Here is a 144,179-nt window from a genome sequence, read left to right as displayed (position 1 = left end):
AACTGTGACTTTTTAACACGAAAGCGTTTTATGCTGGGGGTACACCATCTACTTCCTGTAACAGATGTGACGTCGGTGCGAACGCGTGAAAGATGTTCACTTTTGATAGGAATGGCGCCACCATCAAGGAGCGGTGAAGCATCATGACTCTAGCGAGCACCTACAGTCAGCGCTTCGGTAGTATCCGCGCAATTGAGGTTCCAACCTGGTGTAGCCTGACATATGTAGGGCGTCTCATGAGGTTTCCGCACATGGTTTGTCTTTCGTCTCTGATTAGCCTGTCACGCTTCGTCGCCTACGGAGTGCAGCATCAACATGTATCATCAGTGCCTACTGCTTCGCTTGCGATGGCAGCAACTGGGAAAATATGCGGATTAGAGCACTGCACGGGCTCTGGCCTACCCGAAAACACGGGCCGGGCCGGTTGAAGTAGCCTTCACTGCGGGTTCAGGCCGGGCCCGGCCTGAACCTGAACGCCTGAGGCGGCGGGCTCGGGTCGGGCCGGGCATGTTCTACGCGCGTTCTCGGGGCATTTCCATGCTTACACTTTCCGTCGCGGACGAAAAAAGTACAATTTGTTTATCGTCCACGAAGGCCTGCCACTCAATTTTACTTGAGTTTCACTATGGTTCAATTGAACATGCATGCATCACTGTATGCCTTGTCCAAGCTTCACGGAACTCGTTATATTGAATGCTATGTTTAGCCGGTTTCTCTATGATATAACCAAGGAATGAGTTCATTAACAATGTGATGAAATACCAGCTCATTTTAAACATGCAAACACAGTGCGAGGGAGCTAAAACGTCTGAGACTCAGCCATATTACTCAGGTCACAAATGCAGAAGCCCCATCAAACCGCTCGCATTGGCACACCTCTTGGTACACTGAGCACTCTGCCGCGCCTTCCGCACATTTTCCGCCATTCATTCGCCTTACCTCCTGACGGCGCTGTTTCACCTCCCTCTCCCTCTGTTTCGTCTCCCTCTGCCTATCTCCGGAAAGGCGGTTGCCAAAGGCGGTTTACATGTATGCAGGGGACAATGAATACATGCTTGAAGCTCGGCATTGCTTTTGGAAAACTGAAGCGTGTGTCGAAGCACTCCCAAAAGAGTGATGTTTGGAAGAAGTTCCTTATGGTTGTTGACTCTAATACTTTATCTCCAGCAGGACATGTGTAATGCAAGGAGTGCAATGCCCTTCTAAGATTTGACACCAGTAAGACCGGAACGTCTCACCTGAACAGGCACAAGTTTAAATCAAGGGGAGCATCTGCTGTGCTAACTTCCTTCTTTTCTGAAAAGGCCACGGTTACTACAAGCCTGAAAGATAGCTTGGCGACAGCGTGCGTCCGATGGTGCGCTAAAGATATGAGACCCTTCCATCTCGTGCGAGATGATAGATTTTTGAAGTTTGCGATGAGCTTGTCGCTGCCGGTGCGCGGTACAGAACCATATCCGCCAAAGAACTACTTCTGTACCCCACAACATTGTCTCGCAAGACAGCTCAAGTGGCCGGTGATTTACGACAAACGCTGAGGCCAATAATCAAGGCAGCGATGGAGGAAGGCCTTTGTTCCATTACGGTCGACATGTGGACTGACGATTATGAGAAAACGGCGTACATCACAGCCACTGCTCACTAGGTGAATTACGACTGGGAACTGAAAAGCTTGGTATTATTTACGAGTGATTTTCCTCCCGAGAAGAAGACAGGTTACAACATCCGGAAAGAGCTTGTGGGCAGATGCTCGAAGCTTAGACTGGATGAGGGCCTGCTAGAAAACGTTGTGTTTGTGACTGACCAAGGGGCAAACGGCATCAGTGCACTTCGACCCTACAAGAGGATCAGCTGCGCTGCACACGTCCTGAACACCATCCTCCGCCACACCTTTGACGGTAGCTTCTTTAATGAACATCTAGTACACGTGCATGGGCAGTTGCAAAATGTGAGGGCCGTCGTCACCTTCCTGAAGCAGAATAGGCTGGAGAGCCAGCTACCCCACGGTGTAAATCAAGCAGTGAGTACCAGGTGGAATTCAAAATTCACCATGCTGAATTCTGTGTACACGCAGTACGAGGAGGTTGAAGTGCTACTGGATTCCAGAGGAAGCTCACTAATGGAAGAAGTTGGCAAAACTACTATAAAGGAGATGATTGACTTTTGGCTCCGTTTAAGGAAGCAACCGACATGCTCGAGCAAGAGAAGAAACCTAATCTGCCCCTCGTTCTGCTTTGTCAAACAAAGCTGACGAAGCATTTGACGGTCATGCCAGCTGACGCATCGACAATACCTTTATTGAAATTGAGGGCCGTTTAATTTACGCAGGAGAAAGTGGAGATGAGTGAACTCCACAACACAGCGACGATATTGTGGCCGCCCTTCCGTAAGCTGCGCGTGCGTGAGGAAGATGAAAGACAGGGGCGTAGCCAGGGGGGGGGGGGGGCTCAACCCCCCCCCCCCCCCGAAAATTTTTCCGCACCCCCCCCCCCGCCCCACTTACCCACCCTTTGTACTCGTCGCTTCGCACTGACATACTTCAAGGAACCGGTGCTACTATCACAATTTCATTCTTGGGCGCTTCTGTTTGGGTTGGTAATTTACAGCGAATCATTTCTGCATATGGAAAAAAAACGGTCACGGTGTTTGTCAAGGCTTTGACACTCTCTGAGGTTTTGGGCGAGAATGTGGCGGCCGCATTCTGAAGCGACAAATGCGGCAGCCGCATTTTAGATGAAGGCGAAAATGCTCGAGGCCCGTTTACTTAGATTTAGGTGCACGTTAAAGACCCCAGGTGGTCGAAATTTCCGGTATACATTTCCGCCGCTTCCCTTCAGGTGCCGGTTAGGCCGCGCTCGCGCAGGATCTTAGGCTACGTTCACACTTGGTCTCGGAGCTGTCGGAAGCGGCAAAATCTTGCAAAAATCCACCCGCCTAGTCGGCAAAACAGGCAGAAAAAAAGCGGCGAGCTAAATCGGTCTCGGACCGATTTTTTCGCTATGGCGAAGCGGAAACGCGGCGGAAAGTCGTTCTGCTCGACCGGAAGCTACACTAGCATGTAAACAACCGGTCGAAATTTAATTGAACATGGCACCAAAGTGTAGGCTGTAATGCTGATCGACGCGATCAAGAACCAGCCCTTGCTCTACGACAAGAGTGGCACTAAAACGTACTTCCAGCAATACTCGCGATAGTATTCAGTGTCGCGCGACCGGAGGTGCGGCAACGAAGCCTTGGCGTGACCCAACTTTTCGCGCTTTTGCAAAGCCATGGAGGCGAACCCATCACCACCGTTTCCGAGGTGTCCGCGTCTTCCGTTTATCCATTGTCCATTTCTAGAAAACAAGTAGGTAGAAGTATAAAAGCCATTTCTTCTTCCACTTCCATGGCAGACAATAGTTAGGCAGATTCCTCGTTGGCGCTCTATAATTCTCCTCGCACGTGCACGGTATGTTGTAGAAGTCACCGGGTGCTTTTCTCGACGCGACGATAGATTGGGAGTGTATGTCTCACGTAGGACGCGCAGGCTTTGGCGAGCCCCAACACAAGGGCCAGCCAGGGTTTTAGCTTTGGTGTTCCCGTTGCCACTTTGGTGCCCTGGAGGCGCCGACAATAATACGAAATGATGAAATGTTATTGTTGCCGAGCCGCTGGGAAAGTCCGTACATCCGGAAGGAAATCAGACAGCGTTTCCAGGCATAATGCGACGTTTTATTGTCGTCTCGTAAATATATAGAAAAGGGGGGAGAGGAGGAGGTGGGAAAGAAGAAAAGGTGGCACACGGCGCAAGGGCAGCTGCCGCATGCCGATTCGGCTGACGTAAGTGATAACATTCCTTTCCCCTTAATAACCGTAGCGCTCTACCGGCTTCTTCGTACGAGTGGAACGCCGCAGTTGGGGCGGGGCTTCTGAGCTGTCCGACGTGGTACTGGAATCCAGCGCCCTCTCCTCTGTGGGCATCGGGTCTTCCTGGGGTTCGGCGGATGGGTTCCCGGATGTTTCGGCAGAACGCTTGCGCACTTGATCCGTGTGTCTGCGAACCACACCTTCATCCGTCTGAACAGTCACCAACCGGGCACCTGTGGTAGACTTGACTTTACCAGGTGTCCACTTGTCCCCGACTCCGTAGTTGCGGACGTAGATGGTGTCGCCTGGGGCGAAACTCCAGGTAGTGTCGTCGGTGGGTTTCCGCCGATGTTCTGCCTGTTTCCTGGGCGGAAAACACATGTCTAGTCTCGTCCGCAGCTTGTACCCCAAAAGCAATTCTGATGGAGACAACCCCGAAGGCTGTGGCGCGTTCCGGTACTTGCACAAAATTCTAGCCAATGCAATCCCGAGATCCACTCCAGTCATTTTCTTTAAACCGTCCTTTATAGTTCTGACGGCGCGCTCTGCCAATCCATTGCTCTGTGGATGATAAGGCGGCGTGCGAATGTGCGTGATACCGTTTCGCACCATAAAACGGTCAAACTCTGACGCGGTAAATGGCTTGCCGTTATCCGAGACCACGGTATGAGGCAGTCCGAATCTGCTAAACAACGCCCTAAGAGCGTCCACGGTGTTCTTAGCAGTGGCCTGGCGCATCGGTATAGCTTCTATCCACTTGCTGTGCGAGTCCACAATAATCAGAAGCATGGTGTTATTAACGGGCCCCGCGAAGTCTATGTGCAGTCGCGACCATTTCTCGTTCGTACTGGGCCAGCTTACAGGCTCCTGTGTCGGTGGCATGGGTAAAGCTTGTACACAGCTGCGACATTCATCCCCATGGCTTTGTCAAGACCGGGCCACCAGAAACTAGACTTTGCCACGGTCTTCATGGTTGAAACTGCCTGGTGGGCCTCGTGTAACAGTTTTAACAACCTCCAACGAGCATCTTTGGGGATTACTACCCGATGGCCCCAGAACAGTAACCCTCCTTCCACGGACAATTCATGTCGCCGTTTGTAGTATTCGGACAGTGCCACGTTTCCTACAGGCCGTGGTGATGGCCAACCCCCGATAACAAACCGGCAAACACTTGATAACATCTCGTCTGCTGCTGTCAGTGCTTTCAACTCCTGGCGTGACACCGCGGGATGGTCCCATCCGTCGATGGCGAGCACCATGTCATCGCATTCTTCAACTGCTGGTTCCGGCGCCTGCAACATTTGTGGCAAACGGCTCAGTGCATCGGAGTTGAGCATCAGTTTGCCGGGTTTAAACATCAATTTATACTTGTAAGCTCCCAGCAACAGAGCCCACCTTTGAATTCTTGCAGCGGCCATAGCCGGGGTCTGGCGATCTGCCTCCATAAGGCCTAGCAAGGGGCGGTGATCAGTGACCAGCGTGAATTCACGTCCAAGGAGGTAATCCCGGAACCGAGTAACTCCGTATACTAGCGCTAAGGCCTCGCGTTCGATCTGGGAGTATTTCCTTTCGGCTACGGTCAATGTCCGAGATCTAAATCCAATCGGTCTGTTCTCGCCATCTATGCGATGAAAAAGCACCGCACCGACGCCATGCGGCGAAGCATCACATTCCAAGAGTAGCTCCCGTTTTGGGTCAAAATGTGTTAAGACCGGTACAGCGCACAGCTTATTCCTGGCCTCTTCGAAAGCTCGCTCTTCTTTCTTGCCCCAAACCCAGTTTGCTCCTTTCTCTAAAAGCCGATATAACGGCGCGAGCAACGTAGACAGATTCGGCAAGAACTTGTTGTAAAATGTTATCTTGCCAAGAATTGACCGCAATTCGGTGACGTTTCGTGGGGCCGGAGCTAGCCTTATAGCGTCAACATTTTTTTCTAGCGGATGCAATCCCTCTGCGTCGATGCGGTGACCAAGATAAGTTACTGATGACTCAGAAAATCTACATTTGTCGGCACGAAGCTTGATGCCATGCTCCTTGAAACGATGAAGTACCGCTTCAACATTAGCATTCTGATCCCCGGCGGTGTCTGCTATTAGCACATCGTCTAGATACGCTTGGGTACCTGGCAGACCCTTTAGCACCTCCTCGATCTTGCGTTGAAATATAGCGGGTGCCGACGCTATGCCAAAGGGTAAGCGATTGTAGCAGAATAGTCCCTTGTGGGTGTTAATGACCGCCAGCTTTTTGGAGTCGTCATGAAGCGGGATTTGATTGTAAGCGTCTCGGAGGTCTAGAATGCTGAACTGCTCGCCCCCACAGAGATTACCAAATATGTCATCTATAATCGGCAATGGGTATTGTTCCACTTCGCACACGGGGTTCAAGGTGACATTAAAGTCACCACAAATCCGCACCGTCCCGTCTTTTTTCAGCACGGGTACTATGGGCGTAGCCCATTCAGAATGAGGCACGGGGGAGATTATGCCCGCCGCAACTAGCCTGTCCAGCTCTTGAGACACTTTTTCGCGAAGTGCAAATGGAACCTTCCTTGCCTTGTAAAACTTGGGGTTTGCTCCTTCTTTGACGTGTAGTCGGGCCGGAGGGCCTCTCAGCAGTCCAGTTCCGTCGGTGAACAGCTCCGCGTAGCGCTCCAGTAGTGCTGCGGACGGCGATGCAGACGTGCTTTCCGTGCTTGTTTCTTTGACGTGCAATACAGGGACGCCTTCTGCACGCAATTTCTGCAAAAGATCCCGCCCACAAAGGCTGGGGCCGTCACAATTCAGAACCGTTAGGCTACAGTTTACTGCCAAAGATTGGTAAGAAACATTCATCTTGAGCACTCCAAGTACCGGAAGCTTGCCGAGATAACATGACAACTTTATCTGTGCTTCTTGCAGCTGCGGCCATCGTTGACGGTACGTTTCATAAACTGCCCTGGGAATTACACAGACTGGCGATCCTGTGTCGATGTCCATCGTCAGATTGATGCCACCCCAATTGAAACATTTCCTGATAGGTGGAACGAAAGCTGGAGCAGTGGTCAATGACCAAATCTGCGATGCGTTGCTGTCGCTATCTTCAGTATCGTCCTTCATATGCGCTGTTAATGCTAACGCTCTGTCGCTGGTGGTTTCGGGCGAGCACATTCTGGCTAAGTGACCCTGCCGCCTACACTTGAAACATCGCCGCTTCTTTAGCCTGCACGTCGAAGCTTTGTGCCCATAGCTTCCACAACATCTGCACAGTGCTTGCGACGTTACGGGTTTCTTTTTACTCGAGCCTGGTTCACGTCGCTGGGATAATTGTAGCACATGCGTCTGCTCGTTGTCGGCCGAAATGCCTTGTGAATCAAGTTCTGCGGTTTCCGCGGAAAGAGCGAGGGCCTCAGCGTCAGCCAAAGACAAATCCTTTTTCGCTAGTAGCTGTTTCTGCAAGCTCTTGGACCTTACACCACACACTATCCGGTCCCTTATCATGTTGTCCAACATTGACGCAAATTGGCAATTATTCGCTATTTGGCGTACGGCCACAATGAATGCGTGCATAGGCTCTCCCTCTTGCTGACAGCGATGATAGAACTTGAACCGCTGGGTAATTTCATTCGGCTGTGGGTTATAGTAGCTGTTTAAGGTCGTCACAACCTCATTGTAGCTCAAAGAACTTGGCGGTAGGGGTGCAACTTTTCCACATAATACTTCAACTGTCGAAGTTCCGAGCGTGGCAACAAGCAAGGCTCTTTTCTTCGCATCTTCGGTGATACTGTTAGCTTCAAAGTACGCTTCGATTTTTACAATGTAGGGTTGCCACTTATCTCTCGTATCGTCGAAGTCTGGTAGCTTGTGGGCCATGGCTGGCGTTGGTTCCGGGCGGTGGTCAGGTCCTGAAGGAACCTTCACTTGTTTCAATCCCACATTCGTCGCCACTGTTGCCGAGCCGCTGGGAAAGTCCGTACATCCGGAAGGAAATCAGACAGCGTTTCCAGGCATAATGCAACGTTTTATTGTCGTCTCGTAAATATATAGAAAAGGGGGGAGAGGAGGAGGTGGGAAAGAAGAAAAGGTGGCACACGGCGCAAGGGCAGCTGCCGCATGCCGATTCGGCTGACGTAAGTGATAACAGTTATTACAACTTGTAAATAAAAGGTATTAAAGAAATTAATCACGCCTAAGCACCAACCTGTGACTCAGTGCTACCGCGCCCGTGTGAGGAGAATTACGGAACGCCAACGAGGAATTTACCGAAGGTCGCAGATGACACGCGAAGTTGCGCAATATGATCACTTTTGATGACGGGTGGGTCAATGAATGAACATACTGCTCTAAATAATGCGATAATGAGCGCCACCACGCCAACAAACGTACGTAGACTAGATGAATGTGGACGAAAGCGGCAGCGGCGGTAGCAAAACAAATGTGAACAACTTGGACATGCGCGGAAAAGATTTTCCGGCCGATTTGGCCTTTCCGCCCGCTTGCCGCTTCCCAAGTGTGAACATAGCCGTCTGCGCGCGAAACGTCTCTTGTTTGCGATTGCGCCCCTACGGAAGGCTGGTAGTTACTGTTGTGTTGAATCTCAAAACCAGCAATTACGCAAGGCTGGTAGTTGCTGTTGTGTTGTTGAATCCCAAACCAGCAATGTACACACGAATGGGTTGATGCCAGCAGTGAAATTCCACCGACTCGCAACAGAATGCACGAAACAGACAGCCGACAAGCATGGATTACTGTTGTGCGCAGTACAGCGTAAGTAAACTCTTGTTGCAGGCGCTGACAGTTCTCGTCGGAGTTCACGCGTCCTGAGAAATTAATTATGTTCACTATGCACTGAACAAGACCGGAGTTCATTCCTGCATCACTAGTACACCAAACAGTCGAGATTCTGTGAGGTACGAGGCCGCTTCCTGTTTGCACCGGCGTAAGTGAAGCAGAAATGAGTGGCACGCACTACTTAAAATGCGTACACATGCCATATCTATGCTGTGCGGCGAAATATTCTGTACACATTCTGAATCTGTTGACGTAAAGGCAAATGACGGCTGCACGCTCGCACACAGCGGAAGACAGAGCGGCCCATGCACTTGCCGCAGGAAAATGCAACCCTCTCGTATGAGGGAGCAGGGCGACGAATGCTTCGGAAAAAAAAAGCCTTACGCGTTCTTGCGCGTACTTAAGTTTTCTAGCGCAAAGACGCAGCGAACAAGCTATTGCTATGGGAGTAGGTATAGCCTGGTCACGCATGCATTTTCACGTGTATAGCCGGCCTTGACTTGTGAAACGCACTTCGCCACGACGAGGACGACGCCATCTACGCTTAACGAAGATTAACAATGAATGATGTCTTCTCCGATCGGGAGGGTCGTCTCAATGATGCGTTTTCGAAGACTGGTCCATTCAGTGGCGCGATGAGAGACCGTTGCTCGAAACGCCCACTGTACCTGTCGTACTTACTGTATTTACTGAGCTTACTTTACTTTTTACTTAATTTCTTCACAAGCACACGCGAGGGGGGGGGTCCCACGTCGTTGACATACATGTATAGAGTCTGCTTAAACTACCGATATTAATTATCGATCACGTCACGTAGAGAAAAGCAGACGCTTGCCCCCCCCCCCCCCCCCCCTGGTCGGGCCGGTAAACCCCCCCCCCCGAAAAAAATTTCTGGCTACGCCCCTGATGAAAGAAGCACAGTGTACGCCTCAGTGAAAGCAAGAATTGCCACCATTCCAACCAATGTCTTGCAGACTGGCGGAAACTCTGTTGAAACATGCAGCAAGAATGCTACAAAGAGGAGGTTTATCGACGATTTGGAAGAGTGGCACGACATTAGGGAACCTGAGAAACGAAGTGATTAGCTAGACAGCTATGTCCATGCCGCGGAGGTTTGTGAACACATTGAAAATTTGCTCCAGTGGGGCCAGTCCAAGAAAGACTAGTTCCTTCGCTATTCTCACCTCGCAAGGCAGATTCTGTGCATCCCTGCAGCTAGTGCAAGCAGCGAGAGAAACCTTAGCGTAGCAGGCTATGTGATGCATGAGCGCAGGACGTGCTTAAAGCCACAGTCTTATGATAATGTCCTTTTTTGCACATAGACATGTACACCCAGACAAAGTAAATTATGCTGCAAAAAACTTATAGAATACTTATTTGCAGTGACGTGATATAACAATAAACGTATATTTTTTGGCTGTCCATTACGGCTTCTGATAAATAGACGTTTTGCACGAAGTCCTCACTTAGTAGAAAAGATGGCAAAAGTATTTAATTTGCGGGGGTAAAATGCATGAGATTCGATAAATAAAGTTCGGGAAACAAAAAATCTTCGTTAAACTTTGTTTCTCTATATCAACTTTCGATTGTGTCTGCAACAATGCCAATAACTTTGATTTTCATCTTCGGTTTCTCTTGCTATGGCAACCTGCTACTAAAGTGGAGACATGGGGTTACAAATAATTTAGCATCATACAATATCTGCTCCAAAGCGCCCTTGACAATTTCCACCAATGTTCTTGCAGAAAAAGTAAATACAGTATGCCGTAGCTGAGCGAACGTTCCTCGTACCTCTATGTCTGGTGATATATTTTCACCGTGACGACGTTTTGTCAATTAAATTACTGAAGGTTAACGTCCTTGTTAGAGAAGCATGCGCCAACAAACATAGATTGGTGCGACTTCAAACACTTTGCTTTCTGCAGCACGTTCGGGCCTCCGTCGGGCCAGATTTGCAGTCGGGCAGGGCCGGGTAGGTGACATTTTTTTCGGACTCGGGCCTGGCCCGGGTATCGCTATCAGTCACGGGGCCGGGCTCGGGAGGATAAACTTTCCCAATCGCCGGGCCGGGCCCGTGCAGCGCTCTAATGCGGATCCCATGCACTCTGGGAATCGAAGTAAGCGAAGCTTTGCATGCTCTTTGCTTTGATTGACGATAATTATTGTTCTGCTTGTTGCTTCTGGTCAAGGTTCTCACCACGCTCCTCGACTTCCATGGCCGCCACGACTAGTTCCACCTCTCGCTTCTCGCACTAGAGCTCACCACGCTCTTTATCTCTCATGGCCGCCCCGCGTTGTACCACCTTTCGCGTCTGGCAGTAGTCCTCACCACGCTGCTTGTCTCCCATGGCCGCCACGCTTGTTGCTCCGCTTGTCGTTTCCTCGCCTCACGTCTTTGAGCCAACATACATTCGCGGTCTGGACTTCGTTTCGCTGCATAGCGAAGACGCTCCTGTTCCGTTCGCTTCTTTCGAGTCTGGGTGTCTTCGACGCTGAGTGCACGCTTTGGAGCCATTTTTCTGGGGGCGTGTTTACGTGGCCCTTCTGGATAATTGACCAGCACGCTGTTGAGACGCCATCTCCAAGCACTCTCTCGAGGCTATGGACGGTTGTAATGTTTACACTATCACAGCCCGGCAAGCGACCTCCATACCGCAGCACCTGTGTTTTTGTCGCAAGCACGGCACATTTCACAAACTGTGAAACACTGCCGCGGTGGCCCCGGCAGGAATGAGCAGAGGCGAGCACCATCTGGAGTTATTGCAAGGAACCCAGCGGCGCGTACGAGAAAGTACACAGCAGCAGCAACAGCGCCCGGAAAGTCGCGAGAAGAAGCAAAGAATACATTGAAGCACGCGTTCGTGATATTTCTCGCCTGTAAGTGTGTGTGTGTGCAACACGAGTCGGTGAAACACAAATAGGTTGTTTGCTGGTTTCAGCGTGTATTGTTTTTTTAGCGAGCACTCGCAGTCTATAAAGTGAATATCTTGTTTCGGGAATCCCAAGCAGCTCCAAAACACATAAGCATGCGGTGGTTTTGCATGCTCACCATGTGTTTCGGCATAATTACAGGAAAACGACGAGACTCAGTTGATCCAAATGAGCTTTGGTTTAACATCCTAGTGTATTTAGACATCCACATTTTAAGATTTAGATTTGCGCTTTCGTTTTTATTGCTGGTTAGAGGCCGGGCTATGGGCGAAAGAAATGAGATGCCAAAAATGTGTCCTACGGTTACGAGGCTTCCTAACAGGAAATTTGTGCGCAACTGTATACGTGTTTTCATTTAGCGATATATTGAGGCAAAAAAATTCGACACCGAAATCACCGAACCGACTGGGAGCGGGCCAGTGCCGTCAGCGTGTTCACAGAGAGAGGGGCAGTATGGAAACACTGGCATGATGGACGGCATCGGAGCCAGCTGTGCAATAAGATTATAGTAAGGGTGAGAGAAGTGGTACGAACTCGTCCGCGTGGTTACATGAAGGCACGCCGACACTCAAGCCAGGAACGGGCGCCTGAGAGCTGCACTCTAAATGTTTTGGTGAATACAGCCAATGGATAGAACTATCGATAACATTCCAGAAATTTATGATACATGCAAGCGAGTCGTGCTTCGAGGGATAACCTTTGACAACTGTTAGCCGGTGAAAAGCAGTGACCAAAGAAAGATAAAGAAGTATGCGTGTCATTATTTTGTATTGTGATTAATAGGTACAAGGTTTTGTAGGTACAGGCACACGTGCCGTGTATAGGTACACGGTACACGTGCGGCACACTGGAAATGGAGCGAAGTGTGGCGCAACTGCCTTTCTAAGCGGGAGATCGGGAGGCAGCGAGTGGGTGACGAGTGGGTGTGTACCACAGCAACCACCGCACACAGACATGCGCTCATGCAGCGCTTTGTTTCCATATATGGTATCAGTGGACGTGCTCGCCGTATGCCTTTGTGATGGCGTCATCGGTGAACACACGACGGCACACTGCTCCGGCAGTATGCCGACCGCTACGTGTACCGTAGCGGTCGCCGCCACAGAGCATGTCTTTCGCGGCACCACCCTTTCTTTCTGACGCTTCTGACATGCGCTCCTCCTCCCCTTACCGCCTCATGGAACAGTTTCATCCTCCTCCGCTTTCCTCCTTGCGCTCTCTTCGCTATCCCCGTCTTTCACACACAGCTGTGTTCCGCGTTAGGTCTTTCATCCTTCGCTGTGCTTGTTCGCTCGGCTACGCAGGGGGACGCCGACGCTCAACACAGGAATGGGTGCGCTCGCAACACAGGAAGTGCGCTCGCAGAGCGCTGACACGTTCTTTGTTTGTCAGTCTTTATTACCTCATTCCATTGACTTGCCCCAAATCACGCAGCCATAGCGTAAAACGGCAAATGAGTCATGCGTGTAGTCAATAAGTGTGGCGAGATGGACTTGTTGGTTCATATTAATGGCTCTAGTTGAGCGTTTAGTCAAGACAAGGACAAAAAAAATGTCACAGTTTCGGCCTAAGGGGGAAGCAATGAATGCGATAGCAACACAGCAATGTCGTACGAAGTAAGGTGGGCGGCTTTGGTAGCAAAATGCAGCAGCACCAGCAACGCGCAGAACTGTTGTCGACGCCGTCGGCGTTTTGCCCGCGTTCGCACTGAACTCGCGCGGCGTTTATATATAAATACGCATTTGGTGCCGCAGCTAAATGTCACCTCCCCTCGCTCTCTTTCTCCTGTCCCCCCACAGCCGTTTTCGCGACGCAAAAAGTCGCGTTTGCTCTCTATATATGGAAAGGAGAAAAGAGACGCTTAATTCTGCAGCCCTTCAGGGAGCACGGCGCAGAACGCGCGTTTGCTCTTCGACGTGCGTTCGTTCCCTGTGAAAGCGCGCGTCCGGAGCGCCCTTTCACTCGCGCATACAGCGTCCGGAGCGCGGCGCCGATTTCATCGCCGTTGACGTCATACGGAACCTCACGGTGACGGCGACGGTGACGCCGACGGCAGAAATCCGCTTTGGAGTGTCCATATAATTGCTATCGCAATAAAAGGACACACAGCGCCCGTGTTCGTGTGTCTCCGGAGTAAGGATAGTAGTCTTATCCGCTGTATAAACTTGGACATGCAGCAGCACCAGCAACGCGCAGAACTGCTGTCGACGCCGTCGGCGTTTTGCCCGCGATCGCACAGAACGCGCGCGGCGTTGGTGATTGTTGCCGGTGCCTTTGGGGGCGGCTCGGATGTTTTCGACGAGATCAGAATGGGACACTCGTCGAGCAGCGTCGGAAATCTTACCCACATTCTCGCCTCGCAACGTATTATTGCGATAGCAATTATATGGACATTCAAAAGCAGATTTCTGCCGTCGACGTCGCCGTCGTCGTCGCCGTCGCCGTGAAGTTCCGTATGACGTCAATGGAGATGAAATCTGAGGGAAAGGGAAAGGTTGGCGCTATCTTCTGCAGCCCTTGAGGGAGCACGGCTCAGCGCCAAATCGTCGCCGCACGCCGAACGCTGTATGTGCGAGTGAAAGGGCGCGAGGGGCACGCGCTTTCACGGGGAGTGAACGCACGGCGGAGAATAAACGCGCGTTATGCGCCGTGCTCGCTTAAGGGCTGCAGAAGTAGGCGTCTCTTTCCTCCTTTACAATCACCATATATGTAGAGCAAACGCGCCTTCTTCTGACGCTCGAGAGGCCGTGGGGGAGAGGGGGGAGGGGGAGGGAAGGGAGGCGACGTTTAGCTGCGTCACCAAGTGCCTATTTATATCAGAGGCTCCGGCAACAGTCACCAACGCCGCACGCATCTTGAGCGAACGCGGGCAAAACGCCGACGGCGTCGACAACAGTTCTGCGTGTTGCCGGTGCTGCTGCATGTCCAAGTTTATGCAGCTGATAAAGCTAATATCATTACTCCGTATAGCTCTCTACAAATTTGATATCGCAATTGATGCTTCGCCTTTCAGGTGAAACTGCGACAACTTTATATAAATACGCATTTGGTGCCTCAGCTAAACGTCTCCTCCCCTCCCTCCCGTCCCCCCAACGGCCTTTCGGGTGACGGAAAAAGTCGCGTTTGCTCTCCATATATGGTGATTGTAAAGAAGGAAAGAGACGCTTAATTCTGCAGCCCTTCAGGGAGCACGGCGTAGAACGCGCGTTTGCTCTCCGACGTGCGTTCGCCCCCCCCCCCCCCCCCCCGTGAAAGCGCGCGTCCCTCGCCCCCTTTCACTCGCTCATACAGCGTCCGGAGCTTGGCGACGATTTCATCGCCGTTGACGTCAAACGGAACCTCACGGCGACGTCGACGGCAGAAATCCGCTTCGGAGTGTCCATATAATTGCAATCGCAATAAAATAAGGCGCGACGCTAGAATTCGGCGGGGAAACAATCAGTTTTTTGTATTTCCAGGAAGAATTTAACCCTGCCGAAGTGGGCTCTGGGAGAAGAGGATAGAACTACATTCTGCGAAAATTCTAGAGCGGGAAGCGCCGTCGAACTAAATTCTGCGCGCGGGAAATTCGGCTATATTGGCGCTTTCACGAGCCACCTCGAGTGCTTTTTGCGCATTGTTACGCGCGAAGGAGACTTTTTATTACCCTTACGGATGAAGGGGGCCGTTTATTGTAGGTCGCGAAGGTGAGCGCAAGAGCGGCAAGCTGGTTGATCAACTCCGCGTCGTCCTCCTCTTCTTTTCCAACCCGGGACCGTAAGCACGTTCACCGGTCATCGTTCTTCCCACTCACGCGTGCGTGCAACAATACTTTTCTAACTTCTAGTTGATTTTAGTTTTGATTTTTAATAGATAGAAGAGAAAGCTTGGAAGAATACAAAACGCAAGAAAACACAAAATTGACTTTGTCGGAAAAAAATCGAATTTTTTTTACCCTCATCTTAACATGAACGTGGTTTTAAGCAACTAGATCAGCCTCATGCTGGAATCAGAAACGGCCTCCTTCTTGCAAAAGGCTGTGATCGTCACGCGGAACGTGCAGCTCGCGACCAGCAAAAGCCAGCATCGAGAGCTTACCTCTTCCTTGCCGTTTACGAGTCAGGAAATGGGCAGAGTTGTTTCGATGAAATCACACTTTTACAACCGCCGATGTTAGGGCGCACTTGCAGGTATGCCAGCGGGGACTTTTCCTATTTCGCGCGATAAAAGTAATGAACGAGAAAAAATATTTGGCAGGAGTGGGCACAATGAAAGAGACACAATGGGTTGTTTTAGGATGCATGTACATTTTTTTTAAAGCCACTTTACGCTTAGCACACAAGATTATTCTTTTGCTGGGAGAGGACTGATTTTTGAGCACCGTAGATATCATAATTCTTAAAATGATCAGTTTTTTTTAAGCTTCGCTAAGGTTAACTGAATCACCATGTATAGGTTAAACTTAATTGGCAAAATAAACATTTAGCGACTGCAAATCCTACCAGGATGGTTGTTTTAAACGCAGGCTCAGGCCGCGCTTACAGTATGTGTATTGAATATTCTCATCTGAGAGAAGGAATGGTAAATATAGCATTTTCTTTTCAGTCGAGCATGAATACATTATATTTTTAATTTCATGTGATTTCTACGTTTTCTCCCTGCTCAGCATGCGAAGACAATGAAATTGGAATGTTCTGCGATGGATCTGATCTTGTAGCGCAAGTATATTGTAAAGGCGCAGAGTTGGACGACAAGTGGAAATGTAAAAAGAAGAACAAAGTAAGATGCGGGTGTGGAGTTGGCTACGCTCGTGACATCAATAGGAAATGCGTGCTCGTTGATCGGTGCGGTAAGTAAATCTTTTACATGCAAAGAAATAGTGTCTGGTAATATAAATGGTTAAATTACCAGACGTATCTAAATTCACTTTTACCACAATATAAGCTGTGACATTTATTGTCAAAATGTTATTGCCCTTGGACGTTGTAATTACCTTAGGATGGAGCATTGACCTTGGCTATATGTCCTCCTGAATTGAAGCACATAGGTTCTAGCCAATACGACGTGAATCTGCTACTAAAACCACCAAGGTTGATAGAGGATGGTATAGATTAAAACATTAAATAAAACAGCACCAGATTACACTAAATCTTGGCCACTTAGGACCAGAGCTATACTGAGAGTGCTAAATTGATTTTTTTCCGTTCGGAAGATTGCTTTTACGGCCACAGCAGCAGAATGATGACGCCAACATTGGGCACTTCTTGAAATTGTCAAATTTCGATGTAATAACCAACATTTAGTGAGCTAGTTGGTTGAGTATTTGTTAAGACTGTAGAGCACCAAGGACACCGATACAATAAAGAGTGCAGCATGCCTTATTAACGTTCCTGTGTCCCTGTTTCGTGTATGCAAAGCAGAAATTGTGCTAAAGTGTTGAATATGGCTTTATATGTGTTTCAAACGAATGACAAAGGGCGCAACCGCCAGTCAGCCGTTCAAGTATGACAATATGACAACAAAGAATACCGGTGTGTGGAACAATGCGCCAGGTATCACCCGAGATAATGACGATGACAATGTCGCGTGATACTCTTTTCTATTCTGCGCAGTCATTACTATCAGTGTTCTGCTATATGGTAAGCTCGATTTTCAGTATGACGTGACTCGTATATTTTGAAAATATATTTTTTTCAGGAAATTCTGATGGGTTACACATGGCTCTTCGCTTGAAAATTTATATTTGTTACATGTACGAACATTTAGGTGGTCACAGCTTGGCACGTCTGAATAAATGGAGGATACAATAATTGAAGGCTAGAAGAATATACCTCCGGCCGAGCTCTGCATTTCGTATCATTAAACATCTCTCTCCTAATTGAAGGCGGCACCTGAAAGCACTTGATGACATTTGGCTACAGTCTGCTTTTTTTAATAAAAGAAGAAAGAAAAGCGGGCAAGTTTGCACTCGGTCGTGCAAAGCTTAGGCACAGCGACAGTGCCACTCCTCAAGTCTTACTGGCTGCTCTTGCTAGGTACTAACCCGGTTGCTGCTAGGTGTTCAGGCGAAGTAGAGGCAGCGGGTTTAGGACTTCCGCTGGATGACAGGCGGCATCTGCTTCGAGTTTGGTAGGTACAGACAGGTGGTTTCCACAGTACCCGGACCGGACAGGCGCACGAGTGGATAAGGCACTGCACGTCTGAGGCTATATCTAGGGAGCCGGTCATTTTCTTAGCTCTAGAACAGCCTGCGTGGAGGCTGCCTATATAAGCAATATATTCGGCGACAAGCAAATGTAGTTTGGGTAACATGGCGTTTAAGCCGTCCCGCATAGCTGCGAGCTCAGCCAATACGGATGGAAACGGCGCCTCTGTATTATAGGAGCTTCTTGCTCGTCAGGTAGCATGGGGCATACGAGGCTGGTGTGCAAAACGCAGCCATTGATAGCTGCGTCTACCTATGCCTCTAGGGAGTCACCGGTGGCCGTGAGAGCGACCTCTTGTGGCACCTGACGGTTGGACTGTTGCAGGGGTATGAGCGGTCGGTTGTCGCTGGCCTGCGCCTGAAGCCATGGCGGAATTTCTGGCAGTGTTGGACTGTAGTAGTGGGCTAAGGAAGACGCAGCCGGTACAGCTTGACTCGTTAAGCGGTGAGCCATTCGATGCTAGTGCACGATATCGGCGATCGTGTTTAGCTGCGCTTCCGCCTGGAGCAGTCGGGCAGGGGTGAGCCGAAGAAGGCATTTGATCGTCCGCATGGCCTCTCGGTTCGCGGTTTCAAGTAGTTCCCAATCTCTCAATGGGAGGCGTTGAAACTGAGCTTGATAGACGAGCCGAAGTTGCAGGATTGGTCGCACCAAAACGCTGGCCATTCCACAACAAGCAACCCCGGTCTTTCAAGAAATGCTGCAGATAAGATTCAGGGTATTAGCCCTCTTCCGACGCGTTGAGCGAACCCATGCACTCGCACAGCCGGATGTGTTCTGGTCGACTCCAAGCATAGGGATCGTTGATACCGTGGTGAGTGGTTGGCCATTTAGGCTCAAACAGGCTCAAACATTTAGGCTCAAACAGTGAGGCAACGGCGACCTCGTCTATTCGTCACGGATATGAATGCAGTCTTTGTGGCAGAAAGTGTCACTCCTATGGGGGCACACCAGTCTCAGGTCTTCTTCAGGGCAGTCTGGAAACCATCCTGCTGGTGTTGGAGGTCTGCATGTAGTGTACACACTGTCACGTCGTCCACGCGCAGAAGGAAGAAGGTATTTGGAATATGGGCGAGTTGCCAAGGGAGGGGCAACAGGACAATGTTAAACAGTATCGGAGCAGCTTCGCAATAAAATATCGGGTTCTTTCCTTGCCAACTTGGATACAGAAGGTGCGGTGTGACAATAGGGACATCACAAAGTCGCAGACGCGCGGCGGCAGTTGGAGCCATTGCATTGTGCGATTGATCGCCCAGTGGCTAACGTGGAATGCGGCTTGTTCTTCCTCCCACAAGCACCATGGACGTCACATAGTCAAGGCCATATTCCGTGCGCAAGTGCGGTCGAAAGCTAATCTGGGCCAGATGGACCAGGCATGCTTTTCCAACCACCAGGAGATGCGGGATACCATCTCGCACCAACAAGAAGCTTGTACAATATACACGTTAGGGTTATAGGCCGAAGATTAGACAGCTTGTCCGATGACTTTCCTCGCTTCGGTATTCGCACAACTTCAGTATACTTCCATGATTTACTCCAGTGGTCCAAATTACACTTTTCTCATTGCCAATTCAACAGCCTTATAAAACTGTTCTATTTCTTCATCATCGTGTTTGGAGGTTGGGGCGTAGGTTTGTACTACCTTCATTCCTGTACCTCTTATTGAGCTTTATTACGACGACGGCTACTATTAATGCTGTAGAATTCATCAATGTTGCCCGCTATGTCCTCATGGATTAGAAATCCTACACCGAATTCCCTCTTTTCTGGAAGACCTTTGTAACAGAGGACGTGGTTGTTGGTTCAATCCTCACCAGTTCTGTTAACGTCACTGAGGCCAATAATATCCCAGGCGCGTGTTGAACGTTGCCAGGTACAGATTCGAGTGGTGGCCTGTCGGGGCCCAGAGATTCTTCACTCCCTCTGCCGGGTCCCATGGTCTCACCGCCACCTTGGTCCGGTCTAGGACCTGTGCAGTGTGCAGTGCGCGAAATGTGTTTATGCGATGACGTTCTGTGCGGACAACACTACTCCTGCGTGTAGTGTGTGAAAAGTGCACAACCGCGTATTGGACAACGTGTGTAAATAGTAGCTCATTGTACGATATCATATTCACCTGTCACCTACCTCTCTCTGTATCTCCCACTTCCCCTTACCCCAGTGAGGAGTAGCAGTCTAGAGACACGCTCTCCAGGCCGACCTCTCCTCCCTTCTCTTCATTAAAATATACTCTCTCTCTCTCTTGGTCAGATGCTCTGCAGCCGCGGGGGACTGAGGGCCATGGGTTAATTGTAGAAGTCATGAGGGAGGTAGCGGCCGACACTGCACCAGGGAGGCGTATTCGTGTTATGGTGAGGGAGTGACTTTGTTGTGCTTCTTAATTTGGTTGCACCTGGACTAGCATAGCCCGACTAGCTCTCGGTAATATTTTATTTTGCGGTGTCAGGCACGACTCCATGCCTGAAAATGTAGTGGACTGGAGGAAGATTCGAACTTACGACTTTCAGATTAGAAGCCGGGTGTTCTACTTCTGCTCCGAGCCACTATCCATGCAAATATAAGGGAGCAAATAGAAACTACTGCCATTCTGAATTTCAAATGATTGAAGTAGGGCACATTTTCGTGTCTTTCCATTATCTATTTTTAAGCCAAATTTCAGAAGTATCGTTCTCTCCTAGGGTTCAAGAAAGGGGGAGCATTAGGTTAGAGCACTTTAAGTTTAAGGCATCATTGTTTACGTACGTGCTCACGGGACCAGTTGATTAGAACCGCTCGCACATCCGGAAGCGGGAGTAAGGCCTTTGACAGATTGCATACAACGTGTTTCGCACCCTACAGATTAATTAGAAGCCACATAGTCACTTTCAAATGAAAAATTATTTCATACATGTAAAGTTCGGGTATCTCCTTCTATGACACACTAAGTCGTATGCATTTGGCGGGTATTTGAGATTTTGATGAGGGTGAGTAAATTTATTTGCCAGCCAAGTTTGCAAGTGGAAATGCGGATGTATTCAATGCAAAGAACTGTGGAACATGAGCTGGGAACACTTGTTGGGCAACTGGTAGATGTGAACGTAAAATGGAGGAAAAAGAAAAAAAAGACCCCTTAGATTGATTGTTTCTGCAGGCAAACGTTTTATAAGGCAAAATAAAATTAAAGCATTTTTGTACATAGGAAATTCTTGACTTAATGATAAGGTGCACAGTGAGGTGAGAAAGAATGCTAAGATTTTCTCAGTAGGTTAGAGAGCAGTGGTGCCTATGTTTTCATGAAATTTTTTGCCAAGTATTGTGCATTCCAACTAGCATGGCTGTCAACATCAGTCATAGACTCGTGACCTGTTAAGCTTACATTTCCGCTATCCGATCAAAAACGGACTTGTTCAGCACTTTATATATCTTAAATGACCGCTGGAAGAACTCATTCTGCCATTGCAGAGTGTAGCCCTACGCCCACTGAACACTTCCTGTGTTTTCTTGAAGCTGTTCAAGGCTTACAACTTGTGCGCTAACTATCCCACGAAGGAGGAGCAAACAAGCTGAAGGAGCAAACTGGAATGCCTGCTTTATGCTCTTGATGAAAAAAAGAGCTGTCTGATACACAAGTTGAAAGTCAGTGCTGTGTGTGACACTTTCCCCATTGGACCTTAGTTATAGTTCATATAGCCGATAGATAAACGTAATTAACATATGTAAACCCCCGTGCCTATGGAATAAAGCTTCAACTTTTCTGCACCTGAATAATTGAGTTTCCTAGTCTGACAGAGTAAGATTAAAACCGCACAAAGGGCTCCATGGTTTCGAATAAGATGCATGCTGCCATTTGAATCACCAAAATTTACTGTGATTGCCACACATGATTGTCATGCAACGGTAATGTCATAAACCAACCGTGCACGAGAAATATCCAAATCGGTCAGCGCAGTGCTGTGGTCACGAAGTGACCATGATACCAAAACAAACTGCAATAAGCATTTAAGACAATACTAAGAGAATGTGAGAAAGGCATTATTTGTTCCATGATAAATGTCAGTAGATGATCAGGTTTTTTGCAAGTCAAAGAAAATAAATTGCACAATGTACAACCTAAAAACTGATTTTTTTCGCCAGTGTCCATCCATCTTTGCGCGACAGTTATGATGTGGCTTCAGGCACTGTACAAGTCTGCCCAGTCACAAACATACCTCTGTTAAGGGGCGACAAGATTACGTTGCCATATTTTTTTTGCTTTTGGCACTTTCACCACTTCAGTAGGGAAAATGCATAGGTCGGCAGTGTGGCAGAATACTCACTCACACTCACTCACCATAATTTTTTCCAAGCCCCGCATTCACTCGCTTTCACACTCACCCCACTCACACTCGCAGTACTCACTCGCACTCCTGCTCACACTCACTGGTGCTTACTCGCACTCGCACTCACCTTCTCTCACATTCACAGGCACTCGCTCGCACTCGCACTCACCTAAACTCACACTCACTGGCACTCACTCGCACTGCACTCACCTGCACTCACACTCACTGGCACTCACTCGCACTCGCACTCACCTGCACTCACACTCACTGGCACCCACTCGCACTCACTCGCAGTCACCTCCACTCCCACTCACTCACCTGCACTCACACTCACTGGCACTCGCACTCACCTAAACTCACACTCACTGGCACTCACTCGCACTCGAACTCACTTCCATTCACACTCACTCACCTGCACTCACATTCACTGGCACTCACTCGCACTCGCACTCACACTTTCTGGCACTCGCACTAGCACTCACCTCCACTCACACTCGCTGGCACTCACATTCACTGGCATTCACTCGCACTCACTTCCACTCAAACTTTCTGGCACTGACTCGCACTCGCACTCACCTCCACTCACACTCACCTGCACTCACTGGCACTTACTCGCACTCACCTGCACTCACCCTGACTGGCACTCAATCGCACTCACTTCCACTCACACTCACTGGCACTCACTTGCACTCACCTCCACTCACACTCACTGGCACTCAATCGCACTCACCTCCACTTACGCTCACAGGCACTCACCTCCACTCACACTCTTTGGTACTCACTCGCACTCGCACTCACCCCTTTGAAATGAGTGCGAGTGTAAGTGAGTGCACTCATGAGTCACTCTGCCGATCTATACTGCTCACAATTCGTGTATATTCATAACAAAGCTTCCAATTTATCATCTGTTGCATGGGGAGTGCGCCAAGCCAGTGTTTTGGACCCAGTTTTATTTTTAATATACATAGAAGATTTGTCTTCCTGATTACATGGTAACATCAGTCTATTCGCTGACTATTGTATTTCGTACCGCGAAATGAATCATAGTGATAATCATCATATACAAAATTTTGTCTTTTCTTGTTGTCAGGAGTGGCAGATGACTCTAAATGCCCAAAAATCTGTAATGCTAACAGTAAGTAGAAAGAAACAGATATCTGAGCTTACTTACATTATTAATGACGCACCTCTCACTTGTGCATTTCAGCGTAAATACTTAGGTGTCACTTTAACATACGGTCTCCGATGGGAAAGCCATGTTAACAAAATAACCTCAAATGGAAATCAATGTACATGCTGTGCACTAAACTTCCTCTTCCTCCAACTTCCTCTTAAGCGTCAGTTGATGCAGACTCCAAACAACGGCTGAATATTCTAGTATCGTCCTAATTAAGGTGATGTATGCAATAAGTTTTATATTACGCGATGCATATTCCAGTTTTTTTTTCTCAGGAAGTATAACTTTTGATAGGCTGTCATGCAGACGAAATAAATAAATAAATAAATAAAAAGCCACCAAACTTGGAATAAATATAGCTTTCAAGTTTTGAAAATTACACTTCTGGTACGTTTCCAGCTAAAATTGATCCATTCAGGCTGTCTACCTAAAATGTGAAATATTGTGTATTTTATAGAACGAAACATGAGAATTTGTTTCAGAAACTTTACTCAGAGTAACTATTGTTATATTGAAGAAAAATTATTTTGGAAACTTTGCCGCTGCTTCATCCTGCGCCATTGACTTGAAGTACTTTTTTTGCAATGCATGTCTTGATGTGGAGGGAAGCTTAAAATAGTGAACGAATTTTTTTATTTGTAATAGCATTGCGGAATCGCTTCAGGAAGCCGCGCCTCCTTTCATTTAGCCACCTCCGATTTCTTTGTTGATGAACACAATCTCAGACAGACACAATCAGGCCTGGAGCAGAGGTAGAACACCTGGCTTCTAATCTGAAGGTCGTAAGTTCGAATCCTTCACCAATCCACTACATTTTCAGGAATTGAGTGCCGCCTGACACCGGCAAAAAGTATATATATATATATATATATATATATATATATATATATATATATATCGCTGAGAGCTAGGGGGGCTATACTAGTCCCGGTGAAATAAAATTAGTAAGGCTCACACTAAGCTTCAACAAAGTCCTTCCCTCACCAGAACAGGAATAGGCCTCACTGGTGCAGTATCGGCCACTACCTCCCTCATGACTCCTACAATTAACCCATGGCCCTCAGTCCCCCGCGGCTGCGGAACACCTGACCAAGGCGGCGGTGAGACCTGCGACCCGGCAGAGGGTCGCAAAAAATGAAAATATTTAAAGAGAACAGTGCAAATACAATTTTAACACCTTTGTTGTTCGGTAATCAGACCTCTGGCCGCTGGGAAGCCTAGGCCCTATAATTGTATATTCCACCCAGATTTTATCATGGCTTTCATTAAAGAACTTTACTAACATTACCTGTGGCACGGATAATACCTTGAAGTGCATGGTTGCAAAGAATGGTATTAGCAGTGCTTGCGCAACGAAAGAAGGCGGTAGCATTATACTTAAAGTAAGCGAAGCCTTTCTGTCTTGTTGTTTTTGATATCTCCAAAAAGGTGCGTTTACATTCCATTGCCAAACGCACAGCGTAGTTGTAATATATGGCTTCCCGCTTGCGAGATATTAGACAAGAAACGTGAGTATGGGTGAAGACAGTATAGTCCTCGCTGAAATATAACACTAACCATAAGTGCAGAGTATGGGGACAAGACGACACGGCTCCTACTTAGTTTTCATTACAAAGAGCAAGGCTCCTATTTTTGCAGTCTCTTGGGAGAAAATATTAAAACAGGTTTTTAACGGATGTGTTGGCACAGAGGATTTGGCGTTGCGCTGCCGATGCTGAGGTCACGGGATCAAATCCCGGCCAAGGCGGCCACATGACGATGGGGGTGTAATGGTGCAATGCAAATGTGGCAGTGTAGCGTGCAATTGGTTGCCCAATACAAAGCCTTCGTGATCAAAATATTCCGGTGTCCCTCATCACAGCGTGCCTCATTATCACATATCGTGGTCTTGGCACGTAAAATCCAAAAATATAAAATATTCCTAATGTTGCGTTGGAATTTTGTGTCACAAGAAAGGTAAGTTTTGAATGAGAAATTTAAATGCAAGGAAAGAACTACATTTTTAATTTAGTTATTGGTTTACTTATATTATACTGCAGGCCCGATTAACACAAATAAAACGTAAATTGCTGGTTTTATATAGAATACGACTTTATTGACGGTGCACAAGTCACATGGAATATACGTGTAGAATGAGTTCAAATCTTCTTATATACCTAATGAAACTTAACGCCCAATCAGCAAGCTTCAGGAACGCAACATTGCATCTAGCAAAGGCGATTGTAAAAATTTATTCAGAGTTCTATCAGGAATTGTCTAGCTAAAGACAAGAACATTTTTGGAGCAGGACTGCGTGTATGTGGAGTACTAGGTTCTGTCCTGCTCCAATATTACGCTTCTTCTGTGGCCATGTCTACGTTCGAAATCTAACATATTTATTTCGTAACATTGTTTTTGCTGCAGTTATCAATTACAATCTTCGAGAGTTGTATGGTGGCAGTACGAATGCACAATCAAGCGGAGTGAAAACAGACACTGTTCTCCGAGAAACTGACAGCACTATCAGAAACCTTGGCATCGAAGCTTTAAAGGTGAGGAAATTGTTCACACAACAAATGGCAACTGCACCCTTATAAATAGTGCTTGTTTTGAACGAAAACAAAGGGTTGAGTCTGTCATATGTATGCAAAACAATGTGTCTGCCATAACATGGCTACCGAGGGGAGCCGAATCCACTGTCTCTGCATGACAAATGTGGCGCTGTGATTAGACACTTACTGCGACAGCTGTAGCGCAGAGCGCGTCCAGTCATTTTTCCTGTGTATTGGACTGCAGCGCGCAATGATTGCCTGGTGCGCAAAAATGATTTTACTTTGCGTTTTAGTCTACTAATGTTTTTGTTGCAACCGCCACTCTATAACAAAATGGTTAAGTGCCAATTTTGCGTAGTCTATTCCTAGTCCACAGAATTTCCTTAAAAGGTTCACCAAACCGACACCACTCAGTCTATGAAAAAAGCACGCAGGGGCGGTAGTGCTGTGCCATTTGCCCTACGCTTCGCTAATCTTTTTTTTTTCCTGCGCCATCCTGCTCCAAAACGCATTATTGCGCCGAAACTGCTCCCAAGCGGTGCCTACATGTCGGACATACTCGATAATTCGAACGGCTTTGCAGCACCACAATGTACCCCATAGAGTCAATGTAAAAGAACGTCTTAAATTTCAGATGCAAGAACCCTTTGCCGTCCGATTTTCCGGGCTTTCGTGCCGGGACCGTAGGTCTGAAACCACATTATTCAAAGCCACAACCACCGCCATTTTGATTATCAAGCCGCCGCGAACCGCCGCTTTCGCACGCCGATCAGCTGGCAGCCGTAGCCGCCACCACGGCAACGCTAGGCCTAGCTGCTTTGACGTTCGCTATTAAATGGACACTAAAGAGAAAAGTAATTTCTGATGTAATCTACCGACCACGACATATTCCCCTTCCAAAATACCGAAAACACCACTCTTACCGCGAGGAGTCGCTTGGTAAGCCTGAAAGAAACGAAAAACACCGAAGGCGAGTGCCGTCACCACCTTCAAGTTCCCGCACGAGCTCACCGTGACGTCATGGAGTTTGACAGCGTCTTCTAGGTCTCAGTTAATTCTTTAGCGGTAAACATTGACTACATTTTGTTCTAAAGGAGCCCAAGACTGAATGTGGCAAGTTTCGCAAACTTTTACTCAGCCAACGTGGCCCACATAAGATTGCTTTAGAAGTCGTGACGTCACACTGAAGTTCTGACATTAGGGTTTCCGCGCGATATGAAAAAGTAGCAGTTTCGCCTGAAAGGCGAAGCATCGATTGTGATAGCAAATTAGTAGACAGCTATACGAAGTCAGGATAGTAGTTTTATGTTGTGTCTGACGGAAGGACAGCACAACGGTGGAGCGTAAACAATACGGCTTTATTTAGCAATCAACAGCAACGGGCGAACTGCCCGGTTCAATGTTACAGGAATGTAAGCGCGCGCCAGCTTGAATGCCGGCGCTTTTAAGCACAACCAAAGAGTGATAACGCTGCGACGCCACCACAGCGCATGCCTAGCTGTGACGCCTTATCGCCTAGGCGCACGACATATCATTTTATCGGCCGTACAAAGTTGTAAATATTCGCTTACTAACTAAATAAACAAGCACGGCGTCACGCGCGCACAGGTAAACATGAACACACCTCGCTCGATGACCGCTGGAGCTCGTCAAAACGCTGGAGTGATAAAAGCACGCCAGCGGTAGCGAGCAAATTGACCTTCGCGACGGCTCTCGCTTCAACGCGAAGTAAACATCGAAACCGCACGCAGATGGCTTTGAAGATGAGGTACCCGCGGGCGCATACTTCGGCCGCGTCGCAGATCGCTTTCAAGATAGCAGCCGCGGAATCAGAACGCACCCTTTCGCCTCCCGTCTCCATCGCCTCGTCCCCGTGCCTCGCGCGTGAACGAAGACCGTGCGCTTCGGGCCGCCTTCCTCTCTCGCTTGCGCCAGATTAAGTTGCAGTTGCCGGCTCACCCTTACATGCTTTCACTCCCACACACATTGCACGGCGCGCGGCAACGATTTTATCGCCCTTGGACATTATACGGAACATCACGGCGACGACGACGGCAAAAATGCGCTTGGAGTGTCCATATAATTGGTATCGCAATAAAAATTTTACTTTGAGCATTATTTTCTCTCCTAATAATTGACCACCTGTGTACTGTAATTAATGACAGCATAGTTTTTGAAGAATACTTTATCAGTCTAAGTGGATATATTTTTCTGATTTAGTGTTCCTTTAAGCTTCTTGCCGTACGGTGCCTTTCATTGAAATAATTCGCCGCTGTCAGCAGTGGCACCGACTCTGCCTTTGTAATCCTCGCGATTGGCTTCGAAGCTCGGAAAGCACGGCACGTTGCATTATGCAGGTTCCCGCAAGTCAGCTTCACCTCTGTACCGCCGTGTTGCGCGGTGAAGCATTCGCGAAGTATTTTGCTGAAGCATAACAAAAGTAGGAAGGGTCAATGGCCATGGAACACAGTATGTATTCCTTAATTACACACGCTTGCACCGGCCGTCTCCTGTCACAGTACGAGCACCAATATTCCTCTCAAGTGTACTGGCAAGCCTTGGAATCTTTTAATGGCGACGCTGTTTAGGCCAGCCGTAAAACGTGCGCATGTCATGAAAAGCCAGCCGCACCGTAGCCATGGCAACCATTGACACCGCAGCTGCCTGCCACTGCGTTGCCTAGCAACCACCTTGCGGAGCGTCGTGTGCTATGCTCGGGAGAGAGAAAGAGAAAATGAGATCGAGAGACAGAGACAGAAACAAATTGTTGCAGCACCAATGAGGCAACGCGCAGAGGTGCTGCCGACGCCAACCGCGCTTCTCCGCTTCCCCGCATTAGCGCCGAACGCTCGCGGTGTCCGTGACTGCAGCAAGCGCCTCTGGCGGCGGCTCGGCTGAGCTCCCCCCCAGCTGCTCGCAACTGCGCGTGCGCCGTGACGTCATCCGGCCGGTTTGTCTGCGGCGCACAGCCTGTACGCCAGTGTTGCCAGGTTTGGCTATATGTAGGGCTACAGAGAAAAATTTTTGGCGTTGACTTGGACGAGTTGGCTATGTGGCTATATTTGGGCTACTGAAAATCTGTGACTTGGCTTTGCTTGGGCTATAAGTGGCGCCTAATCAACGCTCCAGAGGGAATCTGATCGAGTAGAAACAAATCTTGTAAGCTATGTTTTAGCTGGCTGAGCCGGCAGGTGCGCCTTTACGTGTGTGCGCGCGCGCAATGCCCTCCACGCCCCTCCCTCTCCATTCTGCGTGCCGTTGTCTGAGCCGGTGGCTTTGATCTTTGATGTACTTTAACTTACATTGCGCTTCACTGTGAGACACCCGATCCCAGGGCACCGGGATGATCCTGGGAGTAGAGGGTTTTTCACAGTACACCGTACTAACATCGCTATGCTCAGAGAGCTATAAAAATGTCTCAATTTCACCCGAAAGGCGAAGCAACAATTACTATAGCAAACTAGTGGAGAGCTATACGGATTAAGGATAGTAGTTTTATCAGCTGTATAAACTTGGACATGCAGCAGGACGAGCAAAACACAGAACTGTTGTCGACGCAGTCGGCGTTTTGCCCGCGTTCGCTCCGAACACGCGCGGCGTTGGTGACTGTTGCCGGTGCCTTTGGGGGTGGCTCGGAGGTTTTCGACGAGATCAGAACGGGACACTCGTCGAGCAGCGTCGGAAGTCTTTACCACCTTCTCGCCTCGCAACGTTTTTATATAAATACGCATTTGGTGCCGCCGCTAAACGTCGCCTCCCTTCTCTCCCTCCCGTCCCCCCCACGGCCTTTCGCGCGTCGGAAGAAGTCGCGTTTGCTATCTCTCTCTCTTTCTCTCTCTCTCTCTCTATATATATATATATATATATATATATATATATATATATGGTGATTGTAAAGGAGGAAAGAGACGCTTAATTCTGCAGCCCTTCAGGGAGCAAGGTGCAGAACGCGCGTTTGCTCTCCGCCCTGCGCTTGCTCCCCGTGAAAGCGCGCGTACCTCGCGCGCTTTCACTCGCACATACAGCATACGGCGCGCGGCGACGATTTCATCGCTGTTTGATGCCATACGGAACCTCACGGTGGCGGTGAAGACGACGCCGACGGCAGAAATCTGTTTTGAGTGTCCTTATAATTGCCATCGCAATAAAATAGGGTCGGACGACCGTGGTGCTGAAATGAAAGAAGCACGTGTAGATGACACGCACCAGTGTGTTCATTTCCATGGCTTCTTGGTGAACTATCGTGCCGGGCACTGCTTTCTACCTGCTTCACGTTTCTCGCGCTAAGCTTTTCTGCAATTTTTCTTTTCCTGCGAGGTGAGTTTTTGTTAGTGGTTACATTAGAGGTTCATTTCCAGAGGTTAGTCTTAAGATCGAATCCTCCTCGGAGAGGAGAATCGAACCATGGGAAAGTGGGCCAAGTATTCGAGAAAGTATAAAAATGAATGGGAGCAACACCCCGAGCCCAAAGTGGGTCCTGGTGCGTTTACTTACATATAGTTTGCCTGTAACGTGACAAATGGACGTACTTATTGTGCTAATCTTGAAACATGTTTGCCAGATGTCATCAGCGCGCCACGTCACATGAACATCACCCAGTGTGTTAGCTTAGCAGGTGACGTATGTATATCAACATGGTTAGCTTTTTGGCAGTAAGCGGTTTTCACAGTTTTACCACTGTTATCAATTTGTCGGTTACCTCTGCCCTTCGTGAGCCATCGCGGCTTTTGCGATTTCGAGCGAGTTACGTTCGGGACGTGCTCGTCGCGCCAAACGACTGCACACTTCTTACACTGGAGTGCTGTTTGCGCAGCAACCATTTAAAGCTTCACTTACACTGAATGAGAAAGCGAGTGACGTCTGTTGTCTTTCACTTCTTTTTTAACGCATGTTCTTGGCGTGCTAGAGACCTAAGATGGCAGCCAGGTTGATGTAAATGGAAACTATATAGAGTGTGTCCCAGGTAAGTCGGGCCAAGCTAATTAATAAGTAAACAAAATAGGACGATGAGACAAATAACGCGAGATGTCATAGCGCGAAACACTGGCTTTGGCTCATAAAAAAAGAAGCCGTGGGCGCGTCACCGTCGCAAACCGCTGGACAGACAGACAGACAGACAGACAGACAGACAGACAGACAGACAGACAGACAGACAGACAGACAGACAGACAGACAGACAGACAGACAGACAGACAGACAGACAGACAGACAGACAGACAGACAGACAGACAACGAACTTTATTTGATCCTGAGGAGCTAGTGTCAGGACCCCCTAACGGGAGGCCGTTGTAACCACTGGCCGCGCCCACGTAGAGGACAGAACTCCGTGACGCTCCGCCCTTTCCTGGGCCCTCTGGATAGCCTGGACTTGCTTTCGGAGTACCGTGCTTCGGGTAGCCTCCTCCCATTCGGCTTCGCTGGAGAGTAGGTCGTTAGGTAACGCGGGACATCGCCAGAGCATGTGAGCCATAGAGCAAAAGGGTTCATTACAGTCGGGACAACCAGGGTCCACGTCTGAGTATATCCTACCAAGGAAGCCCCGCGACGGGAAAGATCCCATCTGCAACATTCTAAGAGTAGCTGACTGACCTCTGTCGAGCGTCGGGTGAGGAAGAGGAAAAGCTCTCCTGCCAAGTTGGTAATGTTTAGTAATTTCATTAAATGTGAGAAGTGGATCGTTGTGCTGAGTCCCTTCCTGCCCCTCCGGAGCCTCCAGACCATCGCGGTGCGTGAGTTCTCGCGCACGGTCGTGGGCCACCTCGTTGAGGTTTGGGAAGCCCTCGAGAACGTTCGTCCCCATGTGTGCGGGGAACCACGTAATATAATGAGAAGCGGGGCAAACCCTCTTCTCTAGAATAGAGGCCGCCTCTCGTGCGAGGTTACCCGATTCGAATGCTCTGATTGCGTCTCTCGAGTCGGTGTAAATGTAGAAATGCTCTGGGTCACACAAGGCCAGCGCAACTGCGATTTGCTCTGCTATACCCGGGGTGGCCGCCCTTACTGAGGCGGCTGAGCGAAGCACTCCCCGCCCGTGTATAACCGACAACGCGAACATTCTCCTGTTGCCGTATTGCGCCGCATCGACAAAGAGCGACGAGTCTATGTCATCCCTAACTCTCTTCAGGATGGCTCGTGCACGGGTTTTACGTCTACCCTCGTTATGATGTGGATGTACATTTCGCGGGAAGGGCCCCACCATGTAGGTCTCTCTCGTTTCCCGTGTCAGTGTTATCCGCCGTTCCTCCATTATCCTAGGAGCCATGCCAACCTCATCAAGGATTCGCCTGCCAGCCTTAAGGCTGGTCGACGACAGCCTGACCACCTGGGCAATGACCTGCGCCTCTATGATCTCGTCTATGTTATTGTGCATTCCGAGTTGACCTAGCCTGTCGGAGCTCGTGGTAATCGGCAAGCCTAGCACTTTCTTGATGCTCTTGCGCATGAGGGCATTTAACTTGGTCTTTTCCGATTTGGTCCATACTAGAGCTGACGCCACATAGTTAATATGGCTCATCAGAAACGCATGGTACTATCGAAGGAGGTTGTCCTCACCAAACCCCTTCTTTCGGTTGGACACCCTAGCGATTAACCTCAACATGTTCTCCGTCTTGGCTGTAACGTGGGTAATTGTTGTGGCATTACAGCCCCTCGCATCTATGAGCAGGCCTAGGATCTTGACTGAGTCGACTCTAGGAATTTTCTGCCCGTTATTCGCGTATAATGCCACGGGTAGTGGCATTAGCGGTGTCGGCGGTGTCAGACCGGTGTTAGCAGCATCGAGCGGTGTCAGACCCTAACCCCTTGCCTCGCCGGTCTGTAGAGTAACAGCTCCGACTTACTCGGAGACAGCTTGAGACCTGTGTCCGCGAGGTAAGCCTCTGTCTCGTCCAAGGCCGCTTGTAGAGCTTGCTCCATTTCCGCTAGGGAGCCCCCTGGGCACCAGATAGTGATGTCATCTGCGTACAGAGCGTGACCTATGCCCGGGAGGCCACCCAGCCTTTCTGAAAGACCCTTCATGGCTATATTGAAGAGCAGTGGTGAAATGACTGATCCCTGGGGGGTACCTCGAGCACCCAGTTCATACACGCTCGACCGAATCTGCCCCACCTCAATAGTAGCGGTTCTATTCATGAGAAAGGACCTGACAAAGGCCGGGAATGTGACTGCCAGGCCTATCCCGGCCGTGGCCTGCAGTATGTATCGATGTAATTCTGTGTCAAACGCCTTAGTGAGATCCAGGGCGAGAATGCCTCTCACATCCCGAGTGCCGCTATCAAAGATTTGCTTCTTCAGCAGTAGCATAACCTCCTGCGTCGATAGGCCGGGCCGAAAACCCACCATATTATGTGGGAAGAGGTCCATGCGATCTATGTACCCTGATTTGTTAGAAACTGTCGTAGTGGAGCCTTGCGCCTTTGAAAACTGGCGCAGTTCCACTGCCAGATTACCAGATCTTTGTGATCGCCCGCCATAATTCTACATTACCATGGCTGGACAGTTGAAGTTTTTTTATGCCGTAGGCAGGGATGTCACAGGAGAGCTCAATAATGCTGAAAATTATTTTGCGTTCACGTGAGCTAAAAAGCGCAGCCCGTAGTTATTATTACAGTATATAACTGAAATTAGTAACTGATACTCTCTGTCACAAAATAAAACAAACACTACGATTTCGCCCTCTGCAGCGATTCGCTGGAACTTGAGAGACTCCGAGGCCAACCAAAAAAAAGAGTGTTCTGTGTGCAAGCGTGGTGTCGACTGTGACGGCGGCAAGGACATTTGGTTGCAACGGGTTGTACAAAAAAGTATTGCCGCACTTTAATGTGAAAATTTATATACAAATTAAACTGCAAATAAAAATGGCTATATTTGGCTACGAAATCTTTTGCTGCCTTTTTGTGTTTGGCTACATTTGGGCTACACTTTCTCTAACTTTGGGCTACGCCGCCTCGTCCGACCTGGTAACACTGATGTACACTGTGCATAGCTTTCGCCCCACTTTCCCTACGTGTGCTCGGACTGCAAGTGCTTCGCGAGGTGTTCCCCGATGCCAGAGACCACGACGAAATGCTTATACACTTCGTATAACATAGCGTCACTTGGCATTACTTCGTATATCCTAGCAACACTTCGTATAGCCAGGACCAGCTAGGAACCTATCAGCTCTCCCGTGTCTTCAGCCTTGCGCCGCTAGTGCAAGCTACCCCGATTTTTTTTCTCGGAATTGCCTGTGGCGATGTGCCCCGCCGGGGCGTCTGCGCAAGCAGGCGTTTGGTGAGTTGCGCCACCACGGACCCGAGCACTCGAGGGTTGGACCCTCTCACGTTTAACCGTGCGTGGCTTAGCCGTGTCCGGGGAAAAGAGGATCCTGGGGGTTGAGCCGATCCCGGGTGTTCGGACCTTTATGGCCCCCCGGCGGAGGCAACACACCCCTTTGGCCTCGGCTTCACGTAGACGGCACCCCCAGGACTGACCCACCCGGGGGAAATCGGTAGTTGCCTTTTCCTGTCTCTCTCTCCAATCTTCGTCTTTCTATCTCGCCTCTTCATCTCTCCTGTCTTCTACTCACTTCCATATTACTTCCGATCTTCTTGGCAGCGAGGGTTAACCCTGTGTGAGTAACCAACCTAGGTTATTTCATATTCGGTTATAGCGGTGAGGTACAGCTGGCGTCTGCGGGACCTGTGTTTACAGGCCCTGCAGCGTCCCCTTGTTGGGCTCCATGGTGGGTGGCTGGCGTTGCTGCCGAAAATTCCATATATCCTTATGGCTAGTTCCTTCCCATCACTCCCTGATCGCCGTCTGAAACGAGGGCGCACCGAAGACGTGTTCCAGTTCTTTGGACATCAAAAACAAAACTTTCCACGATTCCATGTAATTCACTCGGAAAAAGCAGGAAAACAAGTACGAACAATCTCCCCTTTTCTAGTCTCTAAATCCCTTACTGATGCTCTTGGGCCAGGTTATAAGGCATCGAGGATGGCCAGTGGTGATCTCCTCTTGGAGCTCCATGATCAGAAGCAATATGAAAAGCTGCCTAATCTAGTCTCCTTTGGGGACATCCAAGTAACTGTAACCCCGCACCGCACCATGAACACCACCCGTGGCGTTGTCTCAGACGACGATTTGTTGCAGCTCACTGAAGCTGAACTCTTGGAGGGCTTCAGGGAACAGAATGTTATAAACGTTAAGCGAATTAAGATGAGGCGTGACGGAAAAGAAATCCAGACCAAGCACCTGATACTCACTTTCAATTCAAGTGTTCTGCCCGAGTCCATCGAGGCCGGGTACATCAAACTTCGTGTGAGGCCATACGTGCCAAATCCTCTGAGATGTTTTGGCCGGGTACATCAAACTTCGTGTGAGGCCATACGTGCCAAATCCTCTGAGATGTTTTAAGTGCCAGCGATTTGGGCACAGTTCACAGAACTGCCGAGGGCGGCAAACTTGTGCGAAATGCAGTAATCATGAACATACCTCTGAATCCTGTGAAAACTCTCATCACTGTGCGAACTGTAATGGGGAGCATGCCGCGTACTCGCGGTCCTGCCCATGCTGGAAGAAAGAAAAGGAAATTGTTACAATTAAAGTAAAACAAAACATTTCGTTTAAAGAGGCACGTCGGCAGGTGTCCTACCTGCCAAAAACCAGCTTCGCCGAAGTGGTGCGTCAGGGGGCTGCACCACAACGGCCTTCGGCGGCTGCCTGGCACACGCGTAGTGAGCCAGCGATGACGCCATCCGCCCCCTTGGCGGGTGCAGCCAGTACTGCTCCGCCATCCAAAGAGGGCCCATCAACCTCCGGGCTGGTGGGCTCCAAGGCCCCGTCTTTCGAGGCGAGGCTTTCAAGGCAACCACATCGCTCGAAAGAGCGCGTGTCCAGCGCCTCGCAAGAGGCCATGGACACAACACCGAGCGTGAGGGCGCAGTCAGAGCCTAAGGAGCGGCGCGATTCCATCGACCGCTCCAAAAAAGAAAAATCTCGTGTCACGGCGCCTGGAAAGGGCCCGTGAGCTAACTCTATATTCTTGAACACACAGCATAAAAATCTATCAAAATGAACACACAAATCCTACAATGGAATGTGAGAGGACTTCTCCGTAATCTCGATGATATCACAAAACTCCTCCATAAATATACGCCAAAAGTGCTGTGTGTTCAGGAAACACATTTAAAACCTACACAAGCTTCCTCAGACAATATGCTATATTCCGTAAAGACCGTGATGATGCTGTTGCCTCGTCCGGAGGTGTAGCAATAATTGCAGATCAATGTGTTGCATGCCAGAATCTCTCTCTTCAGACACCACTAGAGGCGGTGTCTGTGCGAGCAATACTTTTCAACAGGTTGGTAACAATCTGTTGTATTTACGTACCGCCACACTATAAACTCGGCAAAACGGAATTTTACGCGCTAATTGACCAGCTCCCGGAACCATACATAATTGCCGGTGATTTTAATGCCCACAGCACTCTGTGGGGAGAATCCCGGTGTGACGCCCGTGGTCGGCTTATAGAGAACTTTTTATTAACCTCTGGTGCGTGTCTCTTTAACAAAAAAGAGCCCACCTATTATAACCTCCACCATAATTCATTTTCTTCTATAGATCTAGCGATTGGCTCTGCTACCCTCCTGCCTTATATAGAATGGAATGTCATTAAGAATCCATTTAGCAGCGACCACTTCCCTGTGATGTTGACCTTGATAGAGGAACATGACAGTCCTCCCCACGCGCTCCGTTGGAAAATAAAATCAGCTGACTGGAAAGGTTTTAAAGAGTCAACCTACTTATCACCAGATTTTATCAACGATTTTAGTATTGACGACGCAGTAGCATATTTTACTAGTTTTATACTCCACGCAGCTGAAAAATTCATTCCACAAACAAAAGGCCTCTCATGTAAAAGACGGGTTCCCTGGTGGAATGATGAGTGCAGGCTGGCACGAAAGAAACAGAACAAAGCCTGGGGCGCACTGCGTCGCTCCCCGACTGCGGAAAATCTTATGGAAATCAAACTGGCAAAATCCCAGGGACGGCGTACGCGGCGACAGGCAAGGAGGGCTAGCTGGGAGAGGTTCCTCTGTGGCATAACATCCTACACCCAAGAGTCCAAAGTATGGAATGGCCTAAGAAAGCTAAAGGGGCAGGAAATCCACCCATTGCCTTTAGTTGACGACCAAGGGAATACCTTGGAAGACCAGGCCAACGCTCTGGGCGAGCACTTCGAGCGTGTGTCAAGCTCCATGCATTACTCAGAAGCATTCATAAAATATAAACAAGTAGCTGAACTTAAGTCACTGGATCGTAAATACCGACCGCATGAACCATACAACCGTCCATTTAATATTGCCGAGCTGAGAGCTGCCTTGAGCGTATGCAGGAGCTCTACACCGGGATCTGATAGAATCATGTATGACATGATTAAAAACTTACACACTGACACGCAGATGACACTTCTGGGCCTTTTCAACTCTATCTGGGCTGCCGGATACATCCCATCCTCATGGAAGCAAGCTATTGTTATTCCAGTTTTGAAGCTGGGTAAAGACCCTTCCTTGGCGGCAAGTTACCGCCCGATAGCTCTCACAAGCTGCCTGTGTAAGCTTTCTGAAAAAATGATTAATCGCCGACTTGTACATTTCCTTGAACTGAACAATATGCTTGATCCCTATCAGTGTGGCTTCAGAGAAGGGCGGTCCACAACTGATCATCTTGTGCGAATTGAAGGACATATCCGTGATGCATTTCTACACAAACAGTTTTTCTTTTCGACATTCCTTGATATGGAAAAGGCGTACGACACAACTTGGCGTTACGGAATTTTACGAGACTTGTCGGGAATGGGCATCCGTGGAAATATGCTAAACGTAATAGAAAGCTATTTGTCTAAACGTACCTTCCGTGTGAAAATCGGCAATGTTCTATCACGTCAATTCATACAGGAAACTGATGTACCCCAAGGAGGTGTGCTCAGCTGCACACTGTTTATCGTGAAGATGAACACGCTTCGTGCCTCACTACCGCGAGCAATTTTTTATTCTGTCTACGTAGACGACATACAAATAGGTTTCAAATCCTGCAACCTCACAGTCTGTGAGAGACAAGTACAACAGGGCTTGAACAAAGTGTCCAAGTGGGCAGACGAAAACGGATTCAAGGTGAACCCCCACAAAAGCTCTTGTGTTCTTTTCACCAGGAAGAAAGGGCTTGTTGCAGATCCCACTATCGAAATGTATGGACAACGAATACCTGTCAACAAAGAGCACAAGTTCCTAGGCATCATACTTGATTCTAAACTTACTTTCATTCCACATATAAAATATCTCAAGGTGAAATGTCTAAAAACAATGAACTTACTAAAAATTTTATCTCACACATCCTGGGGTAGTGACAGGAAGTGTTTAATGAATCTTTACAAGAGTCTCATTTCATCACGACTGGACTACGGTAGCGCGGTATATCACTCTGCCGCCCCTAGTGCGCTGAAGATGCTGGATCCCGTCCACCATCAAGGTATCCGCCTGGCCACTGGCGCTTTCAGAACAAGTCCCATTGAAAGTTTATACGTTCGAATCAAATGAGTGGTCACTCCATCTGCAGAGAACATACACCAGCCTCACATATTTCCTTAAAGTCCGCTCTAATCATCAGCATCCATGTTTTAATACCGTTAACGATATGACGTGTGCTACACTTTTTGGTAATCGTCCCTCTATAAGACAGCCTTTCTCACTGCGTGTCAGGGAGCTTAGCGAAGAAATGGATATCCCAATCCACGAGCATCGCTTAGTGCCTTCAGCCAAGCTGTTACCACCTTGGGAGTGGCAGGTGGTAGCATGTGATATGTCCTTTGTAGAGGTTACAAAGCACGCTTCAGAGGTTGAAATCCGAATGCATTTCCTAGAATTACAGTCCAAGTACCCGTGCACAGAATTTTACACAGACGCTTCTAAATCACATGCCGGAGTATCCTATGCAGCCGTCGGCCCGTCCTTCTTGCAATCCGGCGTGCTTCACCAAGAAACAAGTATCTTTACGGCTGAGGCCTACGCAATATTGTCAGCTGTAAAGCATATAAAGAAATCAAAACTTCAAAAAACTATTATATTTATAGACTCTCAAAGCGTCCTAAAAGCCTTGAAGTCACCCTGTAAACAGAAAAACCCTATTCTCATTGAGCTCTATTCTGTTCTTTGTAGAGCATACGCAGCTAACCAACATGTCATTATATGCTGGGTGCCTGGGCATCGAGGCATCGAGGGCAATGTTCTTGCCGACCAAATGGCCACATCAGTCACAACACCCGCTATTAACCCTACAGCTGCTGTTCCTGCAACAGATTTGAAACCTTTCTTGCGAAAGAAACTGCGAAGCCACTGGCAACGCTTGTGGGACGCAGAAACAAGTAATAAGCTTCATTTGATTAAGCCACAGTTAGGTTACTGGCCCTCCGTAACAAAAACACGACGAACTGATGTCCTATTCTGTCGTCTCAGAATAGGACACACCTACGGCACCCACAATTTTCTATTGAATGGTCATGATCCTCCAACCTGTGGTAGATGTGGCGACAGGCTCACCGTCTTCCACGTCCTCCTGGAGTGTCGGGAAGCCGAAAGAGAAAGAAAGAAACACTTTCCTCTAGCATATCGCTATTGTGTCCCTCTGCATCCCGCCATGTTTCTTGGTAAAGAACCACTCTTTAACACCAAAGCAGTCCTCGCATACTTGAAAGATGTTGTGCTACATGTTATTAGCCCAGTAAGTTCGTAGCGCATCCTCTCTCAAGAGGATGTTGCTGTGATAGTTTTTTTATAGCACATGCCTACAAGCTCTTGTGTCTCAAGGGCTCTGTTTAGGCACTTGTGCTTCTGGCCAATTCTTGCATCTGTCATATTTTTTGTAAGTCATATCATTCTTTTGCAATGTATATTCATGTCTATAGTACACATCATTAGTCATTGCCATAATCTTATTACGTATAGATTTTACGCTCTTTACAGCGACTGTTTTTAGGCCCCTTTCCAGCCATGCCACATCTAATGCTCATGTAATTGACTATTCATATACCACTAACAAGTCATTACCCTTTTACTCCCTCTATGTGGACGATGTACAGATAGGGTTCAGGTCGTGCAATCTTAGCATTTGCGAGAGGCAGCTACAGCTTGGCTTGAATAGATTCTCAAAGTGGGCGGACGAGAATGGTTTTGGATTGAACCCTCAAAAAAGCACATGTGTCCTGTTCTCAAACAAGAGAGGTGTACTACCAGAACCAGATATTAACCTTAATGGAGAAAGACTTACTGTCAGCCCTGAATACAAATTTTTAGGTGTTATCCTGGACACAAAACTTAACTTTATCCCCCACTTAAAGTATTGACACGTACACATGTTTATCTTTCACTGGTGGCCGCTTTCAACATTGGCTGACAAATGTTAAACGTTATCGCTCGGCGCAGGACGCGCCTGCATTGGAAGCTTCTCGGACGTTATCGATGCTTCTATCCGTCGTCTGTGGTCACCGACGCCCATGTAATCTGATTGTATGAGCGACGCGAATTGTCTAGAACTTTCTGGAAGACACGCGGGAATCAGGGATTAATCTGGAACCTTCGATGACTCAGGTATAAAAGCCGACGCGTTTCGCCGCTGATCAGATTTTCGACGATCGCCGACTGTGTTCGCCGCTATCGTTGTGCTTTGAGTGTACCTTGCTTTTGTGGGCACAGGTTCGCCCAATAAACAACCAGTTTCGTCGTACACAGTTTTACGACTGCTTTCTTCAGCGTCACTACTACGTGACATCTGGTGGAGGTGCTGGGTAACGATCCCAGTACCTCTCGCAGATGTCACGTAGTAGTGACGCTGAAGAAAGCAGTCGTAAAACTGTGTACGACGAAACTGGTTGTTTATTGGGCGAACCTGTGCCCACAAAAGCAAGGTACACTCAAAGCACAACGATAGCGGCGAACACAGTCGGCGATCGTCGAAAATCTGATCAGCGGCGAAACGCGTCGGCTTTTATACCTGAGTCATCGAAGGTTCCAGATTAATCCCTGATTCCCGCGTGTCTTCCAGAAAGTTCTAGACAATTCGCGTCGCTCATACAATCAGATTACATGGGCGTCGGTGACCACAGACGACGGATAGAAGCATCGATAACGTCCGAGAAGCTTCCAATGCAGGCGCGTCCTGCGCCGAGCGATAACGTTTAACATTTGTCAGCCAATGTTGAAAGCGGCCACCAGTGAAAGATAAACATGTGTACGTGTCAATAGGTATTGACACGTACACATGTTTATCTTTCACTGTCTACACAGGACGACCAGGATGACGACACTTTCTTGGGACCAATCAGTGCCGACGAATTCGCCGAACAACAGCGAGCCGACCCGGAACTAAGGAGCCTTGTAGACTACCTGGAAGGCAAGACCGTCATTGTGCCGAAGGTGTTCAGGCGAGGATTGGCGTCGTTTTTCTTGCAAAACGACATTCTCCTAAAGAAGAACTTCTCGCCTCTCCGAGCCAACTACCTCCTCGTGGTACCCTCAGCATTGCGTCCAGAGGTTCTGCAAGCTCTCCATGACGACCCAACGGCTGGACATCTCGGTTTTTCACGCACTCTCGCGAGGATACAAGAAAAATACTACTGGCCTCGCCTCTCTGCCGACGTCGCCCATTACGTAAGGACATGCCGAGACTGTCAGCGACGCAAAACACCGCCGACAAGGCCAGCCGGACTTCTACAGCCAATCGAGCCACCTCGCCGACCGTTCCAGCAGATCGGGATGGACTTACTGGGGCCTTTTCCGACGTCGACGTCCGGAAATAAATGGATCGTCGTCGCTACGGACTACCTCACCCGCTACGCCGAAACAAAAGCCTTGCCCAAAGGCAGTGCCGCCGAGGTAGCCCGATTCTTCGTTGAGAACATCCTCCTGCGTCACGGTGCCCCAGAAGTCCTCATCACCGACAGAGGCACGGCCTTTACGGCAGAACTAACTCAAGCCATCCTGCGGTACAGCCAGACAAGCCATCGCCGCACCACCGCCTACCACCCGCAGACGAATGGCCTCACCGAGCGCCTAAATAAGACCATCGCCGACATGCTGGCAATGTACGTCGACGTCGAACACAAGACGTGGGATGCCATCCTTCCGTACGTGACCTTCGCATACAACACGGCCGTGCAAGAAACGACGCACATGGCGCCGTTCAACCTGGTCTACGGAAGGAACCCGGCAACGACGCTTGACGCCATGCTACCAGACGTCGCTGACGAAGAAAATCTCGACGTTGCCACTTATTTGCAGCGTGCCGAAGAAGGTCGACAGCTCGCCAGACTGCGCATCAAGAACCAGCAGAGGACCGACAGCCGACACTACAACCTTCGACGACGCTACGTCGAGTACCAGCCCGGTGACCGTGTTTGGGTCTGGACTCCGATACGCCGACGAGGACTTAGCGAGAAGCTGTTACGTCGCTATTTCGGACCATATAAGATCACCCGACGTATTGGCGCACTGGACTATGAGGTCGTGCCAGACGGCATTTCGCAATCACAGCGGCGCCGGGCACGACCTGAAGTCATCCACGTGGTGCGTCTTAAGCCTTTCTACGCCCGCTGACAAACTTAGGTACTTTGTTATTTTGTTATTGTTTTTTGTTATTTTGTTTATTACGCATGGTTTTGTTTTCGCTTTCGTGTTTGTTTGTAGCATCGGGACGATGCTTTTTAAGGGGAGGGTATTGACACGTACACATGTTTATCTTTCACTGGTGGCCGCTTTCAACATTGGCTGACAAATGTTAAACGTTATCGCTCGGCGCAGGACGCGCCTGCATTGGAAGCTTCTCGGACGTTATCGATGCTTCTATCCGTCGTCTGTGGTCACCGACGCCCATGTAATCTGATTGTATGAGCGACGCGAATTGTCTAGAACTTTCTGGAAGACACGCGGGAATCAGGGATTAATCTGGAACCTTCGATGACTCAGGTATAAAAGCCGACGCGTTTCGCCGCTGATCAGATTTTCGACGATCGCCGACTGTGTTCGCCGCTATCGTTGTGCTTTGAGTGTACCTTGCTTTTGTGGGCACAGGTTCGCCCAATAAACAACCAGTTTCGTCGTACACAGTTTTACGACTGCTTTCTTCAGCGTCACTACTACGTGACAGTATCTTAAAGAAAAGTGCCTGAAGACCATGAACCTCCTCAAGCTGCTCTCTCGAACAACCTGGGGCAGTGACAGGAAGTGTTTGCTTAGACTGTATAAGAGTCTCGTACAATCACGCCTCGACTACGGAGCCGTGGTGTACCATTCCGCAACTCAGAGTGCGCTAAAGATGCTCGACCCAGTCCACAACCTCGGTATAAGACTCGCAACAGGTGCCTTTAGAACGAGCCCTGTTGAAAGCCTGTACGTCGAGTCCAACGAATGGTCCTTACACCTACGCAGAACATTCTTAAGTTTTTCATACTACACTAAGGTAAAATCAGACACCGAGCACCCATGTCATTCCATCGTTAGCGACCTGTCCTCTGCCAGACTTTACCACAACCGCTCACTTATTAGAACTCCTTTGAGCCTGCGCTTGGAAGCAATGGCACAAGAAACAGATATTCACCTCCAAGAAAATATTCTAATGCCTCCCACTCGCCTACCACCGCCTTGGGAATGGCAGACCATGGAGTGCGATATCTCTTTTGTCAAAATAACGAAATATGCACCTGAGACACACATACAATCGCATTTCCTCGAACTCCAAGCAAAGTATTGCTGTGCCGAGTTTTATACAGATGCTTCCAAATCATCTGCTGGTGTCGCGTATGCAGCTCTTGGGCCATTTTTTTCCACCTCCGGTTCTCTAAATCCCAACACAAGTATTTTCATGGCTGAAGCGTACGCGATACTCTCAGCTGTAAAGCACATCAAACAAAGCAATCTAAATAAAGCCATCATCTTCACAGATTCATTAAGCGTAGTAAGGGCCTTAATGAGTTTTCGAAAACATAAGAACCCTGTTTTTAATGAACTATACACAGAACTATGCTTAGCCTTAATGTACAACCAAAATATCGTCATATGTTGGGTACCTGGTCATAGGGGCATAAAAGGTAATGTAGCTGCTGACGAAAATGCAACGTCAGTCGCTTTTAATGAAACGGATATGAATAAACCCATACCAGCAACAGAACTTAAGCCCTTCTTACGCCATAAACTGAGGAAGTACTGGCAGGACCAATGGGATAATGCAGTAGTGAATAAGCTACACGTTATCAAACCAAAATTAGGGAACTGGATATCTGAAAGAACAGCAAGACATAAGGAAGTGCTTCTTTGTAGATTAAGAATAGGACATACTTACGCCACTCATTCCTACCTCCTGACAGGAAGCGAACCTCCGACATGCACCAAATGTGGCAACAGGCTTACAGTTATTCATGTCCTTATCCAATGCACTGAAATAGAGACAGAAAGGAAAAAGTACTTCCCCTCTGCTTATCTCCAACACATACCGTTACACCCAGCATTCTTTCTGAGCAACGAACCCTTTTTTACTTTTCAAACCGTACTAGACTTTTTAACTGAAACTGACACCTTAACTGTAATTTGGCCAGGCTACTTGTAGCATGGCCTCCACCTGGAGGTCGTAGCTGCAATGAAACCATTTTCTAGAGCACGTGCCTCCCAGCCCTTGCCTTCAAGGCCTTGCTGAGGCACTAGTGCTAGTCACTACATATTTTACTGATCATTCCTATGTCGTGAAACATCTATTGGCATCGCAGACACGATCAATCACTGTCATTTTAATGTGTATATACTTGTATTTTACGCACTTTAGAGCGAGTAAGTTTGTGGCCCTTTTACAGCCACATTGCATCATATCTATATTTTAAACTTTTCAGCGAATGTTTTTTAGGCCTCTATACAGCCATGTATTATATACTCGCATTTAACTCGTATATCATTGAGAAGCACAGATCATCGACTTGGCGCTCTTTGGCCACATCTGGCCCTTGCGCCAATAAACCCTACAAATCATCATAACAAGTCATTACCATCGTCTTGGCGCTCTTTGGCCACATCTGGCCCTTGCGCCAATAAACCACAATAATCATCATCATCATCACCTGTGGCGATGTGAGCCCTTTGCGACAGAAAATGCATGCATTCATTGTTTCGGACTGGCTGATTTTTAGGACACTTTCACGGCCTCTAAGGAGTTAGAAAAATCGGACGTTGACTGTATTGCCTTCCGCCTTATGGTTGTGATATTGTAGCAAGAGCTACATTGGCCGTATTCTCGGCGTTTTGCTGTCGGTGGCCTCACCGCGAGCTGAGCCGTTGCCTAGCAACCGCCGCAGCTGGCAGCGCCGCTCGCCGCGCCGTGTGGCATGACGTGAGAGGAGGAGCTGGTGAAACCGCGAGCTGAGCCGTTGCCTAGCAATCGCCAGCGTTGCATCGGCATTGCCGGCGTTGCATAGCCGGAGGAGCCGGCCTTTTTGCAGAGCAGTTTGTTTTAGAGAAACGAGATGGCGCTCACGGCGGCGCGCCAATAAAGCCCCTTGATCTTGAAAGTAGCGACACTCTCCTCCGCGCGCGCGCTTTCCTCCTCAATTCTCCTCGCCCGACGGCACGCTATTGCGCCTGGGCTCCCGCGTACGGGCCGCAGAATTCGATGGAGGCGCATTATTTTGGGCCAGTTGCGCGCCTCAGTGGCATAGAATATTTTGAAAAATGGTGATAACAGCATGTAGAATGCTGAAGGCAACGTTTACGAGGAGGTTGGTTTCATCTTAAAGCCGTATGAATGACACACACTGATGTAAAAGGAGCTTTGAGGCGGGTTCTATACTACAGTTATTTTTTCCGCCGCATGATACGCTGCTTTACTTTTTGCATCTGATCTAGTATTGTTTGTGGCAAATCGCTCTGTGTTTGGCAGTTTTTTCTTGCATGTGCGCGCATGTGCACCGCATGTAATATATTCAGCGTGCCTTCTTATAATGAATTACTGGCGAGAGCATAGTCCGCCCATGTGTTTGTCTCAATGTCAAAGTAGCTTTTGCGCTGTGGTTTCTGCATTAAATAGGAGGGTTGCGCAATTTCAGTGTGATGAAGCGGTGCCGGCAGCCACTCATCACCCACAATAACAGAATCAGAGGAAAGGTACTTACAGATTATTCTTTAGGTGTCGGTGTCAATGAAGGTTAAAAAATACTCGGTATACCTATGGGAGAAGGCATTCTATATTTTTACGCAAAAGAAACGCCTCTGAAAACGGTGTTTTGATAGTTCACACGAACATACCGTTAAATTATGCAGTAGGACAGTTAAAATTGTGATTTTGATTATACATCAGAAAAACAATTATCATACAAAAAACAAAAAGAATATTCAGTAAGATGATTTATTTTCATGCACGCGCTATAAACGTTAATTGACAAGATACAGATAACGTAGAAGAGTATCATATAATATTCAGAATGAGAAACAATGCTAGTGTACAAATATGCAATTTCCGATTGAATAAGAGTTGACGACGTGCGAGGTGATGGAGTCCCAGCAGAATATTCAGCATTCTGAGGAGAACCCCATTTTTATGCAACGTACAAATTGCCGCAGCAAAAAACGCTAATGAGCAGGCCGGAAGAATCGAAAAAATGCAGCATTAGGGGATGCTTTGATACGAGCAATAAGAAAGGCGCCTTACCTCGCAAACAACACTGTTCCTTGTCGGAACAAAGTTCTTCCGGCCAATGTTGTGCAGCCACTGCTTCTTGCGCAAGCCATCACGCTTTCCTTGCGGTATCGTAAAAACTGCATAGCCATCATCACACTGCAGTTATATGGGCAGCAGCACGGCATAGCGCCAGCAGACAGTGCACGAAACAGCGTGCAATGTTAGCGTGCGACGTTCTCTATACGCCGAGGCAGCCGAGCTGAAGCGCAAAATGGCGCGAACGAAAAAGCAAAACACAAGCAAAACGCAAGCTCCGCTCGTTTCCAAGGGCAACGGCAGGGAGACTAATCATCGTGCAGGAAAACGGGCGCAAGACTGTCTGCCGCGGAGGGGACTCGCGAGGGGCGAGGAGGAGGCGAGGAGGTTGCGCGCCGGCGGCAGAGTACAAAGAGTGGCGGTACTTTCCTACATCAAGGGACTTTACGCGCCATACCTCTCCACAGCGACCGCGCACGAATACGAAACCATTGCCGCTTCTACCTTGCTTCTGTGCAATCAGCTGTCGGAAATGCAACTGAATTTTCGCTAACACACTGTGCTCTAATCATGCTAGATTGAATCATGTGGATTGAAGACGTGTGCAGTAGTTGGCTGCAAAAATAGTGACTGGCATGTTAAGGAATAGAACGAATCTGTGTGGCCAAGTTCGCGGACCGCTGCTGCAACTGTCCGAACGTGTTACCGGCACTTCGTGATGTACGGCATTCCTCGAGGATACAGAAATTCGCTCATCCGCCAGCCTTGTATCGCAAACCTTCAAAGAAAGGGCTTCATCCCCAGAACGTCGGCAAGAATGAGTACCACTCGTTAAACAATGACAAAGGAATAGCGCCGCTTCCTGTCATAGTAAGTTTTGCGCACGTTATCTATACACATCTGTCCCAAGTGGCAGGAAAACTTACGCCCACTCTACCGCCGACGTATCAAGAATAAGTGAATGGGCCCACACTTGAATATATGCGCAATGTATACGCACAATAAATGACGGACTACACCTATGGCGCACGAATGGTCGAGGCTGAATGTTTCGTGAGGGTCCACAAGAGTAAGCGAGTTACTAGCTGTAATATATATTTGCTACAAGGTATTACAATGTACAAAACAGCTACGTTTCAAGCCTTGTGCGCAGCATGAACAAATCTATCGGAACTGAGCACACCCGCGAGCGACTAAGCAGAAAATAATTAGATAATGGCAGCACCGAGGAACTTCACTGAGTCAGAAACTGACAAGCGATTGCTTCAAAATATTTGCCGAATAAAGAACAAATAGCAAAACACACTAATCCTGACTGAATTCATAATCGGAAAGCTTGGATAGCTTGGAATACATATTTCGCCCAGCTTTTAGAACAAGCACCATACCATATACGCTGCTTGCGCTGTTTGGACATAGCTTAATCAGCTCCGAAAGCGCTTTTGCATGTTCTCTGAAGCTGTGATCAAAGCTTCGTGTCGTCCACCTAGTCAATGTCTATGATATCTCCGAAAGCAGAGGTTTTCTAAGCCGCGCCGGCGTCATACACTTCCATTGTAAACAAGGAGGCAACGGAGGCTGTTGAAGCAAGCAATGAACGCGTCACCACGTGATCAAACATGGCAGCGCCCATGGGATCGCCGCGAAAAGGATCAATAGAAGGGGCGGCTCGGTGGGATTCGTCGGCAGGTATGGAAAGTGAGTCGGAGAGACTGAAAGAAGCCAGGCTTCGTCGTCGGAACGAATCCAAGAGGAGGCAGCGAGCCGAGGAGACGAAGGAAGAACGAGCCGCACGCCTCGAGAAGCGTCGTAAGTACGAAGCGGCCCGGCGAGTGCATGCAGACGAGACAGAGAGAGAAAAAAAAAGGTAAAGGAAAGACAGGGAGGTTAACCAGAGGTTATCTCCGGTTGGCTACCCTGTACCGCGGGAGGCGTAAAGGGATGCGAAAGGAGAGAGAGAAAAAATAAATAAAAATTCAGATGAGGTTGGTTCGTCGCCTAGTTCGGCATCTCGTGCCAGGGCCGCGGATCAACGACGGAATGAAACACCAAGCTAAACAATAACCTTAACCGTACCTCTCGCTACGCTCACCCAGGCATAACTGAGTTATGCCACAACCAATTTTGTATTCTGAGCTGCGTCGTTTTAAATATGGACGCAGTTTTGTGCCACGATGATCATGGGACTCAGTAGCCAGCTGTGCTTGCGCATATCTTATGTTTGCATTTACGCTCGTAATTTATTGGCTACTTATAGTGCCTTGTACCTGAAAGTACCATTTTCAACTTGTAATAATTATGTAGTTAATCAGATGTGTTATATTTCACTCAGAGACATGTCTTGTTTAGAGAATACATTTTAAGTGACATTTGTTCTTTAGACTGACACATAGCTGACACATAAAGTATGACAGACAAAGCACTGTGGACACAGTGCTAGTGTTGTGTGGCAGTGTTCCTTTTTCGCAGTATTTGTTGATAAACTACAATCTAGCTTTACATGTCATGTGATTTACATGTGCTACTTTTAGAGCTGCTTTGTACCTTTTTCTTTATTCTAAAGTGCAAGTAGTGGTTTTTGTATGTATTTTATGCCTGTTACGCTCATACATAGATTTTTATTGCTATTGTGTTGTGCTTTCGTCCGGATTGTTGCTATAACCTTAATTACCGTTATTTTCCTACAGTTGCAGGTTAATTACATTTGTTTTTTAAGTTGCTCGGCAAGAAGACGATAGAATGTTCCAAAGAAATTTCCCCTTGGCACATAAAGTTTTCTCACTTAGAATTTGTATTTGATGAAAGCAAAAGTTTGGTAATTTAGATGTCATTAGGATGGCAACCCGCTCAAAAACTAGTATTCTCTACTACAAAACTACAAATTTTTTTGCTGTGATGCTGCTCCGAAATAGTTATTGGCTGCTCCAAAACGGCAAATTTGCTGCTCCCAGCCCTGAACCAAAACGTTGGAGCCTGCTTCCACCCCTGAGTACGCAATGTATCATTCAATATATTTATACATATAACGGATGCTGTATCACAAGTGTGTGTATACGTCGCAGGTTTGAAAAACCATGGTCTACTCAAAAAACTGGTATGCGGTCAGTCACACGCTTCGCAGAAGAACACGTCTTACCAGGTGCCACGGTACCGCCTTTTCAATACTGTTGCATGATTTCGATAAGCGCCTTGTCTCCAATTGAATCGCAGGCTGTTAAAAATCCACGACAACTCTGTTTACTCTTCCAGCTGCCGCTTCATGGCCAGTAGTAGAATCTGTGTTGGTACGTTGAAGTACCTTCTCATTCTCTACGACTGTCTTGTATTGCTTTTTGGTGATGGTAATTTACGCTTGCGGAAAGAAGCTCCCTTGTCTAACCGAATTGGATCTTGTGACCATTCTTCCTATGTCGTTCTCTCAGAACTTCAAATCAATGTCATAGGGTCTTATAATTTCTCTGTTTTTATCTCAAAGGCTTAAAGGAGCTTCTACCAACAGTACTTCTCAATTAAGACAGCACCTGTAGTGTAGGAATCCCGGGGCGTTATAGCCTAAAACTACTCCAATCAGTTTTAATTTTATTTTCCTGACGTCACATTTACGTAACCACCGGAACAAACATTACGCGGTAGCCCACCGCGCTGTTAGAAGAGCGCAATCAAACGCTCTACTCGTTTATAGGAGGTCGCTTTTGTTTGCTGTCAAAGCGAATGGCACTGCCTACGTCGGGTGGGTTTTCTTATCTAATTGAATGACAAGAGGCGAGGAGCACGGTGAAGAAGACAGTGTTTTGGTGAGGCTGAGCCAGCGTAGTGAAAATGGATAACCGTCTGAGGAGAGTAGTGCCAGCGCCTGCGATTGGTCCGCTTCCTTTTGCTTAGCTTGCGGTGGCTGATAGAAAATCACCGCAGTGTGCAACGAAAGCTTAAACATGCTGCTAAAACGGATCATCAGGGAAGAAGAGTGGGCAGAGCAATGCCTTATACATGCAAAAAAATCTCGATAACGTTACACTGCCATGCAAGAAAAAAAAATGCTGTACGCAAATAAATACATGCTCCCTGGCAGCTCCAAGTCGCCAATACCAGAGCGAACCTATTTTTTTTTACTTATAGTGGACGCCGGATTGCAGCATAGGAATAGAAACACTTTGGAATTGCTTTTTCTTATAGCGCCCTAGGAAATGCACAAAGATTTTGCCATGGCATCAATCGGCCATGCGCCAAATCTTCTATTCCTCGTTTCATGGGTTGGCTTGTCGATTGTGTGACTCCCATGTGATTCGTCTGGTCGCATGTCCAATTTCGTAAGTACTTTTCCCTGGGTACATATCTTCCTTTTCACTCCTGTGCTGGAGGCTGAGTTTCCTGGTGCCAAATTATCGGCGGTAAGTCACCAGTTCCCGCCACTTTTATGTTGCCCAGCACCACGTTATATACCGGATGTGGCACACACGCGAAGAAAACATTTCATCACAGTAGAATGAAGACGTGAATTCAGTAATGAAACAATAACGTGGACACAGCCATCAGTACAGGTCTCAAGAACATCAAAACTGCAGAGCTCTTTTTTTCCCTAGAATTCAAAAATTGTTCATTGGTTGCAAAAATGGAAATAACACGGTGTATAGTGCTAACGACAAAGACAACGACCCCCAGCATACGAGCGAAGTGCTAGAGAAGAAGCTTGAACGTAGCCCTTGTTCTAATTATTCCCATTATATCTCCGCTCTTGTCTACGGTGAGCCGCGACAATATTGTTGCAATACAACAGACGCTATGAGACCTTGGCAAGAGACGGGCGCAAGGGAAGATGAAGACGGGCATCGGGGCTAGGCCCGAGCTGGATTCGCTCTTTGTTTCTGGCTGCACTGCTCTTTTAAATACACCGTAATTAGTCTCGTTTGTGTCCGTATCTCCACATGTAACTTTTTGGCGGAGTTTTGCAATCGCCGTCCTCACGACGGAGCCAGTGTTGCCAGGTCCGACGAGGCGGCGTAGCTAAAAGCTATAGAAGTTGTAGCCCAAATGTAACCAAACAGAAAAAAAGTGCAAAATATTTCGTAGCCAAATATAGCCATTTTTATTTGCAATTTTATTTGTGTGTAGATTTTCACATTCGACTACGGCAATCTTTTTTTGCACAACCCGTCGTAACAAAATGTCCGTGCCGCCGTGACGGTCGGCCCTTTACATCACCAACAGCGACATCATGCTTGCACAGGACACTTTTAGGTTGGCCCCGGAAGCTCTTAAGTTCCAGCGAATCGCTGCAGAGGGCGAAATCAGTGCTTTTATTTTATTACAGATAGTACTAAGTTAATATTTTTAGTTATTTACAGTAATATGAACTACGAACTCTGCTTTTTAGCTGTCGTGAACACAAAATAATGTTCAGCGTCATCGATCTCTCACGTTATCTCTGGCTACGGCGTAGAAGTTCAGCTGTCCAGCGATCAGCGACGGCGACGTGCTGTCTGCTTCTTTTTTGATGAGCTAAAACAAGTCTTTCGTGCTATGATACCTCGAGTTATTTGTCGCATCGTTCTATCTTGTTTTATTGTTATTTTTGTTTCTGTTTTTCAATTAGCTTGGGCCGGATTAGCTGGGACACACACTACCTATATAGTGTCAATTTACATCAACCTGGCCGTCATCTTAAGTCTCTAGCACGCCAAGAACGTGCGTTACGAAAAGGGACAGGTAACAGATGCCACTCACTGTCTGAATCGGTGTAACCGGAGCTTTAAGAGATTACTTGCGCAAACCGGCACACTAGTGTAAGAAGCGCGCAGTCGCTTTCGGCGACGAGCACGCCCCGAACGAACTCGCTCGAAATGGCAAAAGCCGCGATGGTGCACAAAGGGCAATGTTAAACAACAAATTCATAGCAGTGGTGTGCTGTGAAAATCGGTTACTGTCAAAAAGTAAACCATGTTGATGGCTAATAAAGTTTTCGAATAGGGGCTCCTAAAGTTTGGGGCCCCAAAGAGCTTTGCGGGTGTTAGCGTTGGGGCATGCAGGTGTGAACAGTTTTTATATAGACGTTTTGTGTTTCCGATAGCGTGTTGCGTTTGCAGCGTCACTACGGTGTCAAAGAAAAGCTGTTATAAGTATTAAAATAAAATATGCCATTTTATGATAAGAAAAGTAATTTAGAAATTCGTGTTTTAGCCTTTAATTACAGTTTAGAACTTATTCGATTAGCAGCATGCAACTTGCTGCGCTTAGTTTTAAGGAACCAACTTTACGCACCTTCCCCCAGCCAAGTCAATCCGTGATACGCGTACGAGCCATGCTACGAGCCATGAAATCGACAATTGAATTCGGAATCAGTGGCGTATAATGAATCCGTCTTCATAACACATGTTAGTTGGGAGAAAGCGATAACAACAATCACTTCTAGCGTACGAACTTCACGCATTACCACGAATCGAGCCCAGTTAGTTGTGTGCTAGGTTACAGCCCTCGCTTCGATGGGCGCCGCCACGTTTGTTGACGAAAGCTTTTGGGGCAGCTTTTGAGGCTCCTACTAAATCGATGAAATAGCGTGCCCGACGCTAAACCCAAACACAGTTTCCGTCTTGCGCATGCGAAGTGGCTTCGATGCTATTTCTTTGGGGCCCCAATACGTCTGAGGCCCCTATTCTAAAACATCTAATCATTGCTGGGGTTTGACGTGCCAAAACCACGATATGATTGGGAGGCATGACGCAGTGGGGGACTCCGGAATAATTTTGGCCACCTCCGGTTATTTGACGTACACCTAAGTACACGGGGGTTCCTGCATTTCGCCTTGATCGAAATGCGGCCGCCGTGGCCGGGTGTCAAACCCGCGTCCTCGAGCCAGCAGCACGACACCTCACAAGCAAATACGGTGGGTGAAGTCCATGTGACGTGGTGTACTGATAGGTCTTCGTGGCAAACATGTTTCGATATTAGCAGAATGAGTATCTGCATCCGTGACGTTACGGGCAAACCATCTAGAAGTAAAAGCACCAGAACCCACCTTTGGCTCGGGGTCTTGCTCTCATTCTTTTTTACACGTTCTGGCATACTTGGTCCACTTCCCCATGTTTGGTTTCTACTCTCTGAGGAGGATCGGATCTTACGTCCAACCTATCGAAATGAATCTCTAATCTAAGCAAGAAAAATTCATCTAGCAGGAGAAGGAAAATGGCAGTAAAGCTTCGCGCGAAATACATGGAGGATCCTGGTCGAAAGCTGTGCCCGGTGCGATACTTCACCCAGAATTAAGACATGGTCATGAACACAGTGGGGCGTGTCATTAACCCGTGCTTCCCTTCTTTCATGTTGGCACCATGATCGCCCGAGGGCCCCTACCCTATGTTATTGCTCTCCCTTCCTGAGCATAACCATGTTAGTACAGTGTACTGTGAAAAACCCACTACTCCCAGGTTCATCCCGATGCCCGGGGATCGGGAGCCTAACGTTCAAGCAGGGTGTAAGTTTAAGTGCATCAAAGCTCAAAGCCACCGGCTCAGATAACGGCGCAGAGTGGAAAGGAAAGGCGGGGGATCATTTCGCCCACGCACACACGCACTGCCACGCGGCCGGCTCAGCCAGATAAAACACAGCCTTCGAGATTTTCCTACCTGATCAGAGCCACCTGTGGAGCGTGGATTAGGGCGCCACTTATAGCCCAAACACAGCCAAGTCGCATATTTTCAGTAGCCCAAATATAGCCACATAGCCAACTCGTCCAAGTCGTCGATGCCAAAAAAATTTCCCGTAGCCCAATTTGGCTATATATAGCCAAACCTGGCAACACTGGACGGAGCCCCGCAGCGGTCACTACATCACACTGGTCACCATATCTCCCGTGCATAAGACCCCACGTGAGTCGGCCACGACTCGTGAGTCTGCTCCGGTCGCCATGCTCTCTGAGGCTGGCAACCCTGGTGTGTTTTCCTGTCTGGAGGGCACTGACGACAAAGACTGGATCAAGCTTTATGAATATGTCAACACTAACAACAGGTGCGATCCAACTATCATGCTTGCTAACGTCGTTTTATAGATCAGCGGCGCCGAACAAGTGTTACCAAACCTACGCAGACAAAATAACAAGCTTGAACATTTCAAAAGAAAAGCTTTGCGAACTGCTGGGCGACCTATTCGAGTTCAGGGTCGCCGCAAGAAGGGCCCTTGCGTCATCGTGTATGGGGACTCACGGAGTCCTACACCTCATACTTACAAGATGTCCTGGCTATTTGCCGCAAAGCTGACGACAACATGTCTGAAACGGACAAAGTAGCGCACGTAATAAAAGGCATCACAGACGACGCCTTCAACTTGATGGTTTTCTGCAGCATCTCTACTGTTTATGCCATCATTAAAAAATGTCGCCACTACGAACAAGCTAAGAGCCGACGTATCATGCACAGCATCCGGCGCCTGTCCAATACCTTTGCGACGTCGACTTGTGAGGACCATCCCACTCAGCCAACTTCAGGTGACAACATGACTCAAATCGTTCGCCGCGAGCTTGAGGCCACCTATTGACCACCTTTTCCTTGGATGCCTTAACATTTCATATAGCCACGATTGCGATGATTGAGGCCGTTGACTGACCGAAATTTGAAAGCGTAGGTCTGAACTACGTGTGCTCATTGACGCACGTAACCAGCGTGCCGCCCTCTTCTCGTGGCCCACCTCATTCCCGGCAAATCTTTCCCCTCCACATTCCGCAGCTGGCCTCAATGGCGCACCTCTGTCGACAGCCTGATCTGCTTGCACTGCTGTCGGGTCGGCCACATCCTTTGTTGCGGTTGGTGGCCAGTTAGTCACAGACCAACGCTTATTTCCGTCACTGTGAACCTATAGCTTTCAATGTCCCTCGCCAGGATTGTTCTGCCGCTGACGCCCTTCCTCTGAACCTACAGTTCGGTCTATCGGTCTATCGCCGTCACTCCGACATCGCTATTTTCCTTCACCCCAGCTTCATGATATCGTGTCGCCGTCCATTCCCACGCAGACACGCCCGAAAAACTTGGAACTGCAGTTTGGGAGGTTAAACTGCGATGTCAGCCTGACGTTCTCTGCTCACGTTACCTACGAACCAGGGGCCATATTCACAAAGCTTTTCTGCTTTGCTATTGACGAGCCACCTTCACTAATGAAATGTATGGCATCTGGATTGGCTAAAATTCTTTCTTACGAAAAATTCTGACGAAGCAGTTTTTTTGTGAATTCGGGCCCAGAACTTTCTTGAAGATGACGCCGAAGACACTGCTGTCGCTTCACTGATCGACATAAGTGGCCACGTCTCCTGTATAAGCGCATCTTTGGAATGATCAATAAAAAATCCAGCTGTCGATTCATTAGTTGGTCAAACAGAAATGCGTTATCGTTCACCCTTGGCAAGCCTTAATTGACCAAGAAGATGCCTGAAGAACAGAACGAGGCTAGTTAACGATGTCTAACGCATGTCACTAAGCCCACTTCGCTTTATCATTCCCTGCTAACCGTTGTTGGCAGTTCTTCTCTGATTATGCAGCACCTTTTGGACGCTTCGCTTCAGCTGCTCCAGCCAAACTAGCCTTACGGGCTTCCTCTGATTCGGCCTCTCGCACCCGTCGCATTGCCCCAGCCTTCTTTTGGCGGTGTTCCCCAGTAGGACGTTACATACCACTAGTTTACGGCACTTCATCCATTTTAAAGGGTACTGAAAGACACGCCGTTGCGGAAGGCATGACTAAACCTGTCAAACGCCACAGGCAATCTGTCAAGGCCGCCGCGGCACACCACAGTGTGGTTCCCTCCTCTCTGTTGTTCTGCGAGCTGTGAGCCCCGAAGTACAACACGCGGTACCTGTATGTTGTCCTCGCTCCTTTGGTGTGATTACACACCAACCTCTCTTCTTAGCACGCCTTCCCTCACCGTATCTCCCTTCAATCCAAAAGTAGCAACGGCCGCCTCTGGCAGTGCCGTTAGCAACGCCTGGCTACATTCGGGTGGATGGCAATTTTCCTCTTTCATGACGCTTCCTCTACCTTGCCGGATTCCACAGAACTGATTTGCCATGTTCTGTGTCCTTGTACTTCAAATTGTCAATTAATTCGCCCTCGCGCTGGTAGAGCGACCAACAGGAAAGGCATTCATCCCTGGTTCAAATCCCGGACCAGGAGGAATGTTCCCTCAACTGCGTAGCGTTCTTTCTGAGAAACCTGGATGGGTTTCCTTTGTAGCTTCGTGTAGCATTCGATTGGATGACATTTTTTTTTCTTTCGAGATACTTCGTCCACGTTGCGTGATTCTGCGCAATTAATTTGGCCGTATAATCACTATGCCAGAAAGTTAATGAAATAGTTTTGTAATTATGCGTTTGATGACACCAGTTTGTGAAAAAAATGTGTCGGTGAAAACGCATAAGTCACTTTTGCAAGTAGACTTTGCATAGATAGCATAGCGTTTTTCTTGAAGTTACCGTTAGTGTAATTCTCAAAACCATTTACAGACAAAACACTCTTCGCTGAATACCAGGCTCGCTCTTTTACCGCTTTTGCCACTTTGGGTGTATCGGAGCAGTTTTTGTGTGGCCGTTAGTGATGGCCATATTATTTCGACTTGGTTGTAGCTTCCTCTTTTATTAAATTTGTTCGTCTCCCTCATACAGTTGCTTCAAAATACACCAAGTATGTATTTGGTAAAAATTTCAAGTGAAGTAGGAATGAATGATCGATGCGTCTGCCTCAAATCTGCATTTGATGCGAACCTAACGAATGGAGCGGTGCGCACACTGCAGTGTTACTATTACGCGCCTTCACAGTGAGTATAATATTTCATTCTTTCTAAAAGTGCGCTCCCGTATAAACTGCTGCATACATCGAAGTAGCAGTTTGTCAAGCGACGTCGCAATGTGGCCGTGTTAGTTGATTTGTAAAAGTTATACAATATTTCAGTGTACGTGGCTCTTGGCCTCTTGATTCGCAAGATCCATTGCGCATATTTTAAGCAACGCTTTATAGGCTCGCAAGTTTCGGTGGTGGTGGTGTCACGCTGAAAAGTGGGCCGATCCTGGTGATAGTGCAGAAAGGGTCCAAGATCAACGGCTCATACTTCTGTGGGCTCGGGGACCAGTACCGCGCCCTTGAATGACCTTTGTCACAATTTGGACCTAAATAGACAAAATCACCAGCCCTTCTCTTGTCCAGAAAATGGGGGTAAGCGAAGCTTGTCTTCCGATTCTAGCGGGACGGTTTCCGAAATCCAGGCCAAACGTCAGCAAATCGCCGCGGACACCGAGTTGCGAAAGCGTGATGTTGAGGCCAAACGTCAACGAAGAGCCGCCAACCCTCAGTTTAGGGCAAATGAAGAAGAATGCTTGCGACAGTGTCGTCTTGCCACAACCTTCGCTTACCCCCTTTTCTCAACAGGGGATGGGCTCTACATTTTTTCCCTCTTGACCGCTTTTGACCTGCTAGCAATTCTTAAAGCGTGGATATAGCCTCTCGCTACGCCGGTGCAGAGCAAATGCTGTAGAGTCCACTGTCACGTGGCGCCGCGTGCATGTTTCCGTTTTATTATTGCGATAGCAATTATATGGACACTTCAACCGGATTTCTGCCGTCGGCGTCGCCGTCGCCGTCGCCGTGAGGTTCCGTATAGATAAAATCTTCGCCGCGCGCCGTATGCCCCAGCGGAAGCGTGCGGGGACGCGCGCTATCACGGAGAGCGAACGCACTCAATCTCCCACGCGCAAGCAAGGAAGCGGAAAGCCAGCGCCGGAGGGAGCAGGGGGGGGGGGGGCACTTCTCTGCCAACAACCGCGCTCGTCGCTCGTCCGCACAGTCTCTTATCTCTCCCACGCGCAAGCAAGGAAGCGGGAAGCCAGCGCCGGAGGGAGCGGGGGGGGGGGGGGGGGGGGGCGCACTTCTACGCTGCCAACAACCGCGCTCGTCGTTCGTTCGACCGCACCGTCTCTTATCTCCACACGCGGCTCTGACCTTTATGCGCCGTGCATTCGCCGCTCAGTTTCCGTTGAAGCAATAGACCGCACGTACCTTCGCCCGCTGCGCGGCGTATGCGCTCGCTGCCAGCGTTTTGACAGTCGTTGGCTGCAGTCATTCAGTGTGATCTATTCATGTTTGTTTGTGCGCGCTCACACCACGCTTGTGCATTCAGTTTGTAATAGTCGGGCCACATTTTCCAACGCACGCTACACATGCAATGCTGCCCAGATCGGCAGTGCAGCACTACAGGTGTGTCCCTTCGCACGCGCTGCCCACGGTAAGCGCTTCTCATCAACACCACCGTTTCACACGCGCCTTCTCGTGGTCATCGAGTCTCTCTTCATGTCGGTCTACTTACGCCACAGCACACCGGCTTACTTAATCAGCTCATGTTTACTACAATTCATATTGCTACGAAGGCCGCTCACCTTACTTCGTATGACATTGCTGTGTTGCTATCGCATTCATTGCTTCGCCCTTAGGGCGAAACTGTGACATTTTTTACGCAGGCACGTGTAAGATACGCCATGTTTTCCTGAACGGCGTGCGCGTGCATAAGTTGCGAGATACCAAAATCGCAACTTCTCCCTTTACTCAAGGCTTCCCTTTTACAAGATCACCTGAATGCTCCCTCACTCACCCTGCCGCCTTGCACAGCCTTGCTCCCCACCTTCCCGTTCCTTTGCTTCTTAATTGAATTTTTTCGCCTTTCACCCCGTGGCGGCTCCTCTATTGGTTCCCGATGCTTTCCAGTGCCGTTTGAGAAGTTATTCGCCTGAGCAGACCGCTGTTGGCGGCTTTCAGACCCTATGAAAAAATGCCGGCAGATGCCACGCCCTGTCGCAATCGATGTTATGCGAAGCAGTATGCGGAGAGCCTACCAAGTTAACGAAACGACCACGAGAGCACCAAGACGTAGGCGGCTCTTTCATGACCTACATGACACGCATGTCATGACATTCATGTCATGAGTCCTCAGGAGTCCCTTTAACTACACCTAAGAGGCCTTAGGGCGAAAGCCTTAGTCATACTCCTGAATATGACTTCTGCCACCAGCCTTTAGTGTTTCCTTCACTTAGTACCCACGTCCGAACTCATTTCAGTGTTTTTGAGCGTTAATGAGTTTTCGCTTAGTCATTGTAATTTTTGCTCAGTCATGCTCATGAATATGACTTCTACCACCATCCTTTAGTGTTTCATTCACTTAGTACCTACGTCAGAACCCATTTCAGTGGCTTTTCAGTGTTAATAATTTTTCGCTGACTCATTGTCATTTATGCTGAGTCATACTCATGACTATGATTTCTACCAGCATCCTTTAGTGTTTCCTTCAGTTAGTACCGACGTTCGAACCCATTTCAGTGGTTTTTGAGTGTTAATATTTTTTCCTGGGTCATTGTCATGACCTACATGACACGCATGTTATGTCTTTTATATTATGATCTATTATTTACGTTCGCCACACACTCCTGTCATACTATGCCAATTTTGGTACCTAACAAGTTCACGAAACGACCATGAGAGCACCAAGACGAGGGCGGCTGTTTCATGACCTACATGACACGCATCTCATGGCATTCATGTCATGACATATCATTTATGTTCATCATATACTCTTGTCATAGTATGTCAGTTTTGGTACATATCAAGTTAACGAAACGACCATGAAAGCACGAAGACGTAGGCGGCTAGATAGATAGATACTGTCGAAGTAGCAAATGTTCGCCAAGAAATTCTCTGCATTAAAAAAAATACGCACTTCAAACTCAATATGTAATATTATTCGCTGATTCCCTACAGACATTATTACATGTTCCTTTACGACACCAGCAATTGAATTATGTCTCATATTTCATTTTCAGAGCTGTTCATGGATCACAAGCACGTGTGTAAGTAAACTTATATAGTTTAATTTTGTGCAAGTTTTCTGCATCTCCTTGTATTACTAAAATATCACCGTATTTATGGAAGTACAAACTCAATAAATAAATAAAAATATTGTGGTGTTTACGTGTCAAAACCACGATCATGAGGCACGCCGTATGGTCGTCGAGGACTCCGGCATAATTTGGACCATCAGGGGTTCTTTATCGCGCACCTAAATTGACGGACGCGGGTGTTTTCGCATTTCTCCCCGATTGAAATGCGGGCGCCGTACAAATTGATCAGTAACAATATTTTTGCACAATATCGTTTCATTTTGCACGTGTACCTACTGGTTTTCATGACAGCGCTCACATAGACGCCACTGCAATATTTTTTTCATTATTTCGGCATGCTCCGACCCAAAATTTGGGGACTTTACTGAGATTCTAACTGATAAAAGAGATACCAGTTCAAGTTATATTGTTTTTGTTCTTTGATCTTGCTAGCAATAAGAGAACGCCATTTAAGGAGTAGAAATACAGGACATAACAACTGACAATGATTTCATGTGCTTCATTTTATAGCTAACAGATGGTTGCAACGATGAAGTTTCACATATCACGCAGTTTACATAAATGAACGCATCGCAAAAGAATCAGTGCAAGAACTACTCAACCTAAAACAATACGTAACCTTATGTTATAAGTGAACGTGAAGTAGTCTAGAAATTGCGAAGCATGTGTAACTCCCTAATTACTCTTGAAAAAAGTATATTATTTTATTGCTAATATTTTTTTCTTATATGATTGAGTATTTGGTGTGTAAGAAAGTACATTTTTTTAACTTTATAAAATATTTCTTAACGTCGTATGAAAAAAATGCCAGGCCTGCACGGCACACGCAGCAAAGTCAGAGCGTAAGCTAGACGAGCGTTTCTACAGTACTACCTAGTAATTTGAGTGAATGCGTCAGAAACGCGCTTGGAACGCCGTCGCGCGTGCAAGCCGAAGCGTTCCATCGCCGATGGCTAGCGCCGTTCGGCCCAGCCAAGCAGCCGACAATGCAACTACGGCTGTCACTTTCGCTCTCCTTGCAACGCGCCCAATTTAGCGCAATCAACGTGATCCGGAGCGTCCGTCGGTATGTTAGCGTCATGTAGTTAAGGCGGCAGCAAAATTTACTGTGTCTTAAAGGCTGCGTTTGCCGGCGCCTTAACTAGGTGGAGCCACCATACCGGCGGAGGCTTGGGACCGCGTTGTTCGCGTTAAGCGTTTGAATTAGAGCACTGCACGGACCGATTTTTTCAGCCCGAGTCCGGCCCGGGCCCGTTTTTAAGTTGGGTGGCCCGCCCGAGCCCGACCAAAGCTTTTATGGCGAGACCCGGGCCCGGCCCGGGCCCGGAAATAATCTACGTTATCCGCCCGGCCCGGCCCACCACCCCTTTACCTTAGGACCGAGCCCGGCCCGAGCCTAACTCGAAACCGGCCCGAAACCGAAAAATAATGTTTTTCAGAGTTTAGACGCCCGAGAATAACTCGCTGCACGTCACATGCACACCACCATAAAGCCCGAGCGCGGCCCGGGCCCAGGCCCGGGTCAAAAAGCACACGCCGTGCCCGAGCCCGGCCCGAGCCCGTGAAAAAACTGGTCTACCCGGCCCGGCCCGGCCCGTGGGCTGGGCCGAGCCTGGGATTTCGGGTAAGCCCGACACCGTGCAGGGGTGCTATGCAGGATGCGCCGAGTTTCTCGTTCACCCGAGTTTTACCCGAGTTTGCTCGATGGCAGTCAGTGAACGAAGATAGCAAGGAACGTGCAATAACAGCAGACAAAAAGAAATGTCGAGATAAAGCCGCGTATGACAACATGAGCGCACCCTGCGCGGCACAGTGCTGCCGGGCTTCAAGCACAGAGGACTGCGCAACAAAACGCGCCAGCGCCGCGTATTGTTAGCAACGTATTATCGCAATTTAGCAATACTGTCACTATCCCGCTGTCTATCTGCACACTTGCCGTGAGCCGCTTCCCACGCCTTTCTCGGGCGCGTCAAGGGCGTGCCTCCTTTTTCGGGCATTATCTTTCTATCCTCCGTCGAATGCGAACAGGGCACATGCGGTGCATTCTTGCACCTATACTTTCCCTCAATCGAATACTTTGAAATACAACAAATAAAATAACCAACATTTTACTTCTTAAAGTATCGGTTTTTTTGCTTGGAATGCTGTAAATTTGTGATGACAAACGGACATATAATGAATTATTAAATTTTGTACTTTTTTGCCGCGAGTGGCGACAGTGAGGCGAAAGCTTACAAGCGGATACATTCTAGAGGGTCACACGCACGAGGGAGTTCATGCGGTGAGCAGTCGCCAGGGGCGCTGCAGTGCTATGTTCGATAAAGTCAGTCATGGGTGTGTTCCAATTCTGGCCAGCATCGGAGACTGTCTACGTAGACAGCTAAGGAGACAGCCGAGACAGCTTCGAGGCCATGTAATGAAACGCGTTTCGAGCCGTCTGGATGACGTATGGAAGACGCGTCTGCGACGAGACGCCACCTCGCGGCGACAAGAAAAAGTTGAGAAAAGCACGCATTATTTCTGTATTTTAAATCCTTGCGCCTGCGAACCTATAAAAACACGATGTGACTTACATTAAGAGCGTAGGAAAGCACGTCTACGTTTTCTTGTGCGCAGACAACCTTCCTATCGGCTTTCCAAGCATCCTGTTTAGCCGCCATCTTGTTTGGACAGGAAAGTAGCCTGCATCGTTTCTGACTTCGATGCTGTCTTCGCAAAGCTGTCTACGTTGACGCTTTCGTGAGAATTGGAACCAGACTTAAGATGGCCGCTGTCCACTTAGCCATCTACTTTGCCGTCTTAGGCGAGTATTGGAACACAGCCCATGACAACGATCTGCCCATTCCCTGTCTAATAGGGGAATGGCAACGCAGCGCTGCGGCATGGCTGTTCATCGCAGGTGCTTCACTGCGGCGGCTATTAAGGTCGCCGCTTTACCAACTGAAACGACACTTTAGCCATAGAGACGGGAGCAACGGCTGTCGCTGCAAAATGGCTGTGCGGTATTCTGGGTCCGTAGTGACGCAGCACAATGAAAATGCACCAGTTTATCTGCGTGCGCGAAGTCTCCGCGATGCATTGCGAACACGAGCGTGCTGCCCAGCGACACAGTTCGTCGTTTGTCACCGCTTGCCCATTGAAGGTGCCTCAGTGCGCATGTGCGCAGAATTTGAGTGTGTTGTTCACTCCAATGTGCTTGCCGATTGCCTCTGCTGCTGAGCTAACAGCGATCGCAGATGGATATCGTAACGACAGCGCAGCAATCGCATTTTGGTGGGTGAGGACTCTTGTGTGCAGTTAGGAAATTAGACTTCGAGCGCAGGAAGGTGTTGCAATTGTTTAGTGTGCCGTGCTTGTGATGACAAAATGCCATTGCACTGGGTGTGTTTGCGCTGACCGCTGACCGTGTTTGCTGCACTATATCATTGACAGAGCAGCCATCTCAAATGACAGCTGCGATACGTGGTCGTTGGAAAACACTACGCACTGCTCAAGATTGTCGTACACCTCGGCGCATCGACGCCTTGCAAGCAGCTACAGTGACGTGCGGATAATTATTTGCTGTGCGCTACGTAGCCACAACGCAGGCAATGAACCGTGTTGTGGGGTCATCACAGCCCAAGAAAACATATGCATAAGGCAGCGAAAGTCGACGCTTTTTTTTATAGTGGTGCTGAGTACATCACCGATGACAGTGCGTTGTGCGTGTTTTATTTCGCCGGTAAAGATTGTTAATGCCTCTCAGTTCCGCACCACGTCGCTGTTGTCGAAAAATAAGTTGGGCGTGGCCCAACCGTGGTGGGCGCGCACAAGAGTTACATGCCTCGCTCGGGGCGTGACCTATGGTTTTGATTGACACGCGAACTCGGGCCAAACTCGTACATCGCGAAACCCCCCTCGAGTTAAACTCGGGAGCATGGTGGCGGCAGCAGCAGCCTGTGTCATCGCATCCAGCGGCGGCAAGCGTCAATATGACCATCTGGACCCGTTCAGCTACATGACCGACGTAGAGTTTCAGCGTCGTTTTTGCCTTTCCAAAACGTCAGTGCGCTGGCTGTGTGACGAGTTAGGTGAACGCCCTTGTCTGCGGAGACTGCGTGGCGGGCATATCATGCTTTCCGAACACAGACTGATGTGACTAGGCTGCAGAGGAAAAGTTCGTGCGATCGCTTCGGCTCTCTCCTGTTTCAAGCGCTACTCGTCCACCGCACCCTAGCCCCAGGCCAGGTCCGGCGTCGTCATCGGAGTACTGGGGCACCTACGAGCACCTGGGGTTCAACCCGGGCCAACCAACGCAGGTTGGTTGGCCCGGAAGACTCAGAATGGACGCCGGGCTGCCTTACGATGCAACAGGTGCCGAAATCAGTTTTCGCAGTTACACGGTAAAGCTGCAATGCACGGTCAGAGAGGCCAAGGACGTTACTTCGCCAACACGGACCGCCTCGGCGATCCGAACGACCACCTATCCAGGCGGCAAATGATTTGGCTCACGTACTGCGTGAGCAAAAGCGTAGACATATGGCTGTTGAAGGAGATGACCGGCGACTTGTTTCCTCTATAGGAGCACACCATCGCCGACAGGACGAACTACCCCCGTTAGGTCGCGAGGGACGAGCTGCTGGCGCGACCTCCACTTGGTACCCCGGGTAGATAGCGCAAATTGATGAGTGCCTTCTTCGCGGTGAGCAAAAGTATACAATCGAGGCCGCCTAATGACGGGCGACAACTTTCCGCCAGCCGCCAAAATTACGGCGGTGTTAAAGTTGGGGGCCCATGGGTCTTCGGCATGTTCTGCGTGACCAGAGGGGTGCTGCGACTTTCAAAGTCGACCAACGAAAGGCGGCGACGCTAGGCGCCATTATTGCAGCCAATGTTCAACCGGGGACCATTATTCGTAGTGACGAATTGGCCGCATACAAATGTATCCCAAATTTAGTGGATGCTAACGGGGCTATGCCTCAATCCGCATTGGTAGACAGTCAACCAAAGCGTGAACTTTGTGGACCCCATCACGGGCGTTCACACGCAAAAAAAAGAAAGTTATTGTCAAAAAGTGAAGCGCTCCTTCGTCAACGATGGTTACAGGGTAACTGCACCGATGCTGGAGTCCCACCTGGGATGCATGTGGTGGCAGTCAACATCCACGTGCGCTGCAAAGACCCTTTCGTGCGTTTGTTGGAAGCCACGGATCGCTCGGGCTAGCCACTACAAAGACTCTTTCCTGCGGTTGTTAGAAGCCATCGCTCGACGCTTGCCAGTATGGAGGTGTATCGCAAAGTAAAAGAAAATAAAGCGTAGTTTTCTGACCCTTGTATGTGTGCTTTCCGGCATTCGTGTGTGCTTACACGGTATGCGCGCGGCAAACCACTTATGCGCTAGCCGACGCTCACTTCGTCTTGTAGCTGGATGCGCGCGCTACTCGCAGCTTTTCTTTAGAGGGAGCAACGAGCGATCTATTAAAAGCCCAGTGTGAAAACCAGGCGCACACCAATCTCTGCTCGGAAATGGGAGCGCAAGCACGTAGCGAGCCGCACCAATCCAATCTAGAGCAAAGGAGCAACGAGCGATCTGTTGGAAACCCAGTGAGAAAAGCAAGCGCACACCAATCGGTGCTCGGAAATGCTAGAGCAAGCACGTATCGAGCCGTGTCAATCGAATCCAGAAAAAAAAGAGGGCGGCGAGCGTCCCCTCGTGGCATAACGCGAAACGTATTTCAATACAAATTAGTCTAATACACATTCCGTGTACATCGTGGAAACATTAAAATGCTTACAACCCACGTTAATGTGACTAATATTATTGTACTAAATGAATTTATTTTATAACTTGCTTGTGCCTGTATTGCACTCGGTGGAACGACAAACAAGTGAAAGATGGCACGACCATGTACCGACCGTATGATCACGTGAGCCCCAGTTTGTCGACCGCCCATATGGCAACGCCCAAGGGATAATAGCCACCCAGAGTGAATCTAGATAAACCAATGAAATTGTAGGTGTGCTGATGGACAAACTTCGTCTTGTTACCATTTGTTCTTTGATCTTGGGGCGTCGCCAGAGCTCGTGAAGATCCCGAGTTTCGCCAAACTCGGGGCATCCTGCATAGCACCCCAGTGCTCTAGTCTGAATCGCATATCGTCGTCTGCGCCTGCGCGCCTGAATAGGGCGCGTTTATAGTATATTTTCGCGCTCTAGGATAGCAAGCGCTTGCGTAGGTCAGTGGTAGAGTGTCCGCCTCCCACGCAGCGGGCCTGGGTTCGATCCCGGCGGAGAGCGGGTACTTTTTTTCGCATGTGATAGCGGCTACGAGGCGGCGGCGGCATCATCGCGCCCCGAATCGGCTATCGGAATGAGCCCATAACAGCTTACGCTACGCTGTAAAATAAATATGAACCTTAGTGCAGGTGTAGATGTCAATAAGAGATAAAACATAGTAATCGACGGCTAACGTTTTAGTCTGTGCCAACTTACACACTTTTACAGTGGGCGATCGCTTATGCGGTAGCAGGTACGATCAATAGAAGAAAAGAAAACGTGAATGACACTCAATTTACCGCCTACCTAGCGGCCGTCAGAGGGAAAATGGTGTAATTTCGATGGAAGATCACTATTTTCTTACAGTACCTAAGCACGCAAATTGCAAACATAAAACGGCGAACATAAATATATCCAGCTAACCTAGTTCCTAATCGTGGGCGAGTTGTGCTTTCTATGGCGCAGCAATATGTTTTTTTTTTTACAAAGGGCATGCAAAGTTTCACGCATGGAAGTCAAAGGATTTTGCACAAATGAGGTGGAATATTTTCGCGCCCATATTCTATTATTTAGAAATTTTTATAGAAATTGTTTTATACAATTTTTATTCTCACCTGTGAACAAACCATATGCAACACCCACAAGGTTGCTGTCAGTTTCTTATTTTATAAATGTTTACCTGTAAGCCTGCTGGCGAGCGGCAGCACTATTTCGGGTGCTGGATGAGGTTTACTACACGACACCAAAAAGTTTTAATATATCGGCTTGTTGAACGCTGGTGAGCAGATAACTGTTTCTTTAACAACAAAGCTGTTTAAGCCAGCCGTAATTTGTGATGCGTGTCAAGAAACTACCGAGAAAGAAAATAAAATAAACTTTCTTGCTGAGGCGGGATTCGAGCCCGGGATTCGAGGCGGGATTCGAGCCCGAGGCGGAATTCGAGCCCAAAGCGAGCGTCGTAACCACTAGGCTATGCAGCCGCGCTTGCAGAACATGCATTTACGCGAACCATAAGACTGCGTTCGAGCGTCGTCGTCTTCGTCCACAGCTGGCGCATTCGTACGCTCGTGCTCTGCGCGGTGAAGAGAGAGAGATTATTGTTGGAAAGGGTGAAAGATTGGGTTAAAGTGCAGCGCGATAACTGTCTCTCAATAGAGGACACCTCAACCGACGGTGAAGAGGTTTTCCGCGCCATGAGATGGAGAGAGAGACGAATTAACGGAGCGGGTCTCCTGGAATGCGGTGTCGGTGTTGCAAGCTGCGCTATGCAATGCGCAGTGACAGCCGTAAGTCCGAGACGCGCGAAAAAAATTATCATAATCATGAGTGATAAGATGAAAAGTTCGCGCGCACTTCCGGAAAATGCTGGGCTACGATCGCCTAGCTTCGCTGTTTCAAGCGTTACGCGGCCGAGGGCAAGGTTAAGCGTTTTTTTGCATTTCGCGGGTATTCTTTAAATACAATTACAAGAAGCTCCATCAAGGGTACTTACTTGCAAACAGCTTTTTTTTCATGAAAGCGGTTCTCATCGATTTGCAGGATATAGTGATGCACGTTATTTCTGAATCATCGCGCAACTTTCGTACACTGTAGCTCATAATGCGTATAGTGCGTTGGTAAAGAACGCACGTTCATAATTCCTGAGTATCAATTTCCGCAACACTGCAATAGTTTCAGGTCGTGCCCCTAAAGGCTCCGCGATAACTACGTTTATACATTACAAAAGAAGAACATCGTGAAAGCCATATTACGTCTTCAGATGAAGTAGCATTGGAGTGTCAGTCATATTTACTTGAATACATACTCAAGCACGCAGATATCAATTCTGGCTACTATACATGAATGATTGCTATCAAGGAAGGCATAGCGCCAAAAAAAATTGCATGGCGCAAATTCCATCATTCTCCTTCACGTGGGAGCATGTACGCCTCAAAAGAGCGTATATAGAAAAATATATATACCCTGAAAACTCCGTGTAGCCTTCTCTGGCCGGGGGGTTCGCTGCCCTTCTTTGACGCTGGGCTTCGGTAAGACGGGCTTTTAACGTGGGATCCGCTGCCTGCCGCTGTAAGCGAGCCTGGGATTGGGCTGCCTTGAACGCAGGAGCCGCACGGCGACCGCGAGCCTGCTGTCGGCGACACTAACGGCGTTTTTTCTCGAAAGCGCCCTCTTCCGCCGCCGACCGAGCAACGCGTGGCCTTGCCATCCGTTTGCCGAACGTGCACTGAAGTTCGCAAGTGGTTCGTTATGAGAAAAGGAAAGGCTGGTGCTATCTGCTGCAGCCCTTGAGGGAGCACGGCTAAGAGCCAATGAAAAGGAGACCCAACGCAATGCGCGTGAGGCCGTTTTCTCTCCTTGCCCTTCCCCCGGCGCGCACCTGCTCCTGATTGGATGCTCCAGTCACATGTTACGGGCGCCCGCCTCACGTGTTTCACCAGCGCTCTATTCTTAGCCTTTCCCGCCGCTTTCCTACAATTGCGTGATACGTTTTTTTTTTTTTTTTTGTGGTGACACCTACAACGGCTGACGGCACCGACACTTGTGAGATAATACAGGCTGCGCCTGAAAAAGCAGAGTTTATCTTGCTGCCACAACCAGCGCATAGGTTGATACGGCACTGTTATTGCCCCAGTAATCGAGGTAAGTACTTGTTTTTTGACATTTCGTGATGGCATGATGACAGAAGCGCGTATAAAAAGCAGAGTCGGTTTTATGGGCTTCCTGCTCAAGGGATAAACTTCAATTTTGACAACCTGCAGTAGAATAATATTTAAAAACTTTGAGCAAACAAGAGCTTTCAAGCTAAGCTTGTTTGCCTCACAAGTCCCGGTGCCCTCAGCCGTCGTAGGTGTCATCGCAAAAAAAAAAAAGCGTCTCGCGCAGGTGAACGAAAGCGTCGCGAAAGCCTAAGAATAGACCACTGGTGAAACAAGTGATGCGCACGGCCGTAACACGTGAGGCAGCGCCCATTAGGAGCGGGCACGCGCCGGGGGACGGGCAAGGGAAGGTCCTCGCGCGCGTATCGTCAGCGTATCGTCGGGTCTCTTTTGCAGGGCACGCCCTCACGGGGAGCTCCTACTAACCAGCCTCGCGAGCCGATCCACCGCTAGAATCGGGAGCCAGGTAGAGATCTACTAGGAAGTGATCGGCCAGGTACCATCAGTGGTGCGACTCCCCCCCCCCCCCCCCCCCTCGCACACGCACACATTGGTAGTCTCTACCTGGCTGGATAGACTCTCAAAGCACCGCTCAGCCAGCTTCACTATCCGGCAGGTGGCCACCTCCAAGGTGGAGGAAGAGCTGCAGACGCTCTTGCACGCGAGACTTCCATCCGAGCAAGGAATGGCACCCCAATTGGAAACAGCAAGCAAATGCTAGCATGCGATGTCTTAGAAGATCAATGTCGTTTGCGCCAACAACTCGCCGCTGTTAACAGTGGAGGATGTTCGGCTACACAGAAAAATCCAGACAAATACCTACCCATATCTAGGGCCATCCGGCCCCATATGTCATGCCACCTGGCCAACCAGATATGCCAATCAATTGCACTGGTGTGGGGGGAGGCCATCCTTGCCTCATGGTGCATGGGATTGCCAATCACGGCCGCAATTTAAAATTCACCCCAAATAGCACAAAATACTTTTAGGGAGCCTTGGGCAGCCATCCTCGCACATGTATATATATATATATATATATATATATATATATTCGTACAGGGTCCTGCATTCGGTCACAGAGCAATATAGAGCACACGGACATGTTTACAAAATTTTGAATAACCCAATAGGTAGTACTTTCTATTGCGTTATTTAAAATTTTTTAAGATGTCTTTGTGCTATATACTGCTCTGTGACCGAATGCAGGACCGTGTAAGAATATGTATATATTATGATGTCTCCAGTGGCACGACGTTTATTCGGCCCGAGTACTCAGCAGCGAACCGGCCAAGGCGTACACAAGATGATGATGATCACACAGACCTGAAGATGAGGATCGAGCAACGTAGGATGAGGTTGATAATATACAGATAAAAAAGATATGCGCAATAAATGCCCCCAGTCTATATATTGTCACGTAGTAGTGACGCTGAAGTGAACAGTAGTAAAACTGTGTATGACGAAACTGGTTGTTTATTGGGCAAAGCTGTGCCCACAAAAGCAAGCTACACTCGAAGCACAACGAAAGCGGCGAACACAGTCGGCGGTCGTCGAAATCTGATCAGCGGCGAGACGCGTCGGCTTTTATACCTCAGTCATCGAAGGTTCCAGATTAATCCCTGATGCCCGCGTGTCTTCCAGAAAGTTCTAGACAATTCGCGTCGGTCACACAATCAGATAACATAAGCGTCGGTGAAAACAGGCAACGAAAAGAAGCATCGATAACGTTCTAGAAACTTCCGATACAGGCGCGTCCTGCGCCGAGCGATAACGTTTAACATTTGTTAGCCGGTGGAATGCGGCCACCGGTGAAAGATAAACATATATACGTGTCAATACCCTCCCCTTAAAAAAGCATCGTCCCGATGCTACAAACATGAAAGCGAAAACAAAACCACGCGTACAGAAAGGGACAAAAACAACAAAGCAACAAAAAAGTTCGTCAGCGGGCGTAGAAAGGCTTAAGACGCACCACGTGGATGACTTCAGGTCGTGCGCGGCGCCGCTGTGATTGCGAAATACCGTCTGGCACGACCTCATAGTCCAGTGCGCCAATCCGTCGGATAATCTTGTAGGGTCCGAAATAGCGTCGTAACGGTTTCTCGCCAAGTCCTCGTCGGCGTATCGGAGTCCAGACCCAAACACGGTCTCCGGGCTGGTACTCGACGTAGCGTCGTCGAAGATTGTAGTGTCGGCTGTCGTTTCTCTGCTGGTTCTTGATGCGCAGGCGGGCGAGCTGTCGACCTTCTTCGGCACGCTGCGAATAGGTGGCAGCGTCGAGATTTTCTTCGTCGGAGACATCCGGTAGCATGGCGTCAAGCGTCGTTGCCGGTTTCCTTCCGTAGACCAGGTTGAACGGCGCCATGTGCGTCGTTTCTTGCATGGCCGTGTTGTATGTGAAGGTCACGTACGGAAGGATGGCATCCCACGTCTTGTGTTCTACGTCGACGTACATTGCCAGCATGTCGGCGATGGTCTTATTTAGGCGCTCGGTGAGGCCATTCGTCTGCGGGTGGTAGGCGGTGGTCCGGCGATGGCTTGTCTGGCTGTAGCGCAGGATGGCTTGAGTTAGTTCAGCTGTGAAGGCCGTACCTCTGTCGGTGATGAGGACTTCTGGGGCACTGTGGCGCAGGGGGATGTTCTCAAAGAAGAATTGGGCTACCTCGGCGGCACGGCCTTTGGGCAGAGCTTTTGTTTCGGCGTAGCGGGTGAGGTAGTCCGTAGCTACGACGATCCATTTATTCCCGGACGTAGACGTCGGAAAGACCCCAGTAAATCCATCCCGATCTGCTGGAATGGTCGGCGAGGTGGCTCTATCGGCTGTAGAAGTCCGGCTGGCCTTGTCGGCGGTGTTTTGCGTCGCTGACAGTCTCGGCATGTCCTTACGTAATGGGCGACGTCGGCAGAGAGGCGAGGCCAGTAGTATTTTTCTTGTATCCTCGCGAGCGTGCGGGAAAAACCGAGGTGTCCAGCCGTTGGGTCGTCATGGAGAGCTTGCAGAACCTCTGGACGCAATGCTGAGGGTACCACGAGAAGGTAGTTGGCTCGGAGGGGCGAGAAGTTCTTCTTTAGGAGAATGTCGTTTTGCAAGAAAAACGACGCCAATCCCCGCCTGAACACCTTCGGCACAATGACGGTCTTGCCTTCCAGGTAGTCTACAAGGCTCCTTAGTTCGCGGTCGGCTCGCTGTTGTTCGGCGAATTCGTCAGCACTGATGGGTCCCAAGAAAGTGTCGTCATCCTGGTCGTCTTGTGGCGGCGGTTCTACGGGGGTGCGAGACAAGCAGTCGGCGTCAGAGTGCTTTCGCCCGGACTTGTAAACGACGGTGATGTCGAATGCTTGAAGTCTAAGACTCCATCGTGCGAGGCGACCTGAAGGATCCTTCAAGTTAGCTAGCCAACACAAGGCGTGGTGGTCGCTCACAACTTTAAAGGGCCTGCCATAGAGGTAGGGACGAAACTTTGATGTAGCCCAGATGATGGCGAGGCACTCCTTTTCTGTTGTGGAATAAGTTGCTTCCGCCTTCGATAGCGACCGGCTAGCGTAACTTACAACCCTTTCTAGTCCGTCAGTCCTCTGCACAAGAACGGCGCCGAGTCCTACGCTGCTTGCGTCGGTGTGGACTTCGGTATCGGCGTTTTCGTCGAAATGCGCAAGTATTGGCGGCGATTGCAGGCGTCGCTTGAGTTCTTCAAATGCTTCGACTTGCGGCGTATCCCACTTGAACTCGACGTCGCCCTTCGTGAGGTACGTCAGTGGCTCGGCGATCCGTGAAAAGTCCTTGACGAAGCGCCTGTAATAGGCGCACAGTCCAAGAAATCTACGCACTGCTTTCTTGTCGGCCGGTGGAGGAAAGTTGGAGATGGCTGCAGTTTTCTGAGGGTCGGGGCGCACTCCAGACTTGTTGATGACGTGGCCCAAGAACAAGAGCTCCTCATATGCGAAGCGGCACTTTTCTGGCTTTAAAGTGAGTCCGGAGGTTTTGACTTGCTTGAAGAACTGTTTCAAGGTGCCGCAGGTGTTCTTCGAAGCTTGAGGCAAACACAACGACGTCGTCCAAATAGACGAGGCAAGTATGCCACTTCAAGCCTGCCAGTACTGTATCCATGACGCGTTGAAAAGTCGCAGGTGCCGAGCAAAGACCAAACGACATGACCTTGAACTCGAACAGTCCGTCTGGTGTTATAAAGGCAGTCTTCTGCCGGTCCCTCTCGTCGACTTCGATTTGCCAGTAGCCGGTCTTTAGGTCCATCGGCGAAAAATACTTTGCGTTGTAGAGTCGATCCAAGGCGTCGTCAGTCCGTGGGAGGGGGTATACGTCCTTCTTCGTGATCTTGTTGAGGAGACGATAATCGACGCAGAAACGTAGGGTTCCATCCTTCTTCTTCACTAATACTACGGGGGATGCCCACGGACTCTTGGACGGCTGGATGATGTCGTCGCGTAGCATTTCGTCGACTTGTTGCCTTATGGCTTCGCGTTCGCGCGCCGTAACTCGGTACGGGCTCTGACAGAGTGGGCGGACATTTTCGGCGGTTATGATGCGGTGCTTTGCAACAGGGGTTTGTCGAACTTTTGACGATGACGAGAAGCAGTCCTTCTATTGCAGGAGCAGAGCTTTCAGTTGTTCTTTCTTATGCCTGGGAAGGTTCTGATTGACGTCGAAAGTTGGTTCAGGTATTATAGTCGTCGTTGCAGGTGCACTGGAATCCGTGAAGGCGAAAGCACTGCTGGCTTGTACTATTTCTTCGATGTAGGTGACCGTGGTGCCTTTGTTAATGTGCTTGTATTCGGGGCTGAAGTTCGTGAGCATCACCCTTGCTTTCCCTGCACGCAGCTCAGCTATGCCTCTAGCGACGCCAATTTCCCGGTCGAGCAGTAAGTGATGATCGCCCTCGATGATGCCCTCCATGCCTGCAGGCACTTCGGTACCGACGGAAATCATTACGCTGGAGCGAGGAGATGACTTGTTCTTCAAGCACATTCAAGGCATGGTAACTTATGCTTGTATCCAGTGGTATCGCGTTGTACGTTGAAAGCGTTATCGACTTGGACCTTAAGTCGATGACTGCACCGTGTTGGTTTAGAATGTCCATGCCTAGGATGACATCCCTGGAGCAGTGCTGCAGGATTACGGAGCTCGCCGGGTAAGTGCGGTTGTTTACCGTGACTCGCGATGTGCAGATTCCAGCCGGCGTTATTAGGTGGCCTCCCGCTGTCCGGATATCGGGTCCTTGCCAGGCCGTCTTCACCTTCTTTAACTTGGCGGCGAACGCGCCACTGGAGACGGAATAGTCGGCGCCAGTGTCGACGAGAGCGGTGACGTTATGACCATCGATGAGCACGTCTAAGTCGGTAGACCGTCGTCTAGCATTACGGTTAAGTCGTGGCGTCGGATCACGGCTCCGTCGGCTTGCTCCGCTGCTGCTACGTCGCGTCGGCCGGTCTTCTTGCGGCGGCGAAGTGCTGTCAAGGCTGTTGCTAGGCGGCGTGCTGATATCTCGTCGTGATGATTCGCGAATCGTCGTCGTCGTCGTCGGCGGCGGAGGATCTTCGGCATTGCGTCGTACAGCAACCGCACCTCCATCGGTTGCTGCCTTTAGTATCCCGGGTAAGGGCTGGAAGATCGGCCCCGGGTGGGACCGGTGCACTGACGGCGATGCAGCGAGATGTAGCGGCCTGGTGACGGCGAGCGTGAGGGTCGTCGGGGTTGCCACTGGGCTCCGGCGAGGTAGTCGGCGATGTCGCGCGGTCGTTCACCCCGCACTGGACGCGGCGCGTTGACGGCGAACCCTCGTAGGCCCATCTTGCGGTATGGGCATCGGCGGTAGACACGGCCGGCTTCCCCGCAGTGATAGCAGAGCGGGCGGTGGTCAGGGGCGCGCCAAATGTCCGTCTTCCTTTGGTAACTGAGCTGGGTGACGGGCGGGCGTGCTGGTGGCGGCGGCGGTGGACGACGGAACTGCGGCGTTACGGGGCCCTGGCGCGAGCGCGGAGGGGGGCCTTGACGACGGGCGACGGCGGCGTAGGTCATCGCTTCCGGCTCGGGTTGCGGCGATTGGCGAAGTCCTAACGATTGCTGTATTTCCTCCCGCACGATATCGGCGATGGAAGCAACTTGAGGCTGCGACGACGGTAGCAACTTCTGTAGCTCTTCGCGTACTATCGCCCTGATGGTGTCTCGTAGGTCGTGGGAGAGTCCTTGGACTTCGGCGTAATGTGGCGTCGAACGGCGATTGTATTGCCGGTTGCGCATGTCCAGTGCTTTCTCGATCGTCGTAACCTCCGAGAGAAAGTCTTGGACTGTCGTTGGTGGATCCCGCACCAGTCCGGCGAATAGCTCCTGCTTAACTCCCCTCATGAGCAAGGGAACTTTCTTGTCTTCTGGCATAGCGGGGTCGGCGTGCCGGAATAATCGAGTCATTTCTTCAGTGTACATACCGATGCTCTCATTCGGGAGCTGTACACGGTTTTCCAACAAGGCTGCAGCTCTTTCTTTACGGACGACGCTCGTGAAGGTGTCCAGGAATGCGGCTCGGAACAGGTCCCAGGTTGTTAGTGCACGCTCCCTATTCTCGAACCAGGTTCTGGCGCCGTCTTCAAGCGAGAAGTAAACATGGCGCAGCTTGTCGTCGCAGTCCCACTTTTTGAACGTAGCGACCCGGTCGTAAGCCTCCAGCCAGCTTTCGGGGTCTTCACATGGCGATCCGCGGAAAGTCGGCGGCTCCCTGGGTTGTTGCATCACGATTGCAGATGTTGGCGCAGGGGCTGTCATGGTAGCTGCTGCCGAGGTCGTGACTTTTGTCCTCTTGGTCGCTGTGGTCTTCTCGGGAAAAAGTCCGTACTCCGGCAGAAGTCCTTGCTGCCTACGGCTAGCTCGCTGGTCCTTGGCGACGTTGGCGCTGTCCTCCGGTTTAGGGCTTGGATCACGGCTTTGCGGGGGCGTTCGCTGCATGAACGCACTAGCACCTCCACCAGATGTCACGTAGTAGTGACGCTGAAGTAAACAGTAGTAAAACTGTGTATGACGAAACTGGTTGTTTATTGGGCAAACCTGTGCCCACAAAAGCAAGCTACACTCGAAGCACAACGAAAGCGGCGAACACAGTCGGCGGTCGTCGAAATCTGATCAGCGGCGAGACGCGTCGGCTTTTATACCTGAGTCATCGAAGGTTCCAGATTAATCCCCGCGTGTCTTCCAGAAAGTTCTAGACAATTCGCGTCGGTCACACAATCAGATAACATAAGCGTCGGTGAAAACAGGCAACGAAAAGAAGCATCGATAACGTTCTAGAAACTTCCGATACAGGCGCGTCCTGCGCCGAGCGATAACGTTTAACATTTGTTAGCCGGTGGAATGCGGCCACCGGTGAAAGATAAACATGTATACGTGTCAATATATATATATATATATATATATATATATATATAGATAGAGAGAGAGAGAGAGAGAAATGCTACCTATACAGGCCTATTGCACGGTACTGAAATCGCTATGTATTGAATTAGTACATAAATACTATCTTCGAAGCGTCTATCTGGCCAGAATCCATCCTGTATTTCCCCAAATATGTCAATTTTGTCCAGCCAATTGGACAACTCTAATTTATGCCTGGCACTGTCATTCTCTATATAAGCGACATTACTGTATATAACTGACCTGTGCGAGCTCGCCTTCTTTTTATACTTTTGCATTCCTAAATGAGGCTCATCTTCCTTTCACGCCACCAAACGGCATGTTCCTTGTTTTATACACTTTCTCTGTGGCATTTCTCAGCAATTCCTTCGTCCTTAGACCAAGCTGTTTGATTAACGTTAGTGGAATTTCATCCAGTCCGGCGGCAGTGTTATTAGGTACATTCTATTAAGCTTTCTTTTTTCTTTTTTTCGGGAAAAGCTTTCTACACTAAATTTTGATCTCTCACGCTTCTCTGTTGCTGGATCTGTTTGATTCCGGACAAGGTTTTTTTGTGTCGGCGTTATAACTAATAACGTCTCCAATGCACCGCAGCGCATCGTCTTCTTAGAAGACCTACCCGCTGGATGCTTCGTTATTCAGCGGCGTTGGCATTTCCAGCCATTTATCCTGCTTGCGACTAGGCTGCATGGTTATGAAACACTCCATGGTTATCAGCCTTTTATTGCGATAGCAATTATATGGACACTTCAACAGGTTTTCTGCCGACGCCGTTGCCGTCGCCGTGAGGTTCCCTATAGATAAAATCTTCGCCGCGCGCCGTATGCCCGAGCGGAAGCGTGCGGGGACGCGCGCTAACACGGAGAGCGAACGCACTCAATCTCCCACGCGCAAGCAAGGAAGCAGGAAGCCAGCGCCGGAGGGAGCGGGGGGGGGGGGGGCGCACTTCTACTCTGCCAACAACCGCGCTCGTCGCTCGCTCGCACCGTCGCTGATCTCCACACGGCTCTGACCTTTATGCGCCGTGCATTCGCCGCTCAGTTTCCGTTGCAGCGATAGACTGCACGTACCTTCGCCCGTTGCTGCGGCGTATGCGCTTGCTGCCAGCGTTTTGACAGTCGTTGTCTGCAGTCATTCAGTGTGATCTATTCATGTTTGCTTGTGCGCGCTCACACCACGTTTGTTCAATCAGTTAGTAATAGTCGGGCCACATTTTCCAACGCACGCTACACATGCAATGCTGCCCGGGTCGGCAGTGCAGCGCTACAGGTGTGTCCCTTCGCACGCGCTGCCCACGGGAAGCGCTTCTCATCAACACCACCGTTTCACACGCGCCTTCTCGTGGTCATCGAGTCTCTCTTCAAGTCGGTCTACTTACGCCGCAGCACACCTGCTTACTTAATCAGCTCATGTTTACTACAATTCATATTGCTACCAAAGCCGCTCACCTTACTTCGTATGACATTGCTGTGTTGCTATCGCATCAATTGCTTCGCCCTTAGGGCGAAACTGTGACATTTTTTATAATCCCTCTTGCTTTAATTCTGTTCATTGATGGTGCGTCGCAACATTCAACACTTAATCTAACTTCCTATTTGCATGGAGCATACCTAAAGAAGCTACTGTCTGCGCCGTCAATCGATGTGCAACCGGTTTTTAAACACTCTTGCTCAAATCAATCCCGTCACCCACAAAAGGGCCTTCATGGCCTGATGGGTGCACTCCTCTGTTGGTCTCAATGACCTTAAAATTTATTGCCTTAGCTAGCGTGTAAATCTCCCTCTTTACTGCAAGCATTGTCCTTGCACCAGCACCATGCGCACTGTGATTTGAACTTCCTTTGAAACATTCCAGAGATCGGCAACCCCTTTTGATATTTACTTAGCGACATTAGCCCCACATCCCTGCATTACGGCAATTAAGCCTGCCGTCATCACTACTAGGTGTCGCCTCCGCCATTGCTGTTCACGCTTCGCCGTCTAGCGGCGCCACTGTAAAATTCTCTGGAAGTCTCTTTTTTTTGCGTACCGTGACAGTGTGCGCCAACGCTACGTATAACTGTCCCGCGTCATACGAGCTTTCGTAACTTAGTGCTGAAGCGTCAGGCTGCTGGTATTAAAAAAGCCCCTATGACACGTGTTCAATTACGCCTAGCACCATAGAACAAAAATCGGGTTGAAAAGTCAATGAAAGGACAGATACACTCAACATAGCTGAAATAGCCTAAAATGATAGGCATTAAAAGTGTCAAAAATATTACAAACTATATAAATGACACGATGCAGCTAGGAGAAACAGAAAAAGTCAACAGTAGTAACCGACGCAATTTTCCACCATGTAAACCTAACGGGTACCTATCTTTGCTGATATTAACATTGCTCATATTTCTTTCTGTTTCAGAACTTCTGATAAGGCCATAATCTCTAGGTACGTAAATAGAGGGTTATTTTCAATTCTTAAATTCAGGAACTGCGTTTTATAAAAAGGCAATATACAGTGTACAGTTCAGAGGTACAGTGATATACTGTTACGTTTACGTTATATTATAGGCTCTCTATTATAGTGGAGAACCTAACGCATATTCATTATTTACTATTCCACTGTATACTATACTTGGTTGAGCAACATGAGTGATTAGAATCACGATTGAGAGCTTCTATGTAATTTAGTTTTAAGAACAGTGTGTCTCTCGCATAATATATATAACTCGCATCTTGAACTACACATGTCCTCTCAATAAAATCTGGGCACAACTTACCAGACCTTATGCGAAGCTGCTCATGGAACCACAGTTTGCTCATTCAAAAACAAGGTGATGCGGTTCAAAATATAAGAAAACTAATGTCTTGCTGGAACTGAGTCATACATGACAACGTTGCACAGGATATTTACGGAGGAGGGTAAACTGGATGTGCTCTTTAGTGAAATATAATTCCGGTCACTAAGGATACAGGAGCTAGCATGTGCTTTTGGGCATTTGTTTTGGGACAGCCTCAGGGTTAATATTGACGCTGGTGAGTTCGCACACCCTACAACTAGCTAAATGTCGGCTCACCCTTACCCCTCAATCGTTGAACGCAGGTAGATTTACCAGAAGTGGTTCATTCCAGACATGGTTTGGCTATTAAAGCGCAGCTCTTAAGCGCCCGTATTGTGGCGAGCGTCGGGCACAGCGAAAGATGAAAGTACACTGTAATGAAAGCGAACGCGGATCGCAGCGGCGGATGAAAGGCGCGAGGTGGAAAGCGGAGAGGAGGGTGCGGCGACGATGGCTACGAGATGGCGCCAGAGTAGCGCGCGCCGTCTTCTAGATTTGTCGGCCGCGGCTGCTGTGAATCGGGCGCGTCACCCGCGCGCTGGCGCTCGCGATCTCTAGATTAGCAAGGCAGTCGCGCCAAACTTCGCTCCGAACCCTCCCACCTTTAATGTGTCGGTCGTCACGCATACACGAAGTGCTATGGCGTAGACTGCAGACTCGCACTTTTCTATCCCCTGCCTTCACGTCACAAAATTCACCCTGGAATATACCCTACCTCAGCCTGCAAGTTTTGTCCCGCTAGCAGAGCGGGCCTAAACCACATTATGTGGCAACGCAAGAACCACTCCCCACCCCCTCACCTTTGTAGAGTTTTAAGTAGTCGGGAACTGTGGGAGGCTGCCATGCGCAGCCATAACCCCGAACTTCAGGAAGCCATCCTGAGGTGGACTGAGGTGGTAGAGGCGGCCTACCGTGAGTAGGACAACCTCTCTCGCCTTCTTCTCGCAGCCCCTTTCCCTTTAAGATGGGATAAATAAAGTTGTTTCTCTCTCTCTCTCTCGCTCCGTTTGCAACGTGTCCCACGAGACAGATTGCTCCGCGCCAGCCAATATATCGCGAAATGAAAATAGGTATACAGCTGCCCTGATATTTCGCATTAGGGGATATTGTAATCGCCGGTGAATTTCTTTGCGCGCAGCTTTTCGGCGTCTATAATGTCGTGCGCACTCACTATTCCAGCATAGAAAATCAGTAAGCGCTTTTCTTCTTCTTCTTTCTGGGTTTTACGTGGCAAAACCAGTTTTCATTATGAGGCACGCCGTAGTGGATGGCTCCGGATTAATTTTGACGACCTGGCGTGCTTTAACGTGCACTACAGCGCAAGCACACGGGCGTTTTCGCATTTCGCCTCCATCGAAATGCGGCCGCCGCGGCCGGGATTCGATCCCGCGATCTCGTGCTCAGCAGCGCAACGCCTTAGCTGACTGAGCCACCCTGGCGGGTTGTAAGCACTTTTGTTAATGATACTACGAATTCCAATTTTTATTGGACGTTTCCAAATTGCACAAATGTGGCCCCTTCCAACACAGACGCTCCAAGGACCCTCGCTCGCGCCGGCGGTACAGCGCAAGCGTCGACCGCAGCGCCCTCACACTCCCTAGGAGCAAGTCGCGCCAAGCTCCGGCGGCCGAGTTTATCAATATATATCATCATCATCATCATCAGCCTATATTTTATGGCCACTGCAGGACGAAGGCCTTTCCCTGCGACCTCCAATTACCCCTGTCTTGCGCTAGCGTATTCCAACTTGCGCCTGCAAATTTCCTAACTTCATCATCCCACCTGGTTTTCTGCCGACCTCGACTGCGCTTCCGTTCTCTTGGTATCCATTCTGTAACCCTAATGGTCCACCGGTTATCCATCCTACGCATTACATGGCCTGCCCAGCTCCATTTCTTCCGCTTAATGTCAAGTAGAATATCGGCTATCCCCGTTTGTTCTCTGATCCACACCGCTCTCTTCCTGTCTCTTAACGTTAGTCCTAACATTTTTCGTTCCATCGCTCTTTGTGCGGTCCTTAACTTGTTCTCGAGCTTCTTTGTTAACCTCCAAGTTGCTGCCCCATATGTTAGCATCGGTAGAATGGAATGATTGTACACTTTTCTTTTCAACGACAGTGGTAAGCTCCCAGTCAGGATCTGGCAATGCCTGCCGTATGCACTCTAACCCAATTTTATTCTTCTGTAAATTTGTTTCTCGTGATCAGGGTACCCTGTGAGTAATTGACCTAGATAAACGTACTCCTTTACAGATTCTAGAGGCTGACTGGCGATCCTGAATTCTTGTTCCCTCGTCAGGCTATTGAACATTATGTTTGTCTTCTGCATATTCATCTCCAAGTCAATCCTCACAGTTTCTCGATTAAGGTCCTCAATCATTTGCTGTAATTCGTCTCCATTGTTGCTGAATAGGATAATGTCAGCTGCAAACCGAAGGTTGCTGAGATATTCGCCGTTGATCCTCACTCCTAAGCCTTCCCAGTCTAAGAGCTTGAATAATTCTTCTAAGCATGCAGTGAATAGCATTGGAGAGATTGTGTCTCCTTGCCTGACCAGTTTCTTGATAGGTAACTTTCTACTTTTCTTGTGGAAAACCAAGGTAGCTGTGGAATCCTTGAAGATATTTGCTAAGATATTCACGTATGCCTCCTGTACTCCTTGATTACGCAATGCCTCTATGACTGCTGGTATCTCTACTGAATTAAATGTCTTTTCATAATCTATGAAAGCCATATATAGAGGTTGATTGTACTCCGCAGATTTCTCGATTACCTGATTGATGACATGGATATGATCCATCGTAGAATATCCCTTCCTGAAGCCAGCCTGTTCCCTTGGTTGGCTGAAGTCAAGTGTTGCCCTGAGTCTATTGGAAATTATCTTGGTGAATATTTTATACAATACTGAAAGCAAGCTAATGGGTCTATAATTCTTCAATTCTTTAACGTCTCTCTTCTTATGGATTAGTATAATGTTGGCGTTCTTCCAGCTCTCTGGTACACTTGAAGTTATGAGGCATTGCGTATAAAGGGACGCAATCTTTTCAAGCATAATATCTCCTCCATCTTTGATTAAATCTACTCTTATTCCATCTTCTCCAGCAGCTTTTTCTCTGGTCATGTCTTTCAAGGCCCTTCTAACTTCATCGCTAGTTATAGAAGGAGCCTCTGTATCCGGGTCATCACTATTTCGTATGAAAGTAGCTTGGCTGCTTTGGGCACTGTACCGGTCATTATAGAATTCTTCCGTTGCTTTCACTATGTCATCGAAATTGCTGATGATATTACCATGCTTATCTTTCAGTGCATACGTCTTACCTTGTCCTATGCCAAGCTTTCTTCTTACTGATTTAATGATGCGTCCATATGTTACGGCTTCCTCACTCTTTCCCACGTTATAATTTCGGATATCCCTTGCTTTCTTCTTGTTGATCAGTTTGGACAGTTCAGCGAATTCTATCTGATCTCTTGAGTTGGACATTTTCATGTTTTGTCGTTTCTTTATTATGTCATTCGTTTCTTGGGAGAGCTTACCTACTGGTTGCCTTGGTGCCTTACCTCTCACTTCAATTGCTGCTTCTGAGATCAACCTATTTACGGTTTCATTCATTACCTCTATGTTGTCTTTATCTTCATTTTCTAAAGCTGCATATTTGCTTGCGAGCACCAGCCTGAATTGGTCTGCTTTTACCCTTGCTGCCTCTAAGTTGGCCTGTTTCTTCTTGATTAATTTCACTCTTTCTCTCTTCAAATTGAGAGAAATCCTAGACCTCACTAACCTATGGTCACTGCACTTTACCTTACCTAACACTTCTACATCCTGCACTATGCTTGGATCGGCAGAGAGTATGAAATCTATTTCATTCCTTGTTTCTCCATTAGGGCTTTTCCAGGTCCACTTCCTGTTGCTGCGCTTCCTGGAGAAGGTATTCATTATTCGGAGCCTATTCCTTTCCGCGAATTCTACTGACATCTCTCCTCTTGCCTTCCTAGAATCGATGCCGTAGTTGCAAATTGCTTGCTCACCAACCTGCTTTTCCCCCACTTTTGCATTGAAGTCGCCCATGACTACAGTATACGGAGTTTGCACCTTTCTCATTGCTAATTCAACATCTTCATAAAACTGTTCTATTTCTTCATTATCGTGTCTAGAGGTTGGGGCGTAGGCTTGTACTACCTTCATTTTGTACCTCCTATTCAGCTTTATTACGAAGACTCCTACCCTCTCATTAATGCTGTAGAATTCATCAATGTTGCCCGCTATGTTGTTATGGACTAGAATACCTACCCCGGATTCTCGCTTATCTGGAAGACCTCTGTAGCAGAGGACGTGGCCGTTAGTCAGCACTGTGTAAGCCTCACCAGTTCTTCTAACCTCACTAAGGCCAATAATGTCCCAGGCAATGCCTGATAATTCTTCAAATAGTCCTGCTAAGCTAGCCTCACTCGAGAGGGGGCGCGTGTTGAACGTGGCCAGGTTCAGTTTCCATTGGCGGCCTGTCCGCCATGGAATATACAATATATATATATATATATATATATATATATATATATATATATATATATATAAACGTTGCTGAGAAAATTTAAGGACACTTGGTAAATTCCAAAGTATGTTCGGCGAAAGCCTGTGCCCATTCGACTGACTACCACCGCATGCGCAGTCGCTCATTCTTCAGTATGGCATCGGGGAACCCACATTCCTGGGGCGCTTCTCCGAATCGCTTGCCGTGGAATCATCACGGGGCCGCATGAGCGCCATCCGGCTAACTCGACTGCTGCAACGAGACGTCTGATGAAGGAGTGTTGCCGCATGCGCCGCTGTGCCATCACGTGATTCCTGAGAGAGTGTAAGGGGGAGAGTCCACAGCTTTGGTGGCGCAACTGTTGCTATGTGCCTTTGTGCCACCACATGATTGCTGAGAGAGCGTAAGGGGGAGAGGCCACAGCTGTGGCGGCGCAACTGTTGCTATGCGCCGCTGTGCCTTAACGTGATTGCTGAGAGAGTATGAGGGGGAGAGGCCACAGCTGGCACCGTTCCAGGGCACGGACGGACGGACGGTCGGATGCCGCGAGTATGAGCCATTAAATGCTTCCGCCTGAAAGGAGACCCGAGTCACCTGAAACAGCGCGGGTGCAGCCCTTTCCTTCCCTTCCCCCAGCTTGCGCCCACTTCTGATTGGGTGCTTCCGTCACGTGTTACATGCGCGCGCCTCATGCGTTTCACCACCAGGTCTATTCTTAGCCTTTCCCGCCGTTTTCCTTCACTTGCGCGTGACAGATTTTTTTGCGGTCGCTCCTACACCAGCACAGACACTTGTCAGGTAATAGAAGCTTTACTTTAAAAACGAAATAATGACAGCGAGAGAACGAAAAATCAGGCCATTTTGTACTCGGTTGCGCAAAGCTAAGGCACACCGAAGCTTACTGGCTGCTACTGCTAGGTATGAACTTGGTTGCTGCTAGGTCTTAACTTGGTTTAACTTACTGCGCATAGGAAGGTATTCGCGAGCGATAATTTTCGAAGCAAGCTAGCTTTCACCTTTTTGTTTTCTTTCTACTGGGTCAGCGCGCCGCGGAGAGAAGAGAGGCAGGGGTCGGGAAGGCAGGGAGCTGGCAAGGAGGAGGAGACCGCGTGCATGCATGCGCACGTGGTCTCGTGCTCTTCCTCCTCCGGGTTGCCATGGATACCACGGCTACGCACCAAAAATTATGGCTAGCTTGAACCCCTTCGCTGTTAATAAGGATCGTTTTGCTTACCTGAAGCCGCACGTCGTAGTCTACGCTTTTCATGTGCGACACATCTGCCCACAACATCGGAGGGGTTCACTGCAGTCACAATTTCTTCTCAAACGCAGTAAACATGATCGCCAACGTTAAAGATCATTGCCGCGGAGCAAACTGCTTCGTTTAAAATACAATTCCACGCTTCCAATTTTGCGGGATCCTTAAAATAAAACGCACTGCTGGCTTCGCAGGGCCATTGCTAACTTACCTGTGGACCGGCATTGCACGCGGCAGAAGAGGGGAGAGCACCTGCAAGAAGTCACAACGTGTTTACGCGCGGCCGCTACTCGTGGCTCTGGTTGTTCTAGCACAGCAGCGCCGCCCTGCCAGCTCTCGAGCCCTATAACGATGACAGTTTGGCGACGAGAGTATGATGAGAGTCGGATGAAGAAGTTACAATTACGACAATGAAACATCCATACATCATCACAATGGCAATGGGACAATGACTGCATGACGGCTATAGGCAGACAATGTCTTGACGGCGACGGCTTGCCGAGATTCGGCTGACAAAGCAGGAATGACGTCGGTGCAGAGATCATGACGGGATCACGACCTCGGGCACACAATTCCTGACCTACCCATCCACAACTTAGCCCCCCCCCCCCGCCACTGGGCTGAACTAGCAAATCTCATGACGAGTTAGATCACAAAGCTCGAGTGAAGACGTTTGAACGAGTGCGACGGCATCACGACGGGGGGTGCTGCAACGAATGTGTGATGACTGTATGACAACCATCACATGACGATGGTGGCGTGACGATGACTTCATGACGACAGTCGGATGACAAAGATACAACAACGATGGAACGACCACCACGGCATCACGACCACGACCACTTACCCAGTGGCCCAAGGTTACCCTTCAGCCACTGAATCAGGTTCGAAGACGTGAAAGCGACGGCATGACGAGAGTCAGATCGCTTTGCTGAAAAGCCGATGACGGAATGACCCTGTAGCGCCTCAGCATGCGGCGCCCGTCAAGGAAGAAGTTGGCATTCGACCGCGCGGCAGGTGCAGAGCGAGAAAAAAAAATCACTTCGAAAACTCAACGCTGTCAGGGCTGGATCTTTCTCGTGTTAGCTCCGACAGTTAATGGTGACCCGATAAAGAACACGCAACCCCAATCATCCCGCATGGATCCCGCGGGCTCTTCCACCCAGCCTACCGGTCCTGACGCCCAAGAAGCCGCCAGACCTGGCAGTGCTGCGGTGGCTGCGATCCAACACGTCAACCTGCCACCATTTTGGCCAAACAGCCCCTGCACATGGTTACTGCAGGTCGAGGACGCACTTCCGTCTACGGCAAATCACCAGCCAACAGATCAGGTACTGGTATCTGGTGTCCTCCTTACCTCCGGACGTAGCCGAAGACTTCGCAGATATTTTAGCTTCGCCGCACCCGAGCCATCCCTTCGACACGTTGAAGGAAGCTATCATTTCCCGCAAGTCCGAGTCTGAACACAGCAGACTCCAACAGCTCATCACGGCCACAGAGCTCGGTGACCGTCACCTATCCCAGCTCCTGCGACGCATGCGCCAGCTCATTGGCGGGACCTCCGCCCCTCAAGAGGGGAAGCTGTTGCGTGAGTTGTTCCTCCAGCGCTTACCGCAGAGCATGGTCCCGGTCCTCGTCGCTGCAGGAGATATCCCAGTAGACACGCTCACTGAAATGGCTGATCGAGTGGCAGACTACTCGCGGGCACATAGCCTCAACGCCGTGACCACGTCGCCACCGGCCACCGCTGCAGACCCCGCGCTCGCGAGCATCGACAACCGTTTGGACGCCCTTGTCAGACGTCTCGACGACTTCGTACCTGCGCATCGCCGATCGGCATCCAGGTTCCACTTCCACAGTCGCTCCTCGACGTCTCCACGCTCTCCGGGACTTCAGACAACCGACGCGCCACGGGATGGCTCGTCCTCGACCATGTGCTGGTACCACCACCGATTTGGGGCCTCTGCTCGCAAGTGTACTCGCCCGTGCTCCTGGTCGGGAAATGCGACGACCGGCCACTGACGGCGGCAAGTGGTACTGTTCGAAAGTCATGCCGCCTTTTCTACGTTTCCGATAAGATCACTGGCGCTTGCTTCCTCGTTGACACAGGAGCCCAGGTTACTGTCATACCGGCCTCCTGTGCAGATCGCCGTCACAACGAACAGACCTGCCCACTCCAAGCGATCAACAACTCCGCCATTCCCACATACGGCCAACGCTCTCTTACACTTGACCTTGGACTACGCCGTACGTTCCGCTGGATTTTCATCCTCGCTGACGTCTCGCAAGCTGTTCTTGGAGCTGACTTCCTCAGTTTTTTCAACCTTGCTGTGGACATGCATGCTCATGGTCTCATCGATCTCAACACGCGCACGCCTATCCATCAACGGTATACCCTGCACTTCCTCGTCAATGAGCCTTCGAGCTCTCACACCCGCTTCGCCATATCCATTGTCACTCCACAGGGTATCCAACCACTCGCCAGCAAAGTGAAGGCTATCCAAGACTTTCCACCCCCGACATCAATGAAATGAGTGAAACAACTTTATTTAGACCAGCGGATTGAGGCCTGGGCCTAGGTCGCGCCAGGGGCGGTAGAGAGACCCTGTCTCCCGGCCGCCTCTCGAGCTCGCTGGATGGCCCATAGTTGAACTTGCAGATCTGAGCTGATCAGCGCGGCTTTCCACCGCGCTGATCAGCTCTTAACTCGGAGTCATTTTAGTCCTACATAACTTGCAGGACAGAAATGACTCCGAGAATTCCTGTGCCTACTAAAGTTCCATCGCCGCTTTCTTCCTAAGTGTGCCACTTTCCTAAAGCCATTGACCGACCTATTAGCCATAAAGAAGACCCGGCTGCGCCACTGGAATGGACCGACGCCACCGCATCTGCCTTCGCCACTGCCAAAAAGACTCTGGCAGAGGCCACCATGCTCATACATCCCGTTCCTGATGCCCCAATTCTTCTCATCACCGATGCATAGAGTGTGGCAGTTGGCACTGTTCTCGAGCAGCACGCGTCAGGTTGGCAGCCCCTTGGTTTTTTCTCCCAAAAACTCAAACCACCGGAAGTAAAATACAGTACATTTGCCCGAGAACTCCTTGCGGTGTACCTCGCCATCAAACGCCATTTCCGCCATTTACTGGAGTGCCGGGACTTTTACGTCGTTACAGACCACAAGCCCCTGACGTTTGCCTTCCATCGCAATCACGGCAATTACACTGCAAGGGAGATCCGTCAACTATGCTTCATCTCCGAGTTCACCGTGGATCTCAGACACGTCCACAGGCCGGAGAATGCCGCCGCTGATGCACTCTCACGCGTCGATGCCTTGTCGACCCAGCCACCACTAGACATGGAAGAGCTAGCAGCTGCCCAGAGCAACGATCCTCAGCTGCATAGTCCTCGCTCTTCATCCACGTCTCTATCTTTCACGGAGTGCCTGCCTCCATTTTATACCTCATTAATAACGTGCGAAACAGTCTACTGGTGTTCCTCGGCCCTTCGTGCCTACAGCTTTTCGTCGTGCAATTTTTGATCAATTGCACATGAGCCATCCGGGTATTCGTGCGACCCAGAAGCTAGTCACATCTCGTTTCCTTTTGCCAAGCATCAATGCTGACATCCGACGCTGGGCGCGAACCTGCCTTCAGTGCCAGCGTGCTAAAATTCACCGTCACACGGTCACGGCACCATCTCCCTTTCGGCCTCCCGACGCAAGGTTTTCCCACGTCCATCTCGACATCGTCGGCCCTCTTCCACCATCACAAGGGGCCTGTTACCTACTGACATGTGTGGATCGCTTCACCAGATGGCCGGAGGCGTTTCCCATTTCCTACATTACAGCACCGACAGTGGCTAAGGCTTTCACAAACGGCTGGGTATCACGCTTTGGATGCCTTCTGTCGTCACCACCGATCGCGGTCGTCAATTTCAATCGGCCCTTTTCACCGCACTTGCGAATATCTTGGGCATTCGACAAATCCACACGACTGCCTACCATCCTTCAGCCAATGGCATGGTCGAACGGCTTCATCGACAACTGAAAGCTGCCCTCACTGCTCGCCAGCCAAGAGAACGTTGGCTTGATCACCTCCCCTTCGTACTTCTGGGCATCTGATCAGCATTAAAGACGGATCTCGGCTGCTCATCAGCCGAACTAGTCTATGGCGTGTCCCTGCGTCTTCCAGGGGAATTCTTTGAGCCGTCGTCACCCCCTTCCACTCATGATGCCTCCACGTACATTCGAGAGCTGCGCACCACGTTTCACGACCTTGCTCCTGCAATTCCTGCCAACCGACACCCCCAGTCTGTCTTCGTCAGCCAGGATCTGCATGACTGCAGTCACATCTTCGTTCGGCGCGACCAAATACGGCCATCGCTCACACCTGCCTATGATGGCCCATTTCGCGTACTCCATCGTACACCTAAGACGTTCACGCTGGACATCAACGGCCGTGAAGACGTCGTGGCTGCCGATCGACTAAAACCTGCATACATTGCCGCTCTCGTGTCCGCGGAGCTTTCATATCTATTCTGGATGCCTACATCCAAGCACGTTCCCTGAGTGACTCCTGTGGCTCACGCTCTACGGGGGGGGGCCCTGTAGCGCCTCAGCATGCGGCGCCCGTCAAGGAAGAAGTAGTTGGCATTCGACCGCGCGGCAGGTGCAGAGCGAGAATAAAAAAATCAGTTCGAAAACTCAACGCTTTCAGGGCTGGATCTTTCTCGTGTTAGCTCCGACAACCCCGACGGCATCATGACCGCTGACACAAACACTATACCTGGTAACAACTTTCTGTGGCAGCACGGCCAAGGCTACGCGCTTCGGCTCGGTAGCCTTGGCCGTGCTGCCACAGAAGGCTATTAAAAAACTTGGGCAACTGGGTTGGAGTACAAGGCGCGAAAACGCCAGCGTGGCGAGTTTTATCGCGAAGTTGGAATGATGATGAATGAACGACCACGACGTCTTCACGACGGTGGTTTTACAGCGAGTGCATGACGACTGTATGATGACGATGGCGTGACGACATGGGTAATAAGAGTCAAGACATGGGTAATAAGGTAACAAGAGTCCGGCGACAAAGGTGCAATAACGACGATGCGGCTACGTGTCGACGTCACCATCACGAGAACCTGCTTAGTGTCCCAAGCTATTACACAATTTGGGCCTCTGCATCAGTTAGAAGGTGTGACGACGACGACATGACGATACTAAGATAACATCGCTGGAATGACGGTGATCGAACAACCACGACGGCACGATGGAACAACCACGACAACTGTTTTATGTGGAAAGAACCAGACATATTCTATTAGCCCGTAGAACGTAGAATGATGAGAGCGACATATACAAAATAAATATGGCAACGATATCTCAAGGCACTGTCACACTAATGCGTATATAATGTCCCTGGCAAACTCCATCAACGCAGTGTCAAGCACTCGTATTTTGAATTGATTACCTTCAATAAATCGGATTCCTCTCAACTCTCTTACATAAAAGAAAAGCCAGCAGTGGAGTCAAGAACACTGATGTATTCGTACACGCACTATTCCGAAGAGAAATGAATATATCAAGTGATGGCTTGCTTTCATTCATTTTATTCTGCCCTGCTCCTGCTAAGGCCTTTGTCTCCCTTCTCCTGTTTCCTTGCAAAGTAGAATGTAGGCAAACCTCTCTGCTATAAAATAATTAGTTCTCTCTGTCTATAGCTCTTATTGTATCGCAAGGTATGTGCCCAAACAGAAATATTACTATGCACCCATGCGTAGGCAATCACAATGAATTGAAGTACCGAGTGATACGAGGGGTATTTAACCTTAAATATCTGCTTCGCCCACTTTGCGCGGACATCGGCCAAACACACAATACTAAGCAGGAGAAGCGTTCGGACATAGGAAGCGTAGGTTAGCAAGTTTTAGGAAAGCAATGTACCTGATTATTTAAAGCACGCGTGGATGACGCCGTGCACTAGGGGAGGAGATGATGAGGACCGGCGAGCGTCCCATTCGCACGAGAGGTCTCCCGTTGAGCGGGGCCACGTGATGGTTGCTACGGAGTTGTAACTGGGGTGATGCGATTACGAGATGTTATGTGTGGTGGTATCATTTGGGATTGTGGTTGGCAGCAATATTTACACTTTGTGCCTCTGATAATCAACCACAAGGTTTTGCTATTTATAGATGATATGGGATTGTTGGGGAGAAGCTCAGAAAAGAACGCTATCGCTGACTTTGACAATCATCTTCAATGACTCCTGCCATCATTTCTTTTTTTTGAAGAAGAATAGACCCATTTTTCTAGTATGCCAGCATGTTACCATGGGCTAGTTGTGCCAAACTTATGTCCATGTGTGTGATTTGTAAGAAAACTAGTTTGTTTCGCTTGATGCTCCTGTGGTTACTGCCGGTGTCCCATTGAGTGCGCTTTCTAACACAGGCAAAATACTTATAACTCATTTTGTTTGTTTTACAGAAAGCAAGTTGCCGATTTCACGGTCCGCAGTAAGGGAACCCATACAACTGTTGTTGTGGAATATGCAACACTTCGTAAGATTTTTTAAATAACGTTGCTAGACAGCCTGCTCTATTCGCCTGTTTTCTAAACGTTTTCTGCTAGTCGGAGCCTTATGCGCACTATTTATGCTCTTCAGTAGAGGGCATAAATGACAAACATGCATGTGAGACATTCGATAGAAGCACGAGCTAGTAAATGGTAGACATTCCACCAAGCTGAATGACAGAATGAATGCGGCACAATGAAACCAACCATGAGGATAGCACATTTGGACACATAGCATATTTAAGCACACACACACACACACACACACACACACACACACACACACACACACACACACACACACACACACACACACACACACACACACACACACACACACACACACACACACACACACACACACACACACACACACACACACACACACACACACACACACACACACACACAGGCATGTCGAGATTTTAAGTTTAAAAAAACTGCACTGGGAAGTACGGGAGCTCTCAATGTTCTCTATAAAAAAGGATATTATTTAATAGATCTAGCGCCAAGCACAATGCTATCTATTCTTGTCAAGTATTTACAACAGCTTTCGCTTTTACAGCGACCACGCTGGTATCGCTTAGATGGCAGATTACGAGAAGACCTGATTGCTTTCTTATGATCAGGTACTTTTGCAATAAGAATATGTAAAAGCATAGAATTATGTGTGATACACTTTGAAAATGCCCTATTCACAAATGAGGGCCATGATCAAAATGTTAATGAGGAATATATAAAAATCTAGCAATAAAGGTTATATCTTGCTTTCTAAGTGACATCAATATGTACAAGTGGCTACATTCGCAAACTTCGTTCTTTATGATCGTCTCTCTGCGAAAAAGCAGTGCCGCGAATAAATATGGGTAGTGATAACTTAATACAAAGAGGTGGGAGATATGGAAATATGGAAATATTTCCGACTATCCTGGTATTGTGCTTTTATTGTTGTTAGGAGAATATTATAATGAACGGAGTTGTCATACATACACACAAATGGCACATACATCCGGAAATATACATAAAAATCTATAAATATATATCAGCAAGCGATGTTGCCCAGATGAAAAAAAAATATGACCAAAGACATAAAGCAGAGGCAATGAATTGCACAATGTTGACAGAACATTGTATCACCCGCTGTCATTCTTAAGGAAAGTTAGCCCGTGCATCAGACTTAGCATGCACCATACTGCCAAGCCTAGTGGGGCGGTATCGTCCAGATTAGCATATGCTGAAACAAAAGTGACGGTAGGGTCGTTTGGCCATCCGACCGACGTAAAAATCAACGAGAGTCCCAATTTCGCAGGCTACCAAATAGGCTACACTTACTCTGAAATCAATGGTCATTACAGAGCGGAGTAATCTGTCCCTGCCTACAGCCGTGTTTCTATTTTCTATTCACAACTGACGGAAAAAAGCTACAAAACGTAGCCTTGTGTTGGGAAAGTGGTTATTTCCAAGGAAACTACTATAGTGCAAGCAAAACACAAGAAAGAGTAGACAGGACACCACGGTGGTTACACTGATACCTTCCTCGATACAGTCCGTAGAAAACCAGAAAAGCAAAAACAAATTCGTAAGCGTTCACACTCTTGACAGTAGAGAAATTTATTATATTAGAACTGAATCTCGCTTCAAAGTACAAATGGAGGTGTATCAGTTCAGTAGTTTATGGCTTCTTTTTTTCTTACGAAGATGCCTGAAAAAGTACACAAGTTGTAGCTTTTTTATGTCTTTTGTCTAGAAACTTGTTCTTGTGAAATGGATGTTCAAGACAGCAAATTAATATTGTTGCAGCCGTAGCGCCCATCCACCCAATCGTCCAGTGGGGTCTTTAAGTGACGAGAGCCAGCACAAGGCATGGTGATTAGCAACCACGGAAAATGTGCGGCTGTACAAGAAGGGGCGGAATTTAGCCACTGCCCAAACCAAGGCCAGGCACTCCTGTTCAGTGATTGAAACATTTCTTTCGGCGGGTGACCGGAGGCGGCTGACGTATGCAATTATGCGCTCTGCGTTACGATGCGATTGAACGAGTACAGCCCCAATTCCATGGCCACTGGCATCCGTGTGAAGTTCAGTGCCAGCAGATGGATGATAATGAGCCAGCAATAGCAATGGGGGAGTCGTTAGCAAGGCTACGAAGGCGGAGAAGGCTTTGGTTTGAGCAGGGCGCCACGTCTATAGAACGTCCTTCTTAAGTAAGTCGGTGAGCGGGTTAGCGGTGTCAGCGAAATTCTTGATGAAACGACGGAAATATGAGCACAGTCCCACAATGTTTCTTACGTCTGCGGTAGAAGACGGAACAGGAAAATTCAAGACAGCGCGAACCTTGTCCGGGTCGGGTTGAACACCAGTGGCACTGACAAGGCGGTCAAGAACGGTAATTTTGACGACGTCCAAAGTGGCACTTAGATGCGTTCAATTGCAGGCCGGCGCGTTGGAAAACCGCCAGAACGGCCGACAGACGCGAAAGGTGAGTCGCAAAAGTTGGTGAAACGACTATCCTATCGTCTAGATAACAGACATGCGGACCATTTATAGCCGCCAAGTAAGGAGTCCATCATTCTTTCAAATGATACCGGGACATTACAAAGGTCGAACGGCATAACCTTGAATTAGTAGAGGCCGGCAGGTGTGACAAGGTCAGCTTTCTCACGGTCCATCTCATCTACCGATATTTGCGAATAGCGTGATCGAAGATCTATGGATGAAAGTACTTGGTTTCCTGCAAGTGTCCAAAGCGGCATCAATGCACGGCAAGGGGTAGACATTCTTGCGCGTGATTTTATTGAGATGCCGGTAATCGACCCTAAAGCGCCAACTGCCGTCCTTCTTCTTGACAAGGACAACAGTGGACGGCCACGTACTTGTCCGTCAGTGTGCGATGAAATCGCTCTGTTAACCCATTTGTTTGGGGATGGTAGGCAGATGTCTTATGCACAGTGGCAGAAGCTCGCAATACGTCTTCGAGCATTGCCGAGAGAAAAGCCTTGCCGCGATCACTCAGCAGGACGCGAGGTGCATCATGACGCAACACAATGGCTTGCAGAAAGAAGGCGGCAACGTCTGAGATAGAACCCGAGTGTACAGGAGTGGTCTCGTCGTACCGTGTAAGATGGTCGACAGCTGTCACGATCCATCGATTAGCTGCTGGCGTTAGGGGAAGAGGATGGACCAGGTCTGTTTAAACGACGTCAACAGGTGCCTCTGGACACGGTAGTGGCTGTAAAAGGCCAGCAGGGGGTGAAGTGGATCGTCTCCGCCGTTGACAAAGTGCGCACGAAGCGACTTACTTTGCCTTACAAAGGTAGACAGGCCAGGCCAGAAGAGATGGCCCCTAATACGGCTGTACGTTTTGTGAAAACCCAAGTGACCAGCAGATGGGTCGTCGTGAAAGGTTTCGAGGATTTGCGAACGCAGTGACTGGGGCAGAGCGGGAACTCACTTGTGTCCATCGGTATTATATACATAACGGTGCAGCGCAGTGTTTTCGAGTTTAAACTGCCGTATAGCGACGTAATCTGGCATTAGGGGAAGGAGAAGCTCCACAGACGCGCTGAATAATCGGGCTGCAGTATGGATCGTCATGTCGACATAAAGCGAACTGAGCGCAATGATTGGAAGATACCGGGTCAGTGGCGGCCAGTGATGATAACACAAGCGACGATGCGGCGTCATCATCGCGTGACGAATAATGAAGGGAGTCGCTCGAAGATGAAATTGGCAGGGAGCAGCGACGGAGAGCGTCGGCATCTTGATGTTTTTTGCCAGACTTTATACAACGTCAAAAGTGTACTCTTGCAAACGGTGTATCCAGCGGCCAAGGCGTCCAGACAAATTTTTCAGTGATGATAACCAGCACAAGGCGTGGTGGTCGGTAATTACAACGAAGTGTCGTCCATATATATGTAGTCGCGAGAGGAAAGACTAGAGTAGTCCACTGACTGAGAACGGCACCTCTCCTGAAGCGGCCACAACAAACAACGCTGATCACCTCGTCTTCTACCCACAACCATTCCGAAAATGAGTGTCCGATCTGATGATAATGATTATGGAATCAACATGTCAAACACGTGCGGCAATGGGCGCATGATCTGGTGATGATTGGGTGTCCATTTAAAGGACTCGCACTTGCATTCAATATTAGCAAAGCTGGTGTATTTCTAGCAGAGGAAAACATAGCTTCTGGACTTCGAAGGGTGCGAAAACTGCCCTGTACAAAACCGCAGCTTTTATGGATGAGTTGCTCCCATTTAAAGGGCCCCTAAACCATCCAGAGGTAGAAATTTAATTGTGGTCTTGCAATTTTGCACGAGTCTACAACGAACACGTAGCCGCGAGATTTTTCGAAATGGTGCCGAAATAGCGGAGTTACACGCGTTTGATGATCGAAAAACGGCCCTCGCTCGTTTCGCTCTTTCCTTCGCTACTCTCCTCGTCGGCTGGTCTCCCCTCCTCGCCGAGTGCTGCTCGAAATGCCACGTGACATACGTCATCGCCAACGCGCTTCTCAAAACACTGCCTACTTCCGGTTAAGGCACGTCCACACTAGCCTTGCTAGCGGCACATATACGGACGGCGAAACGTCCTCCAGTGCTGCAGAACGTCTGCCGCGCGAGAGATGTCCAAAGTAGACGGCAGTTCGGCCGGCGCCCCGCCCGTTGCACGATCATCGGGCCAATCGACGACCGCGAAGCTGCGCGCCTCCGGCACCGGCAACGAAAACATCGGCTGCAGCTCAGCTGCAGAGAACGGCTACCGACGGGAGACGACCGGCTCGGCTGTGCTCGCATCGCAGCCGACGGCGCCGCTAATATGAGCGTATTTTCCTTCTCTTTGTACAATTATTGCGAATAGCGATAGCAACGTTAAAATATATTGCGGCTTGTGAGCGACGGTAATTCATTTCGAAGCGCCGTCCGCTTTAGCTTTGAAGGCAACCGGAAAAGGCCTATCGACTATATCGGCACCGCCGAACGATCAGCGTTGGTGAGGCTGCCGCACAAATGAGTCCCGCTCTCATCCTCTCTACGTACGGCAAGGAAATCTCGCCGCTCGCGAGTAACACCACTGTCGAACGGCCGCCCGCGAATGGCAAACGGCGTGCGGCGAGTTAGCATGCCGGTAACGTGGACGTGGACTCGGCGCTTCTTGGCTACCCGTTGTTGCTGCGGTGCGAAGCGTGCCGCTATAGACCCTGTGTTGCGCGCACGTCTGGAAAGGCCAACACTGTCGCACTCTGTTCGCGCAGCTAATCAGACCGCTAAGCATTACTGTGTTGGAACGCGAGCAATGTGGCACCTGCGTTGCGGGCTGTAATTACCGATTCGCAAGCGCGCACAAGCGAGCAACACGGCGAGGAAGATGAGGGAGCACGCGTATACCTGCTAGCAGACAAACCAGAAGTCGTAGATTCTTGTTCGACCAATGGACATCGTTTCCGCAGTTGACATCACCAGATTCCCCCTGCTGACATCCTGACGACCGCTGGGGATACCGGAAAGGCGAGGGGAGGAGGACGGCATTTTTTTTTCTTTTTTTTTTTGTGGCGCGCCAGCGGCGCGTAGCGCTGCAGCGTTTGGCATCGTTGATCGTGACGGCATTCTGAACTCGATGCGCGTGTTTACTTGAAATGTTGAAAAAATATCTGAGATGGTTTAGGGGCCCTTTGAAGGTCTCTGTGAAGTTTCTCAGCTATAAAACACGAGTACAAAGATATTCCATCACAGTGATGGCATCACTGTGGTAAACACAGTGATGCCATCAGCTCATACCAATTATTGTTGTTGAACTTCCCTAATAATTCAATACCAGTGGAATCCACTATAGCAAGATACAGGCATGCCGTGGCGTTAAAAATATTGCATGCACGTTGCATTAAAATTAGTGTCACGGGTAAGCTATTCTGAATTAGTAACGTTTAAAATGACGTCATTCAATATTAGCACTGCATTTTGCAGCTGCTGAAGTGACACACATAAATGAGGAGGCAATACACCTCCGTGGAGAGTTCGAGGTCCTTGAAGCTTCTGATAATTGCCTGCTTACGGCACTTGATAAAGGAAACGGTGGTGAGTACTATATTCTGGATCGCCCTGCTGAACTCCACTTAAATATATTAATGTGCAATTATACTACAACGTTCCTTCAGCCATATATATATATATATATATATATATATATATATATTGTTACGCTAAAGCTACGAAAAGACTGAAGAAGAGGAGAACGAAGTGCACTTGTCTTGGTAGCGGCTCGGTGTCGGCGCGGCCCCTTTTCATCAATTCATCTGTTAAATAAACACACCCCATCGTAACAGTTTTGGTGGACGGTGCTGGGTAGAACAACGGCGTCCCCGAGCAACGACGACGAACCGCCCGCAGGAGCGCAATCCGTGGAGCTTCGCCGAAGTCGCCGAATTGCCGGTCTGCCACCAGAGATGGCTTCCGACGGTGACAACCCGCCGCTTTCTTCCAGCTCCCAATGGCAGCCCTACATCGAACCACGAACCTTCGCTGGAAAAGCCGGGGAAGACGTGGACGGATGGCTCAGCTTTTACCAACGCGCAAGTAGGTTCAATGGCTGGAATGCCACGGCCCAGCTTAACAACGTCGCCTTCTTCCTCGAGGGAAGCCGCCTCACGTCGGTCAAGCTCCTCGCGCAGCACTTGCCGAATAACTGACGCAAGGTCGGATGAAGCTGGGACCACGTCAACACTGGCGACGTTAGTTACGTTCGCCAGGCGGCCGAACTTCGGTGTGATACGCCGAGCTCTCAAGGCTTCAAACGTGCGGCAGTGCCGAATGACGTCACTGACGAAGTCGATACTGTCTTTTCCGATGAGGAACTGGTACACGTCCTCGGCAATCCCTTTTAGAAGAGGACAAAGTTGGTCATCTTCTAAAAGGGATTGCCGAGGACGTGTACCAGTTCCTCATCGGAAAAGACCGTATCGACTCCGTCAGTGACGTCATTCGGCACTGCCGCACGTTTGAAGCCTTGAGAGCTCGGCGTATCACACCGAAGTTCGGCCGCCTGGCGAACGTAACTAACGTCGCCAGTGTTGAGGTGGTCCCAGCTTCATCCGACCTTGCGTCAGTTATTCGGCAAGTGGTGCGCGAGGAGCTTGACCGACGTGAGGCGGCTTCCCTCTCGACTGCGCGGGTTCGAGAGCCCTTTGCTCATTGCGACTTCGGTGAGACGTCCATCACCGCCTTCTCCACAGATGCCTACAACTTCGCTCCTCGTTCAAGAGCGTCAAATACTACTATGAACGCGCATCCAAGTTATCAGTTCCACGGCGGTTACTCACCCAGAGCACCTGCAGTTCCTCAAGAGTGGGATGGCCGTGCCAGTTATCCAGCGAATGACAATTTCAGTGCGTCCCGTGAGCGTCCCATCTGCTTCCAATGCGGTATTCGCGGACATGTCGCCAGATTTTGTCCACATCGCCGTCGCACGTCACCACCGTCGTATGAGCGACCACGCACTTTTTATCGACGCAGCAATCGCCACGGTGACGGGACACGCTGGCCTTCTGACTCCGATGGCAGGACAAACCACCAGGCGAATTACCGCAGCGACTCACCAGCTTCTGTGCGGAGCTTGACGCCTCCACCTTCACGCCAGCGCAGGTCTCCATCTCCGCGATGACGTCTGACGTCACCGCCGCCGGGAAACTAGGCGGCGCGACCAATGGAGGTGAGGTCGCCAGTCATCTTCAGCTACACGCCCCTATGCCTCCGCCCGTCACCATGTGTCATAACAAGATTCGTGTTTTAGTGGACAATGTTGCTACGTTGGCCTTAGTGGACACAGGAGCGAGTGTCTCCGTTATCAGCCTGGATTTCAAAACCCAACTAGGCCGTAAAGTGATGTTTCTCTGGGATAACGCTAATGCATTTCGTGCTGTGAGTGGAGAGTTGCTCCGACCTATTGGAGTGTGCACCGCGAACGTTTATTTCTCTGATCACGTGTATCAAGCCGAATTTGCAGTTCTTGCTCAATCCACTCACAACGTAATTCTTGGCCTCGATTTCCTACAACAGTGCGGTGCCACTGTTGACTGCGGTACTGGCGAGCTTTTCCTCTCTCCTCTTGCCGACCAACCTGCTGCCTGTTCATGCACTCTCGCCGTCATTGAAGATGCTGTCTTACCGGCACGTTCCTTATCCAGAGTCGGAGTTGCTGCTTGCGGTGTCGACGCCGATACATTTGATGCAATTGTTGAGCCTGTGCCTTCGATGGTTGTGAAGAAAAGTGTGATCGTACCTCGATGCGTCCTCTCTGTGGCCTGCGGAACAACTACATTGTGGGTGTCAAATTTAGCCTCCCAGTCAGTTGTGCTATCCAAGGGTATGCGAATTGCCTCTTTTGAAGTGGATACCAGCCACCACATAGGCGCTTTAACTGATGACACGTCACACGAATCCCGAGAGCACGGGGCTGGCCGCGTTGTGCCTGAAGACTCGTTGCCTTTTCTAAAAATGATAAACAAGTCACTGTCTTCAGAGAAGCGTCAAGCCCTGGTCAGCGTCCTTAGCAAACATGCGTCATTATTTGATTTCGCGCAGAACGCTAGCAAAGTACGCGTTCCAGCTACGCGGGCTCGCCACCGGATCGACACGGGTTCCGCACATCCCATAAGGCAGAAGCCTTACCGCGTGTCCGCGTCAGAGCGCAAGATCATCGCTGAAGAGGTGGACGACATGCTAGCCAAGGGCATTATCCAAGAATCCTCTAGCCCATGGGCTGCGCCGGTCATCCTCGTGAAAAAGAAAGATGGGTCCTGGAGGTTTTGTGTCGGCTACCGGCGTCTCAATTCTGTGATGAAAAAGGATGTGTATCCGCTTCCCCGCATCGATGACGTTGTCGATTGCCTTCATTCCGCGTCCTACTTTTCATCTGTGGACCTCCGATCAGGCTACTGGCAGATACCCATGCATTCAGCTGACAAAGAGAAAACCGCTTTTGTGACCCCAGACGGCTTGTTTGAATTCAACGTTATGCCGTTTGGTTTGTGCAACGCACCTGCAACATTTGAAAGATTTATGGACACGGTACTGCGCGGCCTGAAATGGGAGATTTGTTTGTGTTATCTTGATGACGTCGTCATTTTTGGCCGCTCTTTTGCAGAGCACAACGATCGACTGGACATTGTTTTGACGTGCCTTGAACAAGCTGCACTTACACTCAATTCAAAGAAATGTCACTTCGGCCAACGAGAGGCGCTAGTACTTGGACATCTAGTGGACAAGCACGGGGTGCGACCAGACCCACAGAAGGTCGCTGCAGTTAGCGGCTTTAAACAACCGCAGTCACAGCGCGAACTGAGGAGCTTCTTGGGTCTTTGCTCGTACTTTCGACGTTTTGTGCCCAACTTTGCCGATACTGCCTACCCCCTGACTTCATTGCTGCGCAAGGATAACCCTTTCATCTGGACAGCAGATTGCGATTCCTCGTTTTGTCAACTGAAGTTCCTGCTCTCTTCCGGACCCATACTTCGTCATTTTGACCCCTCTGCCACAACAGAATTGCACACCGACGCGAGTGGAATCGGCCTCGGCGCCGTCCTCGTGCAGCGCTTTGGTGACGCCGAGCATGCCATTGCATACGCCAGCCGTTCGTTGAGCAAGGCCGAACAAAATTACACCGTGACTGAGCAAGAGTGTCTCGCTGTCGTCTATGCAGTCCAGAAGTTCCGGCCATATTTCTACGGGCACCGCTTCACGGTCGTTACTGACCACCATTCACTATGTTGGTTGGTTGGTCTCCGCGACCCGTCTGGCCACCTTGCTCGATGGGCGCTACGTTTACAGGAATTTGACTTTGCAGTCTGTTATAAGAGTGGCCGACATCATGCGGACGCCGATTGTCTTTCGAGGCTCCCTCTACAAACAAGTGAATGTGAGGCCGACAATTTCGATGAGTTTCTGGCCGCCATCGACGACACTCTTTTCCCCGACCTGGCCACCTTCCGGCAAGAGCAGCGTGACGACCGCAGCCTAGATGCCCTCTTCGCCTCAGCTGCTCAGCCAACAGGTCAGAATGGCTTTGTCATCCAAGATGGCCTGCTCTACAAGAAGAATTATGCGGCTGATGGTGCCCGTCTCCTCTTAGTGGTCCGTAAAAAATTGAGAACCCACGTGCTCCGTGCTATGCACGACGACTCGACCGCAGGGCACCTGGGTTTCACCAGAACATACCACCGCATTCAGGGCCGATTCTACTGGACCAGTATGCGACGAGATATAGAAAAGTATGTGGCCAGTTGTAACAAATGCCAGCAATTCAAGCGCCCTAATACTGCTCCGGTCGGACTCCTTCACCCTGTAGCGCCACCATCATCTCCTTTCGAAATGGTTGGAGTGGACCTTCTCGGCCCATTCCCGCGCTCAACAAACGACAACCGCTGGATTATAGTCTGCGTCGACCATCTGACGCGTTATGCTGAAACCGCAGCGATGCCAACGGCCACGGCTCTTGATGTTTCGAGCTTCCTCCTGTCCTCTGTTATAATCCGTCATGGACCACCTCGTGTTATTGTGAGCGATCGCGGTCGGCAGTTCGTGGCCGACGTAGTCGAAGAGCTGTTGCGTCTCTGTGCTTGCCAGTTTCGCCACGCGACCCCGTATCACCCACAGACAAATGGTCTCGTCGAGCGCACTAACAGAACTTTGACCAACATGCTTTCGATGTACGTGGATTCCAGGCACAAGAATTGGGATGACATCTTGCCTTTTATGACATACGCCTACAACACCGCAAAGCATGAAACTACAGGCTACAGCCCTTTCTATCTTCTTTATATTCGATCACCCCGCAGCTTCCTTGACACCATTCTACCTTTTACTCCTCATACGGACTCTTCTACTGCCCAGACTCTCTGCCGCGCTGAGGAAGCACGCCGCATAGCTCAGCTCCGTACGTTGGCGTCCCAAGACCACTCCAAGATCCGCTACGATTCACGACATAAGAATGTGTCATACGACAAAGGAGACATTGTATGGCTTTGGACACCACTTCGCAAGCGCGGCCTGTGCCAGAAGTTTCTGGCCCGTTACACCGGGCCTTTCGTCATCACCGATCGTCTAAGTGATGTGACCTACTCGATTGCTAGTCTCGTGTCTAATGGCTACCGGTCTAAGAAGACGCAGCTTGTTCACGTCGCTCGCCTGAAACGCTGTCATCCACGTGACTCCGAGTGGACGTAACAGTTACTCGCCCAGCGGGCTTCGTCTGAGAAGGGAGGAGTGTTACGCTAAAGCTACGAAAAGGACTGAAGAAGAGGAGAACGAAGTGCACTTGTCTTGGTAGCGGCTTTTCGGTATGTGTGTCGCTTTCCTCGGCAACGAATTCAACTATCTTAAATGTGTTTCAAAATTTAATCCCTACAACGTTACAAAAAATTAATTTACTCTGGGTTCCTGGACACTGCGGTTTATACATAAACGAAATGGCAGATTTATTAGCCAGAACATCTTTAAATGGACCTGTGCTTCATATTTTACCGGATACAGCTTACGTCACTGCATCGAGATTCAGAACGTTTAGCCTACGAAATGACTTAATCAAATTATCGCTGATCCCATCTACAGACTTTCAGCATCTCGGTTTTGGCTGGAATAATCAGTGGTGTCCTTCTCGGCAGTTAGAAGTTACATTCTCCAAATTACGCTGTCGCATCCCGGAATTGAATTTCTATTTACACAGAGCTGGTCTGACGATGTCCCCTCTGTGCCAAAATTGTAAGGAAATTGAAACAATAGACCACTACTTTTTATCATGCCGACGTTATTCAAACCAGAGAACGAAATTACTCGAAGCTCCACTCTGCAAAATTGGATTAAGATTAAGTACACCAGTATTATTATCATTTGGGGCCTCCTCCCTCGGCTATTGTCACAGAGACGTTTGTTGCGCAGTCTTTCAATTTTTAACAGAAACAAGACGATTACCCTGTTAATTATAGTAACCTTATTCTACCTATCAGATCAGTATTCATTTCACTGAAATTTGTTTCTCCAAATTCGTTCGTAACATTGTATTTTTTCTGACCTTGATAATAACTATATTTTTCACCTTTCGGTTAGTCTGACTGCTCGTTGGCACAATACTCTAGGTATACAAAATTTTCTTTGTTTTTGTTTGTGCCTTCTTTACTTTGCGTATCTCATTGTCAAAAAGAATTTTTTATTAGCTACCTACTGCCGCCCGATTCTTGGCCTATCCCCCTCAGTGGGTGCGAGCCATGGTGAAGGATCATCATCATCATCATCATCATCGGTGTCGGCGCGGCCCCTTTTCATCAATTCATCTGTTAAATAAACACACCCCATCGTAACAATATATATATATATATATATATATATATATATATATATGGCTGCACAATAATTCAGTCCTTTTATTCTGTACACCAGAAAAGTGTTTGTAGTTTATAAAAATGTTAAAGAACTTTGTGGACATACACAATTTATTATTGCCTGCAGTGCTATCAAGCGAACAGAGATCACTTAATTGCAATTTACTTGTCACGAATGATCTGCGGAAGGTTTTCTTGGGGAAGAAGCTGTCGCTAGCAATATGACCGCTCATCCATAGGTGGCGGCTGTGCAGTACACCTGCTGGGGCTGCAGACGAATCGAATCGTGCCTGTGTGCGACTTAATAATGAATGTCATCAGGTGGTATAGCGTTGCCAATGATTATTCCTGTCGTGTTTAAGATACCGCGGTGACTGTCAACTGCTGGCAATCGATGTTGCAAAAGATACGGAGTGGAAATAAAACCTATTTTACACAGTAAAAGCAGTCATACATAATGAAGATAACATTATAGCGACTTTCTGCCAAGTTGGCCTGAGGCACTATTTCACGCCATACGTGGACAGGTTGCGAATAGGCAATGTTTTTCAAATAATGAAAAATGCTTCTCCCTACGAATATGCAAAGCCTATGTTACTATTATTTGAGCAACCGTTTAACTCCTTCACGCATAACATAACATAACAACTCGTTCACGCATAACATGAGAAAAATGCTGTACTTTATTTTTCTCGGCAGCAATTTTTCACTCAGCAACCTATGGCGTTCCGGGTTACTGTATACCTTGTTCGACATTTGAGGCTATTTTTAGAAATATGTGGTGAGGCACAGCGTAAAAGTAAAGTCTAGTACCCAGTAAACGTGCTTCACGGCGGGAGCAGCTCCATAACAGCCAGCATGTCTTCAATATCAAAGCGAAAACAAAATTTTTCGCAGGGTCACTAGTAGTGTTAAGCTTTTATTGAAGTTTGTTCACTACAGGCAAACTACCAGAAAAAGTATTTTGGCTACTGAATTTTACTATTGAATACGAAGTTTCTCGCTAGACGTCGTCGGCCGACTCTGAATGAAAGGCAGTAAGCCTGATTTGTTAGCTCAGAACACGAGCACTGGACGATGAAGAAGAAAATTTGCACGTTATTCGCTTTCTTGTCAAAACACTGCCAGACGAGAAAACCGATGAAAGATATCCGGCTGCAGTGGTGTCAATCATGGGATGCAAAGCCAAAGAAATGTATACCTATTGCTCACATGTCAAGAGAGTCTTTCGTACAAATTCCAAAGTCCTAGGTAGCTTGAAGTGAAACCCGCTTTAAGTTTTCTGCCTGTAGTTTCCCGCTATTGCTGTACAGCTTTCCGTTAAATATTTTCCCTTTTCTTTGATAATGCTTATTCTTTATGTCTGTTGCACATTTAAATAACAGCAAATATACCGGCTTCCTTTTCTTCCTTGGTACTTGGTTGCAGTGCTGCGTGGCCGAGTAAGGCTGGTGCAATAAAGAAAGAAGTTATGCAATAATGAATCAGTTCTTTCTTGCTCTGTTTCTTTGTATCAATAGGCGTAGCCCATGGTATGTCCCATGGGCATAGGGCCTCGTTTCTATCCATATATAAACATTGAAATAACCCGTCAATAAAGGGCTAATTCCTTAGGTCATTCAATTCATATATTGCTGTAAAACGGCCTTTGTCGTTTTTTTTTTTAGACTCTCATGCTATAAGCGAATTTCCGGCTGCGCTTGGAAGACACCGCCAAGTTAAGCTTGACTCCTGGTGACAACACGAGTGCATTATCGCCGCTGATGCGCATTGTGTACTATGTAGTTCCTGAGGTATTGAACACTACCTATGTTGTAAAAGGTCGATATAAGCCATAAAGAGGCCCGTATACTACCCAGAGGTCGAAATTTAATTCTGGAGTTGTAGTTGTGCACGAGCCTACAACGAACACGTAGCCGCGCTAATTTTTGGAAATAGTGCCGTGTTACACGCGTTTGATGATCGAAACACGGTCCTCGCTCGTTTTACTCTTTCCTTCGCTACGCTCCGTCCGTCGGCTGGTCTCTCCTCCACGCCAAGTGCTCCACCAAACGTCAAGTGACATGTCATCGCCAACGTACTTTTCAATACACTGTACACTCCTGGCTAGGGCACGCTCGCGCCAGCGGCAAACATACTGATGGCGAACCAGGCTCCAGTGGTGCCGTAGAATGTCTGCAACGCGAGTGGTGTCCTAAAGTGGACGGTTGTTCGGGCCGTTCACCGCCTGCCGCACGACCGACGGGCCATTCTATGACCGCGAAGCTGCACGCCTCCGCCACCGGCGATGCAAACATTGGCTGCAGCTTCTGTTCCAAGGAAACTAATTTCGGCTAGATAAAGTGATGCGTAAATTGTACATCTTATGAAAACTGTCGCAGTTTCACCCGAAAGGCGAAGCATCAATTGCGATAGCAAATTACTAGAGAGCTATACGGAGTAAGGATAGTAGTTTTATCAGCTTTATAAACGTGGACATGTAGCAGCACCAGCAACGTGCAGACCTGTTGTCGACGCCGTCGGCGTTTTGCCCGCGTTCTCACCGAACGCCCGCGGCGTTGGTGACTGTTGCCGGTGTGTCTGGGGGCGGCTTGGGGGTTTTCGAGGAGATCAGAACGGGACACTCGTCGAGCAGTGTCTTTGTTCATCGTAGCATTCACAGTTTTTCCTTCTGGAATGAATTAATCATGCACAACACCTTGCCAGTCGAAAAAAAATCACAGCATATCCACGAAGTGAATGACGATGAGTGGGCGAAGCACCGGGGGATCATTCGGGTAAACCACAGCTACGGACGAAAGATAAAGAGAGCGCGCGTCGGGAACGAGAGAGAAAATTACACCATCTTCCCGTAGGGGAACCCTGAGTAGTATGCGAAGCAGCCATGGGGTCGACTCAAGGTAGTTTTATCAGCTGTATAAACTTGGACATGCGGCAGTACCAGCAACGCGCAGAACTGTTGTCGACGCTGTTGGCGTTTTGCCCGCGTTCGCACCGAACGCCCGCAAAGTGGAACCGGAAGTGAAACCGGAAGTGGAAGCGGAACCGGAACGCCATCTAGTGAACACTTCATAAAACTACAGGTGGCTACATACTACTACAACTACTACTACTACTACTACTACTACTACAGAGGAGGGAACGACCCACACCCTAAGGAGCTTCGCCCCTAAAACACCACTAGCATTGTCTTCACACGTGACTTCTGGATGCGGAGTTCTTTTTGGTTGTGGGGAATTCTTCCCCCGCCATGCTGCTGATTGTCTCTGTTTGGCAAGATCGTATGCGTGGAAGAGTGATTCATCACCAGTTATGATTTTCTTAAACCATTCTGCGTCATTTTCAGCCAGTTGGACTCACTCCTGACAGAAAGACACCCGGTCTTCATTTTGCTCTGCTGTTGACTGTGGTGCACAAATCTGGAACAAATCTTCCTCTTCTGTAGATCTTGTTTCGTGATCTTCCGAACAGTATCATTACCAATGTTTAGTCATCCGCAATCATCCTGAGGGAGTCACAACTATTTTCAGACAGCTTTTCTCCTACTTTCTGAACATTTTCGCCAGTTTGAATGGTTACCGGACGACCAGGTCATAGGTCCTCTGTGACCGCCTCCCGACCCTCACGAAAACAATGATGCCATTGAAAAATGTTCGCTCGAGAAAGAGTATCATTGCTGTAAGCAGTTTTGATCATGTCCATAGTCTCTCTGTCTGTTTTGCCAACTTTTACACAAAGCCTGATGGATATATACTCTCTGCTTCACTTTACTATTCATCACGAACATACGAAACACAGTTCACTGAAATCACTATAACTCACAAAATTCGAAAAATAAGTTCGTCAATTCTTCACACAATGCACAACGCCCTCGGCACTAAAAGCTACACACAATAACCGCTTGGTGGCTCTACCGGTTATCTTACACTGCTGCCAGTGTTGAAATTTAGTTGACACACTTTGCATATTAAGGAGAATTTAACTTAGCGTGGTGTCTTGAAATACCGCATTTTATAGAGTCTCCATTAAAGCACATAATATATTTTCCCGTTACAGAATATCTTACTAAAGATTATAAGGCGTGGGTTGGGCCGTTGCCCGGGATGCCAAAAGATCAATACCGTCCAACATCGTCACATAGCGTTGAACTCGCGGCTCGTCGTAATGTACAGTTGGTAGCCCGACACTCTACCATCGCGTAGCTTTGTAGCTTAACAATTTTATTGATCTTATGCGAACAACACAGACTCAGAGTGGAGGCGTTGCTTAACGTATGTGAAAGGCGAGCATTGCTAAAGAGAAGTTTATTTTGAGAAGACGGCCGCGTTCGTGGTCGAAATCTGCTGCTAGCACCCTAAACGACTTCATGATCATATCAATGACTGTGGTTACCTGATTGCTTTTATTACAAGTTCTTCACCGCATTTATAAAAGTATTTATTGATGCTCATTTTGATCAACCTACTTTCAGGCCTGCGTACATGCATATTGTGGAGTTCCTTTTTCGCTGTACCAAATCAAGAAAGCAGATGCATTACTGCCCTTTCATCATGCACAAGCGATATGGTGAACATGACAACACGCAGTAATGAGTGCGAGGAATATGATGCATCAGAGAAACGTCGAGAAGAGAAAGCCAATAAGGAATTGTTGAATGCGCATGGTGGCGATAGCCAATCGTAGGGTTTCTTTTTCTTGTATAGACTGGCTCGAAGCAAAATATTGGTGCTTTCCTTTCTACAGATTTGTCCAAATAAATATGCCAACTGCATTACATTGCCGATCAGTTCCCGAAAACAGTAATCCTTTTTTGCGCGAAAAACTTGGCTATCCTATTGAAAAAGCCCATAAGGCCATAACTCCCATATCCATACGTAACCTATGCAGGGTGTTTCACGTAACTTGAGCCAAACTTTCAAAAAACGCATAGTGCTTGGAGCGGCCAGTCGCGCGGCAATGTTGCGTGTATTCGTGGGCTTCTTTCACACTCGGAAAACACTTTTATGTAGCGCGTATTGAGCAACAGAAAGCTGTATCGGGAGCTGTTTATGTTGCTCCATGTTTTTCTCAATCACACTTTCCGTCTAATTATAATATTTGAGAAGTTGAATAATGAACTAACACTATGTATTAGATGGAATGCAAAAAATAAACTGTGTATCTCCAAGCGGCGACAAACAACATTACCGTGGTTCTGTCCAGATACGTGGTATTTGCACATATTTAAATCTTGGTGCGTGATCGTTGGTACACCCTGTATAAGAAGACGTCTTCACACAAGTCTTATGATGTGATCGGATATTGGAGTAATGAAAACTGCGGGTTTCTTTCAAAAATATTTTTGGCTTCTAGCGCTTTCATTCGGGCCAAGAAAATCTGCAAGAACAGTGCACAAGCGGAAACCCCGCGAGCATGAAGGAGCAAGCAGACAATTCTTGAAGCCAGGCTAGAATGATTTCTCTGTGCGCTATTTGCACAAACTGTCAGATAAATGATTTGTTCTTTTCCCGGAGACTGATTTCTCTCGCCAAAAAGTCCTGCAATAATACACAGTAATCACATTTTAACTCGTATGGAAATTTTAACAGCTGACATGGCAAAGCTCAAATTAAAACTCCCAAAATAAGCTGCAAAACACGCTATAAATGTTAGTTTGCCAGCGGAACACTAAATCAGCTGTGCAAGTGCCGATGTGCCAATGAGCTTGTGGAAGCCAGTGCTGATGTGACTACAGTCACGTCGGCACTTTCTTTGCAGTAACACATGAGTTTTCAGAGAAAAAATGGAGGCAGAACTCATCTTACGAAGGTTGTCGACGGTAATACGACTTACATTCGAGCAGTGCAGCGACATACCGCATTCTTGAAGCCAAATTTATTTAACATCTGATGTGGTCATCCTGAGACCTCCGTTGCTTCTGCCATGTGCCACATTGTTCACTATCGTCCCATTTTGATATGCTAAGACCCTTGCGGAGGTCGCCCCTGAGCACGGCAACATTATGACGACGATGGAATGACAAAACAGGAATGAGGTCGATGCAACAAAAATGCCGAATAACGACGACGGTGAGGACAAAGGTATGCAGACTAGTTTATGACGACGACGGTATGTCACGACACCTAGCTGACGAAGCTGGAATGACGACGGTGGAGCGATCACGATGGCATGAAGGAGACGGCATGACAAGTGAGGTATGACAGCTAGTCTGGTACGACGCAATGATGACGATGTCATGACAACGGCGGCATAATCATGATCGATAGACGAGAGCATGTTCACAAGAAAATGACAAACACGGAATGAACTCAGTGGATCGACGATGGCTTACATGACGACGACGGGTTGAAGACAACGGGTTTACGTTACCGAAGCGATGAGGATGGTAAAACAACAGCGTCACGATGAAGGCATGAAGAATTGTTACGACGACGAGTGTGTGATGAACGCGGCGGACAACGATGGCACGACAACAGCCAGATGTCGGAGTTATAGGGACAACAATAGAATGACAGCGTAGGCGCCAGCATGATGGTATGAGAACCAATGCATGACGTCGACTGTATGACGACAGCGCAATGTCCACGATCGAAAGATAACGGTATGGGTACCATGATAGGACGACGAGTGCGTGACGAAGGCACCAGGATATTCGGATGCAAAAACTTGAATGATGAACATGCAACGGCCACGATGGCATCAACACCACGAGCATATACCTAGTATCCCAACCTAGGAAACAACTTTGGTCACTGGGTTGGAGTAGAAAGCATGACGACGATGCCATTAGGACAGTCACGCCCAAAAGTTGAAATGGCGACAACTGAACGAGCACGACGTCATCTCGACGGCGGTGTGACAAGAAATGCATGACAAATCAATTTACTAGAATCTGTGCGAAATTGCGCAGCACGTTTTATTACTCGAGATTACAACCACTATTCTAGCGTGAGTAACATAAAGACCTTGCTAACACTACCAACCTTGGAAGCACGTAGCAAGGTATCGCTTGCCTGTCTTACCCCCTAATATAATGTACAGCAAACGCGACAATGCGCTCCCTTTATCGCCACCGCATCGTACATCTCGGCGGCCTCATAATCAACGCAGTCTTGGTCGTATTTTATTCCGCACCCAAGCCTTCACAACATCAGCGCTGCCACGCGCAAATATTGTTGCTAATCTTCGGGGTTATGCGGCATTTAAAACCGCCACCTAACCATCTATAACTGCCAAATTTATCATTTCCTGCAATCATATTTACCTTTTGTATAATGACTTATTGTACACAAAAACGAAATTGCTTAATAGTAAATATTTTCATGATTGCTTTACCATTTACATTACTTTATATACATTTAGCCCTGTATATGGCCTTCTTCTTGTTCCCTTTTATTGTTTTCTGTGTTTAATTTTTGACATTTACTATGTATTGTCGACCCTGAAATAATACTCCTATTTTGAGCCTGTGAGGAATTTGTACATAACATTTTAAGAAAAGATACGGCAGAACTCTTCACACGATTACTGTCGACGGTAATGAGATTGGTGATCTAGAAATGTGGAGACAGACCATATTCCTGAAATCACATTTATTCAAGCGAACCTTTGTTTGTCTCCTCCTAGGACTTTTGAACTTCTGCTGCTGCTGATGTTGTCTTACACGCTAGTTCTCGAGGTTCTATGTTCTCGAGGTTCTCGAGGTTCTTGGTTAGCCTCCAAGATTCAGCGTACAACTAACGCAAGGCGTCCAGACGAAAAGCTGCATAAAAACATCGTAGGGTCTAGGAGACACTACGGATGTGGTCGAACGTCAAATCAACACTTCTGTGTCGACCACGGTAGCTTGACGGCTATGGCATTGCTTGAGGGCGCGGATTCAATCCCGACCGTGGTAGCCGCATTTTGACGGGAGCGCAATACAAAAACGCTTGTGCAGTTATATTTAGGTGCATGGTAAGGAACACCAGGGCGTCAAAATTAATTGGGAGTCTGTCACTGGCGTGCCTCATAATCCGATTGTGGTTTTGTCACGTACAGCCCCATATTTCATCTAGTTTAATACTTCTCTAGCGGCCGTCCGGCCCTTCTCTCTGCCCGCTTCTTGGAGAGCTCGTTTCCCTCGCCTTGGATGTCATTACTCCCTTCCTCTTTCTGTGTATCTGGGCAGCTCACCCGACTAAGACGCCTCCACCGCCAATCGGCAAATCTGTTTTTACTTTTGAATAAAAGTCAGCCGACTCTCCGTTCCCAAACGTTATCAAGCTGCCAAAACGCGTATTACTTGCCTCCCCTAAACCTAGCTCCCAACACCTCTGCCATGATACGATGTGTCATGTGATGTGAATGGCGATGTGGCTGGTACCACAGTCGCATTCGCGATCAAGCCAGTCGCTGCACTCAGCCCTGTTCGTGGACGGGAAATGCATCGGCCAGTCGCTAGCGGCGGCATGGGACACCGGCTCTCTTGCTAGCTGCTTGTTCTTCTTAATCGACCACATCCACGGCACCCGCCTCCTCGTCGACACCAGAGCCAAACTGTCTATCGTTCCCGCCACGGTCAGGAATCGCCTACCCGTCAAGTCCACTCCACGCTTAACGCAGTGAACAACACAGCCATCGCGTCGTATTGGTTCCGGTCAATGACGCTAGGCATCAGAGTCCGGCGCTTACAAAGATGGGTGTTCGTGATCGGCGACGTCAGCTTTGGCATACTGGGAGCGGACTTCCTCAGCCATTTCAACCTGGATGTGAGTGCTCGCGATGTGCGACTAAAGGATAACGCCACAATCCTCGATGTACTTGGCCTGCAGTCCAACCTCACCTCATCTGGTATCTGTACATTTCGGCCGGTCTCAACGTACGACAGCATATTTGCTGCGTACCCGCAACTCGCGAAGCCCCTAAATGACGCCCTGCCCGCGAAACACAAGGTGGCATATCGTATCACCACCACCGGCCCACCTGTCGCCGCCCGGCCACGGAGTTTCGCTGGACGGAAGTTGGATGTCGCTCACCGTGAGTTCGAGCGCTTGCTTCAGCTCTAAGTTTTTCGTCCTTCCTCCAGCTATTGGTCTTCACCTCTCCATCGGGTTCTAAAACAGGATAGTGGTGACTAGCGGCATTGTGGTGATTACCGAGCTTTGAATAGCGTCACTACTCCGGATCAATATCCCGTTCCCTTCATACATGACTTCAGTGCTCGTCTCTCAGGAACCAAAATATACAGCAAGGTGCATTTGATGACCGCGTACCACCAAATTGCCGCTGAACCCAGCTGCGTTCCGAAGACAGCAATCACTACTCCATTTGGCCAATTTGAGTTTGTCAGTGTGCCTTACGGTTTAAAGAATGTGGCACAGATTTTTCAAAGGTTCAAAGCTTCCCGTCTTTCTCACCTCTTCATGGAAAGCCCGTTTCCCTCGCCTTGGAGATCATTACCCATTCCTCATTCTATGTATCGGGGCAGCTGCCCCGACTAAGACGCCTCCACAGCCAATCGGCAAACCTATTTTCGCTCTTGAATAAAAGTCAGTCGACTCTCCGTTCTCAAAAGTTATCAAACTGCCAAAACGTGTATTGCTTGCCTCCACTAAACCTAGCTCCCAATACCTCTGCCATGATACGATGTGTCATGTGAGGCAATGATAATGCTCAACCCTCTGACAGATTATGAACAATGTCACGCAACAACGCGTCAAGCAAACAAGCCTGCTTGTGTGTTCTGCGTACTACGCGTACAAACAGCAGCGGTGCACGCAACCTAACCTTCAACATTTACGCGCCACTCTCGTATTGGACTAAACGCCCGAGAGTTTACACATTCGCTGCCAGCATCACTGCTAATTATAGTCAATCAAAGCAAACAGCATACAACGCTTCCCTTACGTCGATTCGCACAGTACGTGGGATCTGCATATTTTTAGCACGTGTAGTGGTAACTCTGACTGGGCTCTTGTTGCGACTGCGCCAATCACAGCCCTCCATGCAACCATTTCCCAACCGCCCCACACAACGCGTCCTCGGACATGGACAGGACCTGCCACAGCGAATATGTGACGTACATCTGACAGCCGGCTAATCTGTTTTGCGTGCGGATGCACAGGTCACGTCGCACGCTACTGTAATCGCGTGCAGTCGCCTAGTGTTACTCCATAACGCCAAGTTGTATGCTGGGCTCTCCCCGCCGCCATTACGAAGAACCTTCGGCATCGTCACCAACACTCCGCCCGACGCCCAATACCCGCCGCTCACCTTCTCAACTACGACACTCGCTATCACCGATACGACATCGTCCCGTATCTCGGGAAAAGGAAAACTAGTCGTCGCAGTCCACGAGGCAAGTGCTGTGACGCAGTCGAAACGCGAAAGCCGGAGCCGCCGTATCAGTTATGGACGCAAAACATTATTGCTTGATTCGAAAAGTCACGACGCCCCTTACTGGATGTCCCTCTGCAGAGCCGGCGCAGCGTATTGACCCAATTGCAGCCTACACCGCACGTGTTGTCATTGAGGACGCTGTATACGCCATTGAATTTGTTGTAATTTCGTCGTGCTCCCATGACGTTATCCTCGGCTGGGATTTTCTCTCCCGCCACAATGCTGTCATTCATTGCGCACGGAGCGAACTAGAACTGTCGTCGCCGATCTGAGATTTAACGCTCGCCGGCAATGCTTCTCTTCCGAACAAACTACTCGTCATACACGACACCAACCTTCCTTCCAATGCGTCAATGGTTGTCTCTATGTACTGCAGCAACCTCTCCGGTGCCCTCGTACAATTTTCTCCGTCTGACCACTTTTCCACTCGAATATATCCACTGCTACTTTCTGCGACAGTGAACGTCACACAGGGCTACAGCGTTATACATGTTTGTAGCCCGTTCCCGTACCCTACAATGCTGCTCCGAGGTGAATGTCTTGGCAATGTCGAATCTATCGAAGACGTGCAAACTATGGATGTGTCTGAAGACACATACCGTGCCCATTACACTACGCTCGGTTCTATTTCTAGGTGTCTGGCTCATTGCCCATAGATCTGTTCAATTCTTCTATTGCCGATGACCTCACACTGGGCCACTGATCTCAGCTTCTGGGCATCTTACGAGAATTTCGTTCTTCTTCGATGTCGGGCAACCTTCAGTTGGCTGGACGTCAGATGTGACGTAGCACATGGTCACTGGCTCCCAATCACCATTTCGGCACCACCCATATCGTGTATATGAAACATAACGCCGCGTGATTAATGAACAAGTGGCCGATATTCTCATCCGCGAACTGATCCGACCTTCCCAAAGTCCATGGACATCGGCCGTCGTCCTTCTTACGAAGAAAGACGGTTCTGTACGGTTCCGTATAGACTTTCGGTGCCTCATCAAGATCACTCGCAAGGACGTTTACCCGCATCCGCGAATCGGCGACGCTATTGACAGCCCACAAGGAGCAATTTTTTTTCTTCTCTCGATCAGCGCTCATGGTATTAGCAAGTACATATGGCAGATGAATATGAACCGAAGATAGTCTTTGCTACGCTCGACGGCTTATACTGATGTAACATCATGCCATTTGGAATTTGTATTGCGCAAGCAACCTTTGAGTTCCCGATGAATACCGTTCTGCGCGGCTTGACATCGCACACGTGCTTGTGCTACCTTAATGACCTCGTTGTTTTTGCTCCTGACTTCTCCATGTGCCTTCAGCGGCTCCGGTGTTTTTGACTTGTTTGAGAAACGCCGGCCTACAACTGAACCTAAAGAAGAGAGGCAGGCAGCGGACGAATTGCCAGGTTTGGCTATATATAGCCAAATTGGGCTACGGGAAATATTTTTTGGCGTCGACTTGGCCGAGTTGGCTATGTGACTATATTTGGGCTACTTAAAATCTGCGACTTGGCTGTGTTTGGGCTATAAGTGGCGCCCGAATCCACGCTCCAGAGGTGGCTCTGATCGGGTAGAAGCAAATCTCGAAGGCTGTGTTATAGCTGGTTGAGCCGGCCGCGTGGCTGTGCGTGTGTGCGTGCGCGAAATGGCCCCCCTTCCCGCCTTTCCTTCCCTCTCTGCGCCGTTGTCTGAACCGGTGGCTTTGATCTTTGATGCACTTAAACTTACACACCGCTTTACCGTTGTACACCCGATCCCCTGGCATCGGGATGAACCTGGGAGTAGTGGGTTTTTCGCGGTACACTCTACTAACATGGCTATGATCAGGAAGGGAGAGCAATAGCAGAGGGTCGGGGCTGTCGGGCGATCGTGGCGCCGACATGAAAGAAGGGAAGCACGGGTTGATGACACGCCCTAGTGTGTTCATGACCATGTCTTAATTCTGGGTGAAGTATCGCACCGGGCACAGCTTTCGACCAGGATCCTCCACGTATTTCGCGCGAAGCTTTACTGCCATTTTCCTTTTTCTGCTAGATGAATTTTTCTTCGTGCTTAAATTCGAGATTTATTTCGATAGGTTCGACATAAGATCGGATCCTCCTCAGAGAGGAGAATCCAAACAATGGGAAGTGGACCAAGTATGCGAGAACGTATAAAAAGAATGGGAGCAAAGGCCCGAGCCAAAGGTGGGTTTTGGTGCTTTTACTTCTAGATGGTTTGCCCGTAACGTCGTGGATGTAGATACTCATTCTATTGATATCGAAACATGTTTGCCACGATGACATCAGTGCACCACGTCACATGAACTTCACCCACCGTGTTAGCTTAACTTGTGAGGTGTCGTGCTGCTGGCTCGAGGACGCGGGTTTGATTCCCGGCCACGGCGGCCGCATTTCGATCAAGGCGAAATGCAGGAACACCCGTGTACTTAGGTGCACGTTAAAGAACCTGAGGTGGCCAAAATTAATCCGGAGTCCCCCGCTGCCTCATGCCTCCCAATCATGTCGTGGTTTTTGCACGTAAAACCCCGGCGTATATTAGGGTTTTAGAATATTGGCCTCAAACGTATTGGGGCCCCAAAGAAATAGCGTCGAAGCCACTGCGCATGCGCAAGACGGAAGCTGTGTTTGGGTTTTGCGTCGGGCACGCTATTTCATTGATTTAGCGGGAGCCGCAAAAGCTGCCCCAAAAGCTTTCGTCAACAAACATGGCTTCGCCCACCGAAGCGACGGCTCTAATTTAGCATAAAATTGGGCTTGATTCGTGGTAATGCGTGAAGTTCGTAGGCTAGAAGAAGGGATTGCGGTTATCGATTTCTTTTAACTAAGATGTGTAATGAATATTGATTCATTATACGACGCTGATTCCGAATTCAATTGTCGATTTCATGGCTTGTAGGCCTATCACGGATTGACTTGGTTGGGTAAAGGTGCGTAAAGTTGGTTACTCAAAACTAAAGCGCAACAAGTTGTATGCTGCCAATAGAATAAGTTCCAAATTGGAATTAAAGGCGAAAACGCGAAAGTCTAAATTACTTTTCTTATCATAAAATTGTATATTTTATGTTAATATTTCTAACAGCTTTTCTTTGACGCCGTAGTGACGCTGCAAACGCCACACGCTATCCACAAACGCAAAACGCTTATTCCAAAACTCTTCATTCCTGCATGCCTCAACGCTAACACCGGCAAAGCTCTTTGGGGCCCCAAACTTTACGGGCCCCTATTCTAAAACTTTATTAGCCATCAACATGCTTTGCTTTTTGACAGTAACCGGTTTTCACAACATTACCACTGTTATCAATTTGTTGTTTACCATTGCTCTTTGTACGCCGTCGCGGCTTTTACAATTTCGAGCGAGTTAGTTCGGGACGTGCTCGTCGCCGAAAACGAATGCGCGCTTCTTGCACTAGTGTGCCGGTTTGCGCAGTAATCTTTTAAAGCTCCGCTTACACCGATTCAGACAGTGAGTGGCATCTGTTGCCTGTCCCTTTTCTTAACGCATGTTCTTGGCGTGCTAGAGACCTAAGATGGCGGCCAGTTTGATGCAAATTGACACTATATAGGTAGTGTGTGTCCCAGCTAATCGGGGCCAAGCTAATTGAAAAACAAAACAAGAAAATGAGAAAACAAGATAGCACGATGAGACAAATAACGCGACATATCATAGCGCGAAAGAGTTGTTTTAGCTCATCAAAAAAGAAGCAGTGAGCACGTCGCCGTCGCAGATCACTGGACAGCTGAACTACACCGTAGGCAGAGATAACGTGAGAGATCGATGACGCTGAACATTATTTTGTGTCCACAACTAAAAAACAGATTTCGTAGTTATTATTAATGTAAATAAATAAAAATAATGGCTTTGTGCTATCTGTCATAAAGTAAAAGCATTGATTTAGCCCTCTGCAGCGATTCCCTGGAACTTAAGAGCTACCGCGGCCAGCCAAAAAATGATCTGTGCAAGCATGATGTCGCTGTTGTTGATGTAAACAGCCGGCTGTCACGGCGGCACGGACATTTTGCTACGGCGGGTTGTGCAAAAAAGGATTGCCGTTGTCGAATGTGAAAATGTATACACAAATAAAATTGCAAATAACAATGGCTATATTTGGCTACGAAATATTTTGCACTTTTTTTCTGTTTGGCTACATTTGGGCTACAACTTCTCTAACTTTTGGCTACGCCACCTCGCCGGACCTGGCAACACTGCTGACGATACTGGGTTACGACGTGTCCAAGGATGGAATTCTCCCCGATCCAGTCGAACTTCGTGCCGTCGCTGAGTTCCTTAAACATACGTTCTTCAAAGAACTGGGAAGTTTCGTAGGTTTGTGTTCTTACTTCTGACGCTTCATTCGAAATGTCAACGCCATTATAAAGCCCCTGACGAAGCTCCTTTGAATTAAGCCACGGTACCCTTCATTCGTGGTCATCAGAGTGCGAGGAGGCGTTCAAAAAAAATCTCCGTCGTTTCCTGACGTCTCCCCCAATTTTGCGCTAATACGACCAGACGGCCCCTACAGATGGCAAACAGATGGCAGCGGTGTTGGCCTCGGCACTGTCCTTGAGCAGCGCAAACTTTAATTTCCTGCATATGTCGTGGCCTATTCCAGCTTTTCCAGCTTTTACTAGGTTCCAGCCTTATTTGTATGGCCGCCCATTTGATGTCGTCACGGACCACCATGCACTAGGCTGGCTGTCGTCATTGAAGGACCCTTCAGGTCGTCTTGCATGCTGGGAACTTCTCCGCCAGGAGTACGATATACCCGTGCTGTACTGCAGTGGACGCCAACATTCTGACCTCGACGCCCTCTCACGCTCTCCCTTGCCTGAAGACAATGACCGCAGCTCACTATCCCTGCTCGCTAATTGTTTGATCGACCTTGTGACTATCGCTTCCGAGCAGCGCAACGGCCCATGGACTGCCTCGATAATAGACGTGCTTGCTGATCCATCATCCCAGTCAACCACACGCACGTTGCGTAGTCAGGCTCCCCATTTCATGGTTCGCGACACAACCTGCTTCACCGACGCAGTTTATACCGCGGACGGCCGCCAGTGGTTGTTACTAGTTACTCGCAGTCTGCGCTCCGAAATATGCGCAAATTTTCACGCCGATCCACACGCGCACACTCGCGAGATTTTAAATCCTTCCAGCGCCATCTCGCAGGGCAACTACTGGCGAGGGATGTATAACTACGTTCAAAAGTTTGTTCGCTGCTGCCCCGACTGTCAGCGCCGGGGAATCATCACCCCAGCTCTCACCAGCTGGTCTACAGCCTCTACCTTGCCCTACCCGGCCGTTCGGGCGCGTTGGAGTCGATTTGTATGGCACTTCCCTTGACGCCGGATCGTAACCGCCTGGCCATTGTGGCAGTAGATGACCTCACACGATACGCCAAAACTACCACCCTCCCAGCAGCTATAGCGTGTGGTGTTGCCTTAGTGCTGCGTCGCCGATTCGAGTTGGTATAGTCCACCCCAGGAATTGCTCAGTGACCGCGGACGTGTCTTTCTATTGGAAGTAGTTGAACCCGTTCTCAAAGAGTGCCACATTGTTCATGACGCAGCTTCTATGTCATTCGTGTCGTTTAGCGCTGTCAATAGTTTTCGGAATATGTTCAGTGCCTTTGAACAACTTAGTAGGCAAGCCAAGACTTATGATAGCTAACTGCAGAATAAGTAAGCTCACCATTCTATCTAAAATTTCAGTGTTGTTATGTGTGTGATGTGTAAATCAGATTTTTAACATATAAAAACAATATGGGCAGAGACGAAACTTTATTGCACAAGTTCACTACTACAACACATTACCAAACTACTGCAAGGGGTGCCAGTGCACTGATTTCAGGCTCTCTTTCGTCGCCTTCTTTGACACAGTGCTCTCGGCGTTATGAAAACAGCTGTACAAAATAATGAGTCATAATTGCCGTAAGACACAGAAAACTGAGTACAATACTTCTTGGGTTGATTAATACGCCAAGATACATTGAGGAATTGAGCACAAACCCAGTGGTGAGAATGCTGCTACAATTGCTAAAATCTGCTACATTGCATTAACGAGGCTATATTCATGCTACAAATGACATAAACTGCTCCAAAGATGCTCCACGATGAGCTGCGTTGCGAAATATCGGAGGCAACTGCAACGATAAGTTGTGGGGAAGGTGAGATGGCAGTTGCCACCACCCTATGCAAAGAGCGGCAGTCGCATTTCCTGCCAATTAGGCTAAATGAGCTAAAGGGTCACTCGGCTAACCCAATCCAGTACTCTAGTGCATGTTCACGGTCAGCCATTTAGAAACTCTATGTGCGCGTGATAGAAACAAGTTGCTGTTTCCTTTGGGCCCAGAATCCTTTTAATAATGACACGGTCGATGAGATACTTTTTACATGCAACACAGGCTATATACAGACACGTGAACACGGTACAGGGCGTTTTACATGCACACGAACTATAATACGAGTTCTGAAGACGTCTGTCTGTCTATTGCGATGCACCTAGCACTCATGCAGCACGACTCGCCGGTGTGCGTCGTCGTTGCGGTGCCCGTGACGGTGGCTGTCGAAATACCGAATCAACTTTTTCATGATTCATTGGAACATTCAGGACATCCGTCTGGTCGTCTCGATTTACATGTGAAGGTGAGTGAGTACGCGCATTAATTATGTCTTACAGGCGGTTCATTGTTATACCTTGTGTTCACCTGACATGGTGAAGTCAGCATAGGCTGTTGGAATAGGGTGCTCACGCTTAAGTCATGTACCACTGGAGTCACTGACTGGATACTGCGCATTTCCTTAGAAATCATGGATGAGTCCACTTTCATACATTGAGAATGATTGGCTGCGTGAGTTTGTTGGGAATCTCTATCGCTGGCTATACCGAGTTCAAAGCTGCGTCTTGCTTAGTGTCATGGAGAACGGGGCTCACATGAACGTTAGTTTGCGCAGCAGCCTCTTCGATTGAAGTCCATCATTCCAACAAACATCCTAAACCTAGACTGCTTTGATAGTGAGTAACAATTCCAGTCTTTCGACTTATCTTTGTGGCTTAGGGCACTTTTTGCATGAACTTTTTCAACGTTGCGAGCTTCGTGATCATGGAAAGTATAAAATGTGTGCTCACGCTGACAAGCAACCTTGAGCCGCCTCGTCGCCCGTTTCAAAACCGAAACACTTGGTTGCGGGAGGTGGTGAAGAAAAGGCAAAAACTCCAATTACAGCTTCAACATCGGACGCAGTCATGCTGCCAAAAGTAAGCAGTTAGCCCAAGCTTCGTCGTATTCTTCCGCAGCTGGCAAGTTGGCGCTCCTCGGTTTGCATTTGTGCCGTTGGATGCCGTGCCCAAGGAGGTTGATTTTTTTCAACGTCCTTGGCCGTGCCGAGCATAAGCGCGTGCCACGCATGCGCTTGTGCCACTGTTCCCGCGTTCGTCATCGTCGTCTTCTTTCACACCTGGCTGCGTTGCTGTAAATCATTCCAGCGCAGAGTTTTACTTCTGTCGTCGTAGTGGGGAAGCCGCGTTTACGGGGATATGAGCCATTACTTAATGGGGTATGCGCCATTTATGAAGAACGGACAACGTGTCCTAACGCGTTTGAGAAGCGCTGCAGCGAACGCGCTCGGGAAAGGCTCGTCGTCGACGCGCCGATTCTAGCGTGAGGACTTCCGAAGTCAAGGCGAAGCGTCAGCGAAGAGCCGCGGAGTCCGAGTTGATGGTGCGCGGTGTTGAGTCCAAACGTCGGCGAAGAGCCGCCGACCCCTAGTTGCGGGAGCGCGATGTTGAGGCCGAACGTCCGCGTCGTATTTCGCCTCCAGGAACCTGACGACGGTGGTGCATGCCTCAGAAACGCCAGAGCCACCTTCCCCGGTGTAACGGCCACGTTTCAATGTGGGTTTCTGTTCTTATTTAAGGGGTTCTACGAACCAACAGCAGTTCTGATTACGAGACACGCTATAGTCGAGGGTTTCGGATTGGTTTTGACCGCCTGGGGTTCTTTATATCGCACTACAATGCAAGCACACGGGCGTTTTTGCATTTCGCCTCCGGTTGAACGTTCATGATAGACATCTTCGGTTGGGTGATCCCCAATGACGATAAGCCCTTCCTCATCGTGGGGGAATATTCCCTATAGCTGACCGACCATAACTACAGCTTTGCTGGCTTCCATCTTCACAGTATCAGAAGGGCTCTAGATTTTTAGTGGTAAATTGGGGCTTTCCAATTAGAACATCATCAAACTTAATTTAATTTTTTTTCACCATAACCTAGCCCCTAAGGACTATTGAAGAATGGGGAGTACAGGAACAACTTTAGCAATGGAACAAAAAGAGCAAGAAAACAAAACAAGATGCAATGCTTGATCGGTGGCAGAATATACTTTGTATAGCATGTATGTCTCCGTTGACTATCACGTCTTGAGATTGCATTTTCGTTCGTTACCTCTGCACAGTATTCGTCTCGGCATGATACTGCAGGTTCTTCTCCATACTTCCTTTTTCTTGGTCATAATCCTACGCTACCTTCCGACACTGTTCTGCCTGCTATTCTGAATTACATGTCCGAGTACTCCTGAGAAGCCGTACTCAAGGCAGACGAGGTGCGCGATATATCGCGACGTCGAATGTCGGAGTAGTTGAAAAACCAGCGGCGCCTATTTGATACCCGCCATCTCGACGCTCTTTTGGTCACAGTCGCGACACGCTGGCTACTTGTCGAAGTTACTTTCATGCTACTGTGGCGCTTACCGCGTCTTCCGTCAAGTAACCGACATCATCTATGAAATTGCTGCGTTTAAATTGAGCCCAACATGGCTCAGCCATTCTCCGACGTAGTCAACGTCGCGCCTCAAACCAACATGGGGTTGCTGCTTCAGACACCTAGGGTGGTGAAGCCGCGTTTAATATTAGTCCGAAGAAGATGACGCTCTTGGAATACGTGAATTAACTACCGTCTTGTCAGAGAAGACAAGTCGTGGCGGTTTCTGTCTCTTCAAACAACAATAACGTTATCCATGTGATGGTGGATGCATAAAAGTTTTATTGCATATTCGATGCAGGAGTCAACATGCACGCCTTGAAATACGTGAGTTTTGACAACGCAACGTTGGATTGCGACATCCTCGGCCATTTAATTTGTCGAGAACGATAAACGATTTTTGCAGAAGGGTTTCCTTATCCCTTTGCCAGTTGTAAAATATTGCATAGGTGTTTTTAAACGATTGCACACTGGGTTTGGCTACATTAAGCATTTGTACCACTGCGTTGCCAATTCCTCAATCACGTCTATGCGCTTATTATGTAATATCCGCATTGGCTAATTTTCCAACCCGTCTGTCTAGTGTTGAATTTATGTTACTGTTTTGGCACTCACTCTCTGTTGCATAACACCAAACATCACCTATTTGAGAATAGCTTTCCAAAGTGAAACAGTCTGTTTCTTTTGATGTTGCGGTTGCCGTACTTAGCACTGATGCCATCAAGCTAGAGCATCACCCAATAGCCCATGGTAGAGATTGCGGGTCATCAGATTTAAAACACTAAATCAACAGTAATTAAGTGACTGTTGTGGAACGAGCTGCTCGGCAACACTGACGAACGCCAATAGAACACCGCCAAACACAAGAAATAAAGAACCGTGCATTAAATTACCAAGTTGTATAATTCAGTTGTTCAATGTGTGTAATAAGTATATTGACAAAAGCATCTAAACATCTTCAAAGTTCTATACGGGGCGTCCCAACTATCATGCATAAATATTTACAAATGTACAAATGCCACTTAGCTGGACAGAACCAAGGTAATGTTGTTGATCATGATATGTGGTGTTTTATGGCGCAAGGGCAAGGTCTGGCCAATGAGCCCCATGCAAGCAATTATGATTATTTAATAAAACCGTCAAGTGGAAAGCACTGACGGAACACGGCTATATATGTGCCTAAAAGGACATTCTCTGTACAGTGCGTAAAACACAAATGTCTTTAAATTATGGCAATGGCTTTAGGCAAGGTTGTTTGCCGTCGCTTGGAGATACTCAAGATTATTTCTCACATTAAGCCTAAATACATAATTAGTCTTAATTAACTAATCGACTCATACATTACATTTAGATCAAAACTGCGAATGAGAAAATGTAGAGCAACATGAAAATCATCAGCCAATCCACTCTGTGAAGGTGAATGACCAGCGAAATTGTTTAGCACAAGACACAGAGGTGACGCAGAATTTTGAACAAAGGTACGAACACATTTTCATCGGTGGTGTTTCCCGCCTGCGACCATGCGTTGACCGCCTTGCGCCGTGTTCTTACGACACCACCTATTCTTCGCCATTTTGACCCTCAAGCACCAACAGAAGTACACACCGACGCAAGTGGTGTAGGTCTTGGTGGTTTGCTTGCACAGGTTCTTACTGGCCTTTCAGAATGCGTTGTGGCTCATGCGAACCGCACGCTGACCAAGGCGGAGGGCCATTACAGCGTCACGGGAAAGGAATACTTGGCCATTCTCTTTAGACGTAGTCACCAAGCACCATGCGCTGTGTTGGCTTTTGAATTTAAAAGGCTGATCTGACCACATTGCTTACTGGGCCCTGCGAATCCAGGAGTTCGACATGGCCGTAGTATATCGTTCCGGGCGGAAGCATTCCGGCGCTATCGCTCTTTCTAGTTTACCGATTTAGCCAGGGAGGGCACGGTGTGACCTCTCGGTGCACACACGTCCCCCTGTGAGCACACGTTGCGTTCTCTTGAATTTGGCACTGTTGCTGCCGAACAACACAATGTTCCCTGAACTGGATTCCTTTTCGACCTTCTCTGGGATACTTCAACAGTTCCGGCCTCTCGAACACTTCGGCGTCAAGCTCCGCATTTTGCGATCCGTGATCAGCTCCTGTACCGACACAAATATACCCCAGCTGGACGCATGCTGTTGCTCGTCATCCCGAGAGCTTTGAGATCAGACATACGTTACTTCCAGATATAGAAATTCGTGCGCGTATATGCGTGGCACCAATCCCAAAAATATGAACCCTAAGTACCACGGGGGAACACGAAAGGCGCAGTTGCGAGCATTGCAAAGGAGTTTCAAAAGCAAGCCGGACGTCTACTATACGGACGCAAGTTCCTCTGGATGTGGCGCATACATATCGCAGTCGCCACCTGTCAGAAAGGGGTACCCGGAGCGTCAGTGAAAACCGCATGCATGGCAATGGCTGAGGCGAACGTGGTAGCTTTAGCTTTGAAGGACGCCGAATTCAGAGGGACATTCGCGGCTGTCCTCACCGACTCACAGGCGGCGTGTCGCCTGTTCTTGTCAAAGGTGGTACACCGAGCGGTGATTAGGATTATACGCAATAAACTCTCTAAATTTGACAGCCTCACATGGTACCCGGCACATGCAGGCGTGGAGGGAAATACGAGGGTGGACCGAATATCTCCAGTACTAAATATCCGAGCGTTGGACCAGCCACGTAGCGACTTACCATCGACTGCGACAGATATCTTGGAACAACAGAGAGAGGAGAAACGGTAATTCGGCAGGCCCCATCCAAAATTAACCAGACGGCAAGCGACGGACTGGCGCCGACTCCAAACAAGCACTTATCCTAATCTACACAAGCTAAGACAAACAGATGGTGAAGCGTACGCAGATAAATGTCCGTGGTGTGGCCAAAAGCCTACATTGTCACACATCACACTCATATGCACCAGAAGACCTCCACAAGCGAACACATACAAATTTACAAAACACTTTCTAAGGCAGTGGGAGGCAAGACTTGCGGACGAGGAACAGGAATGCAAGCTGGCTCTCATGGACCAAGCCTAGTGAGCCACTCAAGCAAGTGGTGCCCTGGACTAGGGGCTCCACCCACATTTTCCATCTTTATTTTTGCCTTTTCCCAATAAATTTTAACCGCTGTCTCTCTCTCTCGGATCCTTTTTTTCATTCGGACCCACAGTGTCATCACGCCGGCATTTTCAAGTTGTACGAATGACTTTGGCACCACAACTACTGGCGGGGGATGCACAGCTTCGTTCGCAATTTTGTCCGCTCTTGCCGTGAATATCAGTAACACAAATCACCCCATGTCTCGGCCGGTGACACCTGTCAACCCCTTTCATGCCCATCTCAACCTTTTCATCGTGTTGGTGTCAATCTGTATGGGCCACTTGACTTGACGACGTCCGGCAACCGTTGGATTACACTTGACGTCGACCACTCAACACGCTATGCAGAGAATGCTGCTCTCCCAGCTGCTACAGCGCAGGAAATCGCCACTTTTATACTACGCTGTTTTGTGCTTCGTCATGGAAGTCCTCGTTAACTCCTGAGCGACCGAGGTACTGCCTTGCTCTCAGAAGTTGTTGAAAAATTGCTAGTTGAATGCGCCATTGTTTATCGCACATGGAACGCCAAGGGTACCGCAGAACATTTTAATCGACCCCTTGGTGACCTGCTTGCTATGCACATCGCATCCGACCGCTCAAATGGGGACCTAGTTGTTCCATTCGTCACGTACGCCTCAAAATGCCACAACGCTAGCCACAACCGGTTCCTCCACTTCTATATTCTTTACGGTCGTCATCCCTCTCATACAATCGATAACATTTTGCCCTACTACCAAGACCAATAAGAATGCCTGTCAATCTTGGGCGCCGCCACACTAGCAAGAAATTGGTGTCAGTTGGGCCATGACAATCGACAGGAAAAAAAGACACGATGCCCACAACTGGACTACAATGTTTTCTACGGGGAACCATCGTTTGGCTGTCCGTACCAAATAGTACGTCAGGACTCGCTTGAAAACGTCTTCCTAAATAGGATAGAACAAATCGCGCTCTGCAGTGAACATCTCCCGTAAACTACCTCATAAAACCATTAACACCGCCGTCTGACATGCGCCGTTGTAACAGCGAAGTCGTGCACTCCCTGCGGTTCAAGCCATATTATGATTCTGCTCTCTCATCTTCAGAGGAAGCCAACAGGATGGCTCCTTTTTCCGATGAGGCCATTGTAATCAAGAGCACCTGGATATAGGCACCAGGACTGCCAACCGCATCGCGTGCCGAGAAGGCGCGGCCTTGGAGACTGATCGGTGACGCTCTCTACCCATCATCGGCCCTTCGTCTGAAGACTTCCTATACTTTTTGCGCTCGGATTTGTCAATCGCCATGCAATTTTCTTTCTAGTTGCCACGTGTACTTGATTATCTTTCACCGGTGACAGCTATTCACCGACTCACAAATGTTAACCGTTATCGCACGGCGCAGGACGCGCCTGCATGTATCGGAAGTTTCTCGAACGTTATCGATGCTTCTTTCCGTTGTCTGTATTCACTGACGCTTATGTTATCTGATTGTATGACCGACGCGAATTGTCTAGAACTTTCTGGAAGACACGCGGGCACCAGGGAATAACCTGGAACATTCGATGACTCATGTATAAAAGCCAACGCGTTTCGCCGCTGATCAGATTTCGACGATCGCCGACTGTGTTCGCCACTTTCGTTGTGCTTCGAGTGCAGCTTGCTTTTGTGGGCACAGGTTTGCCCAATAAAGAATAAGTTTTGCCATACACAGTTTTACGACTGCTTACTTCAGCGTCACTGCTACGTGACATCTGGGGCGCGATCTTGTACGCGTTCCAAAATGGAACGGAGGCGTTCCGTTCCATCGAGCCGCACACGATTGGTCAATTTCAACCGCGACGTTCAAATTGACCAATCGTGTGCAGCTCGATGGAACGGAACGTCTCCGTTCCATTTTGGAACGCGTACAAGATCGCGCCCCTGGTGGAGGTGCTTTTATGTCCTTGTACCGGACTCCCCCATCCAGCCGTGAGCCAAGCCCAAACCGTCCAGAAGACGTCGACGCCTACCCCGACCAGCGAGCTAGCCGTAGGCTATTGAACCTGCCACCGGAGTACGAACCCCTACCCGGCAAGACCAAGAGGACCAGAGTCACGACCTCGGCAGCAGCTACCTTGACAGCCTCTGCGCCGACATCTGCAATCGTAATGCAAAAACCCAGGGAGCCGCCGACTTTCCGCGGTTCGCCGTGTGAAGACCCCGAAAGCTGGCTGGAGGCATACGACCGCGTCAGCTACGTTCAATAAGTGGGACTGCGACGACAAGCTGCGCCATGTTTACTTCTCGCTTGAAGACGGCGCCAGAACCTGGCTAGAGAATAGGGAGCGTGCACTAACAACCTGGGACCTCTTCCGAGCCGCATTCCTGGACACCTTCACGAGCGTCGTCCGCAAAGAAAGAGCTGCAGCCTTGCTGGGAAACCGTGTACAGCTCCCGAATGAGAGCATCGGTATATACACTGAAGAAATGACTCGATTATTCCGGCACGCCGACCCCGCTATGCCAGAAGACAAGAAAGTTCGCTTGCTCATGCGGGGAGTTAAGCAGGAGCTATTCGCCGGACTGGTGCGGAATCCACCAACGACAGACCAAGACTTTCTCTCGGAGGCTGCGACGATCGAGAAAGCACTGGACATGCGCAACCGGCAATACAATCGCCGTTCGACGCCACAGTACGCCGAAGTCCAAGGACTCTCCGACGACCTACGAGACACCATCAGGGCGATAGTACGCGAAGAGCTGCAGAACTTGCTACCGTCGTCGCAGCCTCAAGTTGCTTCCATCGCCGATATCGTGCGGGAGGAAATCCAGCAATCGCTCAGACTTCCCGAATTGCCGCAACCCCAGCCGGAAGCGATGACCTACGCCGCCGTCGCCCGTCGTGAAGGCCCCCCTCCGCGCTCGCGCCAGGGCCCCGTAACGCCGCAGTCCCGTCGCCCACCGCCGCCGCCGCCAGCACGCCCGCCCGTCGCCCAGCGCAGTTACCAAAGGAAGACGGACATTTCGCGCGCCCCCGACCACCGCCCGCTCTGCTATCACTGCGGGGAAGCCGGCCATGTCTACCGCAGATGCCCATACCGCGAGATGGGCCTACGAGGATTCGCCGTCAACGCACCACGCCCACAGCTTGGCGAGCGACCACGTGACATCGCCGACTACCTCCCCGGAGCTCAGTGGCAACCACGACGACCCTCACGCTCACCGTCACCAGGCCGCTACATCTCGCCCCATCGCCGTCAGTACACTGCTCCTATTCGGGGCCGATCTCAAAGCCCTTACCCGGGAAACTAAAAGCAACAACCAATGGAGGTGCGGTTGCTGTACGACGCAATGACGAAGATCCTCCGCCGCCACCGACGACGACGATTCGCGAACCATCACGACGAGATATCAGCACGCCGTCTAGCGACAACCTTGACAACACTTCGCCGCCGAAAGACCTTCTGACGTGACGTTGCAGCAGCAGAGCAAGCCGACGCACGAGTGATCCGACGCCACGAATTAACCGCAACTCCAGACGCCGGTCTACCGATCTAGACGTGCTAATCGATGGTCATAACGTCACCGCTATCGTCGACACTGACGCCGATTATTCTGTCTTCAGTGGCGCGTTTGCCGCCAAGTTGAAGAAGGTGAAGACGGCCTGGCAAGGACCCGATATCCGGACAGCGGGAGGCCACCTAATAACGCCGGCTGGAATCTGCACAGCGCGAGTCACGGTCAACAACCGCACTTACCCGGCGGGCTTCGCAATCCTGCAGCACTGCTCCAGGGATGTCATACTAAGCATGGACTTTCTAAACCAACACGGTGCAGTCATCGACTTACGGTCTAATTCGATAACGCTTTCAACGTACAACGCGATGCCACCGGATAGAAACATCAGTTACCATGCCTTGAATGTGCTAGGAGAACAAGTCACCGTTCCGCCTCGCTCCAGCGTAATGATTTCCGTCGGCGCCGAAGTACCTGCAGATATGGAGGGCGTCATCGAGGGCGATCATCACTTACTACTCGATCGTGAAATTTGCGTCGCTAGAGGCATAGCTGAGCTACGTGAAGGAAAAGCAAGAGTGATGCTCACGAACTTCAGCCCCGAATACAAGCACATTAACAAAGGCACAACGGTCGCCTACATCGACGAAATAGTACAAGCCAGCAGTGCCTTTGCCTTCACGGATTCTAGTGCACCTGCAACGAAGACTGTAGTACTTGAACCAACTTTCGACGTCAATCAGAACCTTCCCTGGCATAAGAAAGAACAGCTAAAATCTCTGCTCCTGCAATACAAGGACTACTTCTCGTCGTCGTCAAAAGTTCGACAAACCCCGGTCGCCAAGCACCGCATCATAACCGACGAATATGTCCGCCCACTCCGTCAGAGCCCGTACCGAGTTTCGGCGCGCGAACGCGAGGCCATAAGGAAACAAGTCGAGGAAATGCTACGCGACGACATCGTCCAGCCGTCCAAGAGTCCGTGGGCGTCCCCCGTGGTGTTAGTGAAGAAGAAGGATGGAACCCTACGTTTCTGCGTCGATTATCGTCGCCTCAACAAAATCACGAAGAAGGACGTATACCCTCTCCCACGGATTGAGGACGCCTTGGATCGACTCTACAACGCAAAGTATTTTTCGTCGATGGACCTGAAAACCGGCTACTGGCAAATCGAAGTCGACGAGAGAGACCGGGAGAAGACTGCTTTTATAACACCAGACGGACTGTTCGAGTTCAAGGTCATGCCGTTTGGTCTTTGCTCGGCACCTGCGACTTTCCAACGGGTCATGGATACAATACTGGCAGGCTTGAAGTGGCAGACTTGCCTCGTCTATTTGGAGACGTCGTTGTGTTTGCCTCAAGCTTCGAGGAACACCTCCGGCGCCTTGAAACAGTTCTTCAAGCTATCAAGATCTCCGGACTCACGTTGAAGCCAGAAAAGTGCCGCTTCGCATACGAGGAGCTCTTGTTTTTGGGCCACGTCATCAACAAGTCTGGAGTGCGCCCCGACCCTCAGAAAACTGCAACCATCTCCAACTTTCCTCCGCCCGCTGACAAGAAGGCAGTGCGTAGATTTCTTGGCCTGTGCGCCTATTACAGGCGCTTCGTCAAGGATTTTTCACGGATCGCCGAGCCACTGACGTACCTCACGAAGTCCGACGTCGAGTTCAAGTGGGAGACGCCGCAAATCGAAGCATTTGAAGAACTGAAGCGACGCCTGCAAACGCCGCCCATTCTTGCGCATTTCGACGAAAACGCCGATACCGAAGTCCACACCGACGCAAGCAACGTAGGATTCGGCGCCGTGCTTGTGCAGAGGACTGACGGACTACAAAGGGTTGCAAGTTACGCTAGCCGGTCGCTATCGAAGGCGGAATCAAATTATTCCACAACAGAAAAGGAGTGCCTCGCCATCTTCTGGGCTACATCAAAGTTTCGCCCCTACCTCTATGGCAGGTGCTTCAAAGTTGTGAGCGACCACCACGCCTTGTGTTGGCTAGCTAACTTGAAGGATCCTTCAGATCGCCTCGCACGATGGAGTCTGAGACTTCAAGCATTCGACATCACCGTCGTTTACAAGTCCGGGCGAAAGCACTCTGACGCCGACTGCTTGTCTCGCGCCCCCGTCGAACCGCCGCCACAGGATGACCAGGATGACGACACTTTCTTGGGACCCATCAGTGCCGACGAATTCGCCGAACAACAGCAAGCCGACCCGGAACTAAGGAACCTTGTAGATTACCTGGAAGGCAAGACCGTCACTGTGCCGAAGGTGTTCAGGCGAGGATTGGCGTCGTTTTTCTTGCAAAACGACATTCTCCTAAAGAATAACTTTTCGCCTCTCCGAGCCAACTACCTCCTCGTGGTACCCTCAGCATTGCGTCCAGAGGTTCTGCAAGCTCTCCATGACGACCCAACCACTGGACACCTCAGTTTTTCCCGCACGCTCGCGAGGATACAAGAAAAATACTACTGGCCTCGCCTCTCTGCCGACGTCGCCCATTACGTAAGGACATGCCGAGACTGTCAGCGAAGCAAAACACCGCCGACAAGACGAGCCGGACTTCTACAGCCAATCGAACCACCTCGCCGACCATTCCAGCAGATTGGGATGGACTTACTTGGGCCTTTTCCGACGTCGACGTCCGGGAATAAATGGATCGTCGTAGCTACGGACTACCTCACCCGCTTCGCCGAAACAAAAGCCTTGCCAAAAGGCTGTGCCACCGAGGTAGCCCGATTCTTCGTTGAGAACATTCTCCTGCGTCACCGTGCTCCAGAAGTCCTCATCACCGACATATGCACGGCCTTTACGGCAGAACTAACTCAAGCCATCCTGCGATACAGCCAGACAAGCCATCGCCGGACCACCGCCTACCACCCGCAGACGAATGGCCTCACCGAGCGCCTAAATAAGACCATCGCCGACATGCTGGCAATGTACGTCGACGTCGAACACAAGAAGTGGGATGCGATCCTTCCGTACGTGACCTTCGCATACAACACAGCCTTGCAAGAAACGACGCACATGGCGCCGTTCAACGTGGTCTACGGAAGGAACCCGGCAACGACGCTTGACGCCATGCTACCGGACGTCACCGATGAAGAAAATCTCGACGTTGCCACCTATTTGCAGCGTGCCGAAGAAGGTCGACAGCTCGCCCGCCTGCGCATCAAGAACCAGCAGAGGACCAACAGCCGACACTACAATCTTCGACGACCCTACGTCGAGTACCAGCCCGGCGACCGTGTTTGGGTCTGGACTCCGATACGCCGGCGAGGACTTAGCGAGAAACTGATACGACGCTATTTCGGACCCTACAAGATTATCCGACGGATTGGCGCACTGGACTATGAGGTCGTGCCAGACGGCATTTCGCAGTCACAGCGGCGCCGCGCACGACCCGAAGTCATCCACCTGGTGCGTCTTAAGCCTTTCTACGCCCACTGACGAACCTAAGTACTTCGTTGCTTTGTTATTTTTTTTCCTTATTACGCGTGGTTTATGTTTTCGGATTCGCGTTCGTTAGTAGCATCGGGACGATGATTTTTTTAAGGGGAGGGTATTGCCATGTGTACTTGTTTATCTTTCACCTGTGACAGCTCTTCACCGGCTCACAAATGTTAACCGTTATCGCACGGAACAGGACGCGCCTGCATGTATCGGAAGTTTCTCGAACGTTATCGATGCTTCTTTCCGTTGTCTGTATTCACCTGACGCTTATGTTATCTGATTGTATGACCGACGCGAATTGTCTAGAACTTTCTAGAAGACACGCGGGCACCAGGGAATAACCTGGAACATTCGATGACTCATGTATAAAAGCCAACGCGTTTCGCAGCTGATCAGATTTCGACGATCGCCGAATGTGTTCGCCGCTTTCGTTGTGCTTCGAGCACAGCTTGCTTTTGTGGGTACAGGTTTGCCCAATAAAGAGTAAGTTTTGTCATACACAGCTTTACGAGTGTTTACTTCAGCGTCACTACTACGTGACACTATTTGCATCCAACTTGCCGTTGATGCTTCTCTACATTATTTTCAGATGATCATGGTTCTTGTATTTGTAGTTTAAATTGCAGCGTTTCGTATTTTTAACCGTTCCATTACTTTTTTCATCGTCAACATTCCATGTTCACGTTTTTGATGTACAGATATTTATGCAGTTTAAGCGCTCGTTTCTTTTCATTCAGCTTAGGCAGTCTTTGTTCAAAATAAATTTCACTGTGTGCTTGCAAAATCACATTAGTATTTTTGCATTTCGACAACGCAAAAATCCAGTCACGGCGGGTGGTTTCGATATTATTTATATAGTTGCATGTTTATCAGTGTTGCAAATCTAAACTTCGGATTTGCTGTAAAACAGATTCCATAAGGTGCGAAAAAACAACTACATAACGGGCGATGCTTAGAACTTTCTAGGAATGTGAAGAAGAAAGCCACTCCAACAGTTATGCCTTCACAGAACACCTGCATCCCATTAGGGCCCCTTGTTGCTCTCGTCGGGCCGCTGCCGCAGCTGCATCAATACCGCTTCCTCCCGAAGGCGGTTAAGACGAGCGGCGTTACGAGCTCAGAACCTCACCATGTTTTGTCCTCTTTCGCCGTTGCGTACTTTCTCTGTCTTCCCCGCCCGCAACTATGGCCTGGTGCGTCGTCACCCATAGCGATGTGGGATGAAGCGCTGAGCCCACGTGGCGACGTATAGACGATTTTGCAGCAGCCGGTTTGTGCAACTGAAATCAGATGGCGCCACTGGGGTGCCGCGCGTGTTGGACATCTCTGGCCTTGGGCGCGAAAACGAAACTACCATTGCTCTTTCGCGAAAGCGTAGCCAGCGGCGTTTAACAAGCGCAGTTTGTCAAACGTAGACTAATATTCTGCTCCATGTGGAGATTAAGAGGGAAAACGTGTGCTGTGGTCGGATGCAAAAACTGTGATGGCGACATTAAGCAGTGGAACACGTCGGTGTGTGAAATACACGCGCCATAGCTGCATCAAGACTGCCCGTGCCCGAGGCCATTTTCCATGCACCGGTTTCCACAAGGAGAGAAAGACAAGCTCACCTGACAATGCTGGATAGCTAACCTACAGAGAAAGAACTTCAATACTAGCACATCGGCAAGAGTAAGTGGCAGAACATAGTACCGAATAAGCGAACGCGCTCGGCTTGCGGAATAGTGTATAAACTTTTCCCATCTTGCGCTTGCTGTACATTAAGGTCACCGTGCGTTGTTTCCCTGGCAGAACACAAGCATTAGCGATATCGTATTGGAACAGTCCCCTGCTATCAGTGATGTTTATCGTTAAGCGAAATTACACGCCACGTGCGTGATATATATCCGCCGGGATCGGTGCCAATTAAGGCGTACTAGTTGTCGCGGTGAGAACTCCTGCAGATAAGATTGGAAAAGTGCTATCTGAATCGCATTTTTAAATCGTTAAGCTTGACGAATTCCTGCCTGCGTGTCTGATTTTACATATCTTGGTTTCGCTGCTGTATCGGAGGCACGGTGTGATCAGAACGTAGACCTGGCGTTGTTTGTGGCCAGCAACAGGTGCGCGAAAGCTAGCTGTGTTGACGCTGTAGGACAAAATTATTGTTTCAAACAAGGCTAGAAGCGTTGGTTGCGTGTTTATCGTAAAGTTATATACAATAATGTCACAATATCGTGATGTCAAGAGAAACCATGAAAATAAAACTAAATAATTTCAAACTCAACAGTTTGACATTCTTTGATTAGTTGCGTTTTGAAGTAGTGGTAAATACAAACCAGCTGTTTCCTTCTGCCTTGTGTCTTTCAGGGTTCCCTCAAAGAGCGCGCAAAATATATATATTATTTACTTTAATTTTCATAGCCTCTTTTGACATCGCGAAATTGTGACAATATTTGGTATGAAATTATCACATTACTTGTGATTATGGAAAAGACATTGGGCAGCACTTGGCTATTGCCTTTTTTGTCACATTTGTGGCAGTTTGCAATAAGAACTGCATGCGTTACCCATGTGCGTGCTTTTTATTTATGTGGACCCCTTCATTCTTACGTTCAAACAAAAGCAAACCATTGTAAATATTACACGAATCACCCTTTTCTTTCAGGTATGTTCTATTCACTTTGTTGATGAGCGTCCAACCAAGGACTATCCCTACCCAACACTGCAGCTTGGAATACAGCTTTATGCTGCAGATGCCATCCTTTTATTGACACAAAGCTTTCCCAACATACCACTGTCAAAAAGGTTGATGCGCTCTGCAAACCCCCTGTAGTTCTGTGCAGGCTTCCCATCTTGGTCGATTGCCTTGATCATGTAGTCGTAGACATCTGAAATAGGGGAGAAACATTTGTATGTACTGCGGGAATGAAAAGAAATGGCAATGAAAGAAAGCTGATTTTTTATTTACTCCTCAAGACACCTGCAGATGTTTGAAAGAACTAAAATAACACGATAGATACAGTCTGACATTAAAGTGATCGTTTGGATTTATAAATTACAGTTCTGGAGTTTCAATAATTAATACATATTTGATTACTAAGCTGGTGTTGCTCTCCTACGAAGAGTTTGAAAAGTTGAAAAGGGAGCTCTCATTTATAAAACGCTTGAGTTACAGCCAAAGTTATGCCCCTGTCACATGGCCACTTTCGATCGCGATCGAGCCTCGATCCGGCTCGGACTTTCGATCGCGATCGAAAGTGATCGCTACTACACAGTCGAATGATCAGGATCGTGTTGTTTGGGCTCTAACGCGTTAAGTGTAACTAAGTCCGAAGCATTTAATAAACGTGCCTAATAGGTAGGAAAGGTACAAATCAATTTTCAGAAAAATTACTTTTTCATTCGGTATTTTTGGTAAACGACGTGCCACGTCCGCCGACTCTGATCATCTGCAAATTTCAGAACTACGTGCATGGCGTCGACGTAGCATACAGAGATTTTCAAAATTATACGTGCATAAAAAAATCATTTTTTTTCACTGTCGTTAAAACGGCCTTTTAGAGGGTTATTTCTTCGGATCTCTTTCTTTCTCGTTGTACCTCGTTTTCTGTCACACTGAGCTAGAAGCTGCTTACGTCGGTCTCCGATCGAAATCGGACACTTCGATTACGATTTGCGGATCACGACCGACTGGATTCGGATCGAGGCTCAATTGCGATCGAACGTGCCTGTATGACAGGGGTTTTACTATGAAACAACACCCTTTCGGGGGCATTCAGTTAGTACATCCAACAAACACAATCTGCCGCTCTGAAGTCAACTAGGCGAAACTATTGCCTGCCCGCCGCACTGGTGAATTCTGCAGAGATCAGTGCACCAGTATCGAGGCAAACGCTTACCTCAACGCATGATGGGAAGCTAAAATACCAGCGAGCGAGATGTCAACACACAAGCGGACACGAATTTTTCACTCGGCGCTCAAGCATACACATTCGAGGCCGTCAAGCAAAGCGCGAGAGGCTGGGCAACCACTTCAAACAGCTCAGATCGTAGCTTAAGTAGACCGCACCAACCACAAAAAGAAAAAGAACTAGCGAACTGACGTGAACGCCGCACAAGAAGCCTCCATGAGCTCGAATCGTTCGGCGCGAACGAGCGACGCGCATGCACGATGATCGAGCGCCAGAGCGCTCCGGCGCGAGCACATACAACGTTAAAATGACAAACAATGGTTCACTTACATGATCGGTGAACCATGGGCCAGAGCTTTGTGTCGTCGATCCAGCTGCTGTCCATCGGTGGACCCAAAACAACGCCGCTTGCCGCACCGTCGCCCATGACTACAGCAGTACGGCTGCTTCGCTGGTCTTCAACCCAAGGGCAGTCATGCCGGCGCAATGACGTCATCAAACGTGGCTGCGCCCGTGCGCCGCTGCTGAAAACCGTCTATAGAATCGTGCTGCGTGCGTGTTGCCGCCGTTTCGAGAGCGTTTAATGGGCGCCCCCGCTGACATTTCCATCCGCTGCCTCAGCGCCGCCGTTTACCTTTCCCGCAGCGCCCTCCGCAGATGGCTGCCGTAGTAGAACAGCATCCCCCTCGCTACCCTCTCCCCCGTAGCCATGCGGCCCGGGCCGCCAGGAGTAGAACGTCCCCCCCCCCCCCCCTCATCGCCTCCCTATTATCCTCGCGGAGATTTGCACGCGACGGCGAGCTTCCTTGGCGCTGAGCCGTGCTCCCTCAAGGGCTGCAGAAGATAGCGTCAACATTTCCTTTTCCATACGAACCACTAACTACGCGCTTCCTTCCCGCTTTCCTCCTTTGCGTGCGCTTCCTTCACACGCTTTCACATGCATATAGGGCGCACGGCGACAATTTAGCGCCGTTGGAATTTATACGGTACCTCCCGGCGACGACATAAATGCACCTGGAATGTTCATGTAACTGCTCTCGCAATAAAATTGTCGGTTTAGACAACAAAGGAATCGCCTTCTAGTAGATAAAGCATGTTCATTCGGTCATTGCCGTAGATATGTATTCAAAGTGCCGTTTAACGCCCATTCTTTACGAATTAGTAAATATTCTAACAGGCCCACTTTGCTCTAATTAAAAGCGCGACTGACACCATGCGGGCCATCTAAACCCTCAATTGTTGCCGACTACCTTGCGAGAATGTATAGAGCATATTAGGTGCAGACATTGCGCAACTGAACATTTCACAGTAATGAGTTTGAAACGCATGCTCAAATCATAATGCACTAAGCGACCAATTATTCTAGTTGCCGGTAGTGAGTTTGGAACCTACGGGCACAAGCTGCGAAGCCAAGTGTCCTACCCACCGGGATAAACCAGCGCCTTCTAGAAAACAGGCCTGTGAACGTTGCTTCATGACATCATGCTACTTGCACCAAAATTTCCATTGCTAGGTTCCGCATGACGAAGGAGGTGACGTCAAAATCACTGCGGCTTATTCGCAAACGCCCCCTATTAAATTCTACTGCAGTAGCGCAAGGTATCATGACGTCACGCATCGAAGCACGCTGGCCTTGTGCTAACTAGGGCCGCGATTTTGTAGCGATGCCTTATGACTTATTTTAGAATAGTCTTATCATCCACCGCTCACGGCCGGCTGATCCCGTTGATAACGCGAGCGGACCGTCGCTCTGACCACTGACAAAGCGCGATAAGCTCGAAAAGGCATTATTACTTTAAAGTCATCGCTACAAAATACCGGCCCCGAAGGCATTGACATTGAAATCGACGTTAATGCTTTCTCATTCACAACTCATAATAAGTGCTTAGCTCTTCTTGGATTTTTAATTGGCCTAGCAGCTATAGCGACTCGTGGGCGAGGGTTCTTTAGTGAGTAAGCTTCTCTTCCCCTTAACAACTTCTCCACGAAGAGACAGAGCCATCATTTTAATAAATTATTCTGTCTCTGTCTCAGAATTTATAAATAGGCATTATATTTTTTTTCGTTTATTTCTCTGTGTGCGCTTTGCAACGACCTTTCATGACAGGTGTTCCTTGCTGACGTTCTTCCGCTGGTTAATTCGCTTGTAGATGATTCCGGAAACCTTATTGTGTGTGACTATCTCTAATGTATTCAAAATTGATTCGCAGCGCACTTTCCAACTTGTGTGGAATATGCACCCCGCGCTTTTTATATATGCAAATAAGAACCTGTGGAATCGTCATCTGTGAGGAAAAAAATCTTAAATCATGTGTGAGACTTTGTTATTGTGAATTTAGTGAACTTCAAAAAAAAAAAAAAACTGTAAAGCAACATAGGTGCACTAGAACGAGGCAAACAAGCCGTTCAAGTATGACGCCCCCTTGTTCCCACCGTTGTTACACCAACTTATCGACCTGTCGAGACTGATTCATTCGCAGTACACGCAAAGTAAACAATGCACTTTGTACATAATTCCAGGAAACTTAAAGGGAGGCTGCACATCTTTCTTCTTCACAATTTCATGGAAGCTTGCATGAATATTTAGAAAGAATTGGGTGCATATTGAGGTTTGTGTTACACCACGATGTTGATGTTGAACAAATCGATCATTATTTCATGTGCCGACAAGCAAGTTGTACTAAAGACTTGCTAGCCTGTAGAAACGACTACACCCCCCCCCCCCCGCCCTTACCCCATGCAGGAAAATTTCTGGAATGTACAACAAATATTTTGATTGTAACTAGTCTATTATCGAATAAGAAGTAATCTAAACACGCAAGTTCGGCATCACAAGACCACCCAGAGGAGCACGTACCAAGAAATGATATTGCCGAAAACGCAGAGTATGAAGACACGAACAATTGAGAAGGCGTAAATTACCTTGTAAGGGGTTGAAATGTGCCTTCTGGGCTATGTTCCTTACGAAAATTTCTATAATCTGCTCATACGTTTGACCGAATCCAGAAGAATAAGCTCAATATATGCACGAAACCAGTCAGACCTGTAAAGACTATATTAGCTGGTTCCTTTGTTCTGCATGGTCAATGTGAAAAAGTACCAGTGTGAAAAATGAAACATGCAGTCCCCCTTTTTCAGAACTGATCGTAAAAACAAATTTAGCCTCATACCCCATTGATGTTGAGCATATTCAATCGTCGATCAACGTGCTAGAGAATGTCTGGAGCATGCAGCTAGGTAAAGTGCTGCTACCCGGGCACTTTATCCTACAAATATCCTGACCTCAGACATCAATATGACACTCCGTTGGCCTCCATGCAGAAACGTCACAGAGAACACGTCTTGGCTGCGATCACCAGCCGCAATAACCTCCGCATCTCAAATGTTATGCATTTTGAGGGAGGTAGCTCCACATGTTCATCACCTGGTGGGAGAATGTGAAGAAAAAAAGACATTCCGATATAATTCCGGCTTAAGGAGGTCACTTCATTGCAGGAATGGGTTGGACAATGAGCTAGTATACACGACGGGATGGCTTGGCGGTTATGGATTTGCGCTACAAATCAAGAGGTCACCGGAATAACTCCTGCCCACGGCCCCACTGCTTGATGAGGGAGTGAAATGAAAAAAAAAAAACCGGTGCACCATGTATTGGCTGCACGTTCAAGCACTTCGACCCGCCGTGGTTGCTCAGTGGCTATGGTGTTGGGCTGCTGAGCACGAGGTCGCGGGACCGAATCCCGGCCACGGCGGCCGCATTTCGATGGGGGCGAAATGCGAAAACACCCGTGTACTTAGATTTAGGTGCACGTTAAAGAACCCCAGGTGGTCGAAATTTCCGGAGTCCCCCACTACGGCGTGCCTCATAATCACAACTGGTTTTGGCACGTAAAACCCCATAATTTAATTTAAAAAATTTGTTCAAGCACTTCAAGTAGTCAAAATTATTCCTGAGAGCACCTCTACAGCGTGCCTCATTATCAGATTGCCAGTTGATGTGCCTGCTTGCGTACACATTCCCAGTGCTGGTCAGTGGAAAGATTGCGTGAACAAAACCCCCAAATTGTTTTCATGCGTAAGCACCAAATTGCCCATTGAGGTAAAATGCCGGCGTCTGTATCAGAGAAACGGTTACGCAAATTCCCACTCGCTGCGCCCCCATTTCAGGTGCGCGTCCCGAATGAGCAGCGCGGACGAACGGGAACACCTTCTGCCGATGCTGGCACGCCCCGTGTTGCTTGAGGAGAGAGGGCATCGCCGCTTCGCCACGTCACCCTCGCTCTCGCAAACCTGTGTTATCCGCGCGTTCGTCCTCCTTGCAAGCTCTCGCCTGCGTTCTAGCTTCCCCACGGTAATCCCTATAAATAAATAATGTACATAAACAGAATAAATTCGAAGATTGACTGATGGTTAACTATTGCAGACCTAATTATCACGAGCGAAAGATCTCCTTGGCTTGGTTTTGCAAAGGCTGTGCACGCAGTGTTTCATTATTGCACGCTTCCGCGCTTGGTATGCTGCTCTATTAACGTGCTAATCTGGCCTTCCTTTGCCCCGGTGTTTCAGCAGCCAACTTTTCCTTTGCTTGACATTTCGCAGCCTCCGGTCTAGCTGTATCTACTGGATGATTGGATTCAGCATGTCACTTGCGCTGAAACGCATGCACTGACGGCCGCCCAGCCGTCGCGTAATCCGTGGCGAAACTGAGCGACCAAGCGCCAGCGAAGCAGCCGTTAAACCCTCGCCTATCGCGTGGTACCGCAGCGGTGAAGATCCGAGAAATCGCAGGAGTGACGCGTCTCCGCAGTGGACCATGCGGCGCGACGTCACACCTGCCACACTTGCGCAGGTTATTGCGACGCGATGAGTGAGCTTGCGAGACAAGGCATAGTAGAGCGTTCAATCCAAAAGGCAACATTTTGGCGGTAGTGACTTTCGATCCTTCGGCCCCGCGCTCACCAGCCGAGTGTGTTACCCACTGGGCTAAAGAAGCACCTCCTACATAGCGGGCCGGTGAACCGTGCTTTATTAAATCATGATACATGCACTGACATTTCCATTGCCAAGCCCCACGGGATAAAAGCTGTAACTTCAAAATCACTACGGCTTACTCGGAAGCGTCCGCATTACATTCTATGGCAGTCGGGCAAGATAGCATGGCATTACGGATCGAAGTGCACCGGCCTTTTGCTATATATGAGGCGACAAACGTTTCAACGCGTTCTTTTCGCCGCGAGGGGTTCATAATCGAAGAAGAGGTCAGCGGCACCCAATTGGACATTAATGCTTTCTCATTTACATCTCTTAAGCAATGCTTAGGTGGCCCCTGATATTTAATTATCCCAGCACCAAGAGAGCAATTGCCTCACTATAGCGTGTCGTGTGCAAAGCTTCCTTAGTGAGTAAGCTTCTCTTCCCCTTAACAACTTCTCCACAGAGACAGAGCCATCATTCGGATAAACTATTCTCTACCCCTCAGAATTTCGCCATAGTCACGATGTTTATTTTAGTTTATTTCTTTGTGTGTACAGAGCGACAACCTTTCTTGACAAGTGCCCCTTGCTGGCGTTCTTCTGCTGCCTAATTGGCCTAATAAATGACTCACTAAAGCTTGCTGTGTTCGACGATATTTATAGATCCCAAGATTCATTCGCGACGTGCTGTTCAACATGTGTGGGATTTGCACACCGTCCTCACTATCTATCCAATTAAGTAGTTTGATCTCTTGAATATTGTTACGTAAAACGACACAAGGCGGGACTACTTGACACTGTATTTACAGTATGGGAGAGACACAGTAGCCAAGATGGTGGACAGCCACCAGCACCAGAGAGAACCGTCTTCTTCGTCGTCTGCCCCAGGCTGAATGTCTCTCTCGTAGCATTACCCCCGGCGGTGGAAGCGCCGTCTCGGCGCACTTCACACATTGTCGTTAGGAGGAGGGCGGTAGGCTTTCAGTCTGCTGACGTGAACTATGTCACTGGGAGCGATCGCAGGCGGTAAAGTCGGAGAGACGGGAACAATCTCGTAGGTGACGTCCGTGACCTAGCGGACGATTCGGTAAGGACCCGTGTATCGAGATAGACACTTTTCGGATAAGCCAACACGACGTAATGGACACCACAGGAGAACTAAGGCACCGGGTGAGAAGCGAACGTCGGGATGTCGGCTGTCATAGAGGCGCTTCTGGGTCGCTTGCGAGGCCAACAGCCTAGAGCGGGCGATCTGACGCGCGTGATCGGCACGAGCGATGGCATCACGTGCATATTCGCTAGGCGGCGCGGCAGCAGCCGGTAGTAGGGTGTCCATTGGTAACGTCGGTTCACGGCCAAAGAGCATATAAAAGGGTGAATAACCGGCGGTATCGTGACGCGATGAATTGTACGCGAAGGTCACGTAAGGTAACGCCAGGTCCCAGTCACGGTGGTCAGATGAAACATACATTGAGAGCATGTCCGTGAGGGTGCGATTTAGTCGCTCGGTGAGGCCATTTGTTTGGGGATGGTAGGCAGTGGTCAACTTGTGCTGCGTTGAGGAGGAGCGCAAGAGATCGTCGATTACTCGTGATAAAAATGCGCGGCCTCGATCTGTGAGCAATTGGCTAGGGGCGCCATGGTGCAGAATAACATCGTGGAGCAAGAAATCGGCAACGTCAGTAGCAGTGCTGGTGGGGAGCGCTCGAGTGATTGCATACCTGGTCGCATAATCGATAGCAACGGCGACCCACTTGTTGCCGGATCGTGACTCAGGAAAAGGACCGAGAAGGTCCAAACCAACACGGAAGAATGGTTCGGTCGGGATGGAGAGCGGCTGAAGCAGTCCAGCAGAGGGTGCGGCAGGACGTTTCCGACGTTG

The 144,179-nt window shown here is 48.9% G+C and overlaps 1 protein-coding gene across 1 annotated transcript; it reads left to right on the top strand.

The window, feature by feature from the left end:
* The first annotated feature begins 50,644 nt into the window (after positions 1-50,644).
* On the top strand, positions 50,645-109,082 carry LOC125945650 (uncharacterized). Its single transcript, XM_049667858.1, has 6 exons — positions 50,645-50,765; positions 60,293-60,319; positions 79,099-79,125; positions 91,777-91,850; positions 97,830-97,940; positions 108,705-109,082. The coding sequence occupies exons 1-6, from the start codon at positions 50,677-50,679 to the stop codon at positions 108,914-108,916; spliced, it is 540 nt and encodes a 179-aa protein (XP_049523815.1). The 5' UTR covers positions 50,645-50,676; the 3' UTR covers positions 108,917-109,082.
* The last annotated feature ends 35,097 nt before the right edge of the window (positions 109,083-144,179 follow it).

Source organism: Dermacentor silvarum, chromosome 5, assembly GCF_013339745.2.
Source record: "Dermacentor silvarum isolate Dsil-2018 chromosome 5, BIME_Dsil_1.4, whole genome shotgun sequence".
In the NCBI taxonomy this organism is placed as follows: domain Eukaryota; kingdom Metazoa; phylum Arthropoda; class Arachnida; order Ixodida; family Ixodidae; genus Dermacentor; species Dermacentor silvarum.
The sequence above is the reverse complement of the archived record's forward strand: the minus strand, read 5'-3'. Positions and strand labels throughout refer to the sequence as shown.

Excerpts from the sequence above, each read along its gene's own strand:
- LOC125945650 (XM_049667858.1), top strand. The coding sequence starts at position 50,677 with ATGCGCCAAATCTTCTATTCCTCGTTTCATGGGTTGGCTTGTCGATTG. Across the intron at positions 60,320-79,098 it reads CATGGATCACAAGCACGTGT|AACTTCTGATAAGGCCATAA; the intron begins GTAAGTAAACTT and ends TTTCTGTTTCAG. Across the intron at positions 91,851-97,829 it reads TGTGGAATATGCAACACTTC|CTGCTGAAGTGACACACATA; the intron begins GTAAGATTTTTT and ends TGCATTTTGCAG.